The 120,737-nt window shown below is 40.9% G+C and overlaps 1 protein-coding gene across 4 annotated transcripts; it reads right to left on the minus strand.

The window, feature by feature from the left end:
• Nucleotides 1-517: 517 nt before the first annotated feature.
• On the minus strand, nucleotides 518-60,654 carry LOC124132249 (netrin-1-like). Of its 4 annotated transcripts, none has more exons than XM_046496100.2 (7): nucleotides 58,982-60,654; nucleotides 29,654-29,842; nucleotides 21,273-21,422; nucleotides 18,983-19,057; nucleotides 15,813-15,854; nucleotides 9,132-9,215; nucleotides 518-2,906 (listed from the first exon to the last, which is right to left on the minus strand). In XM_046496100.2, the coding sequence occupies exons 1-7, from the start codon at nucleotides 60,012-60,014 to the stop codon at nucleotides 2,578-2,580; spliced, it is 1,902 nt and encodes a 633-aa protein (XP_046352056.1). In that variant the 5' UTR covers nucleotides 60,015-60,654; the 3' UTR covers nucleotides 518-2,577. The 4 variants fall into 4 exon arrangements, with proteins under 4 accessions (XP_046352056.1, XP_046352047.1, XP_046352069.1 ...); XM_046496091.2 differs by lacking the exon at nucleotides 29,654-29,842 and adding an exon at nucleotides 29,910-30,098 and having other exon boundaries at nucleotides 58,982-60,650; XM_046496113.2 differs by lacking the exon at nucleotides 18,983-19,057 and having other exon boundaries at nucleotides 58,982-60,652.
• Nucleotides 60,655-120,737: the final 60,083 nt, after the last annotated feature.

A 120,737-nucleotide genomic window follows, 5' to 3' on the forward strand; every position in this document is an offset into this window, starting at 1 on the left:
ATATCGTTACGGGGGACACCAGAAAGGGGCTTCACACATTGTACCCATGTCGGGATTCGAACCCGGTTGGGCGCTCTTAAAATTAACACACGCACACAAAACGCATTCCACCGACCCCCACAATAAAAGTTCCTAACGTTAAAATCATAAAGTCTTTAACCAAATTAATTCCGATAATAGATAATTTTAACCGATAATATACAACAGTGTTTGGTGAGCATCGTAAATACGATGAGATGTTAAATGGGAAATAAATGTATTCTTAAAATACCCGTATTCTACTACCTGAAAGCAAGCAGTGTTATCTTTTAGCGAATATTGCCCAAGGCAGAGTAATTATCTTTTTAAGCAATAGGATGGCATTTTAAACTTATCTGTTTCAAGCAGCAGACAAATGCGGAGCATACGCCGTGATTACATCTGTGTGGGGAGGCCGTGTGTCGGTGAAAACCCGTGTCACTCCGTGACATCGTGAGATATATTTGTGCAAGATAATTGAAGACTAGTTGACCCACCGTAGGAGATACTGACTTTATTCTTGGGGAATACAGACTGAGGTCTACTTGATTCAACAGACTGAAGTCTACTTGATTCAACAGACTGAGGTCTACTTGATTCAACGCTACTTCACAGAGTGGGTGAAAAATGACAATAGGTTAGTTAAATTAAAATATACACTTTCACAGGCCTACGGCCTAATCTACAAAAATATGAATGTACACTGTAAAATATTCAATACTTCAGCTCTTACCAACATTTATAGACACTATGCAAACGAGCTCAGATAGATTTACACAAATTCTTTCGACATCGTAAATCTTTACAGAAAAGGGAAGTGGCAGAATAAATTGTCTGGAAATGTATCTAATATGCTACTTGATGAAATGTACTTATGTCGAGCCGTTATTAGGACTAATATGATGCACAATACATACACCTCATTGGGGGAAGATGTACATCGTCGGAAGACTTCGCCATTCTTCATTCGGAACACTTCGGCCGTTTCCGTTACATTGACGGAAATGGCCGAAGTTCAATAATTTTGTTATATGTCTGTATATGTGATTTGGGTACAGCACTTTAACATACAAAGATAACACGAAGATGACTTCTCTTTACATCCGGGGACAGGTGTCATCTAAAGGATAATATCATACCGTAAACAGAGTTTCCGATGAGTGATTTGATGTGTAACAGCTTGATATGAAAGTCTAAAATGTTAAAAATGAAATCTTAATACCAATCAACGTTCATTATTACAATTTCACATCAAAGTATTTATAATCAAACTGACATTTCCGCAGGGGAATGTGAAGGCTGTTACTTGTTTTAATAAATGGGGCATTGATTTTGTGAGAAAATGCGAAGTGTTTCCGGTGGCGTTCTATGGGCTATCTACACAAGGGAGATAATTCGTATGAGGCATATTTATACTGACATAAATATTTCAGGTTGACCTCCAATTTTCATTTTACTTGCATGATAAAATAACATTTCATCTCTTGACGCGTGAATAAATTATCAGCTGGCGATGTATGACATTTCAACACGTCAAATGTCAAAACATGACTGAAATGGACAATGGATTTAATGTGGCAGTTTCATGATCTAGAACATGAACAAGTCTAAAAGAACAATGACAAATTATGCAATCACATCTACCAGATCTATAGGTCAACATGATATATATATATATATTATTAATATTTAAACATATCCACAAAATATAGTCCTCAAATACGCAATGTACATAGGCAATAGAGATGTAGGCCGGTGATTCGGCGTACTTGGATGCCTCGCAGCGAGCTTCGCGGTCCAGTCAAATCAACAGAAATATACAATCACGTGACTATTGGCTCGCTAAATTCATAAATTTAATTTCACAACACCATCAAAAGTGCTCATGATCCTCCTCAGCGTTTAGAGGTAAAGTGGTTGAGAAACCATGTCTTCGGTTACTACGCTCTCCGCTCCAGTCACCTGGCATATCGTCTCTCAATAACATATATGGTCAGTCGAAAACAAGGGTGGTAACTCTCAAATGTCCAGTTACCTTGATAGCCTCCTTGTGCTTCCAGAACACTTTATTGATGACGTCATCACACATGTCCACGTCATGTCATATGTCATAATGACGTCACTGCTATAGACCACAGATATGTAGAAATACCAGCATGGTTCAGACTTGGTTTTCCTTGTTCATGTCAGTTCATAGTGCGATCAGTTCCTGTCAATCAATGTCCTCTGTGACACTGATCAGATATTGATTCGTTGATCAGTTTGAATGAATCTTGTGATGAAGAAATCAACAAGCTATCTACACGAGTCGATCTCCACTACTGCCTCAGCTATACCCACAATGCAGCATTGTGGCGGTCAGATCCGATTCTCATCATATCTACCTACACAGAAATGACGTCATTTCCGTTCTGAACCATAATATCATATTCCCTGTGTATTTCCGTCAATTGAGATAAACAAATATCACATCCTATTCATCGTTGTACTGTAATCTCTTGATCTTTATTCTTGTGTTTGTTAAAACGAGGTATATTCAAGTCGGCACTATTTCCGACTTCACTTTCGGCACTTTCCGCGTCGCTCGTGTTTGGCAAATCTTCTCAACCTCTTCTGCCACTTGTCCTTCCAACGGATCACGATGCTTTTACGATCCACAACGTAGCCAGTGCGGTTGTCGTCCCTCCTCAACTTCCCTACAATCAAGTAACGACGACTCAAGCGGATCTTCGGACATTTGCATTTAAGATCGTCCCTTGGGACCCACAAGTAGGTTTCTCCACGGCGAGTTCTCTCCCCTTGGCTTCGCTTGTAGAAACTGATGACGTTGATAGTAAATTTGACCCAATCGTCGACCTTTTCACGTGACAGGACCTGTGCCTGGATGGCTGCAAAAGACAAACCCATATATTAAGAAAATTAGCTCTGCACGGCCGTTCAATATGCATTGTATCAATTACAATGAAACCAAATCATTTTAAGGTTCGGGAAACACTAAATAATGTGAATATTTATAATGCGCCAATCCCATCTATTGAGCAGGTTTAAAACGCTACATTATTACCTGGATCGATGTGCTCTCAAATTTAATTCTGAACTCCCTGAGGAGTGAAGTTACGTTACCATGTAATCCTACCGGGTACCCATTCACTGCAGGCGAAACCGCAGTGTGGGGACTACCCCAAAATCACAGTTTCTAGTTTTCAGCCATTATTTTGAAAGACAGATCGTTACACCGCCTGTCTACTAACCTGTATTTACGACTTGGTCAAACTTTTTTGCGACTTAAATGGGTTTTTACGGAGCATTACTGAAAAGCTTGGAAGCGATCAGTTCATCAAGTGTTTTAACCATATCGATAAAATTATTTGAATACATTAGTTTGCGACTTAAAGCACAAATTCAGCACCTATATGAAACAAAAATGAGTTCTTTTAAACTACAAGCGACATAAGACACACATATTTGGGCGATGCACAGATGACTTAGATGACTGGGCCACCCGTGCCCCCAGATCAGAAACAATAGACTTAATATTACACATTGACATGCGATTTGTAGAAAAACTACAAATCTATTAAGACGCCCATGAATCTATTCAGACCAAGTTGTGAGTACCGCTACATATCAAGGCATTGGGCCAAATTGCTACACATTGACACTCAAAGAAAATGGTTGTTGAGGTTATCTTGCAGCCCTAAACCCATTCTGCATGACAAAACAGCATTCCATTCTCTATCTTATATCCTCTATAATTAGTCGTAGCTGAGAACACATATGTCGCGCAAACGCCCAGTATGCCTGTTTTATGTTATAATTCTTGTAACCTATTGTCAATAAACAATCAATCTTGTACAACATGATAATAATGTTTGGGAATCCGGGTCTGGTTACAAACATGTTTCTATCTTGCTTCCTCCCCGAATGTTTGAAAGGGCGGTGGAAACAGGCCTAACCTTCTGGTGGGGAAACCTCAACCGTATTTGTGTCTCCCCCACGCGGAATTCTCATGTGCACGTGGTTAAGACCCGGAATTATTTTGCCTCTTCTGTTTCGCTTTCATAAGGTACACTTATTACCACTCTCAAGATTTAGCAACACTTCATTGGATGCAGGTTCTGAGAGATGTGGCAGGATTGTGTCTGGTATGAATAACACTACAACGTAATGAATGGCGAAAGGCTGCGAGGATTAGGTGTTTGGGGGAGGGGTCGAGGCGTGTTGGGGGGGAGGTCGAGGTGTGGGTGGGGGAGGGGTGGAAGTGTGGGTGGGGGAGAGGTCGAGGTGTGGGTGGGGGAGAGGTCGAGGTGTGTGTGGGGGAGGTCGAGGTGTGGGTGGGGGAGAGGTCGAGGTGTGGGTGGGGGAGAGGTCGAGGTGTGGGTGGGGCTGGTGGTTAGGGAGGTTCGACTCCGTTGTTCCGTGGAGGAGTGTCCTTGATGTTATGCCTGTTGCTTGACTTTAGCCCCTTGGATAAAGGAGACAATTGACGTGTTGTAGCGTATCGAGGGTGTGCTGGGTAAGAACGCGAGGGACGGGATGGGTGGGGGCTTCTGGTGAAGAAGGGAGGGTAAGGGAGGTCAAAGGATGTCAAAATATTTTGGAATACGATGTTAAATAGTTGCCCTGGAACCAATGTGATTGCAAGGGGTTGGAATTGATCGATACGTTGAGTTCTGGAACCAATGTGACACCAAGGGATAGGTGTTGCTCGATACGGTGTTACCCAAACAAAGGGCTGAAAGAAGTAAAGTCAATGTTTGATCCAAGTTATATGCACTGAAATCCCCATATAAGCCAGAAAGAATGGGATCACGACAGTGTAATAGCAGCAATGTCGGTAGCAACATCCTTTCAGATCCAAAGAGCACTATATCAGAACAAGGTCTGAAAACAATGTTGTGAATGCTTGGCACAGTTCTCCTACATGTACAGATCCAGCATCACAAGCCTGGATCCATGTATCAGAAATGCCGAAGAATCGACTAATCGTGTCTGAAAGGACAGGGCTGGCACTGGGGAATAAGAATTCGGTTGTATCAAGTCAACAACTGGAGCTGAAGTGTTACATAGCAGGCAGGCCAGTGACATGCTATTGCAATGACGCCAGCGCGTTGTAGAATTAAAATAACAGAAGATCGTGAACAATGACTCATTGGATAGTAATCAAGATATGTTGATGATACTGAAGAATTAAAGCACCACGGACTGGTAGATTGATGCAATATAATAGAAGTGTTACTGGTATCAAAGGCAATATTGAACAGAACCTGACCCATCAGAGCGTACAGGGCGATATCGCTGAGTGTGTACGCTCTCGACAGCGTCTCTCCGTATGTCTCCGGTACATTGTTGACTTCAGTATGGAACTCTCCCCAAGGAGATCATTGGTTTTGTCCTATTATCGACGGCTCAGCTAAGCCTAAAGCATGGCCTTACTCTGAAACGCCATTCTCAAAAACATATGCGTAAATGCTGTTTTATTCCGCAGTAACCAATATTCCAGCCCACTTTGGTGCCTAGAGGTAGACAGATAGCTGGTACACTCTGATACCTACAGGTAGACAGTTAGCTGGTACACTCTGGTGCCTACAGGTAGATAGAAAGCTGGTACACTCTGGTGCCTACAGATAGATAGATAGCTGGTACACTCTGATACCTACAGGTAAGATAGATAGCTGGTACACTCTGGTACCTACAGGTATAAAGATTGCTGGTACACTCTGGGACCTAAAGGTAGATAGATAGCTTGTACACTCTGATACCTACAGGTAGATAGATAGCTTGTACACTCTGGTACCTAAAAGTAGATAGACAGCTGGTACACTCTTGTACCTACAGGTAGAAAGATTTCTGGTACACTCTGATACCTACAGGTAGATAGATAGCTGGTACCTAAAGGTAGATAGATAGCTGGTACACTCTGATACCTACAGGTAGATAGATAGCTGGTACACTCTGGTACCTAAAAGTAGATAGACAGCTGGTACACTCTGGTACCTAAAAGTAGATAGACAGCTGGTACACTCTGGTACCTACAGGTAGAAAGATTTCTGGTACACTCTGATACCTACAGGTAGATAGATAGCTGGTACCCTCTGGTACCTAAAGGTAGATAGATAGCTGGTACACTCTGATACCTACAGGTAGATAGATAGCTGGTACACTCTGGTACCTAAAAGTAGATAGACAGCTGGTACACTCTGGTACCTAAAGGTAGAAAGATTTCTGGTACACTCTGATACCTACAGGTAGATAGATAGCTGGTACCCTCTGGTACCTAAAGGTAGATAGATAGCTGGTACACTCTGATACCTACAGGTAGATAGATAGCTGGTACACTCTGGTACCTAAAGGTAGATAGATAGCTGGTACACTCTGATACCTACAGGTAGATAGAAAGCCGGTGGAGGCACACCCTGATACCTACAGGTAGATAGAAAGCCGGTGGAGGCACACCCTGATACCTACAGGTAGATAGAAAGCCGGTGGAGGCACACTCTGATACCTACAGGTAGACAGATAGCTGTTCGGGCACACTCTGATACCTACAGGTAGACAGATAGCCGGTGGAGGCACACTCTGATACCTACAGGTAGACAGATAGCTGTTCGGGCACACTCTGATACCTACAGGTAGACAGATAGCCGGTGGAGGCACACTCTGATACCTACAGGTAGACAGATAGCCGGTTGATGCACACTCTGATACCTACAGGTAGACAGATAGCTGTTCGGGCACACTCTGATACCTACAGGTAGACAGATAGCCGGTGGAGGCACACTCTGATACCTACAGGTAGACAGATAGCCGGTAGAGGCACACTCTGATACCTACAGGTAGACAGATAGCCGGTGGAGGCAAACTCTGATACCTACAGGTAGACAAATAACCGGTGGTGGCACACTCTGATACCTACAGGTAGACATATAGCTGTTCGGGCACACTCTGATACCTACAGGTAGACAGATAGCTGTTCGGGCACACTCTGATACCTACAGGTAGACAGATAGCTGTTCGGGCACACTCTGATACCTACAGGTAGACAGATAGCCGGTGGAGGCACACTCTGATACCTACAGGTAGATAGATAGCTGTTCGGGCACACTCTGATACCTACAGGTAGACAGATAGCCGGTGGAGGCACACTCTGATACCTACAGGTAGACAGATAGCTGTTCGGGCACACTCTGATACCTACGGGTAGACAGATAGCCGGTGGAGGCACACTCTGATACCTACAGGTAGACAGATAGCTGTTCGGGCACACTCTGATACCTACAGGTAGACAGATAGCCGGTGGAGGCACACTCATGCATGCACAAGGCGATAACCCAGCGAGGCAGCTAATGCGATCTGACAGTGACCATTGAAGTACAGCCTGACAATTTTGTTGAACAATTAACAACTTCAACATCGCTTCCCCACAAGCAGTAGGCGAGATGAAACCCTGTTATGACAGGCCTAATCCTAGTTGGAAGAGCCAGCTATTTATCCCGTCTCTGCCTGCTTTGGGTGATACGAAAGGCGTGAAAACACACAAACCGGAGGCAGACGCACAGACGTTGTCAGGTCAGATTAGGCCGCCATACGAGATATCAACAACTGTTTTGACTAATAGTGATATCAGAGATTGATGTAAGCGGCAAAGGATTATTCCACTGTCTATGAGTTTCAAACATTGACAGATTCAATTGGCGACGACACCTTGAAGGGTGTTTGCTGAATACTGATACCAGACACAGCACACAGATCTTCTGGAGATTAAACCTTTGTTTCCCGCCCATTTTTTTATGTCGTCTGCTAACACCTACCTCCTGCACGCCCATTACTACTCCGGCAATGTTGAAATACGCCCTCAGTTGTAGAGTAGCAACTGTGGCGACGATGATATGAGATAATGAAAATAATGGAATGTTTGCTGTTTATGCGACAAAACCGTTACTGTTATCATTAGATATCCCTGCTAGAAGCAGAATCTTTTGTACAATTCTGACTATATCATGTGTTAATGAATCACTATCAAATGGTGATGATACTAGGTGTTCGCTACAAGGTGAGCGTATCCTGCCTCACCGGTGGCTCCCGTCACAAACACATGCAAATGCAAGTCAAGTGTTAATCATAGTCAACACGGGAACACGTGGTCAAAGTCAAAGCAGGGAAATGCATCTGACATCATTTTGGTCACTGGTGCGTCATATTTGGAAATGTACTCCATATGTCAATCAAAAACGTTTTGAAAGCTTTAGTTAATTGCCAGTTAAAGTACCAGTATGATTCCCCACCCCACAACCACGACCCACGCAACACAACCCCACCCCACAACCACGACCCACGCAACAGAACAACACCCCACAACCACGACCCACGCAACAGAACCCCACCCCACTATTACGACCCACGCAACAGAAACCCACTCCACAACCACGACCCACGCAACAGAACAACACCCCACAACCACGACCCACGCAACAGAACCCCACCCCACAACCACGACCCACGCAACAGAACCCCACCCCACAACCACGACCCACGCAACAGAACCCCACCCCACTATTACGACCCACACAACAGAACCCCACCCCACGACTCCCCACCCCAGCGACCCACGCAACAGAATCCCACCTCACCATCACGACTCCCCACCCCACCCCACCGACCACCGAAACAGAACGCCACCACCACGCCTTCCCACCCCAACGACCCACGCAACAGAATATTTCGTATGTTCACCAGAGCAAACATCTATCTAATAAGAGTGTTCAGGGTGGGTGACCAAGGATCCCGGTTCGCTCGACCTGACGGGGCATACACGACACGGAGATATAATCTCAGCATAAATATACAACTATCGATATATCTGTTGACATATCATATTCCAGAGACGAGAAAATGGATGATTTCCGTCAAAACAGATTTTATAAGGTAGGTGAACACACCTACACACAAAGCCCGAGATAAGTCCGCACATTTAGGGATTTCCCAGTTTAAATTAGGATTTAATTCAGGTTAGAGTTATCCCCCCTATCATGTGACATAAATGGAGGCAACACACTTCAAAGTGATCAGTGATAATAGGACGTTACACTACCGTGGGAGGTAAATGTACTCACCGAAGTCCCGACGACAGAATTTTTTCATGTTGAGTCTCCGACTTCTTTTCTTGCATTTCCGGCATTCGGACGATTGTTTATTTACTGAAATGTAATAATACAACCAACATAAAAACTCATACAAAATACTAATTTTGAAACATTTAACGTAAATAGTATCTAACAAATGTATGAAAGACACGCGGTAAGGTCGGAACTGAATTTAAATTTTCTTTCAAGTTACCACAGGTCCTGGAGCTCACATTTATTCAGAATATATTTATTAAGGCGTGAGGATGTGCCAAATTAGTTATTTTACATAAAAGACATAATGCCCAATATACTAATTGAGCAAACTGGATTAAGAATTTTTTAACACTGCGGTTTACGGTGATCAACAGTGTCACGTCGAAGACGAATCTTTCTGTATAATGAGATGTTTTAAAGGTAACACAAATTGCATGCTACTCATGTGACAGGTAGTATGTCCTTACCTTAGCTTTCATACACTTTTTATTTACCATTTCAATTTTTAATGCAGTTTAATGAAATTCAAATTTTTGCATTTAAATGACGGGATGTCACTTCATGATATATTCATACAAATCAAAAGTGATTCCAACATTGTATTTTGTGTTTTCTTCATATAAAATATTTCATAAATTATGCAAATACACACAGATATATAATGATTTCCTGTGGTGATTGTCATTTTTAACTTTGGCCATCTATATATTCACAAAATATCCTACCAAAGAGTATTAACTGTTGGATTTACCTGGTGGGGAAGGTGTCAGGTGAATATATAATCAGAAATTGAAAAGTGCACTTCGTGGAAGCTAGTGATGTGTAGAACATGCAATTTGAAAAGGTAATAGTTATTTAAGTTTGGTGCTAACGGAGAACGGGTGAACGACGGACGAACACCCACAACATACTCACATTGAAGACGTCAAGGTGAATTAAAAAATGCTGTAATACCATAGGGTTTGCAAGAAAAACATGGAGTTTACGTCAATTGGGTTACCAAGGTCTAGAATGCGTCATAATTCTCCCTAAATCGGTCTTCCAATCTAAAATTCAAAGAAAATGGTTTACAGAAGTCTAAACGTCATGACGGAATCAAGTGCGCCCCGGGTAACTCGTCTTCAGGCAAAGGCATTACCTAAGTCAACGCAAACGGGCCGTGTATTGACGTTGTCGGATATTTTAAACAAAGATTGTTACTTCCCTCATGGTTCTGTAAGCGCACCGAGAGCATGATACGATCACAGACAAAGCGAAATATTCCCGAAGTGTTAATTCAACTTCAAAACTTTCAAATCACTGCCTACTGTGAACTTGAGCGTTAAAAACGTCGCGCATAACACGCATAGTTTGCTGGTACACGGGCTTTTGTTCAGCGAGCGTGTACACCGCGCGGGTCTGTTAATTGTGTTTCTCGTGCTGTGTCCGAACCAGGTGCTACCAAAGTGATCTTTTGATCTCCTCCGCACGTGATATAACCGGCGTTCGTGCGGTCCCCCAATCCACCTTGGATTAGCCTTTCTGTAACTAGCGAAGGGTTACGCACATGTGTTGAAACAGTTCTTTCCCCGTGTTCTCATTGGTGGAGGCGGCCGCACTGGGACAACCCACAAGTTGTAATTTCAAAATATTTGAAATCGTATTTGTGATTGAATTACGGGAAAGGTAATGTTGCTTTAGAATTAACACATGGGGTTATCTTGACGATGTGTGTACTATTGAGTGTCAGGCGTACGATGGCATATTTCACCACGTTCTGTGGTCAGGGTTTCAGTTAAACTGTCGTGTTTTCCGTCGCAATAGAAATATAGCACCCAGTTGCGTATGTGCGCATTAAAAATACCTTTCGTAGAGTTGAAGTTTATCTTGTCTAATGAGAATTGACAACTGTAGAGTTGAGATGACTTTATGATGATCGTAGGACTTCCGTAATGCTACATAAAACTTACCATATGCGTAAAGCTAAGATTTAGGGACGGGCCGGTGAAATATGAGTTTTTCAAAAGACGTTGCGATGGAGGGCACATTTAGTTTAAATTTATTACCCTTCTTAATTTTCTCAAGACCGTACTTCATCGTAGGTCTGCGTAATGTACAAACACGGCGGTTGGTTTAACAATTCGGTTGACCGCCTCCGTGGTCTAGTGGTAGATCGTCCGCCCGGAGAACGGGAGGTCCGGGGTTCGATCCCCGGCCGCGTCATACCAAAAGATGTTATAGATGGTACTTGTTGGTACCCTCTCCGGCGCTCGGCATTTAGGGGCTAAAACAACGGAGTCAGTATTCTGTGTCTGAGTGGGGTATTATGTTGAACTGCGGCATGGTGTCTCAGGGCCAAGCACTATAAAATCGGCATCAGTCCGCACTCGTAAAAGCGGAGACATACACACACATACACGTCGCTATATAAGTGCAAATAATCTTGGACGCGAAAACCCCATTTCACCTCACCTAACAATTCGATTAAGCCGAACTTCGAATAACATTCAATTCAACCACTGACAGATACCGGAGAATACCTGTTACACATGTGTGTTTCTTCTACCGTACCCAATCACACGTTGGTATGTAATATACGATATCCTCCTTGCACAGCCGTCTTATACGCGCTTTACCCTCTGTGATAAATTCGTTTTTGCCTATATGTCAACATCTTGCCAAGGCAGTCCCCGTGCCTACGTTGCCGACAGTAGATCCCCGTCGGGTGGGTTCAACCACGGACAAATAATCCCCGTTGTCTGCTTCACGTTTATCAGACCCGAGTTAAATGTGTTCTGTCAATGTGGGGAGACGAAAGCAGTTTCTCCACTAAAACACATTATCCCAACTGACAACCGATGCGCAGATTCTCTTCAACACCTATCTCCGGAAATGGCTTTCCTTTCAAAATCAGGACTTTCCCCAGCATCGTCAAAGTACCGATCGGATTTAGCGCGGTGGGTCTCGGAACCTACAAGAAGTCCCCACCCTATCGATACCATCACGTTTCACGCGTGCAGCGACCCCCATAACGTCCTGAACGATTTCAATCTGTCAAGATGTTATCCGGCCGGTCATGCACAGTGACCATAAACTTTGTACACACCCCGACGCCTCTTACAATGCCTATAAGCTCAATTTCTTGTTTTATTATGTGTGAAATCGGAACGTGACATTTAGGGGAGCACGTTACAGGTAGGGCCACTCGGTGGACGACACGTTTATAAAGTTAGTGAGTGAGTTGGGTTGAAACGCGCTTTTGACAGTATTCCAGTTATATCGCGGCGTGTCACTTAATGTGGGAGGAAAGCCAGATGTGATGCAGGTCTCAGACATTTACCATTTCGGTGAAACCCACGAACACGGCAATGGTGCTGACAAACCTAGAAACATGATCGGGGCGAACTGGGATTCGAACCCACAATCATAGGTTTCTGCCGTGCCCAAGGGACGCCACTCTACACAGCGAATCGCCTTGGACGACTGGGCCACCTGTGCCCCCTAGTTAGTTAGTAAATTGGCAGATTAGGTCGCCAGCCTCCTGAATACAGCCAAACGGCTTGATGCTAGTGTAGCTCCTTGTAAGCAATTTATGAGTTATGGATAAAGTGAAAATAGTCGGGATCTCCATGGGAGTATGATGACTGTTTAGTTTTAGGCCAAGTGTAAACTTTATGTCACTTAAGATGTGAGTGAAAATTGTTAAATGCTGTAGTCAGCAATTACGTGACCGAAACAACATCACTCATATCATCACTTCTGATAAAATGAGTGAGTGAGTGAGTGAGTGAGTGAGTGAGTATGGTTTTACGCCGCCTTTGGCAATATCCCTGCACCATCACGGCGGGCGACACCAGAAATGGGCTTCACACATTGTACCCATGTGGGGAATCGGACCCGGGCCTTCGGCTTGACGAACGAACGTTTTAACTACTAGGCTACCCCACCTTACCTCATCAATTACGTGCTAGAGAACGAATGAAATGGTGTTAGGTTGCAGCAATTCTTCCTTTTAAGGGATGACTGTTGGTAACTTAAGGCCAATGTTTGTTTGTTTGTTTGTTTGTTGTTTAACGCCACACTCAGCAATATTCCAGCTATATGACATCAGTCTGCAAATAATCGAGTCTGGACCAGACAATCCAGTGATTGACATCATGAACATCGATCTACGCAATTGGGATTCGATGACATGCATCAACCATGTCAGCGAGCCTGACCACCCGTTAGTCGCCTCTTACGACAATCATAGTCGCCTTTTACGGCAAGCATGGGTTGCTGAAGACCTATTCTACCCCGGATCTGCACAGGTCTTAGGTCAATGAGATAAGCCAACTGAGAGGTAATGGGGGACATGGTTTATGACGCAGTCAAGAAAGGGAGGCAAGACAGCGGGTTTGCGTCGCAGACAGTAATCATAGGATTTACAGAGGTTAACTTAACCATCCTCGGTTGAAATGAGTAAGTAAATGTCGTTTCGCGTCGCCAGGAGCTTTGTTTTACAAAACAAAGGGATATAAGGCCTCAGCAATAAATAAGGCAGATTTAAAGATTCGAAGATGCAAATGACAAACTGACAATCATGACACTGTGATTAACATTATAGATTTGTTTGTTTGTTTGTTGTTTAACGCCGCACTCAGCAATAGTCCAGCTATATGACGGCGGCCTGTAAATAATCGAGTCTGGACCTGACAATCCAGTCATTGACATCATGAGCATCGATGGATACGATGACATACATCAATCAAGTCAGCGAGCCTGACTACCCGATCCCGTTAGTCGCCTCTTACGGCAAGCATGGTCGCCTTTTATGGCAAGCATGGATTGCTGAAGACCTATTCTACCCCGGATCTTAACGGGTCTGACATTTTAGAAGTATATAGACCATGATTTATGGCTTTATGAAGTATGAACCAGACGTCTTAAGATATCGACTTCAATATGCCTTTTTTTCAGAAAGATATTTGAGAACAAACACGTTCTTATCACTTTTATGTGCAGCAAATATTGAATATTTGTATTATTTTGATGGGTTTGAATAGAAAACTGTGAGTTCTACAGTTCTCTCATCAGAGATCGTCTTGGTGGGGGGATTCAGACGTGGTTCGTGAACCCTGAAAACAGGGCTGCATGCCAGTCAAAGGTTGACATATGACAAAAAACGCAAAAGAATGTAAAGCCAAAGAAATCGTAATTCTCCTAGTTCTGTTGAAAGAAGGCAAGATCAAGGATCTGATGGCTATGGGAAAAAATAGTTTCGGCTGATATTTCTGGTGGAAAAAGGACATGAATGAGATCCTTGGAGCGACAATTATTCCCATTGAGTAAAGAATGTCTGACATTGTGGAGAGATTGACGCAACATCTGCTTCCTCCGGAATACGAAAAGAAGGCCGCATGGCAATATTCCGATGTGTATAATCCTTCAATAAGACTGTTCATGTACGGTCGGTCGTATTTGGGGTTTAAATCATGTTAAATCGTTATATCGCTATACCACATTACATCCAAACAAACAGGTAATTTGAACATGTTTTGTGCTTTATATTATGATGTATTATGTTTCAGCGAAACAATTTGGGTTTCAATTTCAAGTCCAGCGCCACTGAACAACAATGGAGCCTCGTTAACTCGAAGCTCTGTGGTTCATTGTATAACTTAAGCAGGTTCGGGATAAGAGGGTGCCAATATAATACCAGGGTCAGAGTCTTTGGTCTTGGGCTCTTATTAGATATTTTGAAATCAATAAACAACTTTAACGTTTACTTCTGAATTGACGTCATGTGTTCCCTCACTCGTTAAAAGAATATGCTTTACAATTTATCTTCATTATTATCTTCATCAAATTTTAACACCAATATTTTGTGAATTGAGACAAATTGTTCGGCCGTTAAACTATGGTTGTGTGACAAGATCAAGGACCAAATTCAGCAACAGGTTTGAAGTAGCAAAGTGAAGCTTTCCTGGAAGGTTTTCGCTATCGTGTAACGGGTACTTGTCTGTCTTTGTGGGTCGTTGAATGGCTACCTGGGAACAATTTACGAGGAAACGCGCCTTGTGTTGAAGACGTTGGTTGATGGTAATAGCACCTCTCGCCATCCGTGACATGTCCTTTGTCCCTTATCTTTGTGCAGGGAAACAGTGCCCGGCAAGAAATGTTTGTCCAGTCGGACACCACGACTCAAGCCTCCTTCACAAGGTATCCAAAGTTCCCGATCCTCAAAGGACCTGTTTGTGAATCTAGTGGGGGACCCGGAGCTTAAGCTTCATTCTGCTACTGCCTATCCCTTCCTATTCACCCGTATCGGGTTCATTTATGAGGAGTTTGATTAGGGATTAACTTGTGGTTTTTAGATTCTTAAACTTTTATCATGGCGCACGAGTCTATCTTAAACATTTACACGATTCAAAGACCATCCTTTTTACGTGTTATTGCTGCATATCCGCCTCGTTCTGTCAGACTGTGATGAACATTTCTGACATTTTATCGTTAGCCTGCCAGAGAGTAGAGGAGGTATATATTCACAAAAACGATCAAGCGACGGGGTGCGTCCTAAGTTTAGTCGTAAGCGTTAAAACTTAAAAGAAAAAGCATTCAGTCAAAAACCAAACGCACAAAAAGATTGATGTATGAGTTTCTGTCTCATCCAACGGATACTTGAGATTCAAAAATAAGTGTTAAATGAAAACCTACCCGTCTTTTTCGGCTTTGATGTTGTTGTTGGCTTTGGAATTTCTGAAACAGAAGAACAAACTGTTGTTCTTTGGAATCTGATGGTTGGAAGCAAGTCGTTCACCGCACCTATCTTGGACTGTGCCGAGGTAATCACCTGGTTGTATAGGTGCAATAAGTAGTTTCACATTGGTGCACTGGAAAACTTGCTGTCATTTAATCTTAACCTATCTTACAGAAGAACAGAAACAGTGCTTCCTGGATGCTGTGGTCCTGTTAAATAATGTAAAATATTAAACAGTCATATCACTGATTAATTAACCAAATTAGTGACTCAAATCAGATGCATAAGTAGAGACATGCTGTAAAATATGCAGTGGTTGCAGGTATTTCCCAGTGTTACAAGTATAAATCACAGGCTCCAAATAACCATCTCAGTTTAAATAAATAAACCGAAATGAATGAATAAATATATACCTAAATGAAAAACTATATTAAATGAACAATCATATTTTAAGAGTACATAACGAATGATGAAGAAATAGATTAATGAAAGAAAAACAAACTAATGTGAGATTAAGACGTTTTCAGATGTCCCTCATAGTTCGTTGATGTCCGGTCTAGCTGAATCCCAGATGCTGTTTACCGGAACGCATAATGTTTCTAACATCGTCGCCCTATTTACAATCCTATCACACCCTCTTGAGCATATTATGTCTCAGTTAACTGGATCTCAGGCCAAACAGAGATGAAAAGTGAGATTATATCTCCTCATTCCACAAACGGAATGGGCATCAAGAGACCACATTGTCATTTCATCTTATTTGATGGTAATGTTTACGGACCCTACGAATCTCTACTTCAAAACACTGGGTTGAAGAATACGACAGTAAAGCAATGATATCAATAGTAAGAGAGTGGATGAAAGATAGATTTAATTCAATCGGCAGCGTCTATGAATGAACTCCACAGACCATCAACAGGGCATCCTTAGGTCTAGGATACGATCGAGCAGGACACAGAGGCAAGATAGTATGATGTGTCAATGACAGCACAATAAAGCAATGCACTTCAATAAGGTTAAACCTGTTATTACATCTTAGGTTATGAAGTTTTATGACGGATGAGCTAGTTAAAATAAGGTCATGAGGTTCTTATGAGAGTGCCTTCTCAAGCCTATGATTATTCTCAACCCAGCAACTTCGAAACCTCTGAGGTAGGGTAACCAACGAACGTAGATGAGACCAAGTGTTTCCACTCTCTAACACTCACATCAACGTTCTATACCTTTGCAACCCTCCCGCTTCACTTAACGCTTTTCAATTTCCTACAGGTACACAACAATGAAGGCATAACCAAACAGTCTTAGTGGTATAGCGTCGGCGAATGTTTGAACAGTGCTCCGTTAGATTTCGTCTCTTTTCTACCCTGGGGGCAAGCATTGTCCTGGACTATCCTGGCGTGTTGGCATAATTCCCAAAGATTTGTTATTGCTAGAAATATGTATCAATACAATTGTCACCTTATGAAATAGCACTGTGTAAGAAAATACTCCTCCATTTTTCCAACGTGTTCGCGACTTTACTTTCAATTAATTCTTTCCTTGCATGGCACTTTATGTGGCTTCCTTACATTGTTCGCTAAACTCGCACTCGGTGGGCCTGACAGGTGTCTTGTAGATCATTAGTGAATATAAATTTTACACTGAAGTCAAATTGACATTTTAGTGTTGACATTTATTATTTAAGATTATATCTATGTTACATATACCACATGCAACAATCGGGTCCTACCTAACATAGGTCAATATGTCGTTTCGCCAAGGTTCTGTTTTCACATGCACATTGTCATATCCGTTAGTGATGACACATATTACCATTACGTCCTGCTTAGAGACGAATAAACATGCACAGAGGTAAGAAATCGGCCTGTCTTTTCGTTTTGTAACATGCAATCTAAAATTATTTAAAAATGTCCATACGTTCTCAAACCATGCACAGAAATATAGTTAGCTGTGGAAGAGAATGATACACACACTTGATACACATTAGAGAAGTCAATCCATTATTGCTGGTTCATCCTCGCGTGTAAGGGGCATGTGCCCTATGCCATATCCGATTATAGGTAGATACTTCAGCTGGGCGCAAAGGTATATAGTACAAAGGATTTCGAAGAAAATATTTAGTGACGTTTTGAAGACATAAACAGCCCTACAAAATAAGGAAGAGAGTGGCATTTACAAAATACGTTGCCCGAATTTGGGCAGTGGGCATACCATATAGAAGTTGTAACATGTACATTAAATATAAGAATGTCGTTTCAAAAGAACTTTATCTTGGTGAGTTCAAATATGTTAGCAGCGCCCACATAAATGTCATAAGACCAAGGGAGATAATTCACGATTCTCTGAGCATGGTCCATGTCGGTCATAATGACAAATGATATGAAGTAAATGCATTTGTGGAAAGGTCATAATAGTTGAAGACAACTGGCGATATATGGAATCAAGCACAACAACACCTGAACCATTTATCACTGTCCAGATTAATGCTTTCAGAACAATGGAGAAAGAATATTCCTTTCCAAATGCGAGAAGCCAAAGCAATGCACTGATTAGTGAGTGTGAGTGAGTATAGTTTTACGCCTCTTTTAGCAATATTCCAACAATATCACGGCGGGGGACACCAGAAAATGGGCTTCACATATTGTACCCATTACGGGAATCGAACCCGGGTTTTCGGCGTGACGAGCGGACGCTTATACCACTAGGTTACCCGACCGCCCCTGATTCACTTAAAGTGTCGAGACGTACATGATGGGGTACTGGTATTGGTGGAATTTAAGCCGCAATACTTAGACAGATTCAGACGCCTTGGGTGGATCTTATCTGCATTGTTCACATCTTCCACCACTGATCATGGAGTATTTTTGTCAATCGCTGAAGGGAAAAAATAGGTATTCCACCCTTTTCCTTTGTTAAAATACCATGCATTTAGAAGAGAATGAAGCCGAATAGAAGAGCCGACATATCTTAAAGGAAGAACATGAAAACCTTCGGTAAGACCCATCTGAACAGAGGCAACTCATGCATGCCGTTTAAGTTGGTTAATTTGCATAACAATTGACCTAAACACTAATGATTTATTTCTAATTAATCCTTTTATCATGCCTTGATGTACATGCGGCATTACTTTCTTTGTCTTTCGAGCCTCGATTGGGAATGAAACCTTCTTCTCTAATTGTAGAATTGGCCACTCTCTTCATTCCTGAAACAAACATCCGTGGTCAACACAATCTGCTCGGATTATCTCCCCCTTGTCCCAAATGTTGCAAAACGATGACTTGCAGACTCCCACTATCTGCTGCAATGTGATGGGAAAGGTTCCAACCAAATTCTCCCTTACAGTTCTGGGAATATATGCTACTCTGGTTGTGCATTAAGAGGAGCTGCTCCCATAAACGTCATCGCTTCAGTCAACAACGTCCCGATTTCTTCATCTTGATTAATGTACTCTTTCACGGGGTTGTCTGAATTGGAGAAGTTCTGATACGGAGCTTGGTCAAATAATTCAATACCAATCCCAAAACTAACTATCTCCTACATGAACTGATTACTTGTACTCCTCCTTGAACCTCAAAGACCAATGACATTATAAGAACAATCAGATCCGTACATAATTCGCTTTAAACCTCCTATGCTGAACCAGAGAAATATCAGACGTATCTATACCATATTGTTTCTTGTGGATGAAGTCAGTCAACACTGAGTAATAACGTTCTGAAATGATTCTATGAAGAATGTATGCATGGGAAGCTATATTTAGTGGCAGACCAGCTCGTCTGATCTATGGTCCAATAGTGAGGAGATGGTTGGGACATTCGCCTTACAGGATGGGTTTACTGACGGGGGACTCTACAACACACACAGCAGGGAGACTGATCTACGCAGGGCAAAACATACCAGTTAATGATGAAACTACACAGTACTAAATAGTCACAGCGCTAAATTACATTTGCGGGAAGTATTTCGTTGTGTCAGTGAACACTTCTAATCTAAGCATACACGTTACTACCTGCGGCCCGTTCCAAAAAGCGATCTTAGCGTTAAGGTGATCGTAACTCCCATACTTTAACATAGGCTTACGATAGCCGTACCACCAAGACCGCTTTGTGGAACGGGCCGCAACTGAACGTTCGGGTTTAGTTTCAGGTAAAGTCGTTGAACCATTCCAAATATTTTGCTTACGGAAATGAACAACGAGTCATAGTTATTGCTATATGCAGGGGCCTTCTAAGATATGTTGCATGGTTCAAAGCTCGTATATCTACAATGGTAAAACTACCTGCATAACCTAATTGATAAACAGATGAACCTTCGTTTGCTAGTGCTATCAACTACTCTCATCTTAAGGATGATCGATCCCAATAGCGTGAATCGATGCTCATGATATTAATCACTGGATTGTCTGGTCCAGACTCGATTATTTACAGACCGCCGTCATATAGCTGAAATAATGCTGAGTGCGGCGTTAAACAAAAAACCAACCAACCCAGGATGACATCAACTTGATCCTGACGCGGGTATTTGTAATAGTGCTTTACCCAAAACGTACAACAGATTAAATAATACTTATAGTACGAGTGGGATAAAAGGCGTGCAGGTCGTAGACGATAACCACTAAAGTGAAACCCACGCGCGTATGTTGGTGCTGACAAACCAGGATCATGATCGTGGATTCGAACCACCGATCCCATCAAGGCGAACGAGCACCGCACTAAACAGCGATGTTCGACACTTTAGTCTGTGTCGTCTAGCACGTGTGTTTTAGGCCGAACAAAAATATCCTTGAAATCATAAAATGAAACCTATATGAGAAGGAAATCCTATTACCTAACACTCTATCATGACGAGATGGCTTGAGAAAACCCCCTCAACGTGGCAGCACTGGATATATTGACATATCAAAAAAGCTATATTCCCCGTGTTTCTCGGTTACAAGAGACTACCCCCACACGAATTGTAATGCAATATGACCTATGGCTCCCGGCCCCCATGGTGCACTGCCGAGTTGAACCCATGATATCACCAGCAGAGGGCCGAGCACGTACACCGTTGCTCATCTCAGTGAAGTGTTGCAAACCACGGTCTATCAAATTTCACTAATATTTCAACTCGGCAAAACCATAACATTTTCACGTCTACGATCGATATGTCATCATCAAATATTTACAAAGACACTGGAAGATGAAACCATGAAAACATATAATCATATGTTGGACATTCATTTCTCAACACGAAAGCACACAATTCTCAACACACCAAATAAGACAAAAATAAAGAATTTTCAAAAAGAAACATGACGTGTATTACAAGAATAGTTTTTGTACTTGTTCCACATTTGGAACCAATTAGAGATGTTTGTGTCGACGCTGTGCTTTGAGTTGACTAGCAAACCTGCAAAAACAGAACGGTGTACTTACTGATACACGGAGCGATATGAGACTTGCTCTGTTGGTACCCCTTCGCGCACCTGTTGCAGGTTAGCCCAATGACGCCATCTTTGCAGGGGCATTGACCCGTGGTTTGGTTACACGTCTTCCCCAGTGCCCCAACCGGATGACAATCACATGCTGAAATAAAATAAATAGCTATTCAATGCGGAAATCAATCATCAGAATCGATAAATCAGTTTCATGTGCCTAATTATTTCCGTGAACACATTGCAGATTTCGATTATATTCTGATCACCTGCATTTATCTTTTACTTCTTAAGTTTTACATTCGTAGCAGCTATGGTTTACATTATTTATCCAGTTAGGAGATAGATAGATAGTGTACGATAAAGATTACATATGGATATTACATGCATATTCTTCCGTTATAATCTACAACAAACGTTTCCGCGGCGCAGAGATAGATGTATCCAAAATAGTTGTTCAATGGGCAATGTTTATTTACAGACACGGCGGAACATACAGGACTCATCTACAGATTCATCGCAAGTGGCATCCACCTGAACAATCAGTGTTCACCCTTATTCCAGCACCACCTGTTGCATCCTGGCGGGTCTGAGACTCTCATAACTCGCAGACTCTAGCACCAATGGTGCCGGTGCCAACCATTTTGCTTCGGTATAAGATATGGTGCTGTCTGTCAACACTCTAGCCTGACGCAGATAAGCAGGGGCTATTCTAAGGAACCCCCTGTCCGCCATTTGTGTTTATTGGTTTGGAGTGTAGCTTTATCACCTCGGATACAAGAACCTCCTGCAACTAATGAGGAGGCGAATAAAAGGGGACAGACCTGCCAATTAATGTCTTCATCACCGGGGCTGCAAGTGTAATATTTCTCACTGTTAGGTACTACAGTGGATGGGTCCTGTCTGGAACCATAAATTTCCTTCTTCGTGACATAACCGATGACGATACCGGTGCGTCTTTATACAAAAGAATATTTAGCTGATCTCCCTGAGCGTGTATTGGACATTCAATGAAAGAATGCTTTTATTTATATTGTTGAAGCATGCACGTATTTACCACGACATGTATAATAATAATAATAATAATAATAATAATAATAATAATAATAATGTCAACCCAGCGAAGTGCCATATAAAATCGGCCCAGACTAATTTTTTCAAGAAGAGGCTATCTAAACGACCATTGCATCGAGTTTATGTGCAGTGTGTTGAGAAGAACACCAACCCTGCAGGGTCCATCGCTTGGATGAAGTCGGCTGGCCTGAAAGTCCGTTTGCTGCTCAGGACAAGTCACTTCCCACTCGAAACCGTCAATGTGTGATTTTGCATTTAATGTAGATTATGCAACACATTTAATGAGACTGTCCAATATATTGTTAGTGGATGCCCAGCATTGGCACAAACACAGTATCTTAAGCGACATGGTGGTGTGGTTCGATCCTTTTATTACCGTCTTCGCCATGCTTGTAGTTTTGACACACAGGTCCATCTATGGTACGACCCAGAATATGTAGAGGGCGTCATAGAAAATGATAAATACACAATTCGTTGGAATAGGCACGTTTACAGCCTCGGACCTACCAAGGCCAACAAACCTGATCTTATCCTTTTTGATTTATTCAATGAAATCATTTATATCATTGAGTTTTCTGTCCCTTTTGACACTAATGTGATTGTCAAGATTGAGGAAAACATTGCAAATATGCGGTTCCCCATTGTTCTCGGTACCTTAGGTTAATACCTCCCAATCTGTTGAGTGACATTGGGAGGGTACCCGGGTTTGCTGCCAGGAATACAGCCCTTCTGACAATCTGGGTAATGCTCTTGGGGAGTCTACACATTCTCCGAAAGGTTCTCGGTGGGTTTGATTCGGCAGCCATTTCTGGGAGAAGTCCCATTCGCTGTCTGTGCTGCGTTTAGGGGCCTAGCCAGGATCATCCAAACCCTCTTTACTGCATTTATTTATTTTAATCTGTATCATAATAATGATAATAATAATGAGAATAATAATAATAATAATAATCACGGGAATTGAAATACACCTATGACTAAGATTGAAATGGTGAGCAGAGCAATAAAATGATAAAATGTTTCTTCTGTTTCATTAATAAGCGTTTTCAAGAACAAATTGTGATACAAGTTGTTATTTTGTTTTTAAAGAAGGAGTTTTTGTGTTTGTCAAAATCAATAACGCCAGTAATCACAACCTGCTAGAGGAGATTTGCGCGATTTCATTGTGCATCATTACACACACAAGTGTTTTTAACCCCTTCCCTTCTGTTGCTAGTTCACGATTTGGCTTCTAGGGAGCCCGGGAGATAAAATATCATTCTACAAAATTACGTGTTAACGAAACGCTTAGGAAATAACTTCCCAACACTCTATCTTACTCATTGACGCATTTCTCACCCTGGAAACACCCTCTCATTGCGGGGAATAATATCTTTATCGCTTTTACTTGAAAACCGTTTGATAGTTTTGATAGCATAGGAAATTGTTCATTTTGGGGTCTTGCTATGTTCTGGTTTGTCCTGGTTTCACGCGAGCCACTTCATGTCGACTCTTGTGGCACTGTGCAGGGAGGTGCTGAATTGCCCATGTTCATTAGAAGCTTTTCAAACTTGGAACTGCGCCATTTAGTCCTTGAACCGAACGTACACTCTTTACTCTGTGGAATTGAGACTTGGCAGATTGCTCCTTAAAGTGGCGGACACACTGCAAAATGATGCAACTTCAGTAATGAAATAGTGGGATGCTTTGGCGGTCTAGTGTGGTCGAGGCAGTGGAGCTCGTGATGGATAGATTCCGTGATTGCACGTCCATGTCGTAGATCACGGTCATGACCCCCGACGAAGCTGGGTCAGGATTGGTCACTTAGGTTGATCGATGTCAAAACGAGGCTGACTATAGTCTGCCATTTTGAGAGGCCCCTGTCCTTCGTCTGGAGATTTAGTTGGTTGATTTCACAGTTATCGTTTCGAGGAATGCTGTTCAATTTACGGATAAATGACATTGAGGTCGAAAGACGATCATTTGAAGAGAATGGTTGAAGTAATAAAACGTCGGTACTTGTCCCAAATTGCTTCCTATCCGTCAAGCCATTTGCTCCCTTTGTCGCCGGTATTGTTAACAGTATCTCGGGAGCACCACTTGAGGGGGATCAGCGTCTATGAAATGGTATATTTGGTCTTGTACCAAAAAATGCTGCCAACTTTTGCTGTGGATGACCCCTCTTTTCAAGTGCATGCTGCAGCTTATGGGACAGCAATAAAAGCATCGTGTACCTGGCATGCATCATTTCAGTGTCATGTTTTATTATGAGGTATCTTGTTTATAAGTGATGTATGTATGTCGCCAGTATTGGACACGTATACTATAAAATCCCTTACGTCATTGGCGGTTGATAAGCTTGGAACGCCCTGACGAGAATAGGTTTGAATTTAACGATTTGTCGGACTGTGAAAGCATGTGGCATGTGACTTATATATGTTTATTCCACTATATTGGATGTGGACGAACGGCCCTTCCGTGGTGTCAAAGAATTTGAAGAATCTTGATTTTTTGGGGTAAATTCTACACTGAGTCCAATGACTGGGAACTGTAATATAGTCACATGAAATATTTGAAGAATGTTGAAAAAATTGCAAAGCCTACACTGAGTCATTGTTTGCAAATGGCGGAATAAATATTTGAAGTATTAAATAAATGTTTGCTGAATTTCGTGTATGTTTCTATGCGTGTATGTGTGTATATGTGTATGAGTGTATGAGTGTATGTGTGTGTGCATGTATGTGTTTACTTGTGTATGTGTGTTTGAGTGTATGTGTGTTAGAGTGTGTGTGTGTATGTGTGTATATGTGTATGAGTGTATGTGTGTATGAGTGAATGAGTGTATGGGAGTATGAGTGTATGTGTGTATATGTATATGAGTGTACGTGTGTATATGGGTGTATATGTGTATGTGTGTTTGAGTGTACGTGTGTATATGAGTGAATGAGTGTATGTGTGTATGTGTGTATGTGTAAATGAGTATATGAGTGTATGAGTGTACGAGAGCATGCCATATAATAAACCAACAATGACCCCTTCTGTGAAACCCCAAACGTACCATACCATGTAGGTATGATACCATGACCAAGGATCATGGTCGGCCGAATCTAGGATTCAAACCATCGATGCCTTAGACCACTGGACTAACGTCAGAGGGTTCGATATGAATAGTAAAACGTCAACGCCAGACAATAACCAGTCTCGATTATCTGGCGAAACAGATTCCATTGGACGCAAAAGGCAAAAAAGTGATGAAAATAATATGGATCAGTGAAAATCTATGTCCTGCCCTACCGGTAAAACCGCCATTCACACTATTTGCATAAAAAACTAAGTGTTGGTATATCATACAATATCTAAACTGTCGGAAACCATTCCAGGACAATGAGATAATCTTAGGATGCCCATGTCTACATCAGCTGCAAAAAGCCACAACCCCAGAACAAAGGATGCACAACGTTGCCTACAACACTGGATGCCTCCCCGAAATGTGAACTGAGGATTTCCATCATATTAGTGTAATCGTGAATAAATGATGTAATATGTGTTCGTCTGACAGGTTGTAATCCACAGGGGGCAGCACCTTGGGCGCCATTTACAAACACTTTGCACTTTACTACAAACTTAACTACAAGATTACAGACCCCGAAATTGCTGGGGTCAAGTACAGAGCGGCGGTGGCTTTGAGAAACGTATCATCTGATACGTGGGTTGGAAGAACAGGGGTGCTAAAGGCTACGACTACCTCGAAGGTACGAGAACCGACAGAAACAAAGACAGTATCGTGTAGTCTGTAGGGGACCTAGTGTCTGGCGGGGATGTCTCATCAGTCTGACGTGATACTTCACAAATTGCACATTGGTTCTATAACACACAAGCTGCCACTGTGCACGTGCATGTCTCGACTCCTGGGACAAATACTCTCCAGATAGGGAGCGTCCACCAGACTGACCTCTGTATAAACGTACACTTGTTCCTTTTATCAATCGCACAATGCGGGAAACATTAGTAAGTGATAGGAAAAAGGCGCAGTTGAGATGAAGACCCTTAGCTTGATTTAGAGTATCCATATTCTGGCAGGGAGTACTTCAAGGAGAATTCCTTCCTTCTTATTTACAGTTTATTACAGGCGGTTACAAACCTAAAAAACCCATTGTACACTTGAAACATATGTGTATGTAAAACATTTATAGCGAAGGAGTCATAAACATGCACAACAGGATATAATACCCCCAAATAAACCCTACTTAAGTGTACTTAAAACCGACGGGCTTGGCATGCTTTGGTTTACATTTTCATTGTTTTACGTATTCCCAATAACTTATACTGTTAAAATTCCCAAGACGTATCAACTTTAATGGTTTTGGACATGTTTGATCTAAACAGTACAATGCTTTGGTAATGTATTGCCCCCGATCACATGATAAGTCTTGTTTATATTCGAATTAACCGAGGAGAATATCCTATAGGATGAGGCTCCGACATAATTGAAAAGCGATCAACGTCGTGGATAAACCTAGGGTAAGTGATACGGGTGGACCCTTTCTCACGTGTGGTAGAAGGCAGAGTGACTACAACCCACAAAACTCCAGTGGCCAGGAGATGTATGTTGGCCACCTTGTAGTCCAATCTTCCTCTTGTAGGAATTTATTCTGAAGTGTCGTTTAAAAATATGCGTGGCGTATCTGTACCACAACAGCAGTAAACTGAGGCAAGACACACACCTGTTGGGGAGAACTGGCATGGATGTCAGGGATGGTGGTCTCCAAAACATTTTGAGGTGTTCAATGTTTTCGTCTTTTCTTATTCATAACCGTCCACGTGACACGGGAATATGGTAGATTATATGATGCCCTTGAGAATGGCGACTCCGATGTGAATTGCTCGTTTCGTTGATTTGTGTGAGGAGATTTGATTGTAATTTTCTTTGATATCTCCCCCAAACGTGGTAAGCACTTGATTGGGAGATAGGTGCGCCATGACAGCGGCAAAGCGCCCCCTGTGTTATAGGTCAGGTAACACGGGGAATTAAAGTCACATGATCCGTGTGACCTCGTTCTAGAATCCATTGTTTTCTGTGGGTTGTGTACCAGATACTCAAAACACATGACATTGCATCAGATAGCACTGTACACATAGGGCCCAGTTCACAGTGGTATTATTAATGTAATATTTCATTACACACCACAAACAAAATAGTTTTGTGTCGTTTTCCATTTAAAAAAATGACACTAATTACCAACTGTTATTCCTATTTCAACGTTCAAATGAAAGAACCAACTTTGTAGCCGGATAAATTGTAAAATCCTCCATCGAAAAGTTTATTTACCAAGTAGGAATACACATAAACGTATGCCTCAGTTAGAAAAAGTCAGACAGTGAACGTCTTCCCTATCAACTCGAATGTCATTTTCAGAATCAAAACGGTTCATCACAGTACACAAATCCAAACCCATTTCTTGCTGATTCAGATCAATTACTCGGGAGTCCTGAAATATTTCCTTCCTTCGTAAATGCTTATGCATGTATACACTTCGACCAAGCAGAGCCTTGCAGGGTTAGACGGTTCATTCACTGGCTTTAATCCACGGGGGTTTGGTTCCCCTCGTTCTGTCACCCGTAACAAGCCTTGATCCTTGCCTCTGTTCAGTTACACCGCCTTATCGCCGCTCCGTAGCCAGAGCATGTAAAACCGCTCCGTCTTATTTATCCGATCTTGCATGTTTAATAATATCTTCTTTGAAAGAGATCTTTCTATGAGATACACGCTCTACCCATCACCATGCGGGAGACGCCTTTGAAAGATTCCCAGTTTTATATTCCTCGGTGATTGTGGGTTGTCCTGCACACCTTTTACCGTTAATCCTTGATTTTCATGCACTCAATATTAAATTTCAGGCTCCGACGTGCATGTGTATTGTACTGCTTTTCGATAGGGGGTGATGTGCTCCATATAACCTTTGATGTGCAAGAAAATAGCTGACGGTTTCAGACACTGTTGATGTTTGTTCAAGTCTTGATATGTTCCACCGTACAGGTACTTAACATCCTATTGTCAAAATGTGCTCCTATATACAAGCGTTTTCATTCATGTGTAGCGAGGTTCCATGGTGTATTTTCACTCATGTGGAGAGATCTCCAATAGTGTATGTTGCAATTTCAAGCTATAAAAGGCAACAATACGGCTGCATTCTAAATAATATATATCATTCAAAACATCGGCTTTTCGACATTTACATTACCATCATAAGAGCTGTAGGGCTTAGGAATTTGAACCCATACTTAATATTAACATGTTCTTATAGAACGTGTTCTCAGATACAAAGTTTTATTTACAAATGATATGTACGTATTAAGGTCAACATATGAAAAGACCTCAGCCATACTAGGCTTTGATACATAGAAGTCCATTTTTGTTTGGTTAACTAAATATTATGTTATGATGAATATCCATGACAAAAATATTTTGTAAAAATGGTTGCCAAATTAGAATGTGCTTGTGCAATTGACTACAACTACGCACTACTTGGAAGGCTCAATCTACAAGCCCACATATCTCTAACAATGCGAACACATTCCTGAGATTTATATTTGCATTACTGACATGAAGAAAGCTGAAACCCGATTTATATCCATGTAAGCACATATCTATATACCATAGTGCAATATCTATGTATATGTAGCTCCGTTCGTGATGTATGTGACCGTCATTATGGGTGAGGGATTATGGGATATCTGTGAGTGCTCCTGGAAATATGTGATGCAGTCATGGCTGTGTTATGTGATATACTCGTAAACTACAACTGCATTGTGCAAGCACTACACACTACAGCATTGTGTTATGCCCTCATGGCATGCGTGTAGATGAAGGGGTAAGATGTTCGTGGTGACACCGTCAGTATCAACGTTGGGTCGTCTTTACCGCATGACGTGGTAGACACACAATGACTGCACTTCCCTCCTGATGATGTATACGGCGACCAGGCCATGTTTCTGCTAATGGCGTGCATCCACTCCTGTGATAATTGTTCTACTCTAATGAACCGTAAACGGGTATAAAAACACTACACATTCATGCAGTCCTTATGTTTCTACCACTGATGACGTAAATTGCTATCATAGACTACTTCTACAGCAATAAACATGCCATTGCCACAAAGAAATAAAAAAGGCTAACTAGAAAACGTGCATGGTTACATTTCTTCACGACCTTCACCTTCTGTGGTCATACCGCCATCTAATATTTCAACTACCTAATCTACGTCAGCTACGGTAACAGCGTGCACTCCATGGCCCATGCACCCACCCTTGTCGAAGACTGGCCAGCCCTACCTTTGCAGGCCCTACGGTCTGTGATGTGTCGGGAACTATCCCTGTAGTATCCTTGTTTACAATAGTGACAGTGGCGTCCGGCTGTGTGGTGCTTACAGCCCAGGCATACCCCACCACTCAATAGCCCAGACAGCATATACAGCTCTCTATTGAAGCGACATCGTCGTGCATGCAAATTACAATTGCAGGCTGGAAAACAAAATAAACCAAAAATAAACTCAACTGAAAAACGAAGGGAAAAGGAAGCACCTCCTACCTTTACAAGCCTTCCTATGGGTCATCGGTTTGGTTCTATCGCGATAGTAACCCTCTTTGCAGTAATTGCAATTTCGACCAGCAGTGTTGTGTCTGCACCGAAGACAGACTCCCCCACTTTTGTAGCCAGATAATTGGTATAATTCCATATTGAAGCGACATTGTCTAGCGTGGAGGTTACAATTACAGGCTGAAATAGACGGAAAGAGATGTAGAGTGTGATGAAGAAATATGATGTGACATCTACTGAGATGGGTTCTGTGTTCTCAAATGCGTCTGAATCCATGGCTTTGCGTTTGCCGTAAACAAATTCCTTATGCCATAACATCGGTTGAGACAACCGTACATTATTATACATATTAACTCTCGGAACATGGCGTTATTACTTTGTAAATCTTATATGTATGGGGAACGTCTTCACTGTTTATGCAAGACATTGCATTGCAACTGTCTGCTTCAAGGTTTTCGGAACTGCACTTCCATCTTCAAGGATATCCGTATTTCTGAAGTACATATTTCTACGAATGCCCTATCTAAATGTTCTTTTAATATGTCGGGTGTTTTATAGCGTTATCGTGCTTCTGTAGAAAAGGCCAATGGCATACAAGTTATTCTATTTAAAGAACAGTGGAAAGGAGCAAAATGTTTTTGAAGCATTTTCGAAATGTATCTTAAATGGTCATTTCATTGAGGCTTTTAATTGCAATGACATTAACAATCTTTTACTGGGATATACAGACTCGTGATCTGTGTAAGGTTGAATAAAAATTTAATGTTCTTTGAAGGAAATTGTACATAGGGCGACTTAAAGTTAAGTTTTTTTCGCGTGGTGATATCAAAATGGGTATTGTAACAATATAGTCCCGACATGTTGAGATATATCGTCTGCGTGACAATTTACCTCTTTAACATCCTTGTGATTATGGAAAGGGCTTTCTCGTTTTCATTAATCCTTTTTGTAAATGAAAAACGAACATTTGAGAACACAGATATACTACCATTTGTGACAGACTCAACTACTTGAGTGTCAGCTGAGGTGATATGATGTTAAAGAGGGCGAAGAGCAACTTCTTTCACACTGTATCACAAGGTATCACTTTGCTTATTGTTGAACGCCACATTCAGCAATGTTCCAGCTATATAACGGCGGACTATATATAATGGAGTCTAGACATGACAAACCAGAGATTGATATAATGAGCAACGTCCCACGCCGGTACGATGATACACAGCCCCATCACCGACCCTGATCATCCAATCCATTTAGTCGTAATGTACGACAAGGACAGGTGACTGCTGACCTATTCAACACCGAAACCCACAGAGGGTACCATGACACAATGGTGATATACATTATACATCACTATCATTGACATGTTAAAGTTTTCATAAAGTATCACATATCGGTACCTGAAAAATAATGTGTGAAAATATGACTACAGGAAATGTTAGACTAATTGTGCTCCAACATCCTCTACATAATAGAAAGTGGTTATGTTTCTCCTGTGCAAATGATGTATACTCCTCCAAAGAATGTAAGGACCATCCAATTCTTTTATATTACTATAGTTTTTCTGTCATGTCATTATTAGCTATAATAATATGAATGAATCGGCTGGTCTTTAACATTATTTTGAGAATTATAGTTGGAATGGTAACAGAAAGAATGAGCAGGAAGGATTGATTGGATGAAAAAGAAACTGAAAAATATACATAAGACGAACAAACACTTCAATATATACATTATCATATCAATATATGAAAAATAATAGAACACTGAAAACGAAAGAAAAATGTAGAATTACAAGTGAGCACATACATTGAGATACCTGGCAGGCTTTTTGTGACTGAACATGAACCGAGTGAACCTTGAAACCAATCTTCGATGGAGATGGTTTATAAGATTATGTAATATTTATTTCTTTTTATGTTGTTAATATTAAAAAACGGAGATTGAAGATAAATACACGTGGAGCTTATAGAGCATGTAAACAGTAATTGTTTATGGTTATTTTACAAAACACTACGTTAATAAACAAAAGGGTCGACTCAGTACAGAAACGTAATGCATCATAAAGGAAATAATTTCTCAAAACATTTAAGTTTGGAAAGTGGATTAGACATATCACCAATGATAATTATACTTGTGAATGCTTAGCGATTCATTCTATGCAAACATTCCATTTGGTATTTTAGATGTGTAATTTAATAGTGATGTTTACTAGATGGTAAAGGTTTAGACAGAAAAAAATTAGTCACCTGGTAAATACATGCGTTAGTGAGGTAATACCAATGACCATAAATAATGAATAGTATTCCTCTGAATAGAATAAAGCGACAAAACCCTTTCCACATCCAATAGAAGTCTCTGCATAAAGCAGAATCGGTTGTACGATTCCGACTATATCAGGAGTCTGAATCGTACAATCGACTCTGCTTCTAGCAGATATTTGTTGTGAATATGGAAAGGCTGTGTCGCTTTTATGATTATGATTATGGAAATGGTTTTGTCAGTTTTTTTATTCACAATCTTTAGTTTTTTAACCGAGACTTCACCAAACAATTCTTATATGATCATGTACCTAGCAGATCAATACAAACACTACGATGTTTCCTCTCTTTTTAAGTCACTTCACCAAACCTAGTTCAGCATCATTACGACACGTAATCTAATGGTGCTACTTTGATTGAACCAAATCCGCCTTCATATTACATACTATTTATTTTTAAGCGATCAACACCTAATTTGACGCAGGTTACACTGAAATAGTTGATTTTAGTACATTGATTCAAGGCGATTAGTGCTCACATATGATGACGTTCTACTCAGTAGTTAATCATATCACAATGTGCTTGAACACTTTCCCTACGCATACAATGTGCTTACTATTTTGATTTCTCATTATCAAACCTTTGATGCAACTTGATGAATTGAAAATATCAATCAAAGCAATCATTAAGCAATCAGTACATACATTTGAAGCAAACGTTTTATTCAAATTATGGATTTTCCTTTGTACAATTCTATTTAACTTCATACAGTATGCAACAACATTAAACTGACAGCTGGAATGAGAGGACGAAGGGTGAAAATGTTATATATTTTCCCAGAGTGAAATAATTGTTTTGTCAATATAATGGCCACCGCGGTGTATATAACACCCATGGCTCGTACAAGCATGGGGCCAACTCTCATCAATCTCTCTCGTAAAATGCCAGCGAGGGACCCCATGCTTTATGAACACTGATCAATGAAACGAGAGCAGTGATGAATCAAGGAGACAGTTAACAAATTGTTTAATTGTCATTTTGTGAGAAATGGCTCCCGGTATTCGATCGAATAATTTCCACGCAATAAGCAGCAATAAGTCTGTCTGAAAATGGACAAAAACGACCATTGTGAACCAGAATTGCGGTAGACGAATTAACAAACGGTGTCAAATATATTCAACCGTTTATTCTCGTTCTGTGAAAAGCAGACGTTTGGAGTTTAAAATGTCAATGTAGAGTGTAATACTGCTATTCAATTGCCACTCCGACACATATCCAATATGAATAAGCACCCATAAAGCATTGGCGAGACCAGGATTCATACAAACATATTGAATTATTTTGGAATGCTTGACAGACCAGGCCAGAATTCCTCTAACCCAGTTACGCACGTGCATTGTCACATGCCGTCGTTTATGCATAAGCAGTGTCACGGGGGCAAGCTAAACACGACAGTTTAACTTTATTACAGTGTTCATAAAAAGTTACATAATGTCTACTGAACACTGTCAACTATATGGGTATGTACATATGCGGGTATTGAAAGGTACACCCCTTTATAGCAGCATATATAAAGGTATTGTAGCGTACCAATGCGACATTAAACATTGAGTTACATGGATTCCCACCGCCTTTAATACACGGGTGTGACGGATATATGTGACATATGTACATTTACTAACCATTTACTTATGTTTGGTTCTCTTGAAACAGATAGGTGTATCTTTGAACCTGTTTAAAGCGTTCTGGTGCAAAGGCTTTAGATTGATATGTTCTGATTTGATGGGAAAGAAATCGGTTGTATATTTAGACATGTTTTCAAAAGGTTAACCAACAAAGGTCAAGGTCTGATGCGATACCAATTTTTTCCATCAGTTTAGTCATTGCTCTGTATTTGATCATGTCAAAAGTAAAAAAACGTACCAGTGCATGACTTTATAACTTTAGTGATTCATAAACACGTGCATAAGATATGGTTTCTGCTTTTAGTAGAGATTTGTTATGATTATGGAAATGTTTTGGTTTTTGTTGTTGCTTTTACTTCCTCAAAAAGTGGGATAGTTGATCATGTACCCCACAGCTTTAAACAGAAACGTAAGACAGCATCTTCACAACCACAATCACATAAACGCTAAATGAGCATTGAAATAATGAAAATACACATTTTACGAATTGGGTGAGTGTCTTATGTTTATGTTTAGCCTTCACCCATGTGGAATATTGCAATATGAACACTATGTGCCGTTTAGTATTTACGTTTGTTTGTTTGTACGTGAACCTAAACAAATACGTGTCACGAGGGAAATCAATCGTCGTCTGTAGTACGCATTTCGCTGTGCAGAGTTGTCTCCCATAGGCGGACCAGGATCCTATGATCATGGGTTCGAATCCAAGATTAGCCCTGATTATGAATTCCGGTTTCTCAGCACCATACATTGCTCGTTGGTTTCACGTGTGCTCGTTGGTTTCACCTGTGCTCGTGGGTTTCACATGTGCTCGTTGGTTTCACCTGTGCTAACTGATTCACCAGAGTGGTAAAAGACCAATGATCACCTTGGGCTTTCCTTACATATTAATTTGACATGCCATGAAGCAAACTGAAATAATGTTCTAAGCGGCATTAAAGCCAACTTCATCACTCACTAAAACGTTTCATAACGGATTCTTAGCAGCCTACTTGTACTTTTACTTGTCATTTTACTCGTACCACGATCCCAGCACATTACCCCACGTGTTAAATTGTATTCCGTCAGTGCCTTCATTTAACGTTCTCCTTGAATGGTTCAGTTACAGCGTTATCAGTAATGGCTATTCATGACCTCATGTGGGCGACCAGGTTGTGACATTGCATTTACAGTATTTCTAAATTGACTGACTAACACACCACAACCGCACAATCTCACACGTGTATATTTCAGCAATGCTCGTAAAATTCAAGTATTTCTTTCTAATTACCATCTCAAAGCACGCACTGACCCTAAAGCGATGTCTAATTGATGGCATGGACCAAGACCCTTTATAGAGGCGATGGGATTGAACATGTATTAACACATTAACAGTTTGAGCTACGGAGAACTAAAACGATTGTCTTCCAAGATAAAAGACCACTCCACGCCTCGAGAAAAGCCTCATTTCACCACCTCTCGTAACATCGATGCTTATGGGCAAATAAAGAAGACATCGCGGTTAACTCGCGGTCCCTTATTGTTTCATCTTTCGTCATGTAAAGCTCATAAGTCTGTCAAAGCAAAGCGTCATATCAAACCTGTCTTTTCAGTGAGTGAACAGTTCTCAGCGGGAATGGAACCCCGAGGATCGCCATTCAATTCAAATAAGTATTCTCCCATGAGTACCTTAACGTGGCCTTACCACGGGACTGGCTCTGAAATCAAAGAAACGAGAGGCACACAAGTCCTCCTTATGGCTCTTTATGATACACTCTGGCATAATCATAACATAGCGTAGACACACCAGACCTGGGAGTTTCCTATACAGAAGCTATGAAACCGTCAATTATCATTTATTCGTCAGAAACGTGTTTTCCCATCCCCGTTGATATATGGATATTGATGACTGATATCCTACCAATTGTGGACGGTGCTGAGGCTAGAACACCCTTCAAAGAGATGTTAGTCGTTCCACCAACAAAAAAAGGACACGTTGAAATTTCAAAACCACATTCGTAAAGAACACACTTTTCAATGAACTGTTGCATAAGTGTTTATTCAAGAAACATATATTTAGACTGGAGGCATTTTATTAGGGTACTAAATATTACCTATGTAACAAGATAGGCGCCTCTGTTTACAGAGAGAAACACAAACACAAGACTACGGAAGCAGGTCTGCGGGAATGAACGTGCAGATTGTATACTGGGGCAGCGGACGGATGAGACTTACTCAGGTGTGTGGTCCAGTATGTATATATTAAAGACGACGATACATGGTTCTACCACCTAAGATATTACACTGGACCTTAGCGATGTTGCGTTAATGATAAAATAACACGGAGATGTTTATGACATGCTTGTTTTCGCAACGCGGGGCACGTTTGAAAGATAATAAGAGTTGGCTAGATACTCGACAGACAGTGGTAACCACTGCCAAACTGAGAATATTGCTCTACTACCTGATGACTTGGCTGCGATCTGACAGCAGACAGGTTGGCTTTGCGATGTGTGATATACACATCACACACAGATCGCACAGCTTCTGCAACAACGCTTACACCATCGGGGCGCTTTCGAGCCGTGCACCTTGGTTACTTGGACCGAACGATGGTGGGGATCAGGTGGAGAACGTGATGCTTTACACGTCCTTATAAAAAATGTCAGCGATCCCACACTTGTAACTAACATTTCATCCAATAAACATAACATTTGTAACGAACTCCAAACTACTCTATGTTGTCAATGTCAGAATGTGGTTATTCACGAATTATAGCAATTGCCGTTGCTCGAGGATAAAGTTATTACCTGTGATATCCAGTATTTCAATTATATTTATTTGACACGGGTATTATAGGTGTGTTTTGAACCTCTAGGTTGCAGTACTTCGGTGATTGTTTCAAGCCTAGAAATGGCTTGATAACGTTTGCTATTGTTCAGTCAAATCTAAGTTTTAAGTGTTAACTTTCTTCAGTGTTTCGGTGACCGTTTCCAGCCTAGAAATGTTTCGATAACGTTTGCTATTGTTAAGTCAAATCTAAGTTTCCAGGGTAAACTTTCTTTTGTCCGGTAGTTTATAACCGATGTTATCCTTCCGGCGGAAGTCACATAATGGACATAGCCTGGTCACATCGGTTTCCGTCTTGTCTTGGAATGGTTTGTCTGTTCCAGGCTCCATTTCAAGTGTAATAATAAATCTTCCATACCTAAGGCCACATACATACTAACTCACATAGCTCACTAACCTTTTCATCGGCGTTAGAATCTACTCGTGCCCGTGTTCCAATTTACCTAAATCAGTTATTCCCCTATCCACCAAACACATTTCTCATTGTATCATTCCATCCCATCAAGCTATACAGCTACTATTATCATAATAAACAAACATTATCAACCATCACCCACCCTTGAATACATCAAACGGTCACTGGCATACATCCACCAGTTCCCTGATCAATAACACATTCATCAATCAGGGATTCAACATGCATCTCTTCATCATATTTCAACCTCTCCAAAAAACACAATGGCCAATGAAAGGCAGATTATCACGTTCATAAATAATCCACACACAGCCCTCGAACAGCCCAGTGTCAGATGAAAGCTGTCTGAAGACAGACCAACAACCCACAACGTGAAGACGGGTAAGTTTACAGATCCTGGTAGCTCTAACAATCGGCTGGTATCAGCTGACAAGGTAGTGATGATTCCTCTGAAAGTAACACGGCAGCCTTTGGTAACTGTCACCGATCCCAGGTTATTCCAAAGTGTTGATTATTCTAGATTGCCTTCCACCCACGACCAGAATAACTATCATTACAGATAGCTTATTGTTTTTGTGAGAGAAAAAGAAACCCAGCTATACGTCCGCCAACGATAACATGGTTTTCTTTCAAGAACAAATTGAAAGAGCAATCAAATTCCACCTGCTTGTTGACTTTGGTAGCTGTACATATGTGTTAATGGTTAATAAACCTTGCAGACTGCACGGGTGAAACGTTACAAAACAAGCCCCCTTGCTGCACAGGTAAGCACCTTGTATATGGAAGGTGTATCTTTTCTAAACAACGGAAAACGCACTTGCCTTAACTGATATCCTTGATTTCTGTTAAACTCTCTCAGACTGTCTTCCCCTATCAATTTAGCGCATAGCTCTTTTCAGTTTCTTGCGGATGCTTTTACTTTTGAAGATAAGAAAGAAAGAGTCTTCAATCTGTTAGAGAAAATGTTGGCATTGACCTCCATAAAAAAGATGCAATCCGTTGAAGAGCTTCCGAGTTGTCATTCGACTCTAAGCTTAGCAAGCGTTTATCTGATGCAAGTCAAGGCGAGATATCACAGGCATCTGTTCATGTAACACATCTTTGTTTATATATTGCGTGTTACTTTCTCATATTTCAGGAGTAGTTAGCAATGTTATCAAACAATAGTGAGAATTCTTTTTTGTAGACAAAGCTCTCAAATGCTCCGAATGTTTTTTTCAGTAATTGACAAACATGTGAATTTTGGTAAAAGGCGCCTGAAACAGTAAATTATAGTTTGATAAACACACAGCTCAAACATCCATGGTTGTCCAATTTGTATTTTAGTCAAAGCCATGAATGAGATATCAGTATACATGCCCCTTAGGCCCTACATACGAATCATACGAATCATCCGAATCTTCCGAATCTTCAAAAGATTGATTATTTTACTGCAAAAGAAAGCCATCATCCAACGCAGTGACTGGAGTCGTCATTACAATCGTGTGCGCAGGAGGTGGTATTTATCTTCACTTAATCAAAGCACGAAGCAAATCCCATAAACAACTCATCTGACACAGGACTAGATTCAAACACAACGCTCTTGCTCCTATGAATGAATACAAGTCTATTTGTTACGCATGATTGTGAGGGCGTTCCGCTGTACGTCATAGTTAACCCTATAAGACAATTATAACATCTTGATGGATGACAAAATATGAATAACATACCCACATAAAACTGAGACTTTCACACTTTGAATACAACTTCATATTACTTTTAGGGAACCACACACTGTACCCGTGAAGGGAATCGAACCCAGATTCGATTCCCCACATTAGATTCCCCAGGACAATGGGAGAAACCCATTCTGGTTGTCCCCGACGTGATATTTAAAAATGATTTTATAAGCGTCGTAAAACACAATTATTTCACTTTCTCACTCATATTAAAATGTCATTGTCGATTTAACCATTTACTCTCATGCAAAGTCAGTGTTTTGTTTTAACAACATGAAATACAGATTTGCAGAACGTTTTAAACAGATGAAGATAATGTAAAAGGACAACCCTGGAATCATATTTCACTCTGAAGAAATTCCATAATTCTAACCTTGTGTTGAAGTATCAAGTTAATGGCTCTTTCTAACTATAAGTGCACAAATATGCTAAAGATACAGTTCTGGTCTAAGTTTAGATGAGCTAACCTTTCGGCTTTTATTAAGGGTTAATGCTTTCAAAGTCAACAACACTGTGATGCTAACTAAATGCATCAGAAAATATGCTTATTTTCGTTACTGTCAAATTATATTACAATTATCTTCAAACACTAATCATGTCTCTTTTCCGAGCAGATCTATAACGAACACCACATGCATTGCTTCCCAACATAAATGAACGATAACAAATGTACCTATATATTAATACAAACATTTCACTTTCGGTATCACATGTTTCACTTGTTCTAAAATCAATTGATTTCAAACTAGGTCAGATTTTGCAAAAAAATACATACTCTAAATTCTTTGCCACCACACCTGGATGGGATGTGTTCATGCATAAATTTAAATCAATGTTGATAATATGTTTCACGTAAGGTTACATGTGTGCTGTTGTGAAACACAGTCTTAAATTCAATCACGTCTCCATACTGCTTGTCAGATGGAGAAAGCTATGCACGTACATATCTGCGTAAAGTGGCACTGCATAATCCGCTGATCTGGGTCAAACCAATTTTGAATGACATTCAAAGATATGAACATGCATATATACTCTTGTCTATTATGTATATGTCAAATATAAATAATTTATACACGTTGCTTGCTTGCTTGCTTATATTATTAAAATGCATTAACAGTAACTGAAAGAGCAGATGACAAAAACACGTTTATATCAAAACAATGTTGGAATTGGTTGAAAGAAGACTTAGGTTTGAAAAATGTGATGTACATAGAAGCGTCAAAAGGCCTTTCCTTTATCATTATAAACAATTGTCACAAACACATGCAAAGGCAAGTCAATTGTTCACCTCAACAAACAGGTTAAGATTCTCCACATGTCTACCATGAAACGTTTTGAAAGCTTTACTGATGCCTTGAATGTTGTAACCCTAATTAAACATTTTTAAGCAAGATTGTAAGATTTAAGCATTTTCCAACTCTGACTAGATCTGTCTGTAGTTATCTTCATGTTGGTAATTGCTGTCATTAACTTTTCTTCCCTTTCATTTCCACCACGGGGGTCTCAACGATGGGACTTCATTTGGTGTATCAATTCCAATAAGGTATCAATATTAAGAGAGGTTGACATACGTCAAATGTGCATAACGTACAACACAAATCGTCAACGCCAGAGAACAATCATTCAGTCAGAGAACATTGTGATCAATTACCCATGTGGTAAAAGCTTAACGGGTCGTAGCTTCGTCCTGGTGAGACACATTATGACTTATTGGCAGGTTTCTACATTATAGAGCAGATAGATCGCTGTCAATCGTTTAAACACCATGACGCATATTGACATACATAAACATGATTTGATACACAGCAAACTAACATCAGATACAGACACACAGTCTTCAAAGGTTTGTTATAAAGCAGTCATCAAGAACTACCTTCCATAAACGACACGCATGGTATCTCCCCCTTTGTCCCACAACCGAAACGAAGGCAAGGCTCAGAAATCTAGTTGAGCTCCTATAAGCAAATCTCATTTAAGCGTTTACTTCTCCATGATGACTATTGTATTGGCTGAATTGAAGACATACTCGGAGGAATTGGCCATTCATCTATGTCACCATCCGGATAATTGGCCAGCTCCTAGACTCGACATGAGATTCGGGTGCGAAATTCTCAACGCTCCCCACTGTTGAATGACTTTGTATAACCGTTTGGGGAGCCGTTTTGCCACCAATTTGTAACAATGTTATACTCATATCTCAATGTAGATGCCCAGACTCCAAATAATAGGGCTGACTTTAGACGCTTATAAAACTTCTCAGTTGGTTTGTCTTGAAAGGTACAAGTGGCAGGTTCTATTATTGCCCCAGTGGCAGCGACACGGTCACTTGGACAAAGACACATTCTCTTCAAGAATCTGAAGAAACCCAGAAGGCTCCTCCAAATCTACTCGGGACAATATCTCACAGGGGAGACGGGGGACTTGACCCCTTTCACCTTGAAACATCGCCGTATATCCCTCTTCATAAATAAAATGATGGACCATCCATTTGTCAGGATATAAGTAAAATTTGAGACTGCTTCTTGTCGGCCTCATTGAGGTTTCTACAAACACTGTGTAGCAGCACAGTGGGTTGTCAGCGGGTCCCTGACAGCTCCTATTGGTGCCCGACGGTCCCTAGCCAACATTTGATACAGGTTTATTGCCGGAATTTAATCATTTGTGTTTGTTGTCAGTTTTTGGCGCAGCATGTTTGTGGGCTGTCGTGTATGTTGGTTGGTTTATGAGCTGTCGCGACAGTGTAGAGTCTTCGTGTGTGGAGTTAGCCTCCGCCAGAGATGCTCCCTCGGTTGGAAGACACGGGGACAAGTTCATCAGCCGTCAATCCTGGTCTCAGCTTACCTTTCAATGAAAGACAACTTTTGGGGCCGTGTATCGGACTCTTGAATAAACATTGTTAAAAATAACTCTCTCTCGTTCACGTGTCTGTCGCGTCTTCATCCAACTAGAAAGAAGCCCAGGAAATAATCGTGGTGTCAAACGACACACTTGGAGTATTTGTCCAATACGACCCGAGGTTCGTCCTGCGTTCAGACCCATGTCTAGGTACAGTGTTGGGTGGGGCAGATTACTGAGAACAAGTCGTCAAGAAAACCTATCTCCTATTTCAAGCTTGATCTTTGATTAATACCTCATTTCCTACGAATTTTAAACTGAACAGCCTCCATTCATACCATGCGTTGGTCCTTCTCCAATCTCGTATACAAATATAACGCAACATGAGCCGTCTTAAATCCAGGATTTTCCCTTCCTCTCGGATTATACCACCTTTGCCCTGTGTCATTCATACACGAGCGTTGCTCTTTTTACAAACATAAAGTGTTTGCTCTCGAAATATGTTCCATAAATCAGAATGGGAATTTTATCAAATAATTTGCGTTGCTGAAGCTGGTTAATGAATGTACTTGCATGCGTAGGTCAGCCCGTGTCAGATTCTGACTGCAATTGGAATTCCGATCTAACACAATTGTGTATGATGTGGAACCCGAGGTCGACAAGCCAGGCACGATAGATTCGTTTCTTGATAAACACTCTCAGAATCCATGGTATCATCCCGTTGACAACGTTTACTGGATTTACAGTATCAGCTTCTTGGCGTTATTAATGACCGAAATAAATTGGGCAAATAATTGCTCAACCATCGATGTGGTATCTGCGTCTCGGGGTACGTTTTCATTGTACAGTAAACTACGGTAATAACGAACTCGCTTATAACGAACTGACGGATATAACGAACTTATTTTTTGGTCCCGACCATTTGCTGTAGTTATGTTGTATATATGCTTATAACGAACTACGGTTATAACGAACTAAAATTACTAGTCCCTTTGCGTTCGTTATAACCGTAGTTTACTGTACTCCCCTTCCTATAAATCAGAAAACTTTCAAAAGGGTGCACCTTTTCTCGTTCTCATACCACTTTCCATTAACTGCACATCTCAGCTCTTCAATGAAGTAAATCATCCCTCATTATGAAGATTCTGAATTTTGAGCAAAATGGGATGTTTACAGCCCCACCGGTAATAGGAAAACACAATATTGTGTCAAACAAATACCTGTTGGTGCTCCTAGATGTGTGGAGAAGGTTCTAATGTGTCGTTCGGAACGGAAACCATGCTTATTGACATTAAAGAGAGATTAGTATATGGATACATTTGCAGTCCTTGCTTTGGCTTAAGTCATCCAACACTACTTTGTCTGTCAACTGTTATGATGTACAGCAATCTAACAGTTAATGATTGTATAAGTTACACAAAGACATTGTCTCGGTGTCACACGTGGCACTTAACACAACATCTAAACTGGTCGTGCGAACCAGGCCGCAGAACAGTCTCTTAACAATACTCAACTAAAACGAATCAGCTGTAAAAGTGCAAAAAGTGAGTCCCTTTAATGCTACCAAAACACTTATTCTTCACTTCCTTCTAGACATGCTTTCAGAATAAAGTTATGTCTGGTGAATACACTATTACAATATGACTTGTACATAAAAGTGAGTGAGTATGGTTTTACGCCGCTTTTAACAATATCACAGAAATATCACGGCGGTGGACACCAGAAATGGGCTTCACACATTGTACCCATGTCGGGAATCGAACCCGGATCTTCGGCGTGACAAGCGAACGCTTTAACCACTAGACTACCCCAACGCCCCTATACATAAGATCATCGACAGATTTTCGTGTTTGAATAATTACACAAAGGAAAGGCAACATAAAACACCTTACAAAAACATGCAGTTATTCAGCGTGAATCAAGGAAAACATAGACAAAACTCAATGCGAATTTGAAAACATTCTAAACATCAGAAATGCTACCATTTGGGACCAGAAAACCACCGAGTAAATAATGGTTGTGTTACCAGGTACACAATTCAGGTGACGGTGCGATGACCTCATCAAACTTGAAATCACAAAATAACAGTGCTTGACAGTCTAAAAACAACGTGTGGATAGAATAATAGAAATATTAGGTGAAACCAAACACAGAAACCAGATAAGAGCGTAAGACATGTCAACATTGGCACACGCATGGGCAATGAGCCGCTTGTTGTGATGGCTTGTCTTGCCAACATGTCTCCGATGGGCTGTTCCTGAACCTCCCTACACACTCGGAGATGGAATAAGTAAGGAAGAAGGGGTTTTAATGAGGCCTACTGCTGAAACTGACAACATGTCGGGCGTTTGTAGAATGTGTGCGAGCCAGTCAATGGGTAAACCAGCAGCGATAAGATGTAGCAAATGTGTGAAGATGCGGATGATACAGGTGTCATACGTGAACATAGATACATTTCCATAGACACTTTCGGGTACTTCATCTTGAAAAAAAGATTCTTCAGATGGTGGATTTCCCATGTGTTATGTACAGATAGGGAGAATTTACATGTGCATTAGTATTTAATGTTTGGATAGTGTATGAGCCATCGTTGAGTGGCATATTGGTTGGTTGGTTGGTTGGTTGTTAAACGCCGCACTCAGCAATATTCCAGCTATATGACGGCGGTCTGTGTAAATAATCGAGTCTGGACCAGATAATCCAGTGACTGACATCATGAGCATCGATCCACGCAATTGGGAACGATGACATGCATCAACCAAGTCAGCGAGCCTGACCACCCGATCCCGTTAGTCACCTTTTACGACAAGCATAGTGGCTTTTTACGGCAAACATGGGTTGCTGAAGACCTATTCTACCCCGGATCTTCACGGGTCGAGTAGCATATTGGGGCTGGGGTTGGAACTACTGACAAGATAGTATACCTTACCACACTAATATTTCATTAACAAGTTGATGACCCATTATATTTCGTCATTAATAAAGGTATTACCTCAAAGTAAACACCGATACAAAAATAATTAATTGCCCTAAGAAACCACTTAACGAGAAGGATGTCACAAGACTAGGGACGGCTAACGCTATACGTGGACGGTTATATTGAAAAGGTGGCTCTACAACACTTGATTCCAATTGTATATACATCTAGCTGAGGAAGCATTCGGCTGGACCATATGAACTGTTTTATCATAGATATGTACACACATATTTTCCTTGCTGGCCTATAATTTATAATCCTTCGACATGTGAAATATTGTTTTACATATAATTAACGTCTTATGAAGCTGAGAAAAGACGATATATAGTTCGGATAACATCTTTAATCATTATCATAATTTCACTTTGCAGTCGTTTCATGTGGAGTCAAAATAATAAGCTCGGGAAAACATATGGTTACGAACTGTTAGTTTAAGACGTGTTTTTTTTTAAAAACGAACAAAAATAAACAAATCCTTGGGAACATCTGTATTGCATGGAGATAACCAAGAGGGATTTTTCACACCGAAAACTGATTATCTGCCCTTTGTTTTTTATTGCGTTAGAAATACAAACACATGCATTTCTTTCAACAGCAGCAATAGTTCTGATCTCCATAGGGGACATTGATGCGATGAATCACGTGACACAACGTATCACTCCACTCGAGATAAAACTGCCATAGAAGATCAAAAGGTGAAGTTAGAGGGGTGTGATGTTTGCAAAATAAAAAGTTATCTTTTCCCCGTGGTTCTATGTGATAGTGAAAGAATTCCGAACAAAAACCCCAGAATGAGTTGACCTTATTCAAATATGAATGAAACGTTAATCCAAGCTGAATGAACTGCAATGAATCAATTAAAATTTACTTCGTTTCACGCATGACATGCTTACCCTTTTCGTGAACAACTGGTGTCATCGCTGATTTTCAGTGAGCCATTCATATAATATTCATCACTATTCTGCCTTTCTGGATTCTGTCTCGACAGGTAATCGAGACTGATTGTTCTCTAGGATTGACGGTTTGAATTCGATAGTAAATCGTCCCCATTGAAACCGTGCAGAACAACGCCTCTTGGATACATTAGTAACAGACTAAACGAAAATGTCATGGGATTCGCGGACTGTATTTAGGATACCACATGGTGTACAGATTGGCAGTAATAAAGTAGTTGCGCGAAATCCCTCTCATCTCAAGACATATGCATTACTATCTAATTGAACAACACTAAGGCCATAACTGACGTTATTTGTCAAACCGCCACTTGAAAGGTCGTCATCAACTTCATTGTATCATCGCCCGTAATGTTAAACAAGATAGCATTCGGATGGTATGAGCTGAAGCACAGACCTGTTCAACAGGATGTTGGTTGGTTGGTTGGTTGGTTGGTTGGTTTGTTGTTGAACCCGGCACTCAGCACTATTCTAGCTATATAACGGCGGTCTGTAAATAATCAAGTCTGGACCAGACAATCCAGTCATTGACAGCACAAGCATCGATCCACGCAATTGGGATACGGTGACATGCATCAACCAAGTCAGCGAGCCTGACCACCTGATCCCGTGAGTCGCCTCTTACAACAAGCATTGTCGCCTTTTACAGCAAGCATGGGTTGCTGAAGACATATTCTACCCCGGATCTTCCCGGGTCGGATAGAATGTAATCAGTTACAGTTCAGAGAGTGAGTATGGTTTTACGGCGCTCCTTGTATTATTCAAGACCATCGGTTCTACCAGGAAAAACGACTTGTCGCTTTGCACCCATGTTGGAGTCGAATCAGTTGTTAAGAGACAGACTACAAAACAATGTTTCAGAATCTACTTGTCTCGGATAATTGCTCATATTATCAACCACTGGTTAGCTAGCACAGCCTCGGTCATGTACAGACGTCCATGACATAGAATGATGTTGCTCGCTGCAACCTAAACCTGTTTCACTCACTCACTGTCCTCAAAACGGATGGAAAAGATTAAGTTCAGCACCAAGACCTCCATACCAGACAGATACAATAAACACAATATAAAACGGCACAAGAAAATTGCACCAATTGAATTATACCCTGGCTTTCTCCCAATTTTTAACTTTACAAATGACGTTACCCTCTTTGACGCGGTGCCAGTCAAGATAACGTTTGGGGGTGATTCAACCTGGAGACAGGAATTGCCTTTGATGGTTCCTACACTGCCGAAATACAAGGTGGGCCAAATCCCACTGCATCCTCCTGGGGATTCTGGCCCTTCGTTATAAGCATAATACTGATATTTGTGTTGCTTATTATCTGTACTTCAGGATGTGCGTCAATGTTATGTATATGTTGCGGGGGCGCCGCCGTGATACCATCACCGCACGTGCGTTCCGCGTTCTAGTGTTGTCCCTCGTGACCCACAACCAGCTTTAGCGATGGCTGGATGCTTGAGAAAGAACATTTCCGGGTTTAAAGCTTTCCTATCTCCGTATCATTTGGGTGTTCTAACTTGTCTTGTCATCGTTAAAGTAGCGACTGGGTGAAATACACACATAAGGTAGACACAATCTACATCTATACGGCAATATTGCTGCAGAAACAAGAGAAAAACGCCTGAAAGTTGTTCCTGGTACACTGAAGCCATAATCTTTTGAGAGCAATACATGTGGCTTGTGTGCTTGGAAAAATATGACATAGCCAGGTGGTAAAAGTTGGGAAATGTTGTTTGTTAATGTCACTGATCGGTATAGAACCGAAAGAAGGTACATCGAGTCAGCCTTGGTTAGTATAGAGAGAGAACGGGATACATTTCAAAGACTTCTAGAGGAGGCAATGAAAGCAGCATCTAAATTTTGGTTTACTTTAAGATCTAAACGAAAATAAACTTTTCATTAAAACTTAGATCAGAGGGATGAAACCAAATCATTCAAAATTTGTTGTAGCTGGTTTTATGATATGATAAAACGATAATTAGACCAGGGGCATGAAACCAAATCATTCAAAATTTGTTGTAGCTGGTTTTATGATATAATAAAACGATAATTAGACCAGAGGCATTAAACCAAATCTTTCAATTTTGTTGTAGCTGGTTTTATGATATAATAAAACGATAATTAGACCAGGGGCATGAAACCAAATCATTCAAAATTTGTTGTAGCTGGTTTCATAACATATTTAAACGCATAAGTCTTAACAGTAACGTGCTTCATCATCTTGCTGTGAAGAGCTGGTATGGGTACAGAGGCCTCATACTGAGATGGTCTCTGAAGGAAATGATTACGCTGACAAACCAAGTATTATAATCACGGCATAATTTTTAAGACATGAGGAACTTGGCTTCTCAAAATGTACTCATGCTCGGGTTCGAACCTGGAATGTTAGCGTGCCGCGTAGACGTTCACACTACAGGATTACCCTTACACGCAGGAAACCCGCAAGGAAACCAGCGGGGAAACCCACAGAGAAATCCGAGGCATGTTTGTTCTGAATGCTAAACTCGGTACGCTGTACATTCCAATGAACAGAGGCTCCATCATCGGACTAAACAACACTGTTATGTTTCTGTGGCAAAACCGCCATGGTCCGTACGATGGAGGGTGTGTTATGGAAAGGTTCCATTGTTGATACTCTGTTTAAAAACAGGAGGGGAAAGCGCAAACAGAAAAAAGCAGACCCGAGAATACATTACATTCTCAGTTCATAACATCAACACTTTCAATGCACATGCCATGTCATCACTATGGTGATAAGTCTGTATAGAGGAACATACTGCACTTTATCACTGAAGAATGCGCGGAAACAAACATGAGAAGTGTGTAAACGCAGCATATGGAAGTATAAAGTGCCACGCAGAGACTCTTGGAGGAAACGTGTGTTGTCAAGATAAAGCCCACAGGGAACATGCCACGAATACATGCATCGCGGATATATGCTCTTGTACATTGATGTCAACATATTTATTGCTCTTGGTGATGACAATAGTTCCACTCTCGGTGCTAATGCAACATATACCGGCGCGTGAATGAAGGAGGGTGTGACAAGAAGCTTGAAATCCCTCTCCGTCTTCTACAGTACAGTGAATCGAAATATTCTGCACATTGAGATAAGAGGTTAGAGTTGCATAACGTTGTCCCGCTAGGGGTCAGTAATATATCTGACAAGGCTAATTACGGCATTCTTGACCTTACTTAAACTTAGATATATATAGGTATATTTGAGTGATGTATATTTGTTATTGAAAAACGTTGTTCTAACTTCTTTTCATACACGTATATGCCACAGAGATTTTAACATGTCAAAACGACCCGTGAAGATCCGGGTTAGAATAGGTCTTCAGCAACCCATGCTTGCTGTAAAAGGCGACTATGCTTGTCGAAAGAGGCGACTAACGAGATCGGGTGGTCAGGCTCGCTGACTTGGTTGATGCATGCCATCGTATCCCATTTGAGTAGAACGATGCTCATGATGTCAATCACTGGATTGTCTGGTCCAGACTGGATTATTTACAGACCGTCGTCATATAGCTGGAATATTGTCGAGTGCGGCGTTAAACAACAAACAAATAACATCCCAAAACGAAATGCATTTTAAAAAGTCTTCTATACATAGAGACACACAAACTGCAAACATACTTCAATTCCAAAACAAGATTCCTAACAGAATTTTACACGAAGCAGTTACATGCGGTATCACCAGACTCCGATATATCTAGATGTGTGGCACTTACGGGATACACTTAAATCGTGAGAAGATAGGGTCACGAACATCGGATCAATTGAATCTGTTACAACCTCCGAGATGGTTATGTTATTATCAGCCCCAACACAGAGAGCTCAATTGATTCCTAACAGAAGCCGCAGCAAGTCTGTTTTGCCAGTCAATGAACAAACGCCAACATTTTATGGTAATCTGCTCTTTTCTGCACCACTGGATATTCGCAGATATAGCCTGCGATAAGAGCGCCTAACAGATTTATGTTCTATCACGGAGCATGCGTACCCTCTCATCCCCACGGCGGCTACGTACACCTACAGCAGAGAAGTTAGCGTCAATCTGGTCATTTTTGCATTTATCACCAGAATTGACCATTTACAGGCATGTGGTGCCAATTCTGTTAATGATGTATTTTCCTATCTATAAGAAGCAGAGATGAAACAGTGTACACGTACCGCCGACTCGACAGACGGTCGATATGTAACTAGCGCTAATCGTAACAGTATATTTGGAGAGCTATCTTCACGAGCGGGCGAGATGTAAAAGTGATACTAGTTTTAAAGGCGGATCGAGATGTTATCGCCTAGCCTCACAAGCCGTGGAATCTGCCGCCAGCATCAAGGTGCGAAACTACACGCTTTACTGATTTAGCTCCGTGTACAACCAGATGGCATAGTTGATAATTTCTCTTTATAGTAAACAGACTTGATTCCACAGTTAATTATAAGCCCCGGAGAACAGCGAGGCCGTTGAATAGTTCGCTTGAATCGGATCTCGGCGATGGACTTACGTAGCAAAGCATCAAAGGGGCATCTTTCCGACCTAACTTAAATACGATGACATAAAATTGCAAATGGCGTTCCTCTTTTGTGATGGGGTATTCAGCTCCGAGTTTTCTATCCTTTTCGTTCACGTGACCTTTTTATTTCAACATTTGAACCCTTAATCGAATATCAATTGGTCCCGTGGATATAATACCCGGGTATATGGGGGTGGGACATATCCCCCGTAGGGTGCAACAGTGATTAGCACACGCTTAAAGCTAAAAGTTAATCCATTCATTGTCGGGGCTGTGACCGAGCATCCTTGCGCCCTGACCATGTATAGCGATATCATGTCATATGGGTCAAATTTTCTCGGGCGGGTAACGTGTACGGTGCGCCGCGTAATGTAACGTGTTTTGCCAACCATCGTTTCAATTTTAACAATGATGAAAACCCACGTATATTTTACCTTGGAATCATGACACGGTAACCATTCATCACATTTCCTTCACACACACACAACACACACACACACACACATATATATATGGTTGCCTTACAATATATTCATCTATTTAAGTTACAAGAACACATACACACACACACACACATTCACACACACGCACACGCACGCACACGCACACACACACACACACACACACACACACACACACACACACCAAAAAGTTCTTGTAACTTTGTAAGGCAACCATTTAGAAGCTTTCCACACGGGAAATGAGAGATTCAAAACTTATCTCATCGTTATATGACTGGGTAAATGCTAAAAGACGCGAGGTATTGAACTGCCAACATTCACCGATATAACGATCAGTGTTGGTCCAAACAGCAACCATTTGCCACGTGTTTTCCTCTCCCCACATGCGCGTAGTTCGTAACGCAATGTCGTTACATCAAGTCCGCTGTTGTCAACAGGGTATTTATCCTAGCGATACGGTGTAGGTGATAAAGCACGGCAATGTGGCCAACACACGGCAAATCCCCCCTCGAAAGTATACTGATTTGACAGAATTGAAAGCCATATAACTCTTCCCTATCACAACAAGCTAAGATTGAGTCGGGATTGTCCTCGGGGTAAACACTGCCCCAACGAATGTTGCAGCCAAATCTAACGCTACCGAGTGAAGTTCAAAGCCGTATCGTGCCTGGTTCCGAGTAGACCTGTAACCTGTGTGTAGTGGGAGACGGGGTTAAGGCAATTCCCATGTCTGTCGGTACAGACGTATCAAGAGAGCAAGATTTATTAAGATAGTTTTCAAGGGGCGTATACTGTCTACTTAAACACCTGAACGCAATGCTGTGCTACACCATACTGTTTTCTGCTTATGGGGTCAAGAGTTTTAGTCATAAATCTCTAATCTTGAATTGTTCGCGTCGTAATAGGTTTCGATGCTGAGGGAAAGTCATTTCTGAACAGCTAAAATAAATAAGATATTAGATTTATTAAAAGTTACACAAATATTCTCAACCTGTGACGCGAGTGGAAGCTGCTATCGTGCCATCAGGATTCCCGCATCGTTGTAAACTAACGAAACCAGTCAGAACCTATTTGTAGCAGGAGCTGATCCAGAGTTTATGTTATATCAGTATTAATTTCCCCATTATCCTGATGAAACGCAAAGACTCCCTGCAGCAACACCCGCTGAGGGCCTACTATAAAGCACCAACAGACTGAACCCAGTCTTCATAACGTATGTAATGGTGGCACGTACCGATATTGGTTTCAACGGTTCATTCTATAGTAGTCAGTGTACAATATATGTTGACGTCTTTTCTATACAATTCTTCAATGGGACACACTTGCATACCAAACACAAGCAGACACCAACAATGCAGGCACTGCCATAACTGAGTTTCGCTCTCACTTTCAAACGTAAGCAAGTCATGCTCGAAAAAAAGTTTTAATAAAGAGATAGGCATATCTAACCAACGTCATATTCACACTGGTGTTTGAATGAACGCGAAATTCTATTAATCACTGAAATTACTGCATAATTCAAACGAGTACAGGCGAACTAAACTGTTTTGAGTAAACGTCTAATGACACTGAAACCCGAAAAACAAAACCAGAAAGGGTCGGTGTATCGCATGGTACTACTATGTCTGAAAGCTGTGTGCAAGGATAAGGAATGTCGTGACTGCTACCGATAGGGCAGGGCATGCTTACCCTTTTCGCGAACACCTGGTGTCATCACTGATTTTCACTGATCCAATCATATATTTTCACCGCTATTTAGCCTTTTACGATCTATGGAATCTGTTTCGGTTGAAAATCGAGACTGGTTACTCTCTGGCGTTGACGTTTATATGTATCTATTATGATGTGATATCGTTGTTGTTAGAGTTAAAAAAAATTAAATGTTAAGCTTGGAACTAAGGCACTTCCTTATAGCTACCATCAGGACATGGATATTAGGTTTTCTCTGAGACCATTTAAACTATGTTATGGTGTGTGCATTCAATTGTCAGTACATTTGAAGAATGTGTCGAAAACGTGTTTAAAAATCTAAGCATCCCCCGGTGCCAGTAACCACTAAAGCGTTCTTTTCAGGCACGGGAATTAATTGAATTACACCGCAAGTATAGATATTTGTCGGGAGAGTTTGGGTTGTAATCCGCCCACATCGGTTTCCCCCGTAAGTGTTTTCGGCAGTTTCCGACATCCAGGTGCAAATTATCGGGGATTGTCGTGGTTGTGTGAAAAAGTACGGCGATGGCCGAACAAGAGGGAAAAATACACGGAACATTCAAGTTTCCGTTTTGACTTCCATACTACAAAAATCTGTCTTGAACTTTGCTAATATCCCTGGTACGACCTGAGCCATTGGTGTTTAGAAAGAGCTAAGCTAAATAACTGTATTTGGATTCTGTTTTCACGGATCTCGTCCGCATATAACCCTTCTGTGCAAATAAAAAATGGGGAGCCCGCTTTAATTGTAAATTTATCCGAATGATAAATTTTCAACAAACAAAAGCTGTATGACGGACACGAATGTTACTGCCACGCTGTACAAGACACAAAATACGGTCGCCATATACTGGTGAAAGATGTTATCTACGTGTATAGTTTACCAGCAAACACATAATCTTTACAGATAGTTAATCCCAGGTTAAAGAGTACACGACTCCATAGTGTATATGTTTACACTAACACCTAACCTAACTTTTGAAGGAATGCATAAACTTAAAGGTATGTTTTATACATCCTCCAAAATCGCAGAGTTACATTAAGAGTACTTGCGGTTTAAATAAATACCGACAACAAGGTATGTGGATTTATATGCTGTGGAATAAACGTTGGGTGTGAAATGAGAAATCATAAGAGTATTACTACGCATTGAGGAAGGAAACCGACTTCCTAAAGTCATTTGAACTCATTATACGACACTTACAAAAGCGAGACATTTCGTTCTGCGTTGTGTTTTTGGTTTGCCACTGGTCCTCGAACGCCGTGAACTAGAAGGACTGAACGGTTGAGTATTTTATACTACGCCCATTAAAAGAAACATTCTCAAAATAGCCATCAAAGGTATTAGAAGTAGTAAATGGTGGAGTTTGTATAGTAAAACATTTTGAACGGACTTGTATTGGACCTGGGAGGCCAAGCCGTTCCTTGTGACGTGGAGGATAAGCTAAGAAACATAATATAGTTTTTACATGTTATTCAGTACGTTCTCACGTGTTTTATGCACTAGATATGTGTTTCCCTGAACAAACTGATTTTTTCTGCCTTGAAGAAACGTTTTATTGGAAGGTATCGAAAGCTTAAAACTATCTCAGCGTAAACACTTCCTTGAAACGTTTTATTTTGAAGGAATCGAAAGCTTAAAACTATCTCAGCGTAAACACTTGCTTTTGAACAGTTCTAATCGTGAAGCAATCATTTCAATACATGTAAGATGTATAAAATGCGTTAAAAATGTATTTTACCATTTGCTTGAATCTCTTTAACAGGAGTAAAATTGATACAATTTCCGTAGCATTCCTTTAATGGAATAGTGACCTTCACTGTAACTCACGGAGAATCTCTGTACACTGTTTGCTAAATTAGTCCCGCATTGTTGACAAAATGGTTCAGATATTACGAAAGACAAATAAGCAGGGATGGGAAGGAGGGGCCACGAGGGTCACACTCTGAATCCCTACCCTTGCTAGGGTGGCGGGGGTCTCCCTGGGTCTGGGGAAAGGCATTTGTTCCGGGGCAATGGGAGAAAGTCCACCAACTATCGGAGATCTCGGATTTCGCTCCCTGCATTGTTACGACACAGAATTGCTTGCTTTACGTTATCTTTCTTCTCAAGTTTAACGAACAAGAGTGATTTCTGTGGCGGGTGATACGCCGGCTTCACGTGGAATGCACAAAACAGAAAACTCCTTCGGCAAAACGTAACAGAAACCTACCTTTTTCTGACTTTTCCCCCCAACAAATTAGATTGAAGGAAAACTCACTTGTGACAGTTAATACGCACGTGTATGGTCTGGTATGGTAGGGATGATATTATATAACCGAGGAATAGGGTATTTCTACTCACAATCATTTGCCGATTTGTTTTTATTTCCAAAATGTACTGTTTTAAACGCGTGCATTCCTTCCTACTCTGCTCGGAGTTTGAATCAAGAATTATAAGCGCTTTAGCTACTTATTCATCAAAGTTTTAATTTCGCACATAATTCGTATCGACATCAGCACTAATAAAGTATATTATAATATATAGTATTATTCATGGTTAGGGTTATTTTACAAATAAATACGAAGATTCGAATAAATACATGTATCGACATTGTATTGTAGTTGTTGCGATTATTTGATAAATTCATGATTTACATGATGGGAAATATTAAAAGTATTTTTTTTTTTTTTTCAATTAATCAATTTGAAAGTAAATTAAACAGATCGCGATATTAAACATTTGTCAATACCTTGCGTAATTATGTCAAATCCGCTTCATTGAAGTGAAGTAATTATGCTTAAGTCGAACTTAATGCAGACAATTCTGAAATTTGGTAATCGCCAAGTAGGGCTATAATTACACGCATGACTATTACGTAATTGTAGAATTAAATTAAGGATAATCCCGGTCTCGGAGCTGGAAACGTGGTGATTTAACAGAACTCTAATTACTTTGTCTATCCTCTATTTATTTTCATCCGTCTTCGGTGAAGAGTTTTGTCCGCCCCATCTGTGAAGCCTGTCAACGCAATCCAACGTCCATCCACAGTATTCAATACTATGACAATGGAGACATTTCTCATTTCGCTTAACATCAACAAATCGGAGTCTATTGAAAGACTTAATTTTCTAAAATCAATTACTGCACATGACTAGTTTCTGAATAAACTTTGCTATCTGTAAAATGTGATTGCTTCCCGTGAATGTGTGATTTAACAGCAGGGAAACCGGCGGAAGAATCGCATAATTTTCAAAGTGAACAAATCCGCGAAAGTCGATAGAATCTTCCGAATGACCGCATCAACCACAAGGCGATTATCTCGCCGCGAGGAAACTTAGGTCGCCATTTCAGCGATTGCTAAACTAGCCAGCTGTCACAGCTGATTATTTAATTCCCCGTGTTTAACAAATTAGTCCATCAGACAGCCCTGTTTGTTTTAGCTTGAGACACACTCGCTACTTTCACCTCCGCGCAGTTTTATCGCCTGTTCACTCGGCAAGCGACGAGCCCTTGTCGCACCCGCGCCAGATACGAGTAATGATGGCGAATTGCTGAGGTTGGAGGCATGAACTTAACACCTCTGCTGATAATCTAGCATAGCAAACGAGCATGTGCATACCCTAGCAGTGTTGATAGGAAATACAAGATGGCCATTAATAAAATAACACCACTGTATGACGGGGCCATCCACTCTCGCCTCTCGGAGTTACAACGTTTATGCGGGATTATAATGATCACACACTCAAATTACGCCCGGTATCCGGTTAATCTGTTATAAACCTCGTGCGGTCTCGAGTGGTGGGGACATGATATGCTCTAATGTCGCTAAAATTCGTACAAATTGTTCACAGTGTTTAAACTGTGGAAGTAGGGGTGTTAGTTACAAACTTTTTTGGCCCCGTTGTGTGTAACCTCGGGGTAAATTTCATGACAGCCAAATAAGTTTATTTGTTGTATTGTTTACGCCCCGCCTTTGTAACTGTAAACAACTTAAAACCATTTTCATGACATCATAGCGGACATATGAACTTTCATCTTTGTTCCCTTGACTTCCGTACCTTCATTTGACAAAAAACAACAACATTCATCTGATTGTAAATAAAGGCTGTGCATCGAGGATTTTGAATATTCGATAAAAACAAATGTGTATTTGATTAAAAACACGTTGTGAAATTTATTTTATTCTGTTTAACATAACACTAATTTAACTGTCATTTCAATTCAATTTAAAGTTAAATCTAATGCTAAAACAGGGGGAACATAAAAAATAAGAAATCATTTAGCATTTAATATTTGTCGAAATAATTTAGAGGCAATCTTTTATCCAAATAATTAAAAGATAAATTACTCTCCCGTCGTTTTCTTGAGCTGAAGGCGAATTAATTTCACATGTGTTTCAGAGATTAAAATCCCATCACGTTGACATAACATTCTTAAACTGTCTTTAATTTACATATTATCAAGCCCCACATCACACCTTCCTAACCCCCTGGGTACCAACCCCGACCCCTTCCTGCACTGATCCCCACCCCAGCTGTGACACTCCCCCGACCCCCGGGCACAGCGCACGGGGGTCAATGAATGACATTCACGTCACTACATGATATTCTGTCCCGAGGGAGCTTATCACGCACGTGTGATTCTATCACGGTACAGTAGCAGGATCGTTACAAGGGGTCAGGGTTGGGGGTGCGGGTATTAGCTGTGGGTGGGGGTAATGTGAGAAAGATGGGTGACATAATCCGTGTAATTAGTTTGGCGTATTGAAATATTGGCATCAGTATCTCCGGGGGAATGTGTTCTCCGAGCTTATGTTACAAACTCTGGTTTATTGCAGTAATAAAATTATTTTCTTATTAGGATTTCAAATTAATCACGATAAAAATAACTTCCCGAGTCCCTACCATTTATATGTTTACAATTAAACGAGTAAACATAACCCCACGTAACTGACAAATTAAGAAGGTATAATTGCTTAGATCTTGTAATGATAAACATACACCTAAAATTGAGTGATTCAATGATACATATATATCTAACACTTGGAGATTGTTGTGAAATGTTGAGATTATAGAAACTTTAGGTGCAGTGAGAAAGTGTACACGGCGTGAGGGTAAGAGAAAGGTGTGTGTGTGTGTGAGGGGGGTGGGGGTGGGGTGTAGTGGGTGAGGGTGGGGTCACGTTTCCTTAACGCAATACAAGTCATCCTCTGGCCTCCAAGGGCCTTTGCTGTTTCCGGTACAAAAAATATGAAATGTTTGCTTGTTAAAATTTACACTTTGTGTATGCATGTGGCTCCCCGAGCAGATGTGCGGGTTACTGGCGAAGCAGATGCTGATACGGGAAGCCCGGAGCTCGCTCTACACAACACGTGCATCGCCGCCATCAAACTTTCCATTGTTTGCGGAAACTTGTGTTTTAGTGCATTTTTAAGACAGTAAATACCTAAGCTTCGGAATACGTAAACCTTGCAACTTGGTTAATAGTTCAAATGGTCCCATTTCAAGCGGTTTACGACTGGAATCTCTTTCTAAGCTGTCGTGGAGGAGATTCGACAATACCAACGTGGTATACCCATTCAGAATTATTTCTGCAAATGGCGAAAGAATGCGATATAGAGCAAACCCTCCCCGAAACATGAATATACGACTTTCTTCCAGAAAAAAACAACATTAACACTCTCATAATGATGTCAGTACCACGTGCTTCATAGTTCGCCATCCGGTCAAAGTGCCTGTCGACATCGATTCTCTTAACGTCAGTACCAGCTCACAAAATATACATATACATGTCGCTCAATACATCCAAATCCTGAAAAGAACTAGTAAAATTCTGAAAATGTGGACGCAGTTTTTAAAAAAATTGTCATTGTGATTTCATGATTTTGTACACTATGCATGTGCACATTGTATGGGTTAAAAACTTGAAGACACAACTCGTTCCAGTGAAACACGTCCCGTGAAAGATTTATGTGTTAGAAACGCGAGAAGCCGAAAACAGGTGTTATCGGAAAGTTGTGCGCCGAGACATCCCAGAACCTATCTACATTTTCGCAGTAAAACCGACTTAATAACTTATGTTCTAGTTCCGTATGTAACACAAATTCTGTACGCTTTTTCTCATACATTATCGCTGTTATATAAAACCCCACGTCAAACATTTGATTAATAGATGACTATGGCGTAATATAGAGAGAATACAAGGCTCTCGATATCATTAAATACAAGTTTTTTCTTCAAACGCCCTTCCTTTTCATTGGAAGTATGACGTATTCAAATGGAAATACTCAGAGCAGGGCCGTTTTGTTTATTTATATTTATCACTTGATAAGATCTGAATTCAAGTTAGGTTTTGTTTATATTCTAATTTCCTTCGCCTATTTTTTTAAAGTGATAAGCTCGCTATACACGAGACACTTATGTACACCCTGGTTAAAAATATTTTATTTACCGTATTTGTTTTTACTCATATCTATTTTAATACACATGTTTATATATTTATATATATTTATTTATGTATATATTTTTATGTTTACATATAAACAACTAGTAACGCTCAGTTTGAGGTCATTCATTCATACAAATAAACATATTGTTACATGTGCTCCGTATTTCATATAGACGCTCAGCTATGTTTAGTTTTAAATGGTTCATGTGCGTGTAGTCACTACCAAAAAGGTTAGATGGAAACAAAGTATTAATATTGAACTTACCAACACACTCATTAGTTTCCCCCGGGGTGGCCCGGGCCCATGGGCGGTCGTAATGGAATGGCTTACACTTCTCACAGTCATACCCAGCAGTGTTATGTTTGCAGTCACAGGCCAATCTCCCGTCGCGATTTGGAATGCATTGAGAAGCATGACCGTTACATTTGCAACGGCCACCGACGGCGAAGTCGCTCAGAGCGTAGTAGTAACTCTCCCTTGCCCCTTCGTCATCCTTCGCTTCATCACCGTAGGTATTTAATTTATTAAACACAATCATAATATCCGTGGCGGTTACCCAGTCCTGAAGAACGGGGCTGTTGTCGAAATCCAGAGCCGATGGTCGTCCCTCAAGGGTACTGAACCCCACCCTGGCCCCGCCCAGGGGATCGATGTTGCTGTAGGCCTCCGTGCACAAAGCTTTCTGTTCGTTAGCTTTGGTGACGACAGCAACGGCATCTTTGCTGTACATCTTTTTGCAGTCGCTGGAGTAGTACTGAAAAGGTATCCATGTTTTACCATAGTCCATACTCTTAAAGATTGCCATTGAATCCGGGCGGGCAGAGCAGAACTGTAAGCTGATGTACGTGAGCTCGTATTTTTTGTGCAAGGACAAGTTTAACGTGACATTCTGAGGGTACTGGACAAACGGCTCGGACATCCAGCAGGTGAGGTTGTTGGGGTTATTGAGGTCCGTCAGGTATGACGGCGGGTGTCTGCGTTTGAGGTGATTCGCGTCACAAATAAAACAGTTCCTGATAACCTTAGCATCGTTGTCCGTTGTGGACTTGCAGTACCTGCTCGGCGGAGAACCACAGGTACTCGACGCTACCACTTCTTTACTAAAAGCAGCATTCTCAAAGTCTGGAACGCACCTCTTGGGCTTCTCATTCTCATCATAGCAAGGATCAGGTGGCGTTTGTTGACCCGCAAACATTTTGATATAACCAGCCGAACACACGTACCCCAGGTAGAATATTAACAGTAAGTGTACCCGGAGTAGCCAAGTGCTACGACAAGTCCTAATGTACACACGCATGGTGTTTGGTACACCAGGGTTGTGTTTCACAAACAAAATCCCACTCTCGCTCCACGATCGGGAGAGTTAGTCGTGTAGAGCATTCACCGTACCCCTGTTTGGCTCGGTTAAGAATCCCAGAGCTGCTATAATCCTCGACTGTTCCTTCCACTCTTCCTGCGGTGCCTCTGTTAAGGCAATGCCCCGGTTCACATTGGGCGGGAGTTACTTGTATCAACCCCACCGCGTTCAGTGATCGTATCCTTGTGATGTTCTCTCCCTCAGCTCTACATTGAGGGGGCACGTGTCAACCCTTCCTACACCGACGGGGGAGAGAGAAATAATGCCACCGACACAAGCGCCGAAGGATCTGACACCACGCGCGTGAGTCGGCTAAACTGTGATCCCCACGCGCTCTATGCGATGTTGTGGCCTCAGACACTGTGACACTGTTGATTATTTCAAAGCTCGATCGTAATTCTCAGAGGCTGGACCTTCACGCCCGTAGTCTAACGTGGTGATAGATAGTCGTATATAGGTGTTCACCGCTTCGGCGCGTAGTAGCCAAATGCCTCGACCGATACTCTATTAATTTGTGGCTGTATGAACGAGGAAGAGCGCAGTGATTGGCACGACTCACTGACTATACCTTGATCCTGGGTAGCTGTATGCGGAGAACAGGGGGTTGGCCCTACAGCTAGGCCACACATTGGCTCCGCCCCCTACTATTCAAGCTGTGTGTCATTCAAGTCTAATTACTAGGGTCCATTCACCGCTGGGCCTTCATTCTTTTACCAACCATTGACTAACATGTCGAAAGAAATGTGATGGGTCCGCACGGTGTGTTTTAATCCGAAATGAGATTTGATAGTGGTTTTCGAATGGGGTATCTTGTACGCTGGTTCAGATTACAATGTAACCGACAGCTCAAGGTTGATAGCTATGTGATTGACACACACACCCCACCCCACCGACGTCCACCCCTTCCAAACCCCCCGACCCACGTCTTGAGACTCCACCCGAAGCTTGACCCACAACAGCCCGTCCCCCTCCCAATTTCACACGTTGTGACAAACCCACAGCGAAATACTACAAGTCTCAAGTGAATACAGATCTATATCGTCCAATGTTTACACTTCCAGGTAGCTTGCAACTGGGTGAAAAATTAGTCGGTTACCTGTGAAATTTAACGCGCAGATCTCCAGAGCAGCTGGGATATCTTTGACCGTAACTAAAACAAACAGAGCTTGAATACACTTCAACTGTTTCCATCCGTGCTTCTGGTATTTATAGAGATATCTCGCCGAGCGGAACACAGCATCTTCCAAACACGCTAACCCCTGAAACAGGAATATAGGGGATAAGCCTCCGCGATACATGTACATTTTCCTCTCAGGGGATATAAAATTTCAATGTTATCGCAATTTCCACTCTTCTTGGCGCATATAGCTGAAATACATTTCTCCCCCGACTGGCTAGGAGCAAAGCCGTTGCCTCATACAAATCCAATCACCCATAAAGCCGGCTTCCATCTGATAGCTGCATCTACATACATATTGTTAGATGTTTAACTAATAGCCGTTTATTCACTATTATTTCACCCCTACCAGGTGCAAGAAGCCATCTCATTTCTATAGGTGTTTATACTAGTACTGGGCCGTGTTTCCAATACTTTTACACTTTGAAAGTGACAGACCCGCCGGTGTATTTGTCCAACTAACACCTGCAGAGAAGGCTCCACACCTCGCGTCCGTATCGCGCCTCTAGGGTCACTACAAGCGTGAAAATATGTTTACACTTATCTTACAATCCGATAAGAGTGTGAGATAAGAAATAGACGACAAAGCGTAGGAATACTTGAAGTGTTAGTCGGGTATTGGGTATCGGCAATACAGACTTGTAGATTGCCACCTGGTTTAGCAAAGCCTTTAAATCACTCCGAGCTTTGAGTCGTGGGGACAGACATGGCTATCAATGCGGAGCGATACTGTGGAAGTGAATTGACTTCTGTGGTGACCGAGAGAAGGGGTGGATTTTAGCTATAAGAGTTTGTATTGTAAATCTGTAGCAGATTGGGTGTGTGGATCTAATTTTACAGAACTGAAAACTAGTTATGTCTCGAGTGTTAACGAATTGGTTTTAGATGCGGTTATATTTGTATTCTTTGTTGTTTATATATACTTTGTAAACCACCCAGGCAGTGTTTGAAATCTGACAGTGATTAATGATTTGTTTTTTAGTTTATGCCAATGGTATATTATTTTTTATTTACGAATTTACAGAAAATAGGTATTCGGTTTTATACGTATTTAAATGTGTTTTCCGATAGATGTGAAATGGAACGTTATGCATGTTTTAACTGGGTATTTTAACGTGGAACATGTATAACATATGAATTACGTCGGTGTCAAAGTTATCGTTCATTCCTTTACAGTTTCATTTTGAGCGTAGCAATGATAGTGTGTAAAGCTCCGACGATATAACACCCTGGTTGATCTTGTTAATAATGTCGATCTGATTGTAAACGTTACAGACAGACAGTCTGATCATTGTATATACGTCTCGCTCATGATACACTGTAATATAAAGTTCGTAAAATATCTATATTTACTGGTTGATCATGCTAATCGCACAGAGATTATGACATACTGCTAATGAAAACATACATATTTATAAAAAATAGCTGGTGAGGATACAAAATAAAAGGTGAGATCTGGGTTTGTAAAAATATAGCACCTTTTTTTTTAAAGTCATAAGAATAAAATTTGGTGATAATAGAACACATGATTGTATAAGTTTATCTCTAATATCCGGACATAAAGGATATGACAATAAAACATGCATTTCATCGTCGATGCAATTGAAATTAAAACATGTTCTTCCTTATCTGGGCCCACTTGCACAAAGCGATCTTAGCGCTACAACTATTGTAAGCCTTTGTTAAAGTATGGGAGTTACGATCATCTTAGCGCTAAGATCGCTTTGTGCAAGTGGGCCCTGTAGTCCCCTGTTTAATCCTCGCTTATTCATGTTAGTTAATCCTACCCAGTGCCGAGATACGCCGAGTCACTGTCTAATTATTGGGTGTGTCCACCATGTCTCTCCATTTATTGCCATATTTGGTAATATTTTCCTACTCCAAGACAAAATCTGATGTTCAGTGATGCACCGCGTTAACGCAGGAAAATGGTGTGGTCCCGCATGTATGAGCTCCGTATCCAAACACCTACCACACCATCATGTAGTTTTCTAAAAACATTGAGAGGCATGCCACCCAATGATTTTAACTTAGAAATTAGAAGACCCAATGCTCTTCTTACGGACTCAGTGACCGATTTTGCCATGGTTTGATAGTTCAAGTCCTCGTTCATTAGAATTCCGAGGTAGGTATAGCTGTTTCTGTGATGACATCTCTATATTTTAATTTAAAGTTTGTTTTTGGTTTTGATGGTGTTCTGAAATGTATATTTTTCGTTTTATCACAGTTTATATTCATATTATTCTTATGGCTCCATGTGTTGACAATAGATAAAAGTAGGTTGAGATCCTCTCCAGTAGCGCCAGTAGAACTATGTCGTCTTCATGAGATAAAATGTTAACAGATTCGCCGTCCACACCCACCCCTCCTCCCATGAAACTTATCTTCATTATCAGTTCATTAATGAATAAGTTGAAAATTAATAATTATAATAATAATAGTCCATTTATATGCCCCCTCATTCAGAAGATTGGAGACACACGTGGGATACTAAATACATGACATATGAGTAATTGAACTCTTCGTGGCTAGACGAAACGTTTAATTGATCTATTCTATACATATCATATAGCATTCGGTGGATGTGTGTAAACCAATGTTAATATAGTTAAGTGCCACACGATATATATATTAATAATTAAACAAGTGGAGTAAGATTGAACACAGTTTTAATTGGCTAGCGCTTTCAACTCGTACCATGTACGAGTCTCATCAGTCCATAACTGAATAACGGACATATAATCCGTTGTTGAAAAATTGCCTCTTCAAAATCACATTCGTGAAACCGGTTAAGTAAATTATACAACTCATCTTTGTATATGTATGTGTGTGTAAATGAAATAGATATGGTTGCGGTTAGTTTTTCCGCGACATAACTTTTATCAAATTAAGACCACAATCTTAAGGTTTGCAAATTAAGATTGATACGATACACGCGCCTGAAGTGAGCGGCTGCTACAGTTCTCTTAGTGGAATTAATTACATGATATAAAAGATAAATTAATCACGAACATTAGATATATGGTTTTCAGATTATCCGCGGACTCAAGCCTGGGTATATATAAAAGCGTTCGGGAGTATGTGTGTGGTGTTTTACGGTGTTTGGGGTAATTTTACATAATATGTTTTCCCATCTGTTAAGTGTTTAGGGTGAAAAGGGGTGAGGATTCCATCATACTTATTAATGCAATGAACCCCAAAAGATTGGCTGTGTCAGAGTGAACTTATGGCTGTGTGACTACAAGCCTCGTCACTACATCATGAGCTTTGAAACCTAATTCATCATATTCGTATCATTTCAAATGTTTATATATCGTGAGAACTGTCTATACAAATGATAAAAACAGCCAATCACGATATTGGGGGATAACGCATCTTATAAAAAACAAAATTAAAAAATATCATGACAAGACGAATTTCGTTAAAAAAACAAACCTTATCAGCACTACGGAGAATTATAGTACCATTCACAAGACGACGGAGAAAAGGCGGCATTAAGCGGTGCACTTGTGCCCAATCCCTTTGTCTTTTACGACAATAAAAAACTTTAATTAAAAGACGACATGGTGTGCTCACGTTTCCAGGCGGCCGATGGTGCCTGATGGTGCCTGATGGTGCCTGATAGTGTCTGATGGTGCCTGATGGTGTCTGATGGTGTCTGGTGGTGCCTGATGGTGCCTGATGGTGCCTGATGGTGCCTGGTGGAGCCTGATGGTGTCTGATGGTGCCTGATGGTGCCTGATAGTGCCTGATGGTGCCTGGTAGTGTAATCTCCTGTAAACTTAATCTGAAACAACGTATTGTAACAGTTCACGACGTTCGAATCTGATGGTGTCTGATGGTGCCTGATGGTGTTTGATGGTGCCTGGTGGTGCCTGGTGGTGCCTGAAGCTGTCTGGTGGTGTCTGATGGTGCCTGATAGTGCCTGATGGTGCCTGATGGTGTCTGTTGGTGTCTGGTGGTGCCTGATGGTGTCTGATGGTGCCTGATGGTGTCTGATGGTGCCTGATGGTGCCTGATGGTGTCTGGTGGTGCCTGATGGTGTCTGATGGTGCCTGATGGTGTCTGATGGTGCCTGATGGTGTCTGATGGTGCCTGATGGTGCCTGATGGTGTCTGATGGTGCCTGATGGTTAAAGCGCCACATTTCGTTGTGCAGTTGTTCTATCGTTTGGTTGTACTAATCGTGGTTTCGAATCGTGATTGCGGTTCTAGGTTTGTGAGCAATATACCCGTCCTTGTGGGCATTGTGGAACACGCATACGATCTACGTCACGACGTTCGAATATCCTGTAAACTTAATCTGAAACAGCGTAGTGTAACTGTTCACGACGTTCGAATCTCCTGTAAACTTAATCTGAAACAACGTAGTGTAACTGTTCACGACGTTCGAATCTCCTGTAAACTTAATCTGAAACAACGAAGTGTAACTGTTCACGACGTTCGAATCTCCTGTAAACTTAATCTGAAACAACGTATTGTAACTGTTCACGACGTTCGAATCTCCTGTAAACTTAATCTGAAACAACGTATTGTAACTGTTCACGACGTTCGAATCTCCAGTAAACTTAATCTGAAACAACGTATTGTAACTGTTCACGACGTTCGAATCTCCTGTAAACTTAATCTGAAACAACGTAGTGTAATCTCCTGTAAACTTAATCTGAAACAACGTATTGTAACAGTTCACGACGTTCGAATCTCATGTAAACTTAATCTGAAACAACGTATTGTAACTGTTCACGACGTTCGAATCTCCTGTAAACTTAATCTGAAACCACGTAGTGTAACTGTTCAAAGGGGTGTTAATGTTCAACTCATTCACTTACTCACCCACTATTCAAATGTGCATTGAACCCAGTAGAATTTCCAGTTTGCAAACAAAACTATTATCATGAGTTGCGAGCTCTTAGTACCTTTAGTACACTTTCCAAAGTGTTGAGATGATGTACTGACGTTTATAATTAACACAAAAATGTATATGTTTCGTTCGCGAAGAAGCTAGCTTTGAAGTTATAACTCACGCCCTCATTTTGATTTCAAACCTTTAACGTAAAAAAACATTCAAGAACTAAGCACACATTTCGAAATTTAATTTGCAACAAAACAAAGAGTTTTTCTGTACATAAGCATCAAGGCTCATTTTTGGAATGGTAAAAAACATTCAACAAGGTGTCCTCGAGGTAATATCTATGAGAGGGAGGATAGCTTGAGCTGTGGGGAGCTAGGGATCCCACCTGTTTAGTCGAGTAATTAAAGACCTCGTTATGTGTTTCAGACCCAATTTTGAAGCTTCTCAGCTCATGAATGTTTGCAAATCATGCATCCTATTACTCGAAAGAAAGAAGCGATTCTCACATTTGGGCAATCTTCATTTACCAGCATCTGCCCCTCTTACACGGTACGCATTCTGTTCTTCAAACATGTGGGAATTATTAGCAAAACATGTACTGAAAACACGTTCCTCTACATCCGGGTGATCTCCACTTCCTAGCTGGCTTGCATACACCAGAGTAGAGTTGTTACATAAAAAAGACGAATGAATGATGCAATCCTGCATTGTAGATGTTATTTACAGCTAGCCCGTATGACATGGCCATGTAGATATATTGCGGATATAACGGAAGATAACCGAATGTTTGTAGGTTTTTGCTTTTCTTTGTGTTTACATCCCTATTGAGATTGACATCGGACATTCATTTGGATGGAAATGCGTAAAACGAAACAACACGTTATGAATCATTAAATATGTAACTTGGATATGGCATTTTGTTTTTTGTTCTTTTTATATTGCTTATTTGCCTTACCACATTGCAAAGACACAACGCTCACCAAGAAGGGTGGTTTTGAAGATACCACATCCAGCAGATTGAACATTGTGTTTGCAATTGCTACTAGCTTAGCTTTGTAGCAATTACTCTAAAAGATGTTTTCATTTTCTTATATAGCAGTTAACTTTGGCTCTTGCTCAAAAAGTTTTTTGAACAGGGTGACGCCATTCAAGGTCTTAGTAAAACTTTCGAAACATATGGAGGACATTTCCAAATTTGACGCATCAGTGGCAAAAATGATGCTCGATTAAATTCCCTATTTTGATTTGTACCATATGTTCACGTTTCCTCAGGTGAACAAGTGACTTGCCTTTGCATGTGTTTGTGTCACCGGTGGTGCAGGATACGCTCGCGAACACCTGGTTTTATCACTATTTGACAGTGATTCATAATCACATGCTTATGTTACAGTCCGATACGTTCAGTCCACTCTACTTTTAACATATACTTATTATGATTATGGAATCAAATTTGTCGCTTAAATCTTGAAGATACCGCATTGAAAAGTTTTGTATTCTAATGATTTTATAGAAACCGCGTTCAAAAGGAAGCAGTTTTTCTATTGACAACAATTGATATGGGTAACCATAACAAACATATTCAAAAGAGGTATGTTGTTTTAATATATAACAGTTGTCTATATTTTGTCGTCCATTATAGCATATGGAACTGTGTTTTCTCGAAACTATGTTCAAACGGTGGCACATGTATATTTGTTTCTTACAGCGGTTAACGTGGTTTGTTTAGAAACTATGTCCTAAAGCTGATGCATGTATATGTGGTTTAAGAGCAGTTTACGTGTTTTTTCTTGAATAATGATGCAAGGTTTATTTTGCCTTTTTATATGCTGTGGTTTGTTAGAAACTACATTCAAAAGATAACTCCTGTATTTGTCCTGTTTTCGCAGTCCACTTTGTTTTGTAGAAACTGTTGTCAGAAGCTAGCATATACCTTGGTTTGAGAAAGATTAAGCCCTGTGACACATATTGAAAGTCAAGTCGAGGTAGATTAAACGTTTGGAATGTTTTCTATGTTAAGAACATGTAGACGCAGGCACAACTGAGGTCATGTTGTCTCTTTACTTCCTTCCTTCCGCAGTGGCTAGAGTTCTATCCGCCAACATGTGTAGCAGGAATAAGTGGATATTTTCATCAGGTCTTTATTTCTCTGTTGAAATATTCACACTCTGGCAAAATAAACATAGAAACTCATAACGTCAACGCCAGAGAATAACCAGTCTCGATTCTCCTATGAAACAGATTCTATCAGGCGTAAAAGGCAAAATAGCGGTGAAAATTATATGAATGGATAACAGAAAACACATATAACACATTACTTCAATATGTCTGATGAACAATATTTCAAACCATGAGGGGCGGTCGGGTAGCCTTGTGGTTAAAGCGTTCGCTCGTCACGCCAAAGACCCGGGTTCGATTCCCGACATGGGTACAATGTGTGAAGCCCATTTCTGGTGTCCACCGACGTGATATTGCTGGAATATTGCTAAAAGCGGCGTAAAACCATACTCACTCAAACCATGAAGTTGGGATGTTTCAACGTTTGTGTCTTACAAAGGTTTGTTTGATGTAAACCAACAATACAAACCCATTCATGACAATAGAAAAAGGCTATTCAGAACCTATTTGCGCAGTGTTCATAGGAGCTTCCAACTAATATCAGTTCCCTGTTTAAGCAACGACTAACGAAAAGATGAGATGACTGGAAATATGTTTGAAACATTTTCATTGAAGATAATATGCAGATTTAAATCCCAAGCTCAGAAAGGCATTTAGAAGTGATACACATAAGGAAGAGAATTAACGGATGTGAACTTCATTTTGTGAGGATTACAACGTTTCGGAGTATATACTTTCTCCTTCATCAGGTGAATGAACGCTATGAGGGGTAACCAATTATCTGTTGACTTCCTTTGTTAAGTTTCCACCTTATTATCTTATTACGTTTGTTGTTCTTACAGGTACTTATATATTATCTCTGCCTCATAACATTTATTCACCTGATGAAAAAGTAAGTATATATTCCGAAAAGTTGTGTTCCTCATAACAAAGAAGTTGACATTCATAAATTCATTTCCTTTGATTAAAACCCTTTCAGAAGAATACATAACCCTTTCAGTGTAGATCCTCATACCGTTGTGATACTTGTTTGAGTAGGACATTTTATTTCATCGCATGACCTGAAAAAGATGATATTGTCATGAGTGGAAATGCCAATTGTGTTTTGTACACGTGACGACATAAAACACTTGACAAGAAAAAGCACATACTTTATTAAGATTATGTATTTTCTTACTACCACATAGTGTCATTGAGGCAGGCTGAAAATAATATTCCAGAATAAAGTGGTTCTTTCTAGAATTCACATAAATACCCCTAACAGGTGGTAGAATGAACCTACACCTGGAGCTATCTGAACCGATAGATCACCCACACTAGGCAGTCCTGTAACCAAGGATAGCTCTACCCTGGAATTCAAATATCTCTCGCTGAGCTGGACTTGTATTGACTAATACTGATTATTGAAAGGTCAAGCTGTATAGGGTTAATGTGTACATTGCAAACATCAGACTCATACCCATTTGTACATGTTGACGAATAAGGGCTTGGGTTGTGTCATAACAATAATCTTATCGAGGGGAAATAATGATTTATATTTGAACAATGTTCACTCAATAATGAAAAACACTTTCGATAGATTCAAACTTATATGTCAAGAGTTCCTCCTGAGGATCCAAGGACTACGTTGGTTGGTTGGTTTGTTGTTTAACGCCGCACTCAGCAATATTCCAGCTATATGACGGCGGTCTGTAAATAATCGAGTCTGGACCAGACAATCCAGTGATTGATATCATGAGTATCGATCCACGCAATTGGGATCGATGACATGCTTCAACCAAGTCAGCCAGCCTGACCACCCGACCCCGTTAGTCGCCTTTTACGACAAGCATAGTCACCTTTTACAACAAGCATGGGTTGCTGAAGACCTATTCTATCCTGGAATCTTCACGGGTCCCAAGGAGTAGGATCAGAATGAACATGATAGCGTCTAGTCTTGACATGGTGGGTTCGTATCCTGACCCCTCTTGTCCTTGCTCCATCACGGGCATCGTACCCCCACGGACAAAGAATAAAGCAGACAAATGAATTACAAAGAGTGAGTTTGTCTGAACACCACTTTAAACGGTAGTTCGGTTACATCACACAAAAGCTAAATGATACGGGAAAGTCCAGAGAGCTACAAGTAGAGCACGTTACCACGTTGTATGCTGCAAGAGTGTGATACAGACAGAAAGAATGAGAAGTATGATAACCCCCAAAGAACTTGAAATAATAGACACCACGAACCTTCACCTGTTTTACTAATTTCATAGCTTTATAAAAGAACGAGAAACCTCCAAATATCAGTGACTTATGGCCCTACAGATCAGATTCATGACCTTTGCTATGAGGACATTGAAAATAGCACACCAAGGTCACTTGGTCCAAAGCGAACCTTCATTAAAATACATTTAAAAAAATATATATGTACACATAAATCTCCTTATTGGTATCACGATATGAAAATATAAATAATTAATACCCCAAATTATATCAGGTACTTTGTACCTCCTACTGCAAGATCAAATCTCAACCATTTCTTTTCGGGGAGAGCGATAGAAGGAAAGAAGCCCATTGGATATGTTCTACTGGAGAAGATTTACGTTCACTTCCACCTGGCGGGCATTAATTAAGACTGTAGGTAGAATCATAGTAGCCTACATAAGTGTGGACGAAGTGCACTAACCTGGAATGAATTTACTCTGCTCAGGCTGTGGAATTCAGGTTTTAATTGACTAAGGAATATATAAACTTTGCACCTCGCCAACAGTGCTGGTCGGAACTACGTGCGTGGGATGATGACAAGAACACGAAGCCAGCACAGTAAGATATCCTTTTTATTCTAATCAAACATGTTCGTAGAAACCTGATCAGAATTGATAAAGTAAATGTGTGGAAGTTGAATTTTTAAGCCGATCACTCCAAAGTAGTGAATGGAGAAGTTTCAAGGGATGTTTAGAATTTTCTGAATTACATGTAATGATAATAAATTAACCCGTTGACGGTGTACACATTACCTCTATTGGGGGCACGCGGGGCCCAGTCGTCTGAGGCGCCGCGGTTCGCTGTGCAGAGTTGCGTCCCTTGGACACGCCAGAAACCTATGATTGTGGGTTCGAATCCCGGATCGCCCCGATTATGTCTCTAGGTTTGTCAGCACCATACCCGTTCTCGTGGGTTTCACCGAAGTGGTAAACGTCTGAGACCTGCATCACTTCGGACTTTCCTCCCACATTAAGCTGACACGCCGTGATATAACTGGAATACTGTTAAAAGCGGCGTTAAACCCAACTCACTCACTCACTCATTACCTCTATTGCATGACAGGATCAACTTACAAATTATCAGAGGCGATTTAATGTCTTACTGTACAAACTAAATTGTGTGTGCTCAAACAAAGTGCTGTAAGGACCTTTTCGCGAACACCTGGTGTCATCACTTCTTTTCAGTGATCCATTCATATAACATCCCGCTATTTTGCCTGTGACACTCACTTGAATCTGTTTCATCGGATAAGCGAGGGGATTCTCTGACATTGACGTTTTATATTTAAAAGAGAAGGTTTAACATCTTAATAATTTGCATTTCTCTCTTTTCTCTAGTATCACCTGTTACAGAAGTAAAGTACGTACTGTCTGGAGCTACCAAAATCCTTTAGGGAATAATAACCCTAAGATCAATTTCCACCATGCAATCTGACATCGGGCCACGTGCTTTGAACTGGATAGACGGCTATTTACTTGACAAACTTTATTTGCTTTAGCATGACTTCATATTATGTAAATAGTTAGGTTTGGCAAATTACATCAATCCATCTTTAAAAGCTCACAATTTATTTACACAGATATTAATAGATTGTTTCACACCATACACGAAAAGAGGTTACAAATCCCAATTATACCGTTGGAGTTTCTATTAGATTTCTGGAAATTGCCATATCTTTGATGAAACCTGATCCATAATTAGTACCTTGGCCCATCATTCGAGGCAGTGACCCCGGCCCCAATTGATCTGTCGCGCCACAGGACGCGCTACGGAGACTAGGGTGACGGGGGTATGGAAGCACCCCCAGCCACAAACCTGTTCTTTGATCCCGTGCCTCGGGAGCCTGTACTCCAGTAGATGCCCTTGCACTCAGGGTGTAGTAACAAGCAACTCAGACACATTTCTACCACATTATATTGGAGAAATGCAAATCGGAGTTGGCCTTAGGCAGCGTCTGAGGTGGATGACGGTTCCTGGAGCTGGAAGAGCTCTTTACCCCTGCCAATTGAGCCCAACCATCGCTTTCTTAAATTGATTTTTGCTACAGTTGTCCATTATCGCAAATCGCCATAACGATGTTGTGAGAGTTCTAGTATTAGGCACAAGACATTTTCTTCTTTGGAGAGTCTATCATAGTATTTGGCCTCAAGGTCCCCCATCTGTGTGATCGCGATTTTCTGTGGTCGATTTGCCGCGAAATCCATGGAAATCGGGAAAAGAATGACCGAGCAGACGACAATGTGAAACACAGGCAGAGGACATAGCGAACAAGATGATGTTTCCGCCTAAGGCTAATCTCCTGGCTGGGAATGAATACTGGTGTATTGAGGAATAGAGCTAATATTAATCTCCACCTCGCCTCATTGGAAGCTGGCGATTTCAACGACAATGGGCAAAAGTAAACACTTCAAAGAACACCATGTCGCTCTGTTCCAGGGGTCGATGCCTGTCAGTTGATAATAAGAGACAATTTCTGGCTTTGTGTCGAAGGAATTATTTCCAAACCATGACGTCTTATTTGTCATAAATGACCAAAGTGTTTTTGTTCCAACAACAATATTTGATCTCACATCATTAGCAAATATTTAAACTGAGGCTCGCAACGGATGCGAATACATAACGGTTTCTATTTTAACCATTTTATTATGAAAATCATTTCAGTGCTAAAACACAGGATGCATTTAGTACATTTAACGATTATTGATATGTAAGAAAAGAAATATTCTGTTTTGATGGCATTATTTCAGGAATGATGCTTTCATAAAACGCGCATTATTCTTCATAATAATTTAAAAGGAGTATGATAATAAATATACGTGCATTGATTTTTTGTGAACTACATTTTGTAACCTGTGTTCCCAAAAAGGAATAAAATGATAAAAATAGTTAACTATATAATGACATTAAATACTTCCTAAAATGCATAAATATTGTTCCCTACATAACGACATTAAATACTTCCTAAAATGCATAAAGATTGTCCCCTACATAACGACATTAAATACTTCCAAAAATGCATAAAGATTGTTCCCTACATAACGACATTAAATACTTCCTAAAATGCATAAAGATTGTTCCCTACATAACGACATTAAATACTTCCTAAAATGCATAAAGATTGTTCCCTACATAACGACATTAAATACTTCCTAAAATGCATAAAGATTGTTCCCTACATAACGACATTAAATACTTCCTAAAATGCATAAAGATTGTTCCCTACATAACGACATTAAATACTTCCTAAAATGCATAAAGATTGTTCCCTACATAACGACATTAAATACTTCCTAAAATGCATAAAGATTGTTCCCTACATAACGACATTAAATTCTTCCTAAAATGCATAACGATTGTTCCCTACATAACGATATTAAATACTTCCTAAAATGCATAAAAATATGTTAATTATTTAAAAAAAAGCATTTTCAGAAACATAATCTATAAAGATTAGTTTTGGTAGTGCGTAGCCAACCAATCACCGACCAATAAACCCTTTGAGACACATGATAGTGCCACTGATGTACTGATGTACAAACACACTGACACACACCGTCAGCGATAGAACGGCATCTCAAATGACAGAAACTACTTTTATATTGATAAAATGCTCAGAGTGATCTTTCCTACACGATACTTTCATTACAAAGAGATAAACGATCGCTGCTACGACTGAGGTCAAGACTGGACTTTGTTGGTCAAGACTTTGTGGGAATGTAGACGGATAACCATCAGCTAAACCTTTAAACACTGCTTTCCATGATAGATCACTCTCTGATCGGCCAGTTACACCGAAGAACATAACCATCTGAAAGAACGCCAAGTATACGGTCCTTAACCCAAGAAAGTAATTATTCTCGTTAAACAGCCAAGCAAGGTAGCTTCAGTCTTGTTGCGATCAATCGTTCTCCCCTCGCAGCCATTGTGGGCCTCTTTTTTCAATCAGCGACTGTCTCGGCCTACTAATTACCTCACAGGGTCTTCCACGAAGATGACTACTTTCCAAACCACTTGGCCATAAACCTGGCTATTTTCTTGTAAACAAGGCTGGATGACAGCTGGGTGACAACCCCGCCTTTTCAGGGCTAATAGAAATGCTGGAGGCTTTTAGTAAACTGAAAATAATTCCTTTCGATCGTTGTTTAGATTTCCTGTTAGAGAAGTTACGAGACAGACTAAACGACAGTGTTTAGCGATCGTGTGAATCTGACACTGGTCATTGACTAGGGTGATGTATGGTGTGGTGTGTTTCAACACCTACTCTTTAGGTGGTACATTTAAGGTTCAACATCAAAGGAACTGTAATATCAGAATATATGTACCAACTGGGCTTGATATCATCCACCGAGATATAATTCTCCATGGAATATAAATGAAGTGAAATGGCAGAAAGAGGAACGGGAAATATGCTTGGTGAGTATGAGACTTGTTCATAGCAGACACAGAGATAAAAAAGAGGTAAATAGTACATTTCTGATTCTCGCATATAAACACACAACAGTTTACAATGTTACATACGAATAAGAGAGTAATGCCGAACACACACACACACACACACACACACACACACACACACACACACACACACACACACACACACACACACACACACACACACGCCGACGCGCACAGACACACACTCGCCGACGCACACACACACACTCGCCGACGCGCGCGCGCACGCACACACACACACACACACACACACACACACACACACACACACACACACACACACACACACACACACACACATATATATAAACATTAGAATCAAATATTTACAAGCCTTCTTTTCTACATTTAATGTAACGTAGAAACTGAAAGTGGTTGTAAAGGATTATGAGATAAAATTGATACACGCTTCGCTGGTCTGTCCAATAAGTAGAAACAGCTTGTAACATAGATCAGATCAGAATAGAAGTAGCAGTCAATTAAAAAGTTGGCTTCATCTTTTATCACAGTCTATTGTTTCATTTTCGCGCAGAACATGCATATTCTGTCACATGTACATCCCTTCTTCTCCTCCGACAAACAAATTACAAACACAGATATATGATAGGAATACGCGAATTACAAAGCGCAGTGGCTAACAAAGAAACAGTAAAGATTAAACACTGCAAACAATTTCATTATTGGCTTATAACATGACAGCTCTGTGATTGTTTTAGATCATTGCTCGAGGGAATGGCAATTTGTTGGCGTAACAACATTACGCTTCAAACTGTTCATGAAGGCAATGCCGGAGGGCAAGCCATTTAACACTTGGTTAGTCTTAGATGCGTCTCTCCATCCTTATACACCGTTACAAACTGTGGAACAATAATGTGGTGATAAAACAGCAATGCTGTCCATTGTTATCTGCTATTCGTGTCAGCGTAAGCTTTGATTGTCACATATGCGTTTAAATATTTATTATAGTAGTTAAATAGTAAGTGGTGTGAAAATCTCAAACAGCAATACCACCCATTGTCATTTACATTCTGTCCAGTGTAGACTTAAATGTGCGCAGTAATTATTGAGCCACAGTGTTCTAGTACTCTGACTCTAAGTGATGTACACTCATTTGGGTACCACAAACAGCAAATACCACACATTGTCCTTGTCATTCTGGCCAGTGTAGAATAAAAAGCAATCGTTAATGCGCCTCGATATTCTAATACAGTGTAGCCGGACACTGCTTGATATAAATGTACAATGCTGATTTCCAACTGCAGAGTGAGTGAGTGAGTGAGTGAGTAAAAGAATAAGAAAAAGTCGTTGCACGCTATAATTTTCCATCCATATGAAAGCGTCCTGTGTAATTCATCGAGTCTGGGCCATGTAAACAAGAGGTAGATTGCATGACCTACACACATTTGGCCTCGTGATTGTCAATTGAAAAATAAATAAATTCTTCACTGGATGTACTGTACGCCCCCTTACAGGAAAACAAATATTTGTACCTAAAGCTCGTCTTGTATTTTACAAACCGAAATATCCATCTGAATTTGAAATGCCAGTTACTAACTTAAGCATTATACAGATGGATGAAGTGTCAGAGATGAGTCTCGTGTATTTCACAAGCCGCTGTGGGCGGGCCATGAAAACACTCCCACTCACCTTAACGTTAATCTAGCTTAACTGAAGTTAACAGAATTTCGTTATATTTCCGGAGTCGACATTATCGTCGACAACATCAAACATACCAAGCCATATCCCATTGTCGTCATTGTTTCCCGTACTGCGCACCATTCCTTAGAGACCGCCTCCGTGGTCTAGTGGTAGAGCGTCCGCCCGGAGAGCGGAAGGTCCGGGGTTCGATCAAAAGACGTTAAAAGATGGTACTTGTTGTTACCCTGTCTGGCGCTCGGCATTAAGGGGCTAAAACAAGGACTGGTCGGCTCGGAGTCAGTATACTGTGTCTGAGTGGGGTATTCATGTTAAACAGCGGCATGGTATCTCAGTGAGCTAGCACTATAAATCGGCATCAGTCCGGACTAGTACAAGCAGCCACACAAACACACACACGTACATGCACGTCGCTATATAAGTGCAATGATCTTGGACGCGACGTTAAACCCCATTTCACCACCACCACCATTCCTTAGCATCACAACGTTGTCATATAGACGTTGCTATCAAAAGGACACAACGCCCAAGAGAACATCTACACCATGGCCACATTGGAAAATGAACACTAAGTATTTACGTTGTCAGATCGAAAAAATGTGCAGTGTTATCATTTCACTACATATTAATGTTGTTTAACAGATATGTTGTTTAACGTCGCAGTCACTAGTATTCCAGGTTTCTCATAGCGGCCTGCAAATAAAAGTGTCAGGATCAGACAAATCAATGGTTGATATTGACAGCAAAACTTCAAATTGTCGGGGTCCGATGACACACACTCATTCAGGTCGTTGTGCCTGACCACCCGATCCCCTTTAATCCCTCTGAAGGTGCTCGGGACCTACATGCTCCTGTTGGTTTGTCTTGAACAGACAATCCAGTGACCGACATCATGAGCACCGATCTCCGCAAATGGAATACGATGACGTACTTGAGCACCCGATACCGTTAGTAGTCTCGTATGACAAGGATGGGTTGCTGAAGACCAATTCTAACAGGTCGTTACAGGGTTAACTTCCTCCATGCATTCTAACCGGGCCCAACGTTGATAAATAGATATTTCAATGCTGTTTCCATGTTCAACCAAAGCATAAATTACTTAAGTTTGTTGAGGATCAAGTACCCGTTTTGACGCTCACTCAGACACTCACACATTACCATCTCTTGACGACTACTGAGAACAGAACAGATTGCCAACCCTTGATGTCGTCGAGCGAGTCACGACCACCTGCATCCTGTTGTGACGGATTAGCCAGAGAATAAAACAAAGGTTGATCCCTTCCTTCAATTGACTTCCCTCTTACAACTATCCCAGTGCCTCTCAAACCGGAATGGAACCTTTCAACTACGACTCAATTGCCCCAAGAGGATTTGTCCCGCGGGCGTTTTCCTGCAAAACAAAAGGTTTGTCCGCTCCAGTCTTGGTAGGAACACAAGTCTTTCTCCTACTCAGTAGGATCGCTTCACTGCTATTTCTTGTCAACCTTTGTTGAATCGATAGATTGGCGACTCGAGATACCCACCGTATCCAAACGTCTTGTTTCACACCACCCGTAACGCTTGTCAACATACAAAGGGAGATAATCGCCATGACGGTGATGACGTTGTTCCTGTCTTACCAACTCGAGTCTTCGTAATACATCGTTAGCTAGGGCGCTTTGTTGTGAAACTATCACACTTTCAAGAAGTGGTTGACACTCCTGTAACAAACATGCTACATAGAAGAGAGAGCGGTAATTCTTAACCGTACCCATTCTAATCCCCTCTACGTGTGCGAACGCACTCGCTTAAGATTTGTTAAAAGATTACGCACACAACCCCGACTTGAAGATTTTAATTATCATCGTCAAAGATATGGTGGACAAAAGTCTGAATCAACAACTGGCCGAGTCTGGTTTTCGCTTGACAGGTGCTTTCTTCTCGTCCCGGGGTTGTGAATGAAGGGACAATTGCATAATGACGTTCTACGTGTCGGTGGACGAGACAGCAACAACAGCAAACAACTTCGCACACCACAACAATTTCTCGGTTGTTACAACTGACCTAATGTCGCGCCATAATACATAGGTTTTGTTGTTTGCACAATGGAGGAGCTGTACTAAGATTTGCGAAGGCATTAAGCGGAGTCTTTACAAGAAGCGATACTACCCATATGGCTGAAACAGGCAATTTTGGCGTTAAACTTGACATAGAGAGTAGAGCGTTTGGAATGCGAACGACGCTGGATTTCGAGAATATTTCCAAATAGCAATGGTATGTTAATGATAGTTTAGTAGGGTGAGTGTATACTTCTCTAGCGTGTCCCTAAATTGTAGCTAACAGTCAAGTTATTGTGGGCAAAAACTTAAAGGAACACTAGGCTCAAGCTTTCGGGATCGACTGGCTTATTAGTTTGTTTCGAATAGTGACGTCAGCCGGAAGTTGACGGCATTTTCCTGACTGTTTTTTCCGTGTTGAGCGGTAGGCTCCCAGTATTATAAACACGATATATCATGATACCATTACCGATGTTTGTTTTTACGGCATGGCGGGACGAGCAAGAAGAAATATTTTGCTAAGTAATTCGTGAACATTGTTTAACAAATATGAATTATACTTTGTATTGAATTAATCACGAAAAGTAGACTTCTTTGCGGGGTCCCAACCGTTTTCTAGGGATTCTGCGATTTCCGTTTATGATATTTCGATTTGTAACACAAACCAATGATTTCATTTGAGCATTACCCATCACATCGCGTTTTTACACGCGTACAAACGAAAAGGCTTGTAAAACAATGACTTTGTGTTGTCTGCCTCCCACAGAGGAAATTTAGAAGACGTTTCTGTTCAATGCTACAGCAAATGAATGAAAGCAAAAAGCAAATATGGTAGGTATAACCAATAAATTGTATTTGTAAAGTGCTAGACATTTACGTTGTTCGAGGAATGTGTTCGTCAATATCCACATTAATGATGAACACTCACGGACAGTGTCAGACAGCGGTGTGGAAGCCACAGCCTACTGCTCCTTTTAGACGCGAACTTTATTGTGAACTTTATACCAACCTGTTCCATTCCATCTGCACCGAGGCACTGATAGGCATTTAGAAGTTGGAAGAATATGAAGACTTGAAACAGTTTGTGCTTTGCCGTTAATGATGTTATCCATAACAAGCGAATATTGACCTGGTGAATTGGCAGTACAATAAAGTTGTCCATAAAAAGTTTCACGTTTTTACAAATTCACTGATTTTAAACAATCGTGACAGAAGTATATAACCTCGGTATTTTTATCCCTCAGACATATAAGGCGGGGGACATAGTATTCATCTGGTCTGCCTGTCCTTTCACGCCAGTTTGTATTTCGTTTCCGAAGCAAAGATTTTTCATCCTAAACTGGTAATTTATTGACCAGTGGCTGAAATGGTGCCTTTTTCTATTGTGGGGGCCGGTGGAATTTGGCATCATCTGATGACTCTTGTTTACAATATTATTTGATTTAAAACTTTCAAAAATTAAACAACCTTTCGCATAATAATCAAAACTGCCGATTGGTGTTTTAGACAACTTATTTTTGAAAATCAATATATGCTTTTGGGGGGAGGGGTGTTCAAAATTTAGAAAACTTGAAAAACGATTTTTCACCCAAATTTGGTACATGTATTAACCAGGGGCTGAAGCGGCGCCTTTTGCTATTGCTGGGGCCCGGGGGAACTGTCATCTTCTGATGACTCTTGTTCATGTTATTTTTGGGTGAATGGATCAATATTTCATTTATGCTCCTCAAAAAAAGTTAAGCATCACTCGATGCTTTGGCATGAGAGATTAACTCTAGTAATAAGAAAGAATCGGCTGATACTTAATTGTTTTGAGTAGTATACATCACTATAGTCTGTATATATCGAATCGAAGAAACGCAAACCAGGGTAGACTGTGTTATTAGTAACTATATACAATTGAACCCCGTGGTCTCGAATCCGGATGTGTCCAATTCCCGGTTGTGTCCAATTCACAGTTCCGTCCCGGCAAACTCTTACTATATATATATATATCACTTCTTTTACCCTGACGTGTCGATAGAGTATAGTATACATGTATTTCTATTACCATGATTTCTGAAGCCTGTAAACTCCAGCCTGTATTCAGTTAAAGTCTTCTAATTCAGTACCATTGTTCGTACGTAATATTGAGGCTAGCTCTGCCTAATCAGCGCTAGTATTTTATTTAGCAGGTGAATATAATCTGGAAGAAGTGAGCAATCTATTCGATTTGTAGTTATTTAAAAGTGTCAAAACCCTTTTCATGAAAATAAGAAGTCCATTGTACGATTCCGACCATATCGTAAGCATGTGTTTAGGAATCACTATCAAATAGTGATGATATCAAGTGTTCACGAAAAATGTGAGCGGGTCCTCACTGGTGGCACCCGTCACAAACACATGCAAAAGCAAGTCAATTTTTCACCTGAAAAATACGGGGAACTCTATTTGGCATCGGTTGCACTCTGAAAGATGCATTGATTTTGCTCAAATATTGCTGACGATATAGATAATCCATTCCTAAAAATCTACAACTGTACAATACCTTTAACAAATCTATAATCATAACTGATCTATTTAAGGAAAGATTGTATTATCAGTTTACTATTTGTGTAGTGAATATATATTTATGGATAATAAGACTTTCCAATACCAAATCATAATTCTTAAGAGTGTGGTATTGGACAGGCTTATTGTCTATATATAGATATACACTACACAAATAGTAAATTGATAATACAGTCTTTCCTTATTTAGATCTGTTAAGATTACACATTTGTTAAAGGCATTTTACGGGTATATTTTTCAGTTTATAGAATACTAATTCTCAATGTCATTATCTGGGGTATTTTGGGTAAGTTGTTGTTTGTTTGTTTGTAAGAGGCGACTAACGGGATCGGGTGGTGGTTGGTTGATGCATGTCATCGTTCCCAATTACGTGGATCGATGCTCATGATGTCAATCACTGGATTGTCTGGCCCAGATTCGATCATTTACAGACCGTCGTCATATAACTGGAATATTGCTGAGTGCGGCGTTAAACAACATTAAACAAACAAACAACAACAACAACTGTACTATACCCAAAATAATGGCATTGGTAGTTATTATTCTATAAACTCAACAATATACCCGTATAATGCCTTTTACAAATGTATAATTTTAACAGATCTATTTAAGAAAATACTATTATCAATTTACTATTTGTGTGATGTATTTATATTTATAGCCCATAGACCTGTCCAATATCACACTCTAAAGAAATATGATTTTTGGAAATGCGTCACTTACCAAAGGTTTATGATATACACGATGACAAGTACAATAGCAATATATATATATCCTATTCGCGAACTGTACCTGACATAGTATATCACTTCATAATGCTTGTAATTATTTGTATATATTTTTACATATCTTACATGTACACATCTATGTGTACATTGCTCGGATTGGCAAAGTCAGAACAAGGTGATTTGGCCAAGACGTTTAACTTGAACTTGAACGATATATCGATGATCTGACATCTTTCAATAAATATCAAATACCCAATTAACTTCAACTGATTTACCCACCCAACTAGAAATAAAAGAGGTCCTTCCAATTGTCAAATGTCCTCTTATGTCGAGCAATATTCCAGCAGCTCCAGCCTTTGATGTTTACATTTCACAACTTTTGAGATACAATCGAGCTGCTCTTTCTACGAGGATTTCAAAGAGCGCCATACGACTCTTGCTCAAAAGTTGTTTGATTCAGGCTACAACCAACATTCAATGCCTCGGCAAAGCATTGCCTTTTTTCACTTGTACCATATGGCTTTTTCAGATGAACAATTGACATGCCTTTGCATGTGTTTCTGAGGGACAGGATACGCTCACCTTTTCGCTAACACCTGTTATCATCATTATTTGATAGTGATTCGGAAGTAGAATCAGAATCGTACAATCGACTCTGCTTTTAGCAGAGATATCTTATGAATATAGAAAGTATTTGTCGCTCTTATTTTTTAACATGCAATATATATGCATTAATTTTTACAATGTTGAATGGTGAATGAAAGATCTAAAATACACAAAATACAATAGAAAGTTGTTTTTCGTTCGATGAAAACTAAAGATACAAACCCCATTGAATCTATAGAGCCCACGTAGCCTACATACGCCCTGATGAAATTCTAGAATAGTGGGGGCACGGATGGCCCAGTCGTCTGAGGCGCCGTGATTCGCTGTGCGGAGTTGCGTCCCTTGGGCACGCCAGAAACCTATGGTTGTGGGTTCGAATCCTGGTTCGCCCCGATTATATTTCTTGGTTTGTCAGCACCATACCCGTGCTCGTGGGTTTCACCGAAGTGGTAAACGTCTGAGACCTGCATCACATCGGGCTTTCCTCCCACATTAAGCTGACACGCCGCGATATAACTGGAATACTGTTAAAAGCGGCGTTAAACCAAACTCACTCACTCACTAGAATAGTATACATGTTGGATCACAGTGATGGCAAGGTAGTGTTGATATCGGCAGAATTCATTTGTCTGTGAATAATTACACAATCCCAGACACCAAAACACATCAAAGTAACCAACAGTCTATCCAGAGGATATATTTTATATTTGGAAATAAAAGACTCTGCAATTCCGCTTTATTACACCTAATTCTGATTGTGAAGTAAGTATTTCATATAGAACATTCTATTATGTATTCCCTAGGGCGGAGCTTGTTGGAAAGAGATGAGTTTATTGTGTCCCCTGGGTTGTGGAGGATGCTCATCTCGAACTGTGACTGGAAGCAACAGACATCTCCACACTAATTCCATTCCAGGACATTGTGGTCAGATGCTTTGAGCGGAATGACCGGCATCATGCATTGTGCCTTCAACTGGACGCTATATTGTGTACATGAAGTGTCTCTAGCGTTCAGATTGCTACCAACTGGGTCTTAATCCAGAATATAACCACAGCGCTATGACTGCCGTAAATCTATGTAGAATCAAGGATTACCGATGGTCTCAACGCAAAGATATTTTTTTTGAATGAGCCACAACGCAAACCTCAAAAGCTTATTGCTATGATTAACAGTTATCTACGTTTAAATCTACGTCAACGACCTGAACGCTATGACTATCGTAAGCCTATGTTAATATACGAAAAACGATAGTCTTAGCGCTTTGGTCGATTCGTGGAATGGGTACTTGACGCTATAAAACCGGGTTTAAACGTAACAAAATCGTGTTGATCCGCAGTAGTATAGGTCTTCAGCAACCCATGCTTGCAGTAAGAAGCGACTATGCTTGTCGTTAGAGGCGACTAACGGGATCGGGTGGTCAGGCTCGCTGACTTGGTTGATGCATGTCATCGTATCCCAATTGCGTGGATCGATGTTCATGATGCCAATCACTGGATTGTCTGGTCCAGACTCGATTTTTTACAGACCGCCGTCATATAGCTGGAATATTACTGAGCGGCGTAAAACATCAAACCAACCTAACAGTATGGTATCTGCGGAAAGAGCAGATCCTGGACAGTTATCTCAATACAGACAAGAAAGGGATGGGAAAAAGTGGACGTTAAAGAGTTAAATAGAAAGGCCGAAGTGTGCGCAGAACGTTTCCCCACGGTGTAATTACTTTTTTGAGATCCTTAGAGTATTACTTCTGTTACTATATACTAGAAACTAGTAATTTTACCTAGTAAGTTAAACTACGGTTATAACGAACTCAAAGGGACCACTAATTATAGTTCGTTATAACCGTAGTTCGTTATAAGCCTATATACACCATATGTACAAAAATGACCGCGACTAATACACAAGTTCGTTATATCGGTCAGTTCGTTATAAGCGTGTTCGTTATAACCGTAGTTTACTGTACTTCAAGGGATTCATCTGGGTACTTCAGATACGACCATAATTTACATGTTCTTTCCACAACCCCCGGCTGTCCTAGGATATAGCGGGCAGGGTATAGTGTCTGAACGGTATCAGGGTGAACCAGCTGTCCGCCCAAAACGACAATAAATTGTGGCTATGGTAAATGCCACCTACAAACTGTACTGGCTTATATTTGTATTTAGTTTCCCCGAGTTAACACAATTAAACATTTCTGGATAATTTTACAGGAATCTGACTCCCATCCTCCTAATACCACCAGCGCTGATTGTGGGTCTGTAATGATATGTTATAGAGACCATGGGTTCTGTCAGTGTTTATCTCACGTCGCTGGTACCTTTCATTAGCGAATTCCCCCTGTGGGTAAACTAATAAAATATCGCTGACATGGTATTCTAGCCAGTAGTACGAATAGTTAGTTTAACTTTACAGTGGTAGTTCGCAGCTTTAATAACAACGATGCCACTACGTAAATGCAGATTTCTATAATAATCCGTATTATACGTTATTTCGGATTTCTATTATAATCTTTATTATACCTAAATGCTAGCCTGAATCCAGGCGTTATATCGCGATATGTCAGGTGAAATTCGGGGTTGGAATTGATCTTCAGCAACCCATGCTTGTCGTTCGAGGATGCCTTAAGTGCTTGGGTGGTTTGGCTCGCTGACTTTGTTGATGCATGTCATCATATCCCAATTGCCTTGATCGATGGCCATGGTGTCAATCAGTTGATTGTCTGGTCCAGAATCTATAAATTACCGATATATTTGGAATTGTGCGGCATTTAACCACAAACAGAAACAGCGAATGTTGAATCACACTGTTGTAGTGTTGTACCAATCCGGCCTGTAACTATGTAACAGTGAAACCTGGCTACTTTGGACCCTGCCAGCCCGGTAACCCCGCAATCAGGACGTGTTAGGGACGTCTAAATATACTACTCAAAAGAAGTAAAGGAACACCACAACTAGAAGTCTGCTTGTTGCAGTACCCAACAGAAATATGAATAAATATTTTCTTTTGAGTATATATATATATATTGAAGGCAACAATTATTTTGTAAATACGGACATTTGCTAACCACAACGATTACACGAAGAACTATACCGTCCGGATTAACGAGGTGTCACTGTCATCGAAACTGGACTAGTCATACTAGTCATACCAGTGGCAGGATGAGGATGTGGAAGGATGAGGACGTGGAAGGATGAGGATGTGGCAGGATGAGGATGTGGCAGGATGAGGATGTGGAAGGATGAGGATGTGGAAGGATGAGGATGTGGCAGGATGAGGATGTGGAAGGATGAGGATGTGGAAGGATGAGGATGTGGAAGGATGAAGATGTGGCAGGATGAGGATGTGGAAGGATGAGGATGTGGAAGGATGTGGCAGGATGAGGACGTGGAAGGATGAGGATGTGGAAGGATGAGGATGTGGCAGGATGAGGATGTGGAAGGATGAGGATGTGGCAGGATGAGGACGTGGAAGGATGAGGATGTGGAAGGATGAAGATGTGGCAGGATGAGGATGTGGAAGGATGAGGATGTGGAAGGATGTGGCAGGATGAGGACGTGGAAGGATGAGGATGTGGAAGGATGAGGATGTGGCAGGATGAGGATGTGGCAGGATGAGGATGTGGAAGGATGAGGATGTGGCAGGATGAGGATGTGGAAGGATGAGAATGTGGCAGGATGAGGATGTGGAAGGATAGGATGTGGCAGGATGAGGATGTGGCAGGATGAGGATGTGGCAGGATGAGGATGTGGCAGGATGAGGATGTGGCAGGATGAGGATGTGGCAGGATGAGGATGTGGAAGGATGAGGATGTGGCAGGATGAGGATGTGGCAGGATGAGGATGAGGCAGGATGTGGCAGGATGAGGATGTGGCAGGATGAGGATGTGGCAGGATGAGGATATGGCAGGATGAGGATGTGGCAGGATGTGGCAGGATGAGGATGGGCGAGGATGAGGATGTGGCAGGATGAGGATGTGGAAGGATGAGGATGTGGCAGGATGAGGACGTGGCAGGATGAGGATGTGGCAGGATGAGGATGTGGCAGGATGAGGATGTGGCAGGATGAGGATGTGGAAGGATGAGGATGTGGCAGGATGAGGATGTGGCAGGATAAGGGGCGAAGCTCGGGGCGATGACACAGAGATACAGTCACAAGTGTAACCAACCAATCCTCAGTGGTTACCACGACTGTGCCGAATGCCCCGGGGTCCGATTCCGAGACAACGGAGGACCGACTATGTAACTAGATGGTTGTAGGTTAAACTGTCCTGTCACGGCGAGTGACATGAATATGTTCACACAATCCCATATGGCGAATCGAACCCGTTCAAAGATAGGGAGTGAACAAACGTATGTATGGAAGATTGATCGGATCACAATTCTTTAAGGTACAATTGTACCCCAAAAGTATCATTTTTCTAAAATAATTGTAATTGTGCAATAGTGAACACGAAGACTAACATATTCCTCTTGCAAGGGTTGAAAAAAAGACACACAGACCTATGCCACCATCATAAGATATTCCCTCATAATTAATATTACTCTGACTACAAATGGTTATTTGTTATATTTAAAATGTGTCAGGGAAATAGTTGAGACTTTTATAATAAATAAAAAATGACCAAACTTTCTCATTTGGTGGGAGTAGAATAGTGCCCTAAATTGTTAAACAGACATAGGTCGACAGTCGCTCTAAAACTTCCAATTTTACTGCTAATTGAGATTTCCTTGTGAAATGGTGAAGATCCGGGGTAGAATAGGTCTTCAGCAACTCATGCTTGCCGTAAAAGGCGACTCTGCTTGTCGTAAGAGGCGACTGACGGGATCGGGTCGTCAGACTCGCTGACTTGGTTGATGCATGTCATCGATCCCAATTGCGTGGATCGATGCTCATGATATCAATCACTGGATTGTAATGATGTACGACTGAAATGATCGTACACGTACATACTAAAGATCAAATGAAAATAAAATAAATAGACAAATTTTATATCACGAGGCCCATGGGCTTCATAATATGCCCGTTTGACACTACGCGTTATAATACCGGTCAGTGGATCCATTTTCAGCTTATTTGGAAGTATACAAGCCGGGCTGTCTCTTCTTATGGTATATTAGAGTTTCGTCCAGATGCTGCTATACCACACGACGTCTCGTCGTTACAGATAGAGTTGGCGCTATACTTTACACCATACCGACGCCACCCGAGTCAGAGCCAGTATGTCCTACATAATACGCGAAGCTCATACACTGACAGTGTAAGTTTTCAAAGGCGACAACCAGCAACTATGTCAGTTTTGTAAATCAGAGATCTTTTCACCTTCTTGTGCCACATCTAGGCACATCTATTCACATGTCGCTTTTCACAATCACCGAGTAATTTGTCTCTTTTCATTGAGAATGTCAGAGACAAGATCGTAAGCTTAGAGCCTGAGGTTTAAAGTAAACATGGCTACATGCCGTTGCATACATTACCTATACCAGCGAGATGGTCAGGGGGCCTGGTGGGTTGCTGTTTCGCAAACCTCCCCTTGCATACGCTGTATGATATGCATAGTCACACGGATACTGTTGTTGGTGTATGGACCATAGCAACTGTTATATATTCATCTATGGAGGTATTAATGATAATGTTGATATTGGCTACATAGTCTTATAGATTGGTCAATCCTTCAACTGTGTACACGATATATCACTTGTCATAAAACTTGTCACCCTTTGAAACTGTTGCCATGACTACTGGGGGAACAAATATAAACATATATATCTTGGAAACAGATGACGGTTCTGGATAATCAGAACGTTAAACATATTGTACGTAGAACACGCCTAATGTGTTTGACAGCATACACATTTAAACATTCAGTTTGAATTTGTTTTCATTCTTTAAATCTCTAAATAGATCTCATGGCTCAGTCTATCATCCAGCGAAACACTAGTCGAGGTGTGTTGTTACATTGCTATTCATACGAACACGAACGTTACTCAAGCCTATAACAATTGTTTCTACCCGCATTTCACTGTAAAGTATTTGTAAAAAACAACAAACAATCCAAAAGGGTATATGCGTCATTTTCTTACAGTTTTATAATAATGCTTTTCAGAAAGTACTGACATTGTTCTTTAAGAGAGAAAAACAGAATAATTGCTGCTTCTTCCTATCATTAATTCGACTTGTCTGTCATGAAATGCAAACCATATTATGTTACATAATGTCTCTTTTCAAAAATACTTCAATATGTTACAGATAAATGGTTACGAAAATAATCCCGGACCAGTTATTACATTTGCTTCACTGCCGATAAAATGCTTAAATTGAAATTACGTGTCTGCTTGATAGCTTTACATCACGGAAACTAAATTTAGAGGCAAAACAAAGTATACCGATTTATTTTTTATTTAATTGAAAATGGAAAGAACTATTTTTTGAATGCCTATTTAACCATCACTCATTTCTGCAATAATTTGTACGAAGTAACCCATAACTAAGTAATTTTTTGTAAAAAATAATTGGTTCAATCAAAACTGGGGTAAGAAAGGAATTTGCAACCACATGACCCCTACCATTTTTGCATTGTAAAACTTTATACCGAGGGGATAAAAAATAAACTATACAAACTATATAGAAGTATTCTTTGAGTGCTGACTTAGCGCCAGTACAGTTAATTTTTGGCTAATGAAAATAATACAATATAGCTAATTTAGACGGCAGTAAGAATCAGTCCCACGTAGGATATTTCAACGCGGTACAATTCGTTAGAAGGTGACACATTTATGTCTCACTGTGTCGTGTAAATTATCATTTGTAAAACATCTAATGGATGCGCTACTATGACATTTTTTTCAATGTTCTAAATTCTAATCTGGATATCTTGATGATTCAAACATGGCTTCTTCCAAAGCAACATACGGCAGGGAAACGCATGTAATTCATTTCTTTTGAGGTAGAGAGATATTTAACACTTGAAACCCATTTCCCTGGCCATTGTGCGCTTGTAAATAGTGTACAACAAAACCTGAGGAAATCTCTATCGTCTTTCCTCCTCAACCTCTCCTGCGTCTCGCGGCTACATTGTACTCAATGCATCGTAACAGTCAGACAGGCGAGCGGCAATCTGTAATCACGAGGACCTTTTACCCTACGCACACGAGCACCCTTGTCTTGACAGAGTGGTCTCCCCTGCTGGGAGGTTGACAAGGTCAAGGTCAGAGGTCAGCACGTGTGACACCTGCGTCACCCAGGAATCCCTCCGCACGTAGCTGAATTCAAATTCGGCCCTCGTTTTTCACGTTATTCTACGAACTGAGGTTTTTAGTTCTGATCGACTTAGAGTAAATTAAATACTTTATTTATTGTCGTCGGGGTGAGATAGTGTCGCCTGCTGGGTATCCCTCTGCGTTAGTTGAGACCGATATAAAAGGTAAACCAAGACAGGCACGGTTAGCAGGCCTCGTTGTGATCTGCTGTGCGTGTAACAACGCATTTCGCTCCCCAGTAAACAGCATTGTATGCTTCAGTCTTTTCCCATTTTTATTAAATCAGGGCATATCGTATGCGGGTGATTCGTGGTAAATTACATTCCGCATTGTGGGGGACTTGGAGGACGGGGTAGGGGTGACATCTTCATCTACTAGTTTGTCAGCAATCCCTTGGCTTGAAACCTGTACTTCCGCGCCTTAAAGACACCTAGTAATTATAGGATATTGTTCGCTATTTTGTGACCGTAAATTTGTACCTAGAAGCCGATATGGCGACTGGGGGGATTTGGGAAGGTGTAAAAGTCCACGTCGGCGGGCTGGTGGTCTAAAGAGGCACAGCGTTGAAGTTAGGTAATGATTGTGTCAACTGTGCCGCAGACGACCACATACACACAGATACAGTGTAAAGCAGTGGCATGAACGGCCGTGACCCCAATTACAAAAACAAAGTGAATACCATCCCCCTGCACTGACCTATGTAAAAGGTTGACGATAGCGCCCCCTGGCGAGAAACTAACGTCTACTGGCACGCAAATGTGACAATGAACTGTCACTGTCGGGCGTCCCAGGCTAACAAGTGCTTGTATATGTAGGTAAAACTTTGTTTATGTAAGAGCACGTGTTATTTTGGACGGTTGAAGAAAGTTAAATCATGATGGGGCCCATTGTTGAGGCGATAGCAGACTTGGTTGTTTGTTTCAATTAAACACATATTGAGATTTATTCACATGTATGTTTCACGGATGCAATAAAAATAAGATTGATGTCTGTACATATGTATCATATTTCGTAAAGGGGTACAGGGAGAACATACAAAGGGCTTGACACAGGAAGTACAGGAACAGGGAGGGTTACAGTGAGTAGAGGAATAGAGAGGGTTACAGTGAGTAGAGAAATTTGGGAGGGATACAAAGAGACAGACACAGAGAGGGATAAAGAGAAGACAGACAAGGGGAGGGATACAGTGAGTAGAGGAATAGGGAGGGATACAGAGAGGACAGACACGGAGAGGGATACAGAGTGAAAAAACACAGGGAGGGATACAGATAGGACAGACACAGGGAGGGATACAGAGAAGACAGACAAGGGGAGGGATACAGTGAGTAGAGGAATAGGGAGGGATACAGAGAGGACAGACACGGAGAGGGAAACAGAGTGAAAAAACACAGGGAGGGATACAGAGAGGACAGACACAGGGAGGGATACAGAGAAGACAGACAAGGGGAGGGATACAGTGAGTAGAGGAATAGGGAGGGATACAGAGAGGACATACACAGAGGGGATACAGAGAGGACAGACACAGAGGGGATACAGATAGAACAGACATAGGGGATACAGAGAGGACAGACACATGGAGGGATACAGAGAGGACATACACAGAGGGGATACAGAGAGAACAGACACAGGGAGGGATACAGAGAGGACATACACAGGGGGGATACAGAGAGAACAGACATAGGGGATGCAGAGAGGACAGACACATGGAGGGATACAGAGAGGACATACACAGAGGGGATACAGAGAGAACAGACACAGGGAGGGATACAGAGAGGACATACACAGAGGGGATACAGAGAGAACAGACATAGGGGATACAGAGAGGACATACACAGAGGGGATACAGAGAGGACAGACACAGAGGGGATACAGAGAGGACAGACACAGAGGGGATACAGAGAGAACAGACACAGGGGGGATACAAAGAGGACAGACACAGGGAGGATACAGAGAGGACAGAGACAGGGGGGATACAGAGAGGAGAGACACAGGGGGATACAGAGAGAACAGACATAGGGGATGCAGAGAGGACAGACACAGGGGGGATACAGAGAGAACAGACACAGGGGATACAGAGAGGACATACACAGAGGGGATACAGAGAGAACAGACACAGGGGATACAGAGAGGACATACACAGAGGGGATACAGAGAGAACAGACGCAGGGGATACAGAGAGGACATACACAGAGGGGATACAGAGAGAACAGACACAGGGGATACAGAGAGGACAGACACAGGGAGGGATACAGAGAGGACAGAGACAGGGGGGATACAGAGAGGAGAGACACAGGGGGGATACAGAGGGAACAGACATAGGGGATGCAGAGAGGACAGACACAGGGGGGATACAGAGAGGAGAGACACAGGGTTTCAGAGAAGAGAGACACGGGGGGATACAGAGAGGTTAGACATAGGGAGGGATACAGAGAGGAGAGACACAGGGTTTCAGAGAAGAGAGACACGGGGGGATACAGAGAGGTTAGACATAGGGAGGGATACAGAGGGGACAGGCACCCGGAGGGATACAGAGAGGAGAGACTTAGTAAGGGACTCAGAGATGACAGACACAGGGAGGGATAATGAATCAATTTGTTCGCATTGATGTTTCCTTATTTGCCTAGTAAAGAGGTACTGTTTCCTGATTGGCTGGAAATAGAATGGTGGTTCCATTATTGCGCTGTCCGTTGTCACTGATTTCCCATTGTTGTCTATATTTTACTTCCACAGATTGCATTCCTTCAAATGCGCAAAATATATAGAAATCAATTCTTAATTAAAATAATAATCGAGTATGAAATTCTATGCCAACACCAGCGGATTCTATAACGACATCGATCTCGTCGAGCCTCAGACCACTGGGCCATTCGTGTCTGGATAGTCTTTGGGGATGAAGACTGTAGAATGGTACTGTCTAAACTTTAGGAAACTGAGAATGTTGTTAAGTCATCACTATCATCACTGGTATCATCACTATTTGATAGAAATTCATAAACATGATCATGATAGAGTCAGAATCGCACCGTCGACTCTGATTTGGCAGAGTTTTCTTATGAATATGGAAAGGGTTTTGTCGCTTTATAGTCAAAACATGCAAAAAGGTAGATGCTGTACGACTTCCTCAATGTCCTTTACGTTGATATCCCGTCGACATCACGGGATTCCGGAGCAGATGTGGTAGCCATATAAGCGTTGGAGCGGCTGACGGATGAGGATCTTGTTGTGTTAAACTGGTCGTGTGTCACCATGCCCCAAGTGGTGTATATGTGCTGTCAACCACTGCCCGGTCCAGACCTGATTATTTACAGAAAAAAACGTCATTGATCCAACAACATTCGTTCAGTCACTTGTGGCGTCATCTCCCCGTGAGGGATTTGGGTTAGAATTGGCCCCTTGAGTCTTATGATATCATCATCCCGTATGGGATCTGGGTTAGAATTGGTCCCAAGAGTGGTCTGGCGCCATCTCCCCGAAAGGGATCCGGGTTAGAATTGGTCCCTAGAGTCTTATGATATCATCTCCCCGTATGGGATCCGGTTTTGAATTGGACCCTTGAGTCCTATGCCGATCGGAAGAGGCGACCAAATGGATCTGGGGATCAGGCTCGCTCAGCGCGTCCTCGTTGCTCATAATATCAATCACTGGATTGTCAGATACAGAATCGATTATTGACATGCCGTCGCCATATAGCTGGAATATTGCTGAGAGCGGCATTAATCATCAAGCAAACAAACAAACAAACAGGGTTACAGGGTTCAGCGCGTCCAGAGGGAGACATGCCAATGACCGGGGATGTGATATATGGTTATTGTCCAAGATGGTAGCTCAACATCAGTAAAGCCAAAGCGTGATGTGGTCACACATCCTGAAATTAACAGATAAATTACATCAACCTGGCTTCTAAAATTCCATATCCCCATTTCCCCTTTTAATCAAGTCAATACCATATAAAATACACTTGTGCTAATAGCCAGTTATCATGTTGCACACGGTAAGGCTATAGTGACAGTGGGCCTATGTTGAAGGATACTTAAATCACACTGAATTAGGGTTATCCCGGGTCGGACACGCAGACAGACTAACGTCATCCTGTCTGTTGTAATAGCGCTTTGCATATTGAAGCCATTAATCGATTTAAAGTTTTATTATGGTATAAAATAAAATTTGGCCATGTCGTTCATCTAGGCTAATATAGGAGGCTGGAGTGTTTTGCAGACAGTTGAGATTGTAATTAGGGGTATAGGCACCTTAAGCACCCAACATGGGGAGATGATCTGAAGGCGATACCCACAATCGTAACAACCCCCGAAATCCCTTTGTCCACCCCCATCCGGAAACTTGATCTGACGCCGATAGGGGTTGTCCCGGCATTCCTTAAAGCCCGGGCAATTGGGAAACTGGGGCTTTAGCCCGGGGGTAGGGGCCCCTGTAATTTGCCATTTACCTCCACAACACGCTAGGCGTGATCGGTTGTAGAACACTCCTAAATTATCGATAAAGCGCATAATGGAAGCAATAATGGCACCATAATGTCAACAAATATCCACACGCGAGACAGCCCGTCATGGTTCAGTCGGCGATGTTCGTAACGGTGTTGGTGGTCTGGTGAGCGGGGTGGTGGAGTCGGGTGCTGTTACAGAAGCATTTCACCAATTCAGTACGCAGTGTGAAGCGCTCTTTGATGTATGGATGGATGAGCTAAATCAGATGTGTGCCTCTTATATTAGAGAAAACCCTTCAAACACGGGGTTAATAACTCTCTCACCGCATGCTCAATTAATGTGTCTCTTTTCGTTATAAATCAGTTTTGTTGTGTATTAATTGGTTGTGTCTTCAGTAGGTACTTCTTTCAAAATAAGCCCCAACGTAAATGTTTTCAAGAAACGCTACATGTATATAATATAAAAAAACCGTGGCATATCCAATTACATAATGTTGCTGCACATCTTTCGAAAGAAATTCTGCGGAGTGTCCCATGTGATTCATCTTATGATGTTTCTATTATATACCATTCAACTTTTGAGAGAGACATTTCTTGTTTCCACGGCACACCAAGCTAGTAACCTATAATATACATACTTGTATGTAAATAGCATGCAATATAACAGTACATATATCTATAACTCATTCAACAGAATACCCTAAGTTCATGTATGACAGGTCCTCGTTAACCAAAATATGGGAGTGAATATAGTTTTACGCCGCATATGTATTGTCACGGCGAGCGACACCAAAGTTCTAATGCTTGCTACCAAAAACATATGAATGTTATTGAATAAGGATCGAATGTAATCCACCGTCTTATCCCAGCGTACACATTGGCGTGAGACCATATACATATAATGCCCAGTAGAAAAATATATATAAAAAAATACTAATAAAAACAGTCCCAAAATACTTGTCGCAAGAGTCGTCCTGATTGAGAATCAGTTGCTAACAGTGATTGAACTTGCTGTTTGTGTGCCATCATACCCCGACAATATGGGTCGTTCTCGTGTTATCAACCACTAGTTTTACTTTGCAATTTTCGCTGAATAATCACAAGATCCGGAAACCAAGTCATTAAAACTTTAAGTCAGAAGGGGGCGTCGACTCGTGTTTGACCTTGGTAGAACTCTGGGCCTAAACTGCTTGTTGACATGAGACCCCTGTTTGGGAAGAACATTTGAATCAGTCTAAGATTTCAGACATGAACGTGTTTTTACTTAATATTAAGAAGTATACTCTAACAGTGTATTATTACAGAGTATTATACGCTGATATCATCATATCGGTGTATAACCAAACATACCCAATGCAAATACTCTTCTTATCTATATGATACGCATCGAACTTCATCTGATCAGCATATTGGCATACAGGAAATTGTTTCTGGCACAGGCAATCGAGTTTCCATATCGTGTTTACACCATATTTACATCCACAGTACATTAAGAACATGTTTCTCTCGCCTAGGTAAAGCAGTGAGGTGAAATTATATGTGCATGCACGTGTATGTATGTGTGTGGCTGCTTGTACTAGTCCGGACTGATGCCGATTTATAGTTCTAGCTCACTGAGATACCATGCCTCAGCTTAACTTGAATTCTCCACTCAGACACAGTAAAGAGACTCCGAGCCGACCAGTCCTTGTTTTAGCCCCTTAATGCCGAGCGCGAGACAGGGTAGCAACAAGTACCATCTTTTAACGTCTTTTGGTATCACCCCCGGACCTTCCCCTCTCCGGGCGGCGCTCCAGCGCAAAACCACGGAGGCGGTCTTCGAAGGAAAGCAAACATTTTTTCTTAAAACATTCCGTTCTCCGAGAAGAAAACAAACTGATCGGTCTTTATTTGATCACATGTTCTTCCAAGCAAATACTTGTTTCTATTAAGCGTTTTCAGGTCAATAAACGGTCGCGCAAACACGGTCGGTTGTTTTGCCATAACGTGATATATATGTATCAATACCCCATGGCGCTTACATATGCATCAGTTTTGATAATATCTGCGAGACGATGTTGAGCGTTTGTCAATGTTATGTTAGAAAACAAACACAATACGGGGTGGTGGGATTCTGATAAACGGAAGTGGCATGACTACCCACTGTGCACCGTATTACCGCAGACTTATGTCCGATTTCAGCGTGATAACCGATTATTGTTTTCTAATAACCCACTTCCGCTCATCCGGGTACCGCCCCGCGGCGCTGTGAAACTAAAGTCGAAACCGATTCGCTTAAGATGTCAAAGGTCATGCTTGGAATTACGAGGTCAAGGTCATTTGGTATTCTAGCAACAGCTGGTTGTTATTATCGGCGACATAAAAGGTTTAGGGTTGAAATCACAATATGATATGGTAGAAAATAATACCCTGTTAAAGTTGACTTCTGAATATTAAGTAAAAAAAATGTTCAAGTCTGAAGGCTTGGATTGATTCAAATGCTGTAAATAGTCAGGGTTGAATTTCATTGATAATCTCTTCCCAAACAGGGGTCTCATGTCAACAAGCAGTTTAGGTCCAGAGTTCTAACAAGGTCAAACACGAGTCGACGCCAGCTTCTGACTTTGAGTTTTAATTACTTGGTTTCCGGATCAGCCGATCCAACATTTCACAAATGTGGAACAATTTAAATAAAAAAATTTTTGATTCCCACCGAATCCGTTAACTATTTTCAACTATGGGGAGGGGGAGGGGGTAATCCTTCGATTTGTCATTAAAAACACTTCTCATTAATCCACCTGATCGACAGTATAAACATGTCATCGATAAAAGATACCGGAAATCAAATAATACGAGATGCTTTAGGTAACCTTATATGATTCAAATTTGAACTGAAGCTAGTTAAACGGTGAGTTGTTTCGTTTCTTGAGTATTTATAAGTTGTTCTCGAAGGGTGAATGAGTGGATGTCATAATGGAAATAATAATAGGCCATTTATATTGCGCTTATTTCCACACGACTCAGGGGCATGCTCAACGCGTTATTATTACCCTGGTCACTGGATCAGTGTGCACTCAACACTCATTCTCAGCTCCTAAGGGAGTATACAACTCAAGCTGCCTGTTAGGTGCTAGAAGGTTAACAACCACATTGTCATCTCATTCTACCGGGTACCCATTCACTGCTTAGTGAACAGAAGCACATTTCGAACAAAGTCACTTCCTCAAAGAGACACCACATGTGCTACATATGATTCAGTGTGGGGCAGGACCAAAGCCCTTGGAACACTCAGGATCCAAATTGCCGAAACGCGGTCACCCATCCTTGGACTTCACCTGATTTCTGACATGTGCGCTGTGTACAGCACCACGTGTCACCACTTTGACTAATGTGTCAGTAATGTGATGACTAGGGTACAGTGAGTGAGTGAGTAAGTTGGGTTTAACGCCGCTTTCAACAGTATTCCAGTTATATCACGGCGTGTCAGCTTAATGAGGGAGGAAATCCCGATGTGATGCAGGTCTCAGACGTTTACCACTTTTGTGAAACCTACGAGCACGGGTATGATGCTGACAAACCCAGAAACATGATTGGGGCGAACCGGGATTCGAATCCACAAGGGACGCAACTCTGCACAGCGAATCGTGGCGCCTTAGACGACTGGTCCACCCGTGTCCCCCATTGGGAATACAACGTATGGGAATGGCACATCGTAACACGAGTGGAAACGAACCCTGGTGTTCAGTGTGGTAAACGGACTATGCCAAAATTTCAGGTAGAGACTGACTGCGGTTGATTGAGTTTCACCACAGACATTATTTGGGACACAAAACGGCCCTGTACATCAAGACTCGTCCGACTGTATTCCACGACTGCTGTTGTCGACCCTTCTGCAATACCTGCATTAATACGTATCTGTTACGTGAAATGTAATCACATCATTTCTTTCATTTGTCACCTGAAAATGATAAAAGTAAGAATACCAAAAACAGACATGGTCGTATCCAGTTGAAAACATTAGGCCCTATCCTCGTTTATCGAAATGAATGATTACCGGATGACGCAAATCCCGAGATTTACAATTCGGGAAAGTGGTAAGCATATATATAATTATTTAAATGGAGCAGTCTAATGGTCAGTTTCAAAGGGAGCACCTGTACTTAGTTTTACAGAACCTGGGTCCAGATGCAGAGCAAACCTGGGTTGTCTCCCCTGTTAGAGTGCCACTCAAACAGCGGTACTCAGACATTAATCACCAGTTAACTTCAATTTATGGTCCCAATGAAATTGACAGTGTGGTCTAACATCGGTATTCCGCTTGTCTCGAACTATGTATAATTCGATAATTTTCGAGAGTCTGCCGAGGCTTCATTGCACTATCAAGATTGACAAGTTGCCTCATTCCGTAACAAGCCGACTGTTTTTACATGTTTACGGAAAATGACGAGCTGTGACGAATGAGGATTGACATGTGTAAAACAATGGTGAACTCGGTTGTCAATGTTAAATAAAGTCTGCCAATAACCCGCCTATGATAGCCTTATCTGCACACCGACTGTGTTTATTGAAGACCTCAGTCTGATACATAATCAACTGACTGTCTCAGTAATGTCTTCTCTTTGACAGGACGGGAGCACGGGGAAGCCCCGCGGAGTGATACACTGATAGGAGGTGAAAAGTCACTCCGAGCTCCCTGTGGTGATCCTACTGGGCTAGATATTGCCCCGATACCCTAAGTCTGACTGAGCATTCGTGATCTCTCTCTGCAAGATACCGCACAGATTGGGTATCAAGGCATTACGGAGAGATTTGGCTTACGTGAAAACATGCAAGAATTGTTCCGATTATAATTGATGACTTATTCTCAGGTGAAATATGTGACGTTTTCAATGGTAAGTCACGCAGTGGGGTTGACGGACGACTAACGATAGGCTGCTGATCTGAACAAGCGTTCCTCCGTCTCCAACATAACTACAAAGTGAGAGGAAATTAAAAATATGAACTTGAAATAACAGAACACATCTGAAATCTTCAAGGGTTTACTGTGGAACAGCATGTGGCGGCGATGGATTGTTGGTTTTGGGTTAAGGATTGTATACAGGAACATTTCCCGGATAATCAATCATGCTTAGCTCTTATTAGAAACAGCATGCTACCTAGTGTTTGTATTGTTTTGTTATTTGGGGTTGCATAGGACTTGGCGTCTGATACTAATAAGAACAGGTTGTCGGCTATGTTGGTGGTAGACATGATTACATGTGTGTGCGAGTTTACGAAAAAGTGTCAGGTTATTTCCAGAGCTCTATCTTAAAACCCGTGTCCAGTAAACGTCAATATGACGTCAAGGATGACGTCAAGGATGGCTACGATCCGCCGTGTTGGCATTGCCACCGTGGCGTGGTTAAACCTTAAAAAACAACGCTGCCTGTATTAATCAAACAATGGGCCATGGGAATTGCGGGTTTAAAGAATAGGTCCCCAGCAATCTGTCCGATTAGACCAGTCTTGACTCTTCATACCAAGAGTGATCGCGCTATGATTGGTTAGGTGCATTTCGTAAGGCTTCGTGTTTCGTAAAGACAATTTCGGCGAAACGAACACAAAATATATTGTAGGTGAACTAATGTTAATATACTTCTCCTGATTCTTTACACTTACTTCCATATTGCATATAACATTAATATGTCAGTGTCATACTTCCTATCAACCAAAGTAATGTTGTTCCAAACCGTTGGAATCGTTATATCCGAAATCCACGATCCACTTGAAACAGAACCTTAGGATCTCTAGGCTACATAGTTGAACCCGTGTAGAGGACTGTTGTGAACGTCGAAATATATTTTCTGCCGGCACAAAGAAAATATATGAAGGTGTCTAAATATGAAACAAACCACAAATGGTAATAATGGTGGTGTATTTGATACGGGTATCACAGTTGTGTTTTGGGCCTAAAGTTAGAAGTATTTCGGCGACTGTTTTCAGCCAATCAAATCCAATTTTCAAGTGTATACCTTTTTTGCCCGCATTTTACAACACTCCTTACCAAAGGTGTTAATCCGGGATTTGTTAAACTGGACGATACTATCTGGAATTCGGATTGACGCTGTTTCACTGTAGTCGAATTTGATTGCCTTCAGAAACAACTACAACACAAATTGGTTTTGTCTTCAAACACCGTGTCTTGTGTTGATGGTATTTCAACAATAGAGAAACCTTTTGCAGCTTCAACTATAATTAACCCTCCTGCATATTTTACATGTCCCCCATGTTGACTCTTCCTTGTGGCCTATGAATAGGGATCCGGTCCTTGTACATCGTTAGCGAACCCGATGTGACTCGATGGTTCTGGAAGCAATTAGGAACCTTTGCTTAACGCTAATTCACATCTTGCTCCGAAAAGGACCATGTTTGTTTGAAAGTGAAAACAAGGCATAAGTGTATGTACAGTGTCCCCGCAGTAACAACACAGGCCTATTCTTTACCTTCTTTGTTTGCCTCGTGAGGCACTTAATGATATGGTAACAGTACTCTCTAGATGTGCTCTACAAGATGGCAACACGTCGGCTGAGTTCCGTGAAGACGCTCGGTTCTAGGCGCGGCCTTTAGAAATAACGTCCCAGTTGGCAAAATATACTTTTCTATGTAAACAGTTTAGCAAGAGAAGTGGTAAGTATTTGGGCCAATGTTAGAGAGCTATTGTTCAATACTATAATTATGTAATGTGACAGGTATGTCAAAGGTGCTTGACACTGTGTCAGTATTTGAACACGGAGCTGGGACGTTGGTTTAGTTAATTGAATAACGAACATCTGTGTGTACTGTATACAGGCCAGAGACTCCCACACAGTTCAGCCTCACATGTGCTGTGCTTTCCAAGTGCTACGTATGTCGTAACCCCCACGCATATAAGACGGTCTTAACGCTACGATCACTTTGTGAAACGGAGTCCAGGTGCTAACATAAGACCACCACTTATTTATCCTTTGTTTAGTCTGTTACATTTAAGTCAGGAGAAGTAGGATGGATTTTCCTTCTGAGGTGATTGCTTGATTTTTTTAGACTGAATGATTTCTGTATTATTTATATCAAAAGAGATAATACTTTGACCATGCTTTTTCATTCTTGTCAGCCATTTCACTCTTATTCACAGGCAAACTTACATGGAAAAGGTACTCTGATGACATTACAATCTTTTTACAACTGGAAATTAAACGTTTCTTTGTTCTTTATCGCCATCTCAGCCATTTGACAGCCGGCTGTAAATTTTCGACAACCCAGTGATTGATATTTCGAACATCGAATGGTTTATCTTAAGCTCAATTTAAAACCAGTACACCTTAAATATTCAAATTAGAAGTGTTTTGAGCTATGTGTTTCTCATGTATATCAGAATATGACAAACAGGCGGATGATGACGGTAATAATTAGTTTTGAGTTCTTGTCATTCAGTATTCTGTAAATAAACATACATCACGATCGCATTCGCTGCATGTGCGCGGAGGATATTCGAAGGTGCCTATTGTGAGTGTTCTTGTGACGAAGTTTGTTTGTTGTTTAACGCCGCACTCAGCAATACTCCAGCTATATGACGGCGGTCTGTAAATAATCGAGTGAGTGAGTGAGTATGGTTTTACGCCGCCTTTAGCAATATTCCAGCAATATCACGGCGTTGGACACCACAAATGGGCTTCACACGTACCCTTGTCGGGAATCGAACCCGGGTCTTCGGCGTGACGAGCGAACGCTTTAACCACTAGGCTACCCGACCGCCCCTGTAAATAATCGAATCTGGACGAGACAATCGAGTTATTGTCATCACGAGCATCGATCTACGCATTTGGGATACGATGACATGCATCAACCAAGGCAGCGAGCCCGACCACCCGATTCCGTTAGTCGCTTCTTACGACAAGCATAGTCGCCTTTTATGGCAAGAATGGGTTGCTGAAGACCTATTCTACCCCGGATCTTCACGGGTATGATGACCAAGTAGTAGATGTAGAAGGTATTGGCTTTACAGCACGAACTGGATTCAAATCGTCCAAACACTAGCACTAGTATGGCGAAACATTTAACAGTTATTGATTACCCTGCTTACAGCTTTCAGTGGCCGGACATTTCCAAATCTGACGTATCAGTGACAAAAATGATGTCCGATGCAATTACCTATTTTGACTTGTACCACATGTTCCCGTGATTTTTCAGGTGGATAGTTAACGTGCCTTTGCATGTGTTTGTGACGGGTGCCAGCAGCGTGGCAGGATAAGATCACATTTGTCGCGAACACCTGGAATCGTCACTATTTGATAGTGATTCATAAACATATGCTCGTGATATAGTCGGAATCGTACAAAGGAGTGTGTGTTTGTGACAGAGATTTCTAATAGATAAAGAAAGGGTTTTGTCGCTTTTATTTACATCGTGATTATGTCTCAGTTTCACACCCGACTAAAGTTAGAAAGTCAGTACCTGGGATGAAGATAAGCCCCGACTGAGGATCATAGCGGCTCTCATATAATTAAACAAAGAAAAGGCATGCATAATTGTTATTACGATTGTGCCAGTCCTACGCGAAACGAAATCGACAAACGTGTTACCTGTATCAAAATGATTATACTGGAACCAGAATCCTGAAATAGGGGTTGTCCTTGATCCGCACCACTATGAGTCTAGGAGACCCCCAAAAATGTATTTCAAGGGTCCTTACAAGACATAGGAGCGTCCTGTGAAGTTTGTTTGTTGTTTAATGTTTTCAGCCATATGACGGCGATCTGTGAATAATCTGGACCAACAATTCCAGTGATTGACATCATGAGCATCAATCTACACAATTGGGATGCGATGACATGCATCAACCAAGTCAGCGAGCCTGACCACCCAACCCGTTAGCTGCAAGCATAGGTTGCTGAAGACCAATTCTAACCTGGAATCTTCACGGGACTCCTGTAAAGTGAGCAAATTAAATGGCGTGTTGTAGTGTACGGTACAATTTGATAATTACGTTAATTACAGGAACTGTATATTTCTTGACGAGAATTTGGTACCATGTATAGTAAATGAGTCCATCGGGATGCAATATTTTTTCTACGTCAATTCTAGACATTTGTGCGTACTTGATGCACATTTCTGCACACGTAAAACCCTGCTAAACACATTCAGTTTACATAATTGAAGTCAAATGTACCACGTACGAATGGCCAACTCCCCAAACCACACATTCAACATTGCATCTCACTTAAAAAGACAAATCACCAATTCTAAGTGCAGATTCAGGGTTTTGTATCCTGATGATCGTTTATCAATTCCATTCTACATGGCACAATAGGTTGCAGCATCTTTATAAATATCACCATGAAAAGAAACGGCTATAAACCACGACTACATGTCAACGATCCCTGATATCCGCAGTCACCTGTATGTGGTCTCGAACCTCGAATACTTCGTGTAGATGAATAGAATGTTAAGGTGTGAGAGTGTATTGTTTCGCAGGCTGGGTCTCTAAAGGTCCCTCCCTCTAGGGCTTGCTCTCCATCGACATTGTTCCTGGGAGACATTTTATTGGTGTATAAGTCTTGAAAGTATTTCCTATTCTTCACCAGTGAGATGAAGAAAGAAGATACAGACACTAAACACTGACTGCTAGAGAGAGGGAGAATGTATATGGTCTAGCCCATAGCTCATACGGTTTTATCTTGATCATTGTAAATCTCACCTCTACACAAAACGGTCTTGCATTCAGCCTCGCAGATATCTTTGATGCTTAAGAAGTAATCGATGCAAATGTGAAATTGTTACGTGTAATAATTGCGGCCTATATTATACAGCGTCTCCCAGATTTACTGTATGATACTTTCATATAGGACGCCCATAGGTGGCGCTACCGTGTGCGCGGCTTCAATGAAGCCACGTTTAATTGCTGCGTTGAACCATCAATCGTTTTATTCAGAGAAAGTTTAACTTGCGTGAAATGTCTATAGGCATTCTGCTCCTTTTAAAATGAATATCTTTTGAAAGTGCCTTGCATTTGACTGGATATTTCAACATCGCAAAGCACAGCCCTCCTTTGGTTGTCTGATTCAGCTGTCAACGAAACGCTTTGTAAAGGCAATTTGCACCTCTGATTTTTCTGCCTTTGATCGTGGGTTCAAATTGAAGTTTTTTTGCTCTGAAACAAGCAAGGGGTTCACGTACAAACACGAGCGAGTCACCCTATGGCCAACAATGCTTTCACACCCCACTGCCTCCCAAAGGCTACTTTTGAACAACCTGGAAATACATTTCTATGCCTCCCTGTTCACCCTAACATCGACAGAACGATGCATAGAACTCGGCAGAGAAATAACTGAAAGACTCAGCTGGTGAAAGCTCTTGCAAACAATACTGAGAATAGGCGGCCTTTAACATGGGACGTCACCCGCCCAGCGACTCGAGGACAGCAAGGTGTGGTCTGTAGTATTCAATGCAATCCACCCTAGAATATGATTTGTATGGGAGAGGAGTAGGTTTTACCTGCCTCTTCTCGGACTATCGCTAACCAGGCACAATAACGTGGCCTTTATAATCCATGTTTTGTCAAACTCTCAAAGATTCCCGTTTTTCACGTTGACACAATGTAAACCGCCCCGCTAAAAACTGATAACAAGCGCGGAGAAGATGCCGCTACCAGCCCTGGCCACACAGGTTGTGGTATAGTCCTCTCTGCTCCCAGTTTACCTGTAGCGTTCTGCCTCTCAGGTGAGAATGAGAGATGTTTGACAGGAACAAGTGATTTATTACCATGACTAGGATGAGGGAAGATGATGAATAGCTATTTTGTTGATAGAAATGGAGAACTGAAAGTCAAGATTGACCCTCCAATCTTGACCCTCCAATCAACCAGTTTCCTAAGATTGCTTTTACGGCTATTTTACTGATGCTATGATCAAATGAGTGTAAACCGTCTGTGTTTAGAAAATAAATATTTACACCAAAAAGAGTAATGAGAATTTAGATATTATCTAACACAAGTCTTTCCTTCAACGGGTACTTCAGTATTTAATTTTTTTTGTGAATGACAATTGAAAATTGTATCTTTTTCATCTCGGGTGCATATAACAGCTGTTATCTAGACAACGAACTGTCAGCCGCTCTGTCAATCTACCCATATAGCTACATCTCACAAGCACTCACTTCCACATTTCAATAGCACTGTACATCTAACAGCAAGGTTTGACGAGGTTAGACGTATACATAATCATTTCTACATAGCTGGTGATTAAACATACAATGAAGATAGTGTAATCTCGTGATGTTCGAGAATGTGCGAGATTAACTGACAGATAAGAGGGGTATTGTGGGATATATTGGTATTTGTATTGCTTTACACATCAAAGGTGACTAAAATTAGATGTACACAATGTTGTATTATATAGTAACGATGTGTTCGCCCCTAGTTGCTATTGTTGCTTTGTGGACTGGCCTAGTTGTGTTAGAGGACGGAATGCTTCTCAAGACAAACAAAGTTACTCCCAGCAAAGCAAGTCATAGAAGGGTATGGAAATAAATAATCCCGTTGCATCATTTATATTGGAACAAATCAAACTTGTGCGAACTTTTGTGTTATGTTTGTTTCCAATCTGTCAATGAAGCCTTTCTGTTGTTTTTCTATTTCCGTAAGAGTCTAACATTGCCGATAGCTGAGATGAGAAAGGGGTGTGGGGTATGGAGTGTGATTGGTGGCGGTGGATTGTGGACAGTACATGGAGTTAACGGATGTACACTTAACACAATTCGTTTATGTATTTTATGTATTATGACACTACATTACCCCTCCCCGAACAAGCCCGGACAGAGTGAGTGAGTGAGTGAGGATTTACGCCGCTTTTAGCAATATTCAAGCAATTTAACGGCGGGGACACCAGAAATGGGCTTCACACATTGTACCCATGTCGGGAATCGAACCCGGGTCTTCGGCGTGACGAGCGAACGCTTTAACCACTAGGCTACCCGACCGCCCCAAGCCCGGACAGAACATACACGTGTTTGCGTGATTAGTACAGACCGAGCGTTTGACATCCCGGACCGGAGAGGGTTGGTGAATGGGATATGGGGTGTGTTGGGTTGGTTTGGGTTGGGGTGGGGTGTGTGTTTGTTTGAGTAAAAAATTTTGTTCCATTTTAAACTTGTCTCAACTCAAGTCTTAGATACCTAAATAATTTCATCATTGTATCTGCTTAAAACGTGGGTTTTGGGGGTGACAGAAGAATGTATACAAATACATGTATTCTGTCACAAAAGTCACAGCACTATGACAATTTATACCCATATAATGGCTACGGATGACATGACTCGACTTCACCCATGTGGGAATCGACCCCGATTTACCTGCATGTTCAGCGAACGCTTTAACCACTAGGCTACATCACACCAGTACATACCAGTATAAACAGTCCGTTCCTGAAGTCATTCAGATTTTGATTATAAAACATTTGCTAGTTTGGGGACTCCAGAAATGGGCTGCACACACTGTAGTCATGTGGGGAATTGAAACCGGGCCTTCGGCGTGACGAACCAACGCTTTGACCACTGGACTACCCCAGTAGTAGTAGAAGTAGTAGCAGCAGCAGTAGTTGTAGTAGTAGCAGAGACAATAGTAGTAGTAGCAGAGGCAATAGTAGTAGAAGCAGTGGCAATAGCAGTCGTAGTCGTAGTAGTAGTAGCAATATTAGTAGCAGTAGAAATAACAGTAGTAGTAGTAGAAATTCCAGCACCAGCAGTAACAACCACAACAACAACAACAACAACACTCTTTTTCACCAGATACATCTCTCACACACATCCTACCTTGAGGGCCTTCTTAAATTATTCAAACTAAAACCAACCCTTTTCACAGAACTAATTTACACACAACTCTCATCACCCAGGATTTGCGAAGGCACAGCAGCAATAACCGATTCCTGGCAAAGTTGTGACACACAATTTATTTTCAGATAGGTGTCAGAATCCTTGCTTAGTCACTGGAGTAGTTGATCTTCGATTAAGCCCAGGGGTCGAATTTCTCTCGTCGTTTTCCGCTCATTAATTCCCAAAGCCCCTGTGTCTAGTAGTAGCAAACTAGTGCTGTGATGATCACCACATTACCCCCAGCTTTCAGGGTGGAATGACAATAGAAATCTCCGGGGGTAGGGTTCAGGCAGTTTTGACAGATAATACATTGCTATCTGCACAGGGGATGTCAATTTCATGTAATGTGTCACCTAGGACATAGGGTACACTTAGCACTATAGCATGGGGCACGTGTTGAATATTTAACATGTTCATTAAAAGCTCCTTCCCGTCCCTGGGTGTATATTTCAGTCAGTGATAAGTGCAGACAGATATGAAGTAATCATTATATCGATACAGTGATGAATGTTTATTGCATAACTCACACGGACACTATCTAGTTCACATGGAATACTTGAAGTACCTATTAATCATACATGACGATGTGTGTGCCATTACTTGATGCGATTCTTTTGAGTAAATTAGAAATTGAAATCGATTTCAGTGCTAAGTTTCATACCATATGCTTGATGCAATGAGGTGATATGAAATACATTGAATATCAAGACTAAAGATATATAGACAAGGATTGATTCGGTGAGTTAAAGCGTTACCTCCCATCAGTAGCTGTAGAGACAACTTCTAAATTAATATAACCTATACCTCAACGTTAAAAGTAAAATAATACACATCACGGATTATAATTTAAAACTAATAAGTTTAAATCGATAGCATTTAAATAATCCTATTTTAATTATAAGGTAATTAACAACCTCCATCTAATACAAGGCCATTATGGTTGACGTCACTTGAACTTAAATCAGCTTCCTTCCTATTGCCCAGAGTGGTAGAGCGTCCGTCCGGAGAGCGGACGGTCCGGGGTTTGATCCCCGGCCGCGTCATACCAAAAGACGTTAAAATATGGTACTTGTTGTTACCCTGTCTGGCGCTCGGCATTAAGGGGCTAAAACAATGCTCGAAGTCAGTATACTGTGTCTGAGTGGGGTATTCATGTTAAACTGCGGCATGGTATCTTCGTGGGCTAGCACTATAAATCGGCATCAGTCCGGACTAGTACAAGCAGCCACACACACGTGCATGCACGTCGCTTTAATTTTGGACGCGACGTTAAACCCCATTTCACCTCTTATGCCCAGAAGGATTAACGCCATCACTCTCACCAGTGCTGGTTATGTGCAATGCTTGACGTATGGACAAATATATTTATCCCCGCACTCCCAACGCCATACAGCTAGGACCGACACTTCCAACTGTGTGTGTTGTTCAGGGATGACGATGGCATATAGCATAAGTATCCCCTGTCTGGACTCGCTGTCTGTAGACATTGAAGTAGTCGCTATGTCGTAGTGGATGTTGTTGGAGTTAGGATGGTTGCTTTGTAGATGATGCAGTAATGTTATATAATATCGTTCACGCTTTCATTATCCCTGAAACGAAACTGATGTTATTTAAGTGTAACCCTACACTGCTGTTATCAATACAAGGTGCGTCTTCATAATGGGAATAATTTACAACACACATTCTCACATGTGGACAGCATATGCTGCCTGCTTCTTTTCAGTAGTAATCCTGTACACTCAGATAATACTTAATCGTTTGCTTATTAATTAATCCCACGTGTGTAGTTGATTTTATCGGGTACAAGACATGTGTTGAACACATTGCTTTCCCTTACGGAGCGGTTAGCTTGTGTTAATAGGTTTGTGTTTTTTACAAATATGTACTTACTTTGTCCTTAGGATTAGCAGTGACGCACGTGTCGTCGTGATCTATCCATGAGTTTCATATTATACTGTGATGATGAAGTTTCGAATTACACCAAGGTGATGAAGTTAATAATTATACTATGATGACGAAGTTTCATAATATACCATGGTGATGAAGTTTCAAATTATACCATGGTGAGGAAATTTCTATCATACCATGGTGATCAAGTTTCATGTTATACTATGGTGATGATGTTTCGTATTATACAATGATGATGAAGTTTCAAATTATACCATAGTGATGAAGTTTCATATTATACAATGGTGATACGTTTCATACGACACCAAGATGATGAGGTTTCATATTATACCATGATGGTGAAGTTTCATATTATACCATGACGATGAAGTTTCATATTATACCATGATGACAAAGTTTCATATTACACCATGATGATGAAGTTTCATATTATACCATGACGATGAAGTTTCATATTATACCATGATGACAAAGTTTCATATTACACCATGATGATGAAGTTTCATATTATACCATGATGATGAAGTTTCACATTATACCATGATGATAAAATTTCTTTTATACCATGGTGAAGAAGTTACATATTATACCATGATGATAAAGTTTCATATTACACCATGATGATGAAGTTTCATATTATACCATGATGATGAAGTTTCATATTATACCATGATGATGAAGTTTCATATTACACCATGATGATGTATGTGCGGGCACTGAACACAAACGCGTTGTCTTATTTTATACTTACATTGCACACTGGTAGTATGCGCATTCATCAGACAAGACCAGTTGTGTGTCAGAGGTTACCCATAATACAGAAAATATTGGTAGTTAAGGAAAGGTATGATTGGGGTAAACTCTTACTGCCATAGTATCAATGAACGTGTTGCCTAGTTTTGTCCTTTTGTCAAAATGTTACCTTTGATTTCCTGTTTCATATTTTACAACCGCTTTAAAAAGTCACGAATTACGTTTTATAAAATGAAAGTTCATTATGATTGATAGTGTGGGGAAAGTGAAACATTTACTCATACATGCAGTCGCGAGAAGCTTCACCGGAACTACAATGGACAACGCATCCTGACGTCATATCTCATTTCGCCATCTATCTGTCACGAAATCCCCGGGATCCTGCCAGGATGAATAGTTAACAACAACGAGATTACATGCCTAGCTACCTGATCCATGAGCTTACATAAGTGACACACGGCCAGGCCCTGACACATGCCTGTTAAATGCAAGTTACCAATATCACCAATTTGCTTCCTCAAAAGCCCAAGGACCTCTTGGGACCTACGGTCGGAATCGCTTATTTGATGACTTCCTCCACCACAAAGCCTCGCGTTAAGAACATCGACAAGTAATTACTGACCAATTGAAAAGAGATTTGAAAAGGTGTTTGGTTTTATTTAACATCAAACGAAGGAATTATTGACGGTTCAGATGTGACACATCACGCCGCTGACTAACTACTACGCACATTTAGATTTCTGATCTGACTCTTGATAATGTCAGGGCTAGGTATACCGAACCCATCCTTCAATATATTGAAAATATTATCACAAGTGTATTGAGACTAAACATTAGACAAGTTCGCGCAAATGCTATTCGTGTCCATATACAATATTTGGGTCTTTCACTAAACTGCATGGCAAAGAAAGTATACACTTGAAAATTGAATTTGACTCTAAAATTACAAACGTTTTCAAAACGTTACTAGGCTGAAAACAGTCGCCGTAATACTGCAAACAAAATGTCCATATCTCAACTATGATACCCGTATCAAATACATGACTATTGAATAACTATTTGTTGTTTCATTTTAAACCACCATCAAGCATGGGTGTATACTGCCCGGCGGTTTATAAACCAATCTTTTACAAACATAAATATACATATTTTATTGAAAATTAGAATAATAATTACTTGATAATAATATATCGAAACCAAACCATCCAAACCTCACGATCCATGTTTTACTAAAATGTGTTAATTATGAAATATATGCCCATGATGCAGTGTACATTCAAAAACATATCGAAATAATACTCAGCTTTAACCTTAATACATACATTACGTTCATTTCTCAACCAAATATAAACAAGGGCGTATAACTGTTGTCCCGTGGCGATGTCGCTCGTCGGAGGAAAAACTCCCAACTTATGACCATACTTACAACGAAGAAAATGCAACCAATAAACACCAATCAAAAGAATACCAGAAATCCTAGCCGTTCAACTAATGTCAGCCTACATTCAATGGATTTTGCCATATACAGAAATATGATCACTCAGTCTGGTATGTTTACAAATGAAACATGGCCGAGCGCACAATTGTCACAAAACAGAGTTTCGTTTCATTTCACGCACATTTTCCACATTCGCCCTGATGCGGACATGACACTGAGTAAGTGAGAAAATCTGAATCAAATCCTCATAAGTGAGCACGGGCACATTCCTAGGCTGCTTACAACTATAGAACAGAAACGGTAAATACAAATATAGCTGTCACAACGCTGTCAAGTCGGTTCTAAGGCCGTTAATGGATGGGAAATGTATATTTTACTATGGCCTATTCAAATGGGCAATTGTTGGCACATTTTACGGCCGATTCCTCAAACAAGCCAATCACATGCTCGGTTGTTCTCGCGATAGACCGGCGAGTGTCGGGTTCGCGAAGTACATCTACTGTATCTCCTCGGTTTTTACGAACAGTATGATCACAGGGACACCTCTTCATTTTATTACCATGTAAGATACAAAATAATTAAAAACACACCCAAAAAACAAAACACAACAACAGACACAAACAAGTAAAATAGAACTAGTCTAGTTATGAACTGTTATATGCATGAATGCACATGCATACATGTAATTCAACGAACAGAGAACGAGAAGAATGCATATAAAAAGCAATGATTATCAAAAGAAATCTTTCATTTTAAACATTTTGTAACACACCAACACACACACACTCACACACACACACACTCACTCACTCATTCACTCTCTCTCTCTCTCTCTCTCTCTCTCTCTCTCTCTCTCACACACACACACACACACACACACTCACACACGGTTTGCCTTTCGCTGTTTCTTTTTTTATCATAATTAATAACCCCATTTTTTCTGCATTTATTTCAAAGAATGAAACGTTGCGGAGGTAACTGTGTATTTATTGTTGTAGAACCGTGTCCTTACGATCCTTGGCATAAACATAGCATGAATAATATATGTGTGCGTATACATTATATACATGATACCCATTAATACCCATTAATACCCACTAAAGATCTAACCAATGGGGAGTCCACATCAGATTATGTCCCCCGAAACCTTGCTTGTTGTACAAGGAGAGACGGCTTGAAGGATCGGGTGGTTAGGCTCGGTGTCATGACAACATTGTTCATGCTATCAATCATTGGTTTGTCTCGTCAAGACTCGATTACTTTACGGCCGCCGTCTGAAATATTAGTACTTGCGGCGTTAAACACAAACAAACAAACAAACAAACAAACAAAGGTAACAACGTTATACAGAAGCAATATTTAGAACATGATGCTGAAAATGACAAGCAACCATTACTGATGTTTGTGTTGAAAGGACTGCTCTAGGATTGGATTATTCCGAGGATTTTTAAAACGAATTGTAACCAACTTCATGTGCCCCAATTGTCCAACTGATTTCAAACGTTACCACTCATATTTAACATAAACATTTGAAAACTGTTGTCCAAATTCTTTTTCCAATTAACAATTACTAAAATGTTTTTTTCGGAACTTCAAAAAGACCTGATTGTGAAACGTTCTATTTGTGAACCTAAACGTTCTTTTTCTTTTGTTAATTAAGCGTCATGGATGCATTATGATGGCATATCTTAAAAAAAACCATAATTGTTTTCGTTCCAGGAAAGGAAAAGCAAAGCAAAATGGTACAAATCCATCGATGAATGGTACAGGTAACCGTCGGGCTGAAGGTATACCCGTTTCACCTGGGTTGAAGCACCCGCTATAACACCTGCTAAATATGCAAGATTATTTGAATGTATGCTCGTGTACCCGGGCAACTATATGTGGCACAGGTTACCGAAAGGTTAGTTCTATTAAACCCTGGGATCGACACTGAATGAATAGCAAATACGAAGACGTCTCGGTGAATTTAGAACGGATATGGAGAAACTGAATGATACATTCAATTGAAAGTGTCATTTTCCTACCGTGGCTTAGTCGGTAAAATGACGGCCATTGTAGCGACCCATAAGAGGGCATACCCACGTCTAGAAACTATAGAGAACGGTTGTGTTCGAGATCGAACTAAGAATGCTTACTTGGAACGGTAGAATTGCTGCCTTTTCTGTTACCTCATCTGATTAAAGTAATATTTTCCCCTGTTCCTCCTCCTTTTAGTTCAATATACAATTAGGAATTCTTCCGGTGTAAATATTGTAACGGGGGTGTTAAAGTGGATTGCCTATACATAAATACACCAGCAATCGAAAATAGTTATTATGATAATTACAAGTACTACTATTTTTATTTCTTTATTACATGTTTAATAATTTTAATAGCTCAATTTAAAAAATCAATAGTCAAAATAATAATAACAATAATAAAGAGGAATATTTCAGGGCGATTCTTTAAGTCCTTTGCTTTTCTGTTTGTCACTAAATCCTTTAAGCTTTTTGCTTAGAAAAAGAGGAAGGTTATCATCCTGGACCCCTTACTCACCTCCTTTACAAGGATGACCTTGAACGTATTGCCAAAGGAGACTCCATTCTAAAAAAAACAGATTCTCCTTGTCGAGTCCCTTTCTAATGATATTGTTATGATATTGTTATGTTGGCCCCGACAAATGCAACATTCTTCATCTGAAACGTGGCAAGGTAGAAGAAGAAGGATCAGTCAGTTTACCTGGAGGAGGAGTTATTGACCATCTCGTGGAAGGTCAGGCCTATACGTACTTAGGGATGAAGGTTACAGACAAACTTCGGGCAGAATACAAATGTAGACTTAAGAAAATCTGGAGTTCAGAGCTGTCTATGTCAGACAATAGATCCCATCACCCTCGCTCTTCCCTCAATCGCTAATATTTACCAATTACAATGGGAGGGCATTGTTTGATTAACGTTGGGGCTCTTCATGATAGAATCGTAATGTGCACATTTGGCTGCTGATCCTCCTGCATGTCAAGACTCACAATGAAAACAAGGCATTCCACAGTTTTCTTAAACTTGCCAAGGATGTAGGGCATGATTTCAATAATCGGCCCAGACTCAAGGAGAGGCTATCTGAACGACCACTGCATCGATTTTATGTACAGTGTGTTCAAAAGATCAGCAACCTTGCAGAGTCCTTCGAGGGGATGAAGTAGGCTGGCCTGAAAAATGAAAACATGGCAGATTTGCGGACCTCGCTTTCAAAATGTCACGGTTATCCCAAGTACCAAGTTGTCCGACTCCCCACTGTTCTCGGTGTCTTAGGTTTGGTCCCCCTCAATCTGTTGACTGACATTGGGAGCGTGTGTGTGTGTGTGTGTGGGTGGGTCTACACGTTCTTCTCTACATTTTTAATCAGTACATATTAATGTTACACTTCCTTTGAAAATATATCAAAGGAAAAGAGCGCAAACATTTGTATGTCCAGAAAAATATATTTAAACGCCACATATTTAAGAAACACATAACGTTTACCATGTTAGAATCAAGGTGTCATGTGATCGTGTAAAATAAGCGCCCTGTAAAATGTAAAATTGGACAATGCAAAATTATAATAGCATTTGTATATGTATTCAATAAGAATGTTCTAAAATACCTATGCTGATTATGAATGAGAAATAATGAGAATATGGCCGTAAAATGACAAATCAAGTCTATTGTATTTAAATTAACAATTTATACCCATACCATTTTTATAACATATAAAGATTGAATTCACGGTAATGGGACTTCACCGTTATTATATTGGTTTGGATTGTAAAAATGTTTTCGTTTCTTTTTGAAGATATATGATTATGCAGTGTCAGAATGATATCGTATAAAGCACTCTGTATGCTACTTCTGACAAATATCAATCTTGCAAAACGGCCACCCTCGAGGTCAGACATGTTGACTGTATGTTTATGTTCTGACAAGAAGTGAATATCCCTGTAAAATTATTATCTAGCAAACACTTGATCTGAAGTACCCAGGTGCGGTTTAGTGGTAACCTAACTTTACTTTACGATTATTTGAAAGTAGGGCCAAGCTAATGAAATCGTGTCCTTCACAGCCAATGGAACATGGGCCGACATTCAAGGGAGATAACCAAACTAATATCATTAAACTTGATACCTCACAACAATCGAACATGCTAACAACTATTCTACTTGTTTTCTCGTATTTTAGACACACCACACATTGCCCAGACATGTTTAGATGGAGGGTGATCGGCATGTATATTGAATATAACGCGTCTAAAGCCATATCACGTTAACAATACAATTCCAACAATCCCGTGTTAACACCCAAGCATTAATTATACCACGTATCACAACAGAGCAATGGTAGGTGCTGTTTATGAGGCTAGAAGTGATGGTATCTTGTATTGTCAACAATTGAGGCATATAACGGGTGCGTGATAGTTTAACATAACGATTTAAAGGCTAGGCAGGTGTTCCACAGCCGTACATTATTGAGTGGCTATCTTCCTATACGTATTACCTGCCATACCAAGTCGTCGGTATCTACCAACACAATGTCTATCCAGTGATACCACGCCGTTAATGTAAACGTGCTTTGAAAGGGGTTAAGCCTGGTATATTTGCGTTATTATACAGTTTGTTTACAGGTAGTATGTGTTCATTATTTGTCACCGCGAGATCATTGGATGGATTCAGTGTTGTTATATCCTATTATTGTGGATCAACTTAAATTATCCTAACCGGTTTACATAATAAATTGACCCGTGAAGATACCGGGGTAGAATAGGTCTTCAGCAATCCATGCTTTTCGTAAGAGGCGACTATGCTTGTCGTAAAAGGCGACTAACGGGATCGGGTGGTCAGGCTCGCTGACTTGGTTGATGCATGTCATCGATCCCAATTGCGCTGATCGATGCTCATGATATTAATCACTGGATTGTCAGGTCCTGACTCGATTATTTACAGACCGCCGTCATATAGCTGGAATATTGCTGAGTGCGGCGTTAAACAACAAACCAACAACCAACAACAACATACTAATTTTCTCAAGTTATGTACATCAGCCCTTATAGAAGATTCATCTGCAGAGTATTGTTGCACTTGTCTAACCACACGGCAAAGCAGAAGTTGCTTTAAGGGTTTCCGTAATAACGCGATTTCAGTGTATATATTATTTCAAACAACAACTTATTGATAGAAATACAGACATGTGAGATTTGATTATATATCAGGTACCTTGGTGTCAAAAGAGATCAGGGTAGCTTCATTTCAATACAAATTAGTGAGTGAGTGAGTTTGGTTTAACGCCGCTTTTAACAGTATTCCAGTTATATCACGGCGTGTCAGTTTGATGTGGGAGGAAAGCCCGAAGTGATGCCGGTCTCAGACGTTTACCACTTCGGTGAAACCCACGAGCACGTGTATGGTGCTGACAAACCTAGAAACATAATTGGGGCGAACCGGGATTCGAACCCACAATCATAGGTTTCTGGCGTGCCCAAGGGACGCAACTCTGCACAGCGAATCGCGGCGCCTTAGACGACTGGGCAACCCGTGCCTCCTCAATACAAATTAGGGTAGCTTGATTTCAAGACATATCAGTGTAGCTGGATGCCCTGTTAATGCGCATTGACTTGTCTTTGCATGTGTTTGTGACGGGTGTCTCGGGTTTGGTTGGATACCCTCACCTATTCGCGAACACCTGGTGGCATCACTATTTGATAGTGATTCATTATCACATTCTTCAGTGTGAAAGACTGAGATTTCCGAAGTTGAGAAAAGTGATATTTTCATGGCAATGAACATTACATTTGACATTTCACTGCTGTGAACACAACCTGTGGACGGAACTATTGTCATACAAGAGTCACCACGCCGCAAATTGTTTCCCTTCTACCGTAAATGTCTAGCCCGTACACAAATTGTTAACTTCCTCTTAACGTTAATTCCATATTGACAGGACAAAATAATTACAGATGGTCATGTATGGAGTTAAGGTCGCTTCTTGCCGTTTGTTATCCTCTTGAAAATGTTTCGTTATAAAGTGTAAATTTCTCATTTAACTCGGCAATCGAGACTGTTGGTTTTTCCCAAATCGTCAGTTTTGTTTCTTGACCAATGTGTATACTTTCGTTTTCAACAGCGGTCTCGTAGATTTCAAGAATACCTTTTGTTTACGTTGATTTTGTAACTAATCACATCCAAATGTATGATAAAGAAATTTCGCGACCCTAAATATTTTTGTTACTTTTGTTTATCTTTTTTTAAGATTTTGCAAACACGGAACTACTTTTTTTAGTCGTAATTACAAACGGTCGTGAAACGTTCCTGCGTGTTGGTAGGGAGAATTAACGTTTCAAGGTTTTACATCTGTAATGAAATAATGTAATTTTCCGGTAGACAATTTCACAAAAAGTATATAATAAATATGATATTTCATGTGTCTCGTGAAATATCATGTTTTTCTCATCTGGTGACGGCATAGCCACTCGTGAAAATATCTCCTTTCACCCGTCACTCGATGTACTGAAAGTCGACGTGATAGGACACCATTGTGTATCTACGTACTGAATATCGCCGTTATAGGACACCGTGGTGTATCTAAGTACTGAATGTCGACGTTATTGTGTATCCACGTACTGAATGTCGACGTTATATGACACTGTTGTGTATCCACGTACTGAGTGTCGACGTTATATGACACCGTTGTGTATCCACGTACTGAGTGTCGACGTGATAGGACACCGTTGTGTATCCACGTACTGAATGTCGACGTGATAGAACACTATTGTGTATCCACGTACTGAATGTCGACGTGATAGAACACTATTGTGTATCCACGTACTGAATGTCGACGTGATAGAACACTATTGTGTATCCACGTACTGAATGTCGACGTGATAGAACACTATTGTGTATCCTCGTACTGAATGTCGACTTGATAGAACACTTTTGTGTATCCACGTACTGAATGTCGACGTGATTAGTGATTAGTGAAGGCGTAGCCACTCGTGAAAATATCTCCTTTCACCCGTCACTCGATGTACTGAATGTCGACGTGATAGGACACAGTTGTGTATCCATGTGCTGAATGTCGACGTGATAGAACACTGTTGTGTATCCGCGTACTGAATGTCGACTTGACAGAACGCTGTTGTGTATCCATATACTGAATGTTGACGTGATAGAACACTGTTGTGTATCCACGTACTGAATGTCGACGTAATATGACACCGTTGTGTATCCACGTCCTGAATGTCGACGTTATATGACACTGTTGTGTTTCCACGTACTGAATGTCTACGTTATATGACGCTGTTGTGTATCCACGTACTGAATGTCGACGTGATATGACACTGTTGTGTATCCACGTACTGAATGTCGACGTCTTATGACACTGTTGTGTAACCATGTGCGGAATGTCGACGTTATATGACACTGTTGTGTATCCACGTACTGAATGTCGACGTTATATGACACCGTTGTGTATTAATGTACTGAATGTCGACGTGATGAGGCACCGTTGTGTATCCACGTACTGAATGTCGACGTGATAGGACACCGTTGTGTATCTAAGTACTGAATGTCGACGTTATTGTGTATCCACGTACTGAATATCGACGTGATAGGACACCGTTGTGTAACCACGTACTGAGTGTCGACGTTATATGACACCGTTGTGTATCCACGTACTAAATGTCTACGTTATATGACACTGTTGTGTAACCATGTGCGGAATGTCTACGTTATAGGACACCGTTGTGTATCCACGTACTGAATGTCTACGTTATATGACACTGATGTGTATCCACGTACTGAATGTCTACGTTATATGACACTGATGTGTATCCACGTACTGAGTGTCGACGTGATGAGGCACCGTTGTGTATCCACGTACTGAGTGTCGACGTTATATGACACTGATGTGTATCCACGTACTGAATGTCTACGTTATATGACACTGTTGTGTATCCACGTACTGAATGTCGACGTGATGAGGCACCGTTGTGTATCCACGTACTGAGTGTCGACGTTATATGACACTGATGTGTATCCACGTACTGAGTGTCGACGTTATATGACACTGATGTGTATCCACGTACTAAATGTCGACGTTATATGACACTGATGTGTATCCACGTACTGAATGTCGACGTGATGAGGCACCGTTGTGTATCCACGTACTGAGTGTCGACGTTATATGACACTGATGTGTATCCACGTACTGAGTGTCGACGTTATATGACACTGTTGTGTATCCACGTACTGAGTGTCGACGTTATATGACACTGATGTGTATCCACGTACTGAGTGTCGACGTTATATGACACCGTTGTGTATCCACGTACTGAGTGTCGACGTTATATGACACCGTTGTGTATCCACGTACTGAATATCTACGTTATATGACACCGTTGTGTATCCACGTACTGAATGTCTACGTTATATGACACTGATGTGTATCCACGTACTGAATGTCTACGTTATATGACACTGATGTGTATCCACATACTGAGTGTCGACGTTATATGACACTGATGTGTATCCACGTACTGAGTGTCGACGTTATAGGACACCGTTGTGTATCCACGTACTGAGTGTCGACGTTATATGACACCGTTGTGTATCCACGTACTGAATATCTACGTTATATGACACCGTTGTGTATCCACGTACTGAATGTCTACGTTATATGACACTGATGTGTATCCACGTACTGAGTGTCGACGTTATATGACGCTGATGTGTATCCACGTACTGAATGTCGACGTTATATGACACCGTTGTGTATCCACGTACTAAATGTCGACGTTATATGACACTGTTGTGTAACCATGTGCGGAATGTCTACGTTATATGACACTGTTGTGTATCCACGTACTGAATGTCTACGTTATATGACACTGATGTGTATCCACGTACTGAATGTCGACGTTATATGACACTGTTGTGTATCCACGTACTGAATATCGACGTCTTATGACACTGTTGTGTAACCATGTGCGGAATGTCTACGTTATATGACACTGTTGTGTAACCATGTGCGGAATGTCGACGTTATATGACACTGTTGTGTATCCACGTACTGAATGTCGACGTTATATGACACTGTTGTGTATCCACGTACTGAATGTCGACGTGATAGGACACTGTTGTGTATCCATGTGCTGAATGTCTACGTTATATGACACTGATGTGTATCCACGTACTGAATGTCGACGTCTTATGACACTGTTGTGTAACCATGTGCGGAATGTCGACGTTATATGACACTGTTGTGTATCCACGTACTGAATGTCGACGTTATATGACACCGTTGTGTATCCACGTACTGAATGTCGACGTTATATGACACTGTTGTGTATCCACGTACTGAATGTCGACGTTATATGACACTGTTGTGTATCCACGTACTGAATATCGACGTCTTATGACACTGTTGTGTAACCATGTGCGGAATGTCGACGTTATATGACACTGTTGTGTATCCACGTACTGAATGTCGACGTTATATGACACCGTTGTGTATCCACGTACTGAGTGTCGACGTGATAGGACACCGTTGTGTATCCGCGTACTGAATGTCAACGTTATAG

This window comes from Haliotis rufescens, unplaced genomic scaffold, assembly GCF_023055435.1.
Source record: "Haliotis rufescens isolate VD_foot unplaced genomic scaffold, xgHalRufe1.0.p SCAF_20, whole genome shotgun sequence".
NCBI lineage: Eukaryota > Metazoa > Mollusca > Gastropoda > Lepetellida > Haliotidae > Haliotis > Haliotis rufescens.

Coding starts and splice junctions, on each gene's coding strand:
- LOC124132249 (XM_046496100.2), bottom strand. CDS start 60,014: ATGCGTGTGTACATTAGGACTTGTCGTAGCACTTGGCTACTCCGGGTA. Junction 19,058..21,272: donor TCATATCGCTCCGTGTATCA/GTAAGTACACCG, acceptor TGTTTGTTTCAG/GAATGAAGAGAGTGGCCAAT. Junction 15,855..18,982: donor AGGCTCGAAAGACAAAGAAA/GTAATGCCGCAT, acceptor CTTCTGTTTCAG/AAATTCCAAAGCCAACAACA.